We start from the raw sequence: 135,341 nt of genomic DNA on the forward strand, positions 1-135,341 counted from the left end.
ATATATACACTGCTCACAAACCTATGCACATATATAGAAAGATAAATTATATTCATATATTGTACAGCGCTACGGAATCTGATGGCGCTATATAAGTTGTGTGGGTATGTGCCAGTGTGAGTATCTGTGGATATCTGTATATGTGTGTGCATATGCAAGTGTGGATATCTGTATGTGGCAGTATGTGTATATGTGTCTGTGTGTATATCTGTCTGTCAAGGTGTGTAAATAGTTTTAATATGTAGCTAAATAAGTGTACATGTATATAATATATACATATGATATATCGATGTATCAGTGTGTGTATATATATATATATATATATATATATCTGTGTATGTATGCTGTGTGCATGATGTCATCCAAGGACGCGCTTGTAGACAGCCTCTAGAAGCAGTCGTAATCCTGCAATATAAGCATTGCAGTTTCTCTGAATCTGCAGTGTTTTACATTGCAGGGTTAATGAGACAAGAACAGGGCACCCAGTCCACTTCATTGGGTGCCTATAGTGTCCCTTTAAAAAAATTCCACGTGTAGCACTGTAGATGGAATGCTCAAGTGCAAGGCATATCTCTGTAGAGAGCCCAAGACATCACAGGGCTGGGACATCACCCTAAACAGTAAAGTGCAGTGGATGCAAGTTTTTCCGCTACATTACTGAAACGCTTAAAGGGACACTGTAGGTAGGCACCATAACTTTAATTAAGTGGAGTTGATACCGGAGAAACTGACGGAAGCCAAGCACAGAGAGATGGACACAGGTTTCTTCAGGAAGGAAGAGATTCTTTATTGGATCACCGATCGGGACTCAGAGGGACTAGCGTCACCAAAATACAGCAAATTCTGAGCCCCGGACAATAGTGCAGGCTCCTTATATAGGCACATAACTCCTCCCATATTAAGCTCCACCCGCACATTCTCTTAACCAATCAACACAAATAAGAATTAACTTCCTGTTTGACCGCATGGCTTGTCCAGCACAATGGAGGAGGGGGAATACTACATCCTGTATTCTTGCACATGCTCCGTACACTACTGATCGTATCTTGCCTCGTGCAACCAACTGATCGATACGTCAGCATATGCACGTACACATGCCACGTGGTAATCTCGGCCTACTAAATTTATTTTTACCGAGATTCCACCACATTCCCCCCTTTGATGCCTCTTGATATTTCACAATTACTTGAGGCATCACTTAACCTTGGTTTGCATACACCGCAAGTTACCTTGAACCAGACCAGACTTATCTTATGATGTGAATCTTCAACACTCATCTTCTTGCATTGGTTCTCCCTGATTTAGAGCCTTATACTTATAAATCGCCATTATCTGTGCAGCAGCCTTCCTCTCTGCTATATTTTCTATCAGGCTTTGCACAGACCTAACTACTAAGGGTATAAGACACGGCAGGAGTAGACACAACATTAAAATCAGTAGGACTCCACCTACCACTGCCTTAAGCCCTCCAAACCACTCATACCAGCTACCAAACCAACTACTTGGATTATACCCTTTCCATACCTGAGTAGGCACATGCGCTAGTTTAATCATATGGCTAGTAAGCTCAGCTATTGCTTGCCCTTCGTCATCTATTTGAAGACAGCAATTGCTCAGGTTAAACTTCCCACATACACCTCCCTCTACTGCCAAAAGGTAATCCAAGGCTAATCTATTTTGGTAGACTGCCGTCCTCATCCTGGTGTTATGCTTCGCTAGAAGATTGAGCGCTTGTGACGTCTCGTTGGTGATAATCTCAACCACCGCCTGTAATCTTATAATACGGTTGAGCATATAAATAGGGGTTCTGTAACCAAAGGTACCGTCCTCAGCCCACGTGGCTGGCCCATAATAATCTATGATACGCTGGGGAGGCCATTCATCATCTTCCCAGGCGCCTATCTCTATGGGTCCCCTTTTCTTCCTATGATTCACATCATACACTTTAACACCTAAAGTCTCACCTGTTTCAATTGGTAACAAGAAGAAGGATGGTTTGAGCATACCCAACACACATGCCCCTTCCCAGTCCTGTGGCAACTCCGAATAGGCTTTCTTACCACAGATCCAGTACAAATTTGCTGGGGCTCTCCAGGTAGATGTGATGGATAAATCAAACCACACATCCTTTAAATTGGCGTATCTAGCAAACGGGTTAGATGGTTCTGAGACATTTGAAGCCGACCACCAAGTTGTATTCTTTGTATCATCATCATAAGCTTTTTGCCCTAGACAAGTTAATTCTCCTACAGAAGTGTTATACATTATTCCTTTCCTTGCTATGCAAACATAACCTATGATGGAGGTCTTTAATCTCCACTCAGATTTACCTCTAACACTCATATGATAATCGGCTTGTGTAGATATTAATTGGTCAACTGCCTCAGAACCGGACATTACCTCCTTTGCTTCCCAAGGCCATTGGTCTCCCATGTTAGTACCTCCACACACATAGCAGTTGGTAACATTAAGACTACCGGCAATACTTTCGGCTAAATCAATAAACAGGTTTTTAGCATTATGGGGGATCTTATTATCTATACTCATCTCTTCATAAAAGGAATGGTATACTTGATGAGTTTGGGAGGATACCGTATCAGTCTCTATCCCTATAAACAATAATGTCCCAGGATCTAAACCCGTCCCGTATATCTGAAACCCAAATAAATTGCCATATTTGTCTAAGAACTTATCGGGGTTATTTATAAGTATATGGATGGGATTACATTCCATAGACTTACAATATGGGCTAGTCGGCAACTTAGTCACTATCATGTCTTTGTCTACTGTCTGTCCCCAAGTCGCCCACCCCACACAAGACCAATATGGGCAAAAGTTATAGTCTTTATTTGGGCATCTAGGACTTACATATTTATTTTTACTACTGGGACAAATATATTTATCATTAGACCCATACGTCCTCTCCCATCTAAGATCCCCACATACATTCCACGGCTTTCTACCACTCGATATCGCTTTACACGCATCAAATAGCAGAACACCCGAAGAATGTACGGATTCTAACACCGTCTTATTAATTAGGGTCCCCTGAGGATCTTCATTCCTGAGAGTCAACCAGATTGTACGAGGTTGATACTCTGGACTGAAGCACTTAGGTTCTCCTACTCCTAAATGGCACACACTATAGTCTATATTTAAGTATCTACATCTCGATACATCTCCTTTACACTCGTATTGTGAATGCCAAATTAGGGTTTGGGAAATATGGTTACCTGTTCTCGTAGTCTTAATGCATACCTCACAGCTAGGAGTGTCGGTACCTCTACCTTCCTGAATATAAAAACACATATAAATAAACACTATCAAAAGCACATCTTTCGCCGTCATCCTCAGTCTTCGTCCGTGCGAAGGCGCCTCAGCTTCCAGGATGTGAGGGCTGCAGGGAATGGAGTTCTGCTCGTCTTCACAGGTGTCCCTTCGAGACTTTCCTGGCTTATATACTATGTGTTGGTAAGCGGACAGGCTTTATTATGGCCTTCTCACTCACGCACCAAATCCCTGTAACAATAAAATTTGTAATCCACACGATTCCTCGTTACTCCGACTGAGTAGTGCGTTTTAACTGGATCTTGCAGGGATTCTCTGGATCTGCTGTAACTTGCCAAGAATCGACTGCTGCTGGTTTAACCCTGGAGTGATGTATCCACGGAGTCACTTCGGCTACTTTTATCGCTGTAGGGGTAGACAAAAGAACAACATAAGGACCTCTCCACTTGGGCCCTAACGGTACATTATTCCACTCTTTAATCCACACTTGATCTCCTGGATGATAACTATGAACAGGGGGATAAATATTCACAGGTAATCTATCTTGTACCCATTTCTGTACCTCCTCCATAGTCTTACCCAACTCTACAACCTGCTGCCGGGTAATTCCTTCTCCCAACTGACTCAAGTCCCCCCTTAAGTTACCAAGTACGGGAGGTGGTCGCCCATACATGATTTCAAAAGGAGAGAGGCCCATCCTTCTGGTAGGGGTACTGCGGATTCGCAATAGAGCTATGGGTAAGAGAACGTTCCACTTAAGTTGGGTTTCCTGACACATTTTAGCCAACTGGTTCTTAATAGTTCTATTCATTCTCTCTACCTTACCAGAACTCTGGGGTCTATATGCAGTATGAAGCCTCAACTTTATTCCAAGCATATGAGTCAGTTGTTGTAGGCACTGATGAACAAAAGCTGGACCATTGTCCGATCCTATAGAACAGGGTAGTCCATATCGGGGTATTATTTCTCGTAGCAGGAATCTTACAACTTCTCCTGCTTTCTCTGTACGAGTAGGACATGCTTCTACCCAGCCTGAATAGGTGCACACAATTACCAACAGGGAACGATGTCCACCCGATTTAGGCATCACTGTAAAGTCTATTTGTAGATCGGACATGGGGAGTCCCCCCATAAACTGGACTCCTGGTGGCTTTACTGGTCCTTGTCTTGCATTATTTTTAGCACACGTTACACATCTTCGTACAATGGCCTGAGTCAAGTTGGACAATCTTGGTATGTAGAAATGTTTTCTAAGAGATTCTTCAGTACTATCTCTCCCAGAATGTGTCCCGTTATGATAATTTTGGACAATTTCTACCGCTAGTGATGCTGGTATGACTATTCTTCCATCTTCTAGCTGATACCACTTGTTCTCCAAATACTTTCCTGGTTCAGTCTTTAACCACTCCTCTTCTTGAGCTGTATAAACTGGAGTCCATTGGGACAGTGGAGTTGGTATAAGAGCAGCTATATGCCCCACATACTCCTGTCTTCCTGATTCAGCAGCACGCTTAGCTGCACTATCTGCCATCCGATTTCCCTTGGTTACATCACCATCTCCTCTCAGATGCGCTCGACAATGTATGATACCGACTTCTTTCGGCTCCCACACTGCTTCCAATAGTTGTAGGATTTCAGCTGCGTATTTGATTTCTTTGCCTTCTGAATTCAGTAGTCCTCCTTCTTTATACAAAGCTCCGTGGGCATGAGTGGTTAAAAACGCATATTTGGAGTCCGTATAGATGTTCACTCTTAAACCTTCAGCCAATTGTAACGCTCGTGTTAGTGCTATTAATTCTGCCTTTTGTGCTGATGCTCCTTTCGCCAGTGGCCGAGCTTCTATCACCTTGTCTATTGTTGTTACTGCATATCCTGCATAGCGGATCCCTTCTTTCACATAACTACTGCCGTCGGTATAATATTGAACATCGGGGTTCTGGATGGGAAAATCACGAAGATCTGGTCTACTTGAGAATACTTCATCCATTACTTCCAAACAATCATGTTGACTCTCAGTAGGTTGTGGCAAAAGGGTAGCTGGATTTAAGGTGTTTACAGTCTCTAAATGCACTCTTGGGTTTTCACACAACATTGCTTGATACTTGGTCATACGGCTGTTACTAAACCAATGATTTCCTTTGTAATCCAACAACGTCTGTACTGCATGTGGGACTCGTACATAAAGTTCTTGACCCAGAGTGAGTTTATCGGCTTCAGCTACTAGCAGGGCGGCTGCAGCTACGGCTCTTAGACAAGGTGGAAGTCCGCTGGCCACTGCATCCAATTGCTTAGACATATAGGCAACAGGTCTTTGCCATGATCCCAAGTACTGTGTCAATACTCCCACAGCCATTCTTCTTTGCTCATGTACATATAAGTAGAATGGTCGTGTGTGATCAGGTAGACCTAATGCTGGGGCACTCATCAAAGCCTTCTTCACATCTTCAAATGCCGTTTGCTGTTCTTGGGTCCATAAGAAGGGGTCGTGCTCTGTACCTTTGATAGCTGCGTACAGAGGTTTTGCCAGTATCGCATAGCTGGGAATCCATATCCTACAGAAGCCTGCTGCCCCCAAGAATTCTCGCACTTGTCTTCTATTCTTGGGTATTGGTATTTGGCAGACAGCTTCTTTTCTCTCTGGCCCCATAATTCTTTGACCTTCAGAGATATGGAATCCCAGATATTTGACAGTTGGCAAACACAACTGAGCCTTCTTTCTAGACACCTTGTATCCTGCCTTCCAGAGAATGTGTAGTAGATCATGCGTTGCTTGCTGACAGATCTCTTTTGTAACTGCTGCTATCAACAAGTCATCTACATATTGTAACAATACACACTCTCCTGGGATGGACTCGAAATCCAGTAGATCTTGACTTAGGGCTGAACCAAATAGGGTAGGTGAATTTTTAAACCCTTGGGGCAGTCTTGTCCAAGTCATCTGGCGTTTTGAGCCCGTTACAGCGTTCTCCCATTGGAAAGCGAAAATACATTGACTTTCTGCGGCAATTCGGAGGCAAAAGAAGGCATCTTTGAGATCTAAGACTGTGAAGTAAGTAGCCCCGCCCGGAATTAAAGCAAGCAGGTTATATGGATTGGGTACAACTGGATGTATACTAACAACCGCATCATTGACTGCTCTCAAGTCCTGCACAGGTCGATACTCATCTGTACCGGGCTTTTGAACAGGCAGCAATGGGGTGTTCCAGGGGGAAGTACAGAATTTTAGGATACCATACCGTATGAACTTATCCAGATAGGATTGGATGTTCTTCTTAGCCTTCTGCGGGATGTGGTATTGTCTTAGGCTCACTGGATAAACCCCAAGTTTTAGTTAAATTTTTATAGGTGGAATATTGCGGGCCAGTCCTGGTGGGTTGTTCTCTGCCCAAACTCCTGGTATGTTAAATAATGTCTCATCCCTCCTAGGGTTTTGGCTAGTCAACACTGTATAAAGTCGCCACTCTTCTTCCTTTGGTACGGATAATGTCATGATACCTGAAGGTCCATTAAACTTTAAGGATGTTGTTCCATTTGGTAGGAACGTAATCTGCGCTTGTAATTTTGATAGCATATCACGTCCCAGCAATTGGACTGGACATTCAGGCATATAAAGGAATTGATGTTTTACTACGTGGCCTCCCAATGTACAGAGTCGACTTTTAAGAACCGGTTTTTCAGCACTTCTTCCAGTTGCTCCTATCACAGTAATAGTCCTTCCAGATGGAGGAGCAACTAGATTAGTCACCACTGAATGTTCAGCACCAGTGTCGATCATGAACGCACTCCTTTTTCCCCCTATTGATACATCGACCATAGGCTCCGCTCGACCAAGGGGGATGGAGCCCGGTCGGTATCAATAGTCCTCCATGACCGTGTCAGCCAATCCTACAAAGTCCCTACCTTCTCTATCGCGGGACCTTTGCGCTGCTGGAATATACCTGTCTTCCCTAACACTTCCTCTGTTCCCATTACTCCCTCTATTACCATTACTCCCTCCGGGGCCTCCTCTACCTCTCGCTCTGCCTCTAAAGTTTCCGTAGCCTGCCCTGGGTAGGTCTCTCTCGTACTGCTCTCTTTGCGGACATTCGTTCCTCCAATGCCCTTCTTCCTTGCAATACGCGCACTGATTCCTACTCAAAGGCTCCCTACTCCATCTACTATCGCCTCTATCTGGGCCCCGTCTATCTACGCCTGCGATCGCTACCGCTAGCATATCAGCCTTTTTACGCATCTTGCGCTCTTCCTCTTTCTTACTTTCTGTTTCCCTATTCATATAAACCTTATTCGCTACCTCCATTAGTTGGGTGATTGACATACCTGCAAACCCTTCTAACTTTTGTAGCTTGCGCTTAATATCTCCGTAAGCTTGGCTGACAAAGGCGGAGTTCACCATTCGGGAATTGTCTGCGTCTTCCGGATTAAAGGGGGTATACAAGCGGTATGCCTCCAATAATCGGTCATAAAAGACACTGGGCGCTTCATCGCTTTTCTGAATCACCTCAACTGTCTTCGACATGTTAATAGCTTTCTTTCCTCCGGCTTTCATGCCAGCAATTATAGCGTCTCTATAGGCTCTGAGTTGAACCATATCAGCACCATTTACATTCCAATCGGGATCGGTGTTGGGATAATGTGTTGCGGCCCATGCTGCTGGATTAGCTTGGTTCAAAGTACGGGCTTTATCCTCTAGTGCCTTAATGGCTGCTTGATTTATTCTTGTCCTTTCCTCATTGTTAAACAAAGTCATTAATAACTGCTGGCAATCAGCCCATGTCGGGTTATGTGTCTGTACTATTGAGGTGAACAGATCAGTCATAGCTTGTGGTTTCTCAGTATACGAGGAATTGTGGGTCTTCCAGTTTAAAAGATCGGTTGTCGTGAATGGGACATATACAAAGACTGGGTCAGCATGTGCCATTTGGCCTGCGGCATCGATATAGGCTGACCCAGGATTCAGACGAAGAGGCATCTGATAGTGTCTTAATTGTTGGGCACCGGTCAACTGTCGGGTCTGTATGGGGCTACGTGGAGGGGCGTCAGTCATAGGTTCCAGTCGGGGAGAAATAGGGTATGGGGATATGGGAGCTTGGTTTTGGGAAAAGGTTGTAAATAAAACACTTCGAGCCGAGCTAGATGAAGCTTGACCGGAAGTCTGAAGTGGCGCCAAATCAGGATATTCGTGTTTAATGGGGGTTGGTTCTGATTCCGGAAGGGGAGATTTAGTACGAGGGGGGGTGGATCCTGTACTGGAGGAGGAAGCGGAAGTGGATGGGGGTAATGAGGGGAGGGTTGCAGGACTTCCTGCATTCGCGTCACTTCCTCTTAACGGAAAGTAAGGGGGCGGCAAAGGGATCTCGGACTCAGGGGGCGTGTCCAAAATGGGCCTAGCACCAGTCCTAGTGGACGAACAAGTCCTAGCTACCATGAGGCGACACTGCTCCTCGTGGCATGTCCGGAGCCATTTTGGCGAGTCATTTACGGCCTGTCTCCAACAATCAATATAAGGAAACTGGCCGTAAAGTTCAGGCCTACCCGATACAGCCACGTGTAAGCGCTGTACCAGAGTTGGATCCAAACTGCCACGTGGCGGCCATGCCGCAACCAAAGTAGGCCACTCCCTAGTACACAAAGTGACCAAACGTACAGGAGACATTTTAACCCCAAAATCACAAGTTTTGAATCCCTTTTTAAAATTCTTCACCATACAACCTAAGGGATCCGGAATCGTTGACTGCGACGCACCCATACTTAACAATGGAACGTCGTCGACAACGAATACTATACACGCGTACTATTCAACAGTCACACCCGTTTCCTCTGGCAACAGCACCACGTGGTACGGTTACCAAGTGAAACGTACACAATAACAATAAACACTCAGGGAATTCCCGTACACACACAGCTGCTACACCAGTCACTATATAATCAATATTATGCCCTTTGGCGTAACTATACAGTCACCCACGCTATAATTCTCTATATATGAATTACCCGTCTATAACACACCCCAGTAACATCGTCTTTTACAAATAGCGGTTACAGTACGGTTAGCATAGGTCAAAGCACAAGTTAAGGTCACAATACAATTATTAGTGGTTATGGTGTTAAACATGCAATGGACGACAATGATTAGTACTTATATACAGTGTCAGTAAATATACAGGGTTATGGTACCGTGCACTATAATACAGCAACACACTATTAACACTCTCGCTAGACGGCTGAGCTCGCGCTATCTAACAAGATATACACTTTACTAAACAATCGTTAACACATTTACAATTCCCAACTAAACTATTGGCCAGTACCTTGAATGGACTACCTAAAACTATATACACCCGTTTTGGTTAGCCACACTGCCCAATCACCACATATAGCGAGCTAGAGAACCGAATTTACACAGGCGCCTCTTAGTCGCACTATCAAAAGTCTAGTGGGTTCCAAATTTACACGCCTTCCCACTTAGCCCAGATAGGTTGAGAGCTAGCGAACCGAATTTACACAGGCGCCGCTTAGTCTCCCGGTCCCTCCGACCTAGCGAACGTAATATACACCCTAGAACGCTAGTCTAGACAAGACACCGGTGTCCGGCTAGGGCTATTTACACCAGGACCCCGCCTGACTAACAAAATCAAACGGTCTGACTAAAGAGCGTTCGATCGAGCGGTGCGCCTTCGCTCCTTCCCTCCGACAGAGGGGGCAGATACACAGATTCAAACCCCTTTGGGCCTACCGCACAATCGGTATACCCCTAGTGGGTCCTGCCGTCTAAAACAGCAGTTGTCTTACCTCCTCGTTCCTGAACCTGAGTTCACACTCATCGACGGGGACACCCCAGCACTTCTCACGTAGAGGCCGATGATCTCCTGGACAACAGACCAGTGGCGCCGAGACGAAGGGAGGTCCACGCAGAAGTTCAGGGGTGCAGCCGTAGAGAACGTGGGCAAAGATAGACCGTCTCACGCCTCTGCCTCTCAGCTACCGTTGAACGATGAGCTTCCCGGCCAATGCACCAAATGATACCGGAGAAACTGACGGAAGCCAAGCACAGAGAGATGGACACAGGTTTCTTCAGGAAGGAAGAGATTCTTTATTGGATCACCGATCGGGACTCAGAGGGACTAGCGTCACCAAAATACAGCAAATTCTGAGCCCCGGACAATAGTGCAGGCTCCTTATATAGGCACATAACTCCTCCCATATTAAGCTCCACCCGCACATTCTCTTAACCAATCAACACAAATAAGAATTAACTTCCTGTTTGACCGCATGGCTTGTCCAGCACAATGGAGGAGGGGGAACACTACATCCTGTATTCTTGCACATGCTCCGTACACTACTGATCGTATCTTGCCTCGTGCAACCAACTGATCGATACGTCAGCATATGCACGTACACATGCCACGTGGTAATCTCGGCCTACTAAATTTATTTTTACCGAGATTCCACCACAGAGTGTTTATAGTACCTGGATTCCCAAGATTACACATTGGCCTCCTCACCATTCAGCAGTGATGTTAAAGGGACACCAGAACAACTGCAGCTTATTGAATTTGTTCTGGTGAGTAGAATCATTACCTTCAGGCTTTTTGCTGTAAACACTGTCTTTAGATGGTTGTTAGAGATCCTTCCTGGGTCATGGCCGCCTAAAATGTATCCAAACATTCAGTATCTCCTCCCTCTGCATGCAGACACTGAACTTTCCTCATAGAAATTCATTGATTTAATTCAGGAGATGCTGATTGGCCAGGGCTGTGTTTGAATTGTGCCCCTGGATCTGCCTCTTTGTCAGTCTCAGCCAATTCTATGGTGAAACACTGTGATTGGATCAGGCCACCACTTCTGATGATGTCAGCAAACCGCGTGTTTGTCTGAGGCAAACAGCATGCAGCGTTACAGTTTCAGGCTTGAACACAAGTAAGATTTTACTATTTTTAGGGAGGCATGAGGGGGACAGGGTGGATAGATGGTGGTTTTAACCCTATAGGGTCAGGAATACATGTTTGTGTTCCTGACCCTATAGTGCTCCTTTAAGTCCCCTGCAGCTTGGCCCATGGTGAAATGATGGATACTGAGCTCTGTTGAATTAATTTGAGACCAGCTTTTTACCATGAATGTCGGTTATCTGACATTGATGTCCTCATGGACCTCCAGCGTCAGATTTTCACAATAGGAAAGCATTGAATAATGCTTTCCTATGTGGAGGTTTAATGCGTGCGGCCATTGCCGCGCATGCGGTCTCCCCTGCCAGCTGACGGCGGTGGTGGAGCCTACCCAGCGCCGAGGGACATCGGCACTGGATTCCGGTAAGTAGCTGAAGGTGTTTTAATACCTTTGGTGACATGTGATGGGGGGCACTGCAGGATCTGGTTTGTTTTCATGGCACTGGAGAATCCCTTTAAATGCATTTAATGTTCCCTCCCTTTTACCAACTAGAACTGCGTCTGTATTCCAGCAAATTAAAGACACCAAAACTAAAATGATAGCAGGAAAATAAAAGGGAAAATAAGTGTTTATTTCAGTACATTTTATGTTCTCTATTTCCTACAAAAATAGAACCCCAACCCCTCCCCCCCCCCCCCCCAAAAAAAGTTTTACCGTTACAAATAAAACAAGATAGAAAAAGTGTTTAACCCTTTGTAGTACCAGATGAGTGCACACAACATTGCTTGTTATTCTGTAATTTAAAAATTATGTTTGAAGGTGTTTGAATAAAAAAGCAGCTATTAATGTATCAGTAAGTATAAAATGCATTTGGTGTAACGGGAGAGCATTGTTTCAATATACACTAAAGCTATTGGGAACAAAGTTTCTCTTGGAGCCTATTAGTTACACAGCATTATTTTATTTATTTTAGGCATTTATATGGCGCCAACTTATTTTACAGCTCTTTACAATTTTATAAAACGGAGAAATTTTAGAACAAGAAGTTAATGAGGACCCTGCTCAAACGAGCTTACACTCTTGAGGAGGTGGGGTGTTAAAAACACAATATGAAGGGCTTTGAAGGGGATAGCAAATAAAACAGCATTCAATGGGAAACAGGTCAGTGAATACAAAACATACTCTGGACGTTCTTAAACTGTGATCAACTAGAAGATATATACGTGCCTAGTGTTATTCTATAAACCTGGTTATAAAGTTGTATATCAGGAGTGGACAAACAGCAGGTCCCAGGTGTAGATTGTGTGATGGTTGGAATGTCTATACACAAATTATAGAGCTTCTACTTGAGTTCTGTGATAGATCACACCACTTAGTAAATCATCCCATTAACAACGATCATTCATGGTTTGGAATCATGCTTCACATAAAACCTAGCATACTCTGTACAGGATTCAGGAGCTTAGACTGCAGAACTGACCAATGCTTAGAAGATCTTGTTCTGTTTCTCATACTCCCTCCCCCGTTTTTGTAGAAAGCCCACCCGAGATAACCATATCCATAAACACATGTAAAGCGTGGTCGTAGAAGACCACACTTTACATACAGATCTAGGTTTTCACTACTTATGATGATATAAACATTCAGCTCTAGGTACCGGACACTGCCATCATAATCCCCTTTGAGTGAGTGTTAACTCACAGCTGTCGACCATAGTTATTACAGTCCTGTACACAACAGAATACAGGCGTCTCAAGGTTACATTACCAATAAGTTTCAGCCTGGCTGGCTTATCTTAAAGGTAAACAAGTCCAACGATCACTAAGGGGAACCGTGGTCAAAACACTTTAGGATCTTGTAACTGGAGTAGCGATATCTCATTTCAACACAGTGCACATACTGTTCTGCAAACACCCTGGTTTACATCCCTCATACTGTACTATGGTACTCAACATCCACCTCACAAACAGTTCCAATGACGATAACCTATTAACTCCTTATTTCCCATATGTGATGCATTCTGGCCATTTGCTATAGCCCAAACAACAAATACAAACGTCCATTGCAATGTGCAGGATTAGCGATCACTTCTTACTGCAATAAGAGTTTATCATCCAAAAGTCTTCAGAAACTTTTAACAAATTACCACATTGTGGTCCATGAACTAAACTGATTTGTATCATCAGCTGGGAAGATTATTAAAGAAACATGCATGGATGCAGGGGGTATTTTAACAATCCAACAGGTATACAATATGAGTGTGGTGGTCTACGTGGACATGTTGGCATACATTTCTACCCTATATCTTCCCACATGGTATGTGTACTACGTGTCATGGGAGAAAATGACTAAGCATAAAAGTAAGCCTATAATTGAATCTGTACATTTGTTGGTCATTCCCCTAGCACAAGACATATATTGCAAATTTATAATTTCCTAAAGCAGACCTTGGCATCAACATAATAGTCCTGGTGTCACTTTCCTTCAATAGTTCGACAGTCATGCTAACAAGAGTCAAACGTTTTTCCCCTCCAGTCAATAAAACACAAATCCAAAGCCACAAAAATAAATTGTATCAAAAATTAATATTTTCTTAATACCACAGTTCACTCTGTACGATAAGCAAATCAAAGCATCTCCGCAGCTAGTGTAGTTATGGTACCCAGAATCCTTGGCAAAATACTAGTTCTAATAATAAATGGTGTATGCAATACAATCTAAAATATTTTAATTTATAAAATGTGAGTATACTAATAGAAATGTATATTTGAGTGAAATTTACCCCCAAAAACTAATATTTCACTGTTAAAATCTGCAGTGAACAAAATGTAAAATGTGAAATTTGTTTTGCTTCAGAATTCGTAAAAAAAAAACCAGAAAACTATAAACTAGCAAATACAGTAACTTTCTTATATTCTTTAGGATTGGCTCATTGTGTATTCAATATGGGTAAAGCCATACAGCGCTGTGTGTAAATAACTCCAAATGGTGTATTCTAATAGACGTGCTATGAAAATAAACCACACAGATACCAGTCGTATCATATGTAAGCAGGATTCTGTGTCGTAGTTCAGGCTTAAAATTGCAAAGTAGGAGTGCTCAAAAATATAGTTTGTGAAAATCTCATTTGCCTGAAAAATAAATTCTCCGTGTAAGCCACACATGCCCTATGTTAACCCAACACTAAGTAAAGAATTACAATACCAAGGTTGATTCTTCTATATATATAATCAAACAAATCAGGGTTCAATTATATAATTCTATTTAGTTTAAAGTCACCCTTTGTGGAGTGGTTTTGTGTTTAAACTGTAAACCACTCATATCTTACACCTCTGAATTAGAGTACTTGATGTAATCTTTAAATCAGGGATCAAATCTAAATGCAACTTGACAGAGTACCAAATAAAATGGGTAAAGTAACCCGCTAAGCCTATCGCTGTGATTATGGTGGGGTATCTGTGCTAGCAGTCCCTCTAGTTTATCAAACGGTTTGAAGAAAACTACGTGTCTCCGAACATCAAAAGTCCAGATCCTCTGCTGCCTCCAATATAATCAGGGTTTCTCACTAAAATGAGAACACAAAGTGAATTTTGCACTTGGCTTAGCAAACTTATTATTTTTGACTGATCATTTTTACAGTTCAGCCATTGTGAATGTGAATTCTATGACATCAGTTTCTCATTGTCTGTATGTATGTATTTTAAGATTAGTGGTGGGGTGTGAGCAGCTTACCGAGTTGGCCGTCCAAATGTTAACATATCATACAGAAGTGACACTTTGATAGAGCTGGGCTTTGGATGCCCTGGAGAATCCTGAATTATTTTTTTTTAACCATAACTGCTATAATAAGCTTTAGTGATTATGGTGCATAGCGTCTTTTTAAGGATGATCCACAGATTCTACTCACCCATAGTTACTGTAAAGCAGCATATTTGGTAAAAGTGTTTGTCATTACAAATATGTAAATGACTTTGTGACTGACTGCCTCAAGAAGGTAACAGTACTTTGTGTCTAGATCAGGGGCAGGCAACCTTCGGCACTCCAGATGTTTTGGACTACATCTCCCATAATGCTTGTACAGCCCATAATGCTGGCAAAGCATCAAGGGAGTTGTAGTCCACAACATCTAGTGTGACGAATGTTGCATGCCCCTGGTGTAGATGGTACTAGCAGAGGAACCAGAAAATGTACAAATTAAATCTTATACTTGCAGGTTTGTTTTTACATCTGTTTTGTGAGATGTGTGCATACCAGTGTTTGTAGGGGGTGGGAAGGTTTTTACTATTTCATGACTGCACCTGCATCAAAAGCAAAATCCTGATTCAAATTTCTCTTAAACCTTTGAATTGTAGATTTGTATTCTCTCCTTAGTGAAAGAGTTAAACACAGAATAGGGTAAGTGGAATATCCTCCACCACGTGACTAAAGATAAGCTTATAGAGTAATAGAAAATAATAGGAGGTTGATAAAATGAAATATAGATGTATACTAGCTTAACCCCTTAAGGACACATGACATGTGTGACATGTCATGATTCCCTTTTATTCCAGAAGTTTGGTCCTTAAGGGGTTAAAGTGTAAATAAAGTCCTAAAAGCCCAGACTTGGCCACTCTTTATAAAGTAGGCTGGTGTCATGTAGCCAAGATGCATTTTGTGTTTATTATCCTGGCACAATAAAGGTTTTTAATCTGGCAAAATCAGATGCTGCACAGCGTAACTGCTTCAGCTCCAGAGGGCCAGATAAGTCATTTGGGTGCACAGAGCCACGATGTGTTACTGTACATGCATTTGGGCATCTTGTACAAAGGATCGTATGAGGGAAGCTGTAGTAATCTAGTCCAGGAAAGGCACGAATATTTTGGTTTGAGTTGTACTTTGTGTGGTTGTGTTGGCTGCTGGTCTGAGGCCACGTGGATGATCTTTGTTTAGAGCAGGAAGGACAAAGACGGTCAGGAGGTCGGAATTCCTCACCATCAAGGTCACCTTCATTGCTGTAGGTTAGTGCTGTAAGCACAGAGCCCCACAGATACAAGGCTGTTGCAGTGACTCCGGACCTTCTCTCCAAGGTCTCATCTTCGAGGGAGCACGGGGTTGCGGATGTTGCTGGGTTGAGAGGCTCCTCTGATAGAGTAGTAGCTGGCATGCTTAGAGGAACGAAGACTCCATCCGGGCTCTGCTCTGTAACAGAAGGAACCAGCGATGTGCCATTTATCTCGCCAGTGGCTTTATGCAACACAGTGATAGATGCAATCAAGGTGGCAACTCCCGTCAAATAGACCAGGCCCAGGATACAAGCCAGCTGTAACAGAGAACATAGGATTTATTACAGACTATGTGTAGATCAGTTTAGGATAACATCAATTTTCATTTACATTTAAAACAAATTACAGCACACACATGATGAAACTTTATTAATTGGCAGTAAAAGCCAATACTAGAAGCTAGTTAATGAAAAATAATGCATAATATTATGTTAACTGTGTGACGCTTTGTGTACTCTAAAATGTTTCGGCTTCTTACCCTGGTCACTTGCTGACAGAAATCACTGAAGACTTTCTGCCACAGGCCTTGCTCCAAGAGAACACACAGATCTGTGTATGTGAGCCACCCTCGCTTCATGCCCTGCTGCTCTGCCACCCTGTAGAATAATAAAAGATAACATTTATATATGACAGACACAAACAAACCAGGATCCACTTTTTGTGCTCATCGCTCGTCACATAAAGTATATGTATTGGAACAAGAGGATCATCTTGCCAAATTAAGTGGAAATTAATGTAGATTAGAAGTATCTGCTCTTAGTACTTGAAATGCAAATATCTGCAAACTCCCAAGAGTATTGTGTGTTAGCAACTTATAAATCCAGAAAATTTAGGACTATTTCCGGTACTGATTAAGGAAGACATTTTCTTGAGCATCCAGATCTGAAGGAAGTTCCTTCATACAAAAGACTGAGGAATTAAGAGAGCACTGGCATGCAGACAGGTCTCTGATATTTCAGAGAAAGGACATACTTTTGTCCCTTTGATTTTAATGTAATACAACATACATTTTAGATTGCTTCAATCTATGGCACAAATAGTGAAAACAGAACAAAACAAAAAACAGAGGGTCCATAACAGGCAAAATGTAATCAAGAATTTATCTATTTTGATCTATTATCTATTTTTCAAAAACTCTATGCACTGTATAAGGTAACGTGATGTTGTATCCGGCTCGGTGGGGTGGGAGTTGTAAACATGCATGTGGGATTTAATATTCTCTTTCTTACTATTGATACACATCTGTCCCCTGTGACTCACCTTCCTTCCAGCCACCTTAACACCTCAAAGAACTCTCGGGGGTGAGTATATAAACTCCAGTCCTGTTGGAGGAAACAATTAAAATATAATTTACTATCACATCCTCAGCATTCAAACATATCAAACATACTTTGTCATTGTCCGAGATTATTAACCCCTTAAGGACACAACTTCTGGCATTAAAGGGAATTATGACGGAATAGTTCCGTCATGTGTCCTGAAGGGGTTAATCTGTTACAACTACATAAAGAGGCTATTGGATGCACACAGTTTGGATGATTAGCGAGAATTAACTATGGGAATAATTATGCCTTGATATATATGTTGGGTACTTTGCAGATTATAAATATAATGAGGTCACAGGAACTGCGTCTTCTAATACTGCAAAAAGATCCCAGATTCTAGCAGTTCTGACACCCATGAAAGAAAGCGCGTCGGAGAAAATGAAGGAACGCTGCAGTATTGAGAAGGTGTAGAGTCTTACAATTGCGCTGAGGAAGTTCATCTCCAATGCGTTAACAGTCTGCACATCCAGTCTTCCAGCTGCACCCCACTCGTCATTAAATACCTCCTCTTCCTCACCTTCATCATACAGGTATTTGCTGGCAACCATCTACAAGGGAATCACACATGGACTTTAATTGAATTAATTGTTACTCACCGGTTTAAGATAAGGTAAATAAACCATTGAGAACTGTATACAGCCAAATCCTATTAAAATACCCCAAAAGGCAGATTGCTCCATGCAACAGATATCCACTGTCTTATTGCTGAAATAAGCCTTTTTAAAGAATACTTAAAAGGGGAATTATACAAAGTATGTGTAAGAGAATCAAAATATACAACTTGTGATCATTTTGTAAAGTTTATACGTGGTAAAAGAAGAATTCCATTCTGATACTACACTTTTTAATCACACAAAGTAGAGGATGTTCAAATCACTACAAGGCTCATGAATCGATTGAAGCGTTTGCATATCACATCTGTATGGTTATCACATCTGAAAACCATTGTGCTGAAACAAAACAAGGGTTTGCTTCCTAGTGGAGACAAGCGCATTTCTTTAATCCATAAAAACGCAGATGCTACATTATACTTTAATATATGATTTACTTCTGATGAGTTTACTGATGCCATGCCAGGTATTCCAATCAAACACCATTTAAATTAGTTATGGAATGATTATTTTTTTTCAATTTGACAATTTTTATTTTCATGCATAAAAGATAAGAAGGGGGGGTACAGAAATAAAAAAGGAGGGTGCAGGCATAGACATAACGCATGTTGCAATGTATCACAAGGCTTAGCATAGTTTTGCACATTTTTGCACCATGTTACATAGTTTTAAATAGTGTTACATAATTTTGCACAGTTTGCTTAGGTTTGCATAGTTTTGCACAGGACCCTTTTGGTCAGCTCATGCGTCAGTGATAAGGTAACACTGCATAACCCGATGGAGGCGTCAGGCGTGTCATCTGTCTCTTGCCACTAGCGTGGTTCTGTTTGTCTTGTTTCGGAATGGGGTCCATGGGTGGTATGTGCATATTGAAGGGGTAGGGAGGTAAGGGGAGAAAGGGGGTTGAGGGGGTTGCTCCGGTTTATATATGGAACCAATGTCAGTGGAGTCCTTCAGTGTCGCATCTCGGGTTCATCCCCATAGTGCCTGTTTCTGTCTCGGGTTTCCCATCTATTCTATCGTCTTCGTATCTATGTCTCTATATGAGTGTGTGTTCTCACTTTTGTCTTTTTAGTCTGCGGCTTTCTTGGCCCAGGTTTCCCAAACCTCCTGTTTCCAGGACTGGCGTTTTGTTATGGGGGCAGTGTGCATTTCGTAGCTCCCCACTGTTGAGATATACCTAGTCAATTCTTGCATAGTCACTGTAGATGTGGATAGCCAATTCCTGGCTATGTGTGTCAGGGCAGCAATTTGGATGTGGTATATCAAATATCTATCGGCTGGGGAGTATTGGTCTTCGTACATGAACAATAGGAGGGAGGCTGGGGAGTTGGGGACTGCAATGTTCGTATGTGAGTGGACGAGGGAAATAACCTCTTTCCAGTAGCTCTGTATAATGTTACAACCCCACCAGATGTGTAGGAATGTGCCTGTGTCTCTGTGGCAGTGCCAGCAGGTGTTTGGTTGTGACGGCATTATCTTGGCCAGGCGTGTAGGTACCATGTACCACCTACAGGCAATTTTGCGCATGAGTTCCATGTGAGCTGCGCAGGCTGACCTGCCTTTATGACCATTTATGGCTTTAAGCCAGGTGTTCTCGGAGATTTGCCGGCCTATATCAGCCTCCCAAGCCCTGGCCCAAGGGAGCCTACAGAGTTCTGTGTCAGTGTTCAGGAGCGTGTAAGTGGTCGATATGGGCCCCTTGGCAGGTGTCCCTGCAATCAAGCGTTTCTCAAAGTGTGTAAGAAGGCATGTTTGGGGGTCTGTCGCCGGGATCTTCACATGCGTGAGCCACCAGGATCTCAGTTGTCTATAGGAGAAGTGTGCTATGTGGATAGTGTATCTAATACTAAGGTCTGGAAATGGTAGCAGTGTTCCTTTGTCTTGCAGGTCGTGTAAGTGAGTGACTCCACATCTGTTCCATATCCTGAAATTAAACTCAGGGATCAACTCCACCAGTGCTCTGAGGGTCATGGCCAGTGAAACAGGGCGACATCCGCACAGACTCGCGCGTGATGCGTCCCATATTTTCAGGGTAGCTGTTGTGGCCGGGAGCGCTTGCGCCAGGTCTGGCCTTTGAGAGGGGGTTAGCCACATCAGAGTAGATATGTGGAGCCGTTGTGTCCAGCAGCTCTCGATAGATACCCACTGTGGTTGGTCTGAGTGATGATGGGCTGCCGCTAGGCTTGACGCTTTATAGTACCCATTAAGGTTAGGTAGGACCATTCCACCTGCATGTGTGCTATAGAGGGTTTTTGTGCCTATTCTGGGCTTTTTGCCATTCCATATGAACTTATTGATTTGTGTTTGCAGTGCCTGGAAGTAACGTGTGGGATCAGTGGGACTGTCCTAAATAGGTATTGCAGCTTAGGCAGTATTACCATTTTTACAGCAGCTATGCGTCCTGACCAGGAGATGTATTTATTTCTCCATTGTTGGAGGCTTTCTGCTATTTCTTTGCTCAGCTTGACATAGTTAAGATCGTAAAGTTTTGGTAGATGGTGGAGTCTAACACCTAAGAAGGTGAGGTAGTCCGTCCTCCAGTCATATGCATATTCCTTCTCAAGGTCTGACCTGTAGGCGCCTTCCATCCTCACCCCCATGGCCTGTGTTTTTGTGAGGTTAAGCTTATAATACGAACACCTGCTGTAGGAATGAAGTATATCGTGAAATGCTGGTAGTGACGTCTTTGGATCTGTGATGGTTAGGAGTATGTCATCAGCGAATAGGTTTAATTTCATTTCCCTGCCATCTATACGTACCCCATGTATACGATTGTCGTCCCTGATCAGAGCCGCCAGCGGCTCCAATGCCAGGATATACAATATGGGTGATAGTGGGCACCCCTGCCTAGTCCCATTTGGTATGCAAAAGGGGGTTGACCTAAAGCCCGCATTGAATACTCTTGCCGTGGGTTTGTTATAGAGTGCTTTAACCACCGCCATGAATCGGGGGGGGGGGGGGGGGAATTGAATTTTTCGAGGATAGCCTGGAGGAATGACCAATGCAGGTGGTCGAAAGCCTTTTCGGCGTCTAATGAGAGGAGTATGCTATTGGTGGACGATCGGTTCATGCCTTGTAAGAGGGGGAGCGCTTTGCGTGTCCTGTCTGCTCCCTGTCTCCCCTGATGAAACCTACTTGGACAGAGTGAATCAAGGCGGGAAAGGATGCCTTTCAACCTGTTCGCATAAATTTTTGCCATAATTTTAATGTCAGTATTCAACAGTGATATGGGTCGGAAGTTGGCGCATTTCGTGCGAGGCTTGCCAGGTTTGGGTAGTGTAGCTACATTGGCCTCCAGCATTTCCTGTGGAAGCTTACTCTCCGCGGTTGCAAATAATTTTGCCAGCTGGGGGGAGAGGATGGAGGCAAACTTTTTATAATACAGGTTGGGGAAGCCGTCAGGGCCTGGGGATTTGTGAGGAGGCAAGGTCGCTATCACTTGTTCTATCTCCTGTGGCGTGACCGTATCTGTCAATAGGTGTATTTGGTCGTCTGTCAGGCTGGGGAGAGTCACCTGGTCTAGGAATTGGGAGATTTCTGTAGGTGTGGGCTGGTGCGTCGCCGCATCTTCCCGCAGGTTATATCGTTTGCTATAAAATTGTGCGAAGGCATTACAAATATCTTGGGGTTTGATAACTTTTTTACTGTCTTCAGTCAGTATGTATCCTATTTTTGACTGAGCGTTAGCTGTGTGCAGTCTATTGGCGAGTAAAGCGCTCGCTTTGTCGCCCATGGCGTACGGTTTTGCTTTTAGCGTGTGTAGGGTGCGCGCAGCACGCGCTATGTAGATATCAGTGCCTGGGTTTGTTCAATTTGGAATCCTCTATTTGCGGTCGGGTGTAGGAATTGTTGTGCGGTAAGGTCTCGCAGGGTGCGGAGGAGGGAAAGCGTTTTTGTTTGGGTTTGTTTCTTGATGTCGGAAGCTCTGCGTATGAAGATCCCCCGCATGACGGCTTTATGTGCCGTCCATGTGGAAGAGGTGTGTGTTTCGGGGATATCGTTAGTGGCGAAATATTGTGAGAGTTCCCCTTCTGCTTCTTGTCTAAATGAGTCGTCTGATAGTAACTGGATTGAAGCCACGGAAGCGGAAATCGTCATGTAGGGACATGGTGGCCGGGCTGTGGTCAGACCAAACTATGTCTCCCATGTCACACCTCTGGACCAGATTGAGGGAGGAGCTCTGAACCACTATCACATTGATCCTGGAGTAGGATTTGTGGGCTTTGGAATAGTACGAGTAGCTTCTGTCCGAGGGGTGTAACGTGCGCCAGCTGTCATAAAAGTTGAATTGCAGCAGCAATTTCGTCAGGGCTTTGCAGTGGGGTGTTAGCGACCCATGTCGTGTGGAGTGGGTATGCGTGGATGAGTCTAGTCTGGGGTCAAGGACGTGGTTGATGTCCCCACAAATTATAGTCAGCCCTTTCTGTATCGTGGTCACCTTAGTCAATACTTTATGCAAAAAGTTACGTTGGTGCTCATTCGGAGCGTACACATTAACCAAAGTATACGGAGCGTACACATTAACCAAAGTATACAACACATTATTCAACATACATATTAAAATGAGGTATCTGCCCTGTGTATCAGGTATTTCCTGTAGTAGTTCAAAGGCCACTGACTTATGAATGTATATGGATACCCCCCTTGATTTAGTGGCATAGGTAGCGTGATATTGGTTGGGGAAGTATTTTAACCCAAATGTGGGTATACAGGCCCTAGGAAAATGTGTCTCCTGGAGACATAAGATGTCTGCGGTATGCTTCTTGGCTTCGTTCATAAGCATATGCCGTTTGTGGGGCATGTTAAGCCCGCGCACATTCTGGGAGTATATCCTCAGTGTGGTCTACGGGGTTGGAGCTTATTCTGCCTGGGTGGCACAGTATGTTGGATCCATGTGTGACTGCCCCTATGCGCAAATATAAAGACTAGGGCATGGTGCTTAAGATTATAAGGCTTTGGGTGAGTCGAGTTACCGACTGGAACAACGGGGGCTCCGGAGTGAGCCATCTGTATGGACTTTAAATGAGCATAGTGTGGAATTACGGAGCATGAGGTGGGGAGGGGAAATAAAAACCAGGGGAACAAAATTAACAAAAGTATATACATTTCAGACCTTGGTTGGTACAAGGTACAGGCAAGCTGTACATGTAGGGGGGTGGAGGCAAAGATGGTGTTAGGAACGCTTTTCTGTGGCGCAATGTGGCTGCCGAGATGTCCGCGAAAACTCGCACTTTAGAAAATTCTGGCGGTAGGTCTTTTGCTGTACGGCTACTGCAGAGGATCAGCTCCTTCACATGGAAATAGTGAGCTTTGAGTAGAGTGTCTCTTGGTAAGGAGGCAGCAATGTGTTTGGGCTTCGGGACCCTTTGAAAGCGGTCCAGCAGCAGCATATCGACCGGGATGTCCGGTAATAGGGCCTTGAAGAAGCCATGTACAAAGGCAGGTAAGTCAGCTTCCAACACCTCTTCCAGGATGCCGGAGTTTCAGATTGCTTCGGCGTGACCTTTCTTCTAGGTCCATGAGCTTTACCTCATATTTAGCAAGCTGGGATTCGAGTGCTTGAATCCTGTCGACGGCTTGGTTGCGGGCATCCACAATGTTGTCCACCTTAGTCTCCATATGCCCCGTTCGTGACCCCAGGTCTTGTAGGTCTCGCTTGATCTCTGCCACACTTTCTTGCCAGGTGGCGATTAACTTATTGGATTGTTTGTCCAGGGCAGCTTGTAATAATGAAGCTGTGAGCCCCATTTCGGCCTGTGCATCGAAATCTGAGCAGGGGCTGCTCCCGCCAGAGCACCCGGCGCCATCTTGGAGGCCCGGCTCAGTTTGCTGTGAAGCCGGCGGCTTTTTTGGGGTGAAAAAGTTCATCTTGTCGCCCTTGTCGGTGTGTCCGTGTCTTGGAGTGCGGCATGATGGCTTGTGCGGCTATCAGACCCAGCTGTGTGCCGGATTGAATCGGATTGCCTGGCTCGTGTTGCGGAGCTCAGAGCTCAAGCGGCCATCTTACTCCGCGGTCATTCCACGCCCCCCCCCCCGGAATGATTATTAATGATAATAGCTTCTTCCTTTACACACTATATTGATATTCATTAAAAATTATAAGGGATGTAATTACTAAACTGGAAATGATAGAGCACAGAATGTTACATAATGTAAGTTGTCCCGTAGCTCTGACACATACAATTTCTGACAAACTGCAGGTTTCATGATAAATAACCAGTCACATGAAGATCCTGCATCTCACTTGCCGACAGCATTTTCAAGAATTTGAGAGCGGATTGTAAACAGACAAACTGGAAAAACTGGTATAAAAAACCAAGCTCAATGGCAATCATTCCCTACATCATAACACTGCTTACTGGACTACATGAAAGTGTCACAACGTAGAGCAGCAGGTGACTAGTTAGATTTATTTTCTACACTATAATGATGAATTTGCAGCCACTAACCATAGATATTAGGAAGAGATCAGATGAGGAAATTTGCTGCAGGTATTCCGGATTCTTATGACGAAGTCTTTCAATGTAAACCAAAGCCAGCATCATCGAGCAAGGAGAGATACAAGCTTCCCTGTAAAACAATCAACAAGAGGGATCAGCTATGCCAAGAACTTAGAATAAAATGGTATAGGAGTTTTAATGTTAATGCCCGCAATAAACAACACTAACACATGCAGTCTGATAGCATCATAGTGACCATACAACTATTAGTGGATGGGTTTAAAGGGACACTGAAGACACTATAACCATGTCACCTCATTGAATTAGTTATAGAGTCTGGAGCACCCTGGCACTGTCCCTCCATTTACCGTTTAAACATTTTCATGCAATTTAAAACTCAATGAGGGTCCCTGGCTTCCCATTGCCCCAAAGGAGGAGTGGCTAAGGCAGAGTTTACTAACTTCCTTGTAACCAAAACTGATGCATACCGGCAATGGCACTGCGATAAACTGAATACGGTCAGGCAATCACAGCCATCATTTCTGCTCGTGCGAATGCTTTATTAGCCCAAGCAGAGAGAGAATGGGAGGCTGGGTACTTTTGTTTTCAATTAAAACATTAAAAAACAGCTTAACTCTGAATAGAAAGACAACACCAGAGGTCCCCAGACACTATAACCACTTTAATAAAATAAAGCAGTTATGGTGCCTACTTTGTCCCTTTGAATATGCAAGCCAGGTGAATTACAACTACAAAAACACTTTCTCACCTCGACACATGAGCCGCGTATTTCTTCTGCAAACGACGGATAGGGCTGGGAGCAGCTTTCTGAAGCAGTTCCACTGCAATATCTGAGAAATGGCAGACAAAGCATATACATCAATATTCGTCCCAGAAGACATTGCATGTTTTCTACATCATGGATCTGTCAAACATTTACTACTGGCAGATATTTAAGAGAGATTTAGATCTGTTAAAGACCTGCATAATCTACTGGGAACTAACAGGGTTATTCACGAAGGTGAGAAATTATAGAATTTCAAATTCAAAAGTTAAAAATTCCTTAACTGAAAACATTCTCTAAGTCAACTATGCTTCATGTTCGGCTACTTTGGCCTTTAATTTGAAATTCACTTTGAAAGCTTAGTTTAGTAAATAATTGTCAGTTTTCCCCCCCAATTCAGAACAGCAATATACTTTTTCCTATAAGGAAAAAATGATCATCAATACACATTGCTCTGTCAGCTAAATAATATTTATCTTTATTCAATATTCAGCTTGGCTTTCTATTCAATTTGAGCCAATACTCACCAGCCACCGGGCTAGACAGATTTTCCATGGGACAATCTCCCTCCCAGCCATAGTAAAGTCGCTTTCGAACCCGCTCACTCAGCTGGGGATGGCCTGGCAAAAACTGAATGAAAAAGAACAAAAAGTTAATAATTAAAACTTACAAACAAAACATCCCTTATTTGTCCTTGTAAATGGGGAGTGGGTTACTCAGAGTAGGAACGGAGCCAGAAGTTTACACTGACACAGATATGGAAAGCCCTGTGTTACTCCTTGACACTGTCACAGAGAGAGGGGGGCCTGAGAATCTGCACTGTATCAGGGAAATCGAGAGTAAAGAGGGGGGCATAGAGTTGGGAAGTCGGAATGAAAAGCACGTCCTAGGGTGGACAGTGTTAGGGGATAAGTATAAAACATGTGTTACAGAGTGGACAAAGTGTCTGAGGTAGCCAGATTGGACACATAGTGAAAGGGTGTATTTAAGAATTGACAACATGTTTGGGGTCTATTAATGGACACAGGGTGAAAGCAGCAGGAAAAGGGCACACTGTGAGCAGGGTCAATTAATGAGCATTGGGTGAGGGGCTTAATTAATGAGCCTATGTTGAGGAAGATCAGGGCACAGGGTGAGTGAAAAGGGTACAGAGTGAGGGTCAGTTAATGGGCACAGGGTGAGGTGGTCAATTGGTTTGTTTCCGGGTGTGTTAGTGGGTACACTTTGAGGGGGTCAGTTAATGGTCCGTGGGTGAGTCAGTGGGCACAGTGTGGGGGGGAGGGGGTCAGCTGGTGGTCCCTGGGTTGGTGGGAACAGGGTTAGGGGTGGGTAGTTAGCGGTCTCTCTCTCTGGGTGGGTAGCAGTCTCTCTGGGTAGTCACTAGTGTCTCTCTCTCTCTCTGGGTGCAGTCTCTCTGGGTAGTGGTCTCTCTCTCTCTGGGTAGTCACTAGTCTCTCTCTCTGGGTAGTCTCTCTCTCTGTGTGTGTGTGTGTGTGTGTGTGTGTGTGTGTGTGTGTGTGCGTGCAGTGTCTCTCTCTCTGGGTAGCAGTCTCTCTCTCGGTGCAGAGTCTCTCTCTCTCTCTCTCTCTCTCTCTCTCTCTTTGGTTGCAGTCTCTCTCTCTCTCTCTGGGTAGCAGTCTCTCTCTCTCGGTGCAGAGTCTCTCTCTTTGGGTGCAGTCTCTCTCTCTCTCTCTCTCTTTCTTTGGGTGCAGTCTCTCTCTCTCTCTGGGTAGCAGTCTCTCTCTCTCTCGTTAGCGTTAGTCCCAGGACCCGGGGTGACCGCACTCACAGGGAAGCTGTGGAAGCCCGGGCCGGGCCAGCTGCCCCCGTCCTCCTCCTCCTGGGGGTGAAGGCCCCGGAATACCCAGCTCATCCTGCGCTCCATACACCGTGCCCGCGGCCTGACTGTCACTCCTGCTGGCTGAGCCACTTCCGGGATCAGGGGCGGGGCATGTCATGTGACTCAGCTCCCAGGGGGCATTGCGTGTTTATCTCTCTACATAGCAGCCATCTGCTGGCACGGACTACCACTCCCAGGGCCTCAGACAGCCATGTGCCATAATAACAGCCCGCTCCCAGGGCCTCAGCCAGCCATGTGCCATAATAACAGCCCACTCCCAGGGCCTCAGCCAGCCATGTGCCATAATAACAGCCCACTCCCAGGAGCCTCAGCCAGCCATGTGCCATTATAACAGCCCGCTCACAGGGCCTCAGCCAGCCATGTGCCATTATAACAGCCCACCCCCAGGAGCCTCGGCCAGCCATGTGCCATTATAACAGCCCACCCCCAGGAGCCTCAGCCAGCCATGTGCCATTATAACAGCCTGCTCCCAGGGCCTCAGCCAGCCATGTGCCATTATAACAGCCCACTCCCAGGAGCCTCAGCCAGCCATGTGCCATTATAACAGCCCACTCCCAGGAGCCTCAGCCAGCCATGTGCCATTATAACAGCCTGCTCCCAGGGCCTCAGCCAGCCATGTGCCATTATAACAGCCCACTCCCAGGAGCCTCAGCCAGCCATGTGCCATTATAACAGCCCACTCCCAGGAGCCTCAGCCAGTCATGGGCCATAATAACAGCCCACTCCCAGGGGCCTCAGCCAGCCATGTGCCATTATAACAGCCCACTCCCAGGAGCCTCAGCCAGTCATGTGCCATAATAACAGCCCGCTCCCAGCTCCTGCCAGGCTGGGGATTATATCACTAGAAGTCTTGGCCACACTCCTGGCTGGCTGAAAACTATAGGAGTTGCAGCCCATCTGAGCAGATGCCTTACATGTCACACTGGTAGAGAATAGTGACCCTCAGTCAGGCCAAGCTTAACATCACAGGAGGAGGGGGCCTTGTATGTCTTCTATGAACCATCATACAGTCCCTTGTACTCAGACACCTCAATGGAAGTGATACCGGAGAAACTGACGGAAGCCAAGCACAGAGAGATGGACACAGGTTTCTTCAGGAAGGAAGAGATTCTTTATTGGATCACCGATCGGGACTCAGAGGGACTAGCGTCACCAAAATACAGCAAAATCTGAGCCCCGGACAATAGTGCAGGCTCCTTATATAGGCATATAACTCCTCCCATATTAAGCTCCACCCGCACATTCCCTTGACCAATCAACACAAATAAGAATTAACTTCCTGTTTGACCGCATGGCTTGTCCAGCATAATGGAGGAGGGGGAATACTATATCCTGTATTCTTGCACATGCTCCGTACACTACTGATCGTATCTTGCCTCGTGCAACCAACTGATCGATACGTCAGCATATGCACGTACACATGCCACGTGGTAATCTCGGCCTACTAAATTTATTTTTACCGAGATTCCACCACATTCCCCCCTTTGATGCCTCTTGATATTTTACAATTACTTGAGGCATCACTTAACCTTGGTTTGCTTACACCGCAAGTTACCTTGAACCAGACCAGACTTATCTTATGATGTGAATCTTTTAACACTCATCTTCCTGCATTGGTTCTCCCTGATCTAAAGCCTTATACTTATAAATTGCCATTATCTGTGCAGCAGCCTTCCTCTCTGCTATACTTCCTATCAGGCTTTGCACAGACCTAACTACTAAGGGTATAAGACACGGTAGGAGTAGACACAACAGTAAAATCAGTAGGACTCCACCTACCACTGCCTTAAGCCCTCCAAACCATTCATACCAGCTACCAAACCAACTACTTGGATTGTACCCTTTCCATACCTGAGTAGGCACATGCGCTAGTTTAACCATATGGCTAGTAAGCTCAGCTATTGCTTGCCCTTCGTCATCTATTTGAAGACAGCAATTGCTTAGGTTAAACTTCCCACATACACCTCCCTCTACTGCCAAAAGGTAATCCAAGGCTAATCTATTCTGGTATACTGCTGTCCTCATCCTGGTGTTATGCTTCGCTAGAAGATTGAGCGCTTGTGATGTCTCATTTGTGATAATCTCAACCACCGCCTGTAATCTTATAATACGGTTGAGCATATAAATAGGGGTTCTATAACCAAAAGTACCATCCTCAGCCCACGTGGCTGGCCCATAATAGTCTATGATACGCTGGGGAGGCCATTCATTATCTTCCCAGGTGCCTATCTCTATGGGTCCCCTTTTCTTCCTATGATTCACATCATACACTTTAACACCTAAAGTCTCACCTGTTTCAATCGGTAACAAGAAGAAGGATGGTTTGAGCATACCCAACACACATGCCCCTTCCCAGTCCTGTGGCAACTCCGAATAGGCCTTCTTACCACAGATCCAGTACAAATTTGCTGGGGCTCTCCAAGTAGATGTGATGGATAGATCAAACCACACGTCCTTTAAATTGGCGTATCTAGCAAACGGGTTAGATGGTTCTGAGACATTTGAAGCCGACCACCAAGTTGTATTCTTTGTATCATCATCATAAGCTTTTTGCCCTAGACAAGTTAATTCTCCTACAGAAGTATTATACATTATTCCTTTCCTTGCTATGCAAACATAACCTATGATGGAGGTCTTTAATCTCCACTCAGATTTACCTCTAACACTCATATGATAATCGGCTTGTGTAGATATTAGTTGGTCAACTGCCTCAGAACCGGACATTACCTCCTTTGCTTCCCAAGGCCATTGGTCTCCCATGTTAGTACCTCCACACACATAGCAGTTGGTAACATTAAGACTACCGGCAATACTTTCAGCTAGATCGATAAACAGGTTTTTAGCATTATGGGGGATCTTATTATCTATACTCATCTCTTCATAAAAGGAATGGTATACTTGATGAGTCTGGGAGGATACCGTATCAGTCTCTATTCCTATAAACAATAATGTCCCAGGATCTAAACCCGTCCCGTATATCTGAAACCCAAATAAATTTCCATACTTATCTAGGAACTTGTCGGGGTTATTAATGAGTATATGGACTGGGTTGCATTCCATAGACTTACAATAAGGGCTAGTCGGCAACTTAGTCACTATCATGTCTTTGTCTACTGTCTGTCCCCAAGTCGCCCACCCCACACAAGACCAATATGGACAAAAGTTATAGTCTTTATTTGGGCATCTAGGACTTACATATTTATTTTTGCTACTGGGACAAATGTATTTATTGTTAGACCCATACGTCCTCTCCCATCTAAGATCCCCACATACATTCCACGGCTTTCTACCACTCGATATCGCTTTACACGCATCAAATAGCAGAACACCCGAAGAATGTACGGATTCTAACACCGTCTTATTAATTAGGGTCCCCTGAGGATCTCCATTCCTGAGAGTCAACCAAATTGTACGAGGCTGATACTCCGGACTGAAGCACTTAGGTTCTCCTACTCCTAAATGGCACACACTATAATCTATATTTAAGTATCTACATCTCGATACATCTCCTTTACACTCGTATTGTGAATGCCAAATTAGGGTTTGGGAAATATGGTTACCTGTTCTCGTAGTCTTAATGCATACCTCACAGCTAGGAGTATCGGTACCTCTACCTTCCTGAATATAAAAACACATGTAAATAAACACAATCAAAAGCACATCTTTCGCCGTCATCCTCAGTCTTCGTCCGTGCGATGGAACCTCAGCTTCCAGGATGTGAGGGCTGCAGGGAATGGAGTTCTGCTCGTCTTCACAGGTGTCCCTTCGAGACTTTCCTGGCTTATACACTATGTGATGGTAAGCGGACAGGCTTTATTATGGCCTTCTCACTCACACCTGTAACAATAAAATTTGTAATCCACAATAATTCCTCGTTACTCCGACTGAGTAGTGCGTTTCAACCGGATCTTGCAGGGATTCTCTGGATCTGCTGTAACTTGCCAAGAATCGACTGCTGCTGGTTTAACCCTGGAGTGATGTATCCACGGAGTCACTTCTGCTACTTTTATCGCTGTAGGGGTAGACAAAAGAACAACATAAGGACCTCTCCACTTGGGCCCTAACGGTACATTATTCCACTCTTTAATCCACACTTGGTCTCCTGGATGATAACTATGAACAGGGGGATATATATTCACAGGTAATCTATCTTGTACCCATTTCTGTACCTCCTCCATAGTCTTACCCAACTCTACAACCTGCTGCCGGGTAATTCCTTCTCCCAACTGACTCAAGTCCCCCCTTAAGTTACCAAGTACGGGAGGTGGTCGCCCATACATAATTTCAAAAGGAGAGAGGCCCATCCTTCTGGTAGGGGTACTGCGGATTCGCAATAGAGCTATAGGTAAGAGAACGTTCCACTTAAGTTGGGTTTCCTGACACATTTTAGCCAACTGGTTCTTTATAGTTCTATTCATTCTCTCTACCTTACCAGAACTCTGGGGTCTATATGCAGTATGAAGCCTCCACTTTATACCAAGCATATGAGTCAGTTGTTGTAGGCACTGGTGAACAAAAGCTGGACCATTGTCCGATCCTATAGAACAGGGTAGTCCATATCGGGGTATTATTTCTCGTAGCAGGAATCTTACAACTTCTCCTGCTTTCTCTGTACGAGTAGGACATGCTTCTACCCAGCCTGAATAGGTGCACACAATTACCAGCAGGTAACGATATCCACCCGATTTAGGCATCACTGTAAAGTCTATTTGTAGATCGGACATGGGGAGTCCCCCCATAAACTGGACTCCTGGTGGCTTTACTGGTCCTTGTCTTGCATTATTCTTAGCACACGTTACACATCTGCGTACAATGGCCTGAGTCAAGTTGGACAATCTTGGTATGTAGAAATGTTTCCTGAGAGATTCTTCAGTACTGTCTCTCCCAGAATGTGTCCCGTTGTGATAATTTTGGACAATTTCTACCGCTAGCGATGCTGGTATAACTATTCTTCCATCTTCTAACTGATACCACTTGTTCTCCAGATACTTTCCCGGTTCAGTCTTTAACCACTCCTCTTCTTGAGCTGTATAAACTGGAGTCCATTGAGACAGTGGGGTTGGTATTAGAGCAGCTATATGCCCCACATACTCCTGTCTTCCTGATTCAGCAGCACGCTTAGCTGCACTATCTGCCATCCGATTTCCTTTGGTTACATCACCATCTCCTCTCAGATGCGCTCGACAATGAATAATACCGACTTCTTTCGGCTCCCACACTGCTTCCAATAGTTGTAGGATTTCAGCTGCGTACTTGATTTCTTTGCCTTCTGAATTCAGTAGTCCTCTTTCTTTATACAAAGCTCCGTGGGCATGAGTGGTTAAAAACGCATACTTAGAGTCCGTATAGATATTTACTCTTAAACCTTCAGCCAATTGTAACGCTCGTGTTAGTGCTATTAATTCTGCCTTTTGTGCTGATGTTCCTTTCGCCAGTGGCCGAGCTTCTATCACCTTGTCTATTGTTGTCACTGCATATCCTGCATAGCGGATCCCTTCTTTCACATAACTACTGCCGTCGGTGTAATATTGAACATCGGGGTTCTGGATGGGAAAATCACGAAGATCTGGTCTACTTGAAAATACTTCATCCATTACTTCCAAACAATCATGTTGACTTTCAGTAGGTTGCGGCAAAAGGGTAGCTGGATTTAAGGTGTTTACAGTCTCTAAATGCACTCTTGGGTTTTCACACAACATTGCTTGATACTTGGTCATACGGCTGTTACTGAACCAATAATTTCCTTTGTAATCCAACAACGTCTGTACTGCATGTGGGACTCGTACATAAAGTTCTTGACCCAGAGTGAGTTTATCGGCTTCAGCTACTAGCAGGGCGGCTGCAGCTACGGCTCTTAGACAAGGTGGAAGTCCGCTGGCCACTGCATCCAATTGCTTAGACATGTAGGCAACAGGTCTTTGCCATGATCCCAAGTACTGTGTCAATACTCCCACAGCCATTCTTCTTTGCTCATGTACGTACAGGTAGAATGGTCGTGTGTGATCAGGTAGACCTAATGCCTGGGGCACTCATCAAAGCCTTCTTCACATCTTCAAATGCCGTTTGCTGTTCTTGGGTCCATAAGAAGGGGTCGTGCTCTGTACCTTTGATGGCTGCGTACAGAGGTTTTGCTAGTATCGCATAGCTGGGAATCCATATCCTACAGAAGCCTGCTGCCCCCAAGAATTCTCGCACTTGTCTTCTATTCTTGGGTATTGGTATTTGGCAGACAGCTTCTTTTCTCTCTGGCCCCATAATCCTTTGACCTTCAGAGATATGGAATCCCAGATACTTGACAGTTGGCAAACACAACTGAGCCTTCTTTCTAGACACCTTGTATCCTGCCTTCCAGAGAATGTGTAGTAGATCGTGCGTCGCTTGCTGACAGATTTCTTTTGTAACTGCTGCTATCAACAAGTCATCTACATATTGTAACAAGACACACTCTCCTGGGATGGACTCAAAATCCAATAGATCTTGACTTAGGGCTGAACCAAATAGGGTAGGTGAATTTTTAAACCCTTGGGGCAGTCTTGTCCAAGTCATTTGGCGTTTTGAGCCCGTTACAGCGTTCTCCCATTGGAAAGCGAAAATACATTGACTTTCTGTGGCAATTCGGAGGCAAAAGAAGGCATCTTTGAGATCTAAGACTGTGAAGTAAGTAGCCCCGCCCGGAATTAAAGCAAGCAGGTTATATGGATTGGGTACAACTGGATGTATACTAACAACCGCATCATTGACTGCTCTTAAGTCCTGCACAGGTCGATACTCATCTGTACCGGGCTTTTGAACAGGCAGCAATGGGGTGTTCCAGGGGGAAGTACAGAATTTTAGGATACCATACCGTATGAACTTATCCAGATAGGATTGGATGTTCTTCTTAGCCTTCTGCGGAATGTGATATTGTCTTAGGCTCACTGGATAAACCCCATGTTTCAGTTCAATTTTTATTGGTGGAATATTGCGGGCCAGTCCTGGTGGGTTGTTCTCTGCCCAAACTCCTGGTATGTTAAACAATGTCTCATCACTCCTAGGGTTTTGGCTAGTCAACACTGTATAAAGTCGCCACTCTTCTTCCTTTGGTACGGATAAAGTCATAATACCTGAAGGTCCATTAAACTTTAAAGATGTTGTTCCATTTGGTAGGAACGTAATCTGCGCTTGTAATTTTGATAGCATATCACGTCCCAGCAATTGGACTGGACATTCAGGCATATAAAGGAATTGGTGTTTTACTACGTGGCCTCCCAATGTACAGAGTCGACTTTTAAGAACCGGTTTTTCAGCACTTCTTCCAGTTGCTCCTATCACAGTAATAGTCCTTCCAGATGGAGGAGCAACTAGATTAGTCACCACTGAATGTTCAGCACCAGTGTCGATCATGAACGCACTCCTTTTCCCCCCTATTGATACATCGACCATAGGCTCCGCTCGACCAAGGGGGATGGAGCCCGGTCGGTATCAATAGTCCTCCATGACCGTGTCAGCCAATCCTACGAAGTCCCTACCTTCTCTATCGCGGGACCTTTGCGCTGCTGGAATATACCTATCTTCCCTCACACTTCCTCTGTTCCCATTACTCCCTCTATACCCATTACTCCCTCCGGGGCCTCCTCTACCTCTCGCTCTGCCTCTAAAGTTTCCGTAACCTGTCCTAGGTCTGTCTCTCTCAGACTGTTCTCTTCGCGGACACTCATTTCTCCAATGCCCTTCTTCCCTACAGTAAGCGCACTGATTTCTACTTAGAGGTTCCTCATTCCACTTACTATCGCCTCTATCTGGGCCCCGTCTATCTACGCCTGCGATCGCTACCGCTAGCATATCAGCCTTTTTACGCATCTTGCGCTCTTCCTCTTTCTTGCTTTCTGTATCCCTGTTCATGTAAACCTTATTTGCTACCTCCATTAGTTGAGTGATGGACATACCTGCAAACCCTTCTAACTTTTGTAGCTTGCGCTTAATATCTCCGTATGCTTGGCTGACAAAGGCGGAGTTAACCATTCGGGAATTGTCTGCGTCTTCCGGATTAAAGGGGGTGTACAAGCGGTACGCCTCCAATAATCGGTCATAAAAGACACTGGGCGCTTCATCGCTTTTCTGAATCACCTCAACTGTCTTCGACATGTTAATGGCTTTCTTTCCTCCGGCTTTCATGCCAGCAATTATAGCGTCTCTATAGGCTCTGAGTTGAACCATATCAGCACCATTTACGTTCCAATCGGGATCAGTGTTGGGATAATGTGTTGCGGCCCATGCTGCTGGATTAGCTTGGTTCAAAGCACGGGCTCTATCTTCTAATGCTTTAATGGCTGCTTGATTTATTCTTGTCCTTTCCTCATTGTTAAATAAAGTCATTAGTAACTGCTGGCAATCAGCCCATGTCGGATTATGCGTCTGTACTATTGAGGTGAACAGATCAGTCATGGCTTGTGGTTTCTCAGTATACGAGGAATTATGGGTCTTCCAGTTTAAAAGGTCGGTAGTGGTAAATGGGACATATACGAAGACTGGGTCAGCGTGTGCCATTTGACCTGCGGCATCGATATAAGCTGACCCGGGATTTAGGCGAAGAGGCATCTGATAGTGCTTTAATTGTTGGGCACCAGTCAACTGTCGGGTTTGGATAGGGCTACGTAGAGAGGCGTCAGTCATGGGTTCCGGTCGGGGAGAGATAGGGTATGGGGATGTGGGAGGTTGGTTTTGGGAAAAGGTCGTAAATAAAACACTTCGGGCCGAGCTAGATGAAGCTTGACCGGAAGTCTGAAGTGGCGCCAAATCAGGATATTCGTTTTTAATGGGGGTGGGTTCTGGTTCCGGAAGGGGAGATTTAGTACGAGGGGGGGTGGATCCTGTACTGGAGGAGGAAGCTGAAGTGGATGAGGGTAATGAGGGGAGGGGTGCAGGACTTCCTGCGTTTGCGTCACTTCTTCTTAACGGAAAGTAAGGGGGCGGCAAAGGGATCTCGGACTCAGGGGGCGTGTCCAAAATGGGCCTAACACCAGTCCTAGTGGACGAACAAGTCCTAGCTACCATGAGGCGACACTGCTCCTCGTGGCATGTCTGGAGCCATTTTGGCGAGTCATTTACGGCCTGTCTCCAACAGTCAATATAAGGAAACTGGCCGTAAAGTTCAGGCCTACCTGATACAGCCACGTGTAAGCGCTGTACCAGAGTTGGATCCAAACTGCCACGTGGCGGCCATGCCGCAACCAAAGTAGGCCACTCCCTAGTGCACAAAGTAACTAAACGCACAGGAGACATCTTAACCCCAAAATCACAAACTTTGAATCCCTTTTTAAAATTCTTAACCATACATCCTAAGGGATCCGGAATCGTTGACTGCGACGCACCCATACTTAACAATGGAACGTCGTCGACAACGAATACTATACACGCGTACTATTCAACAGTCACACCCGTTTCCTCTGGCAACAGCACCACGTGGTACGGTTACCAAGTGAAACGTACACAATAACAATAAACACTCAGGGAATTCCCGTACACACACTGCTGTTACACCAGTCACTATATAATCAATATTATGCCCTTTGGCGTAACTGTACAGTCACCCACGCTATAATTCTCTGTATACGAATTACCCGTCTATAACACACCCCAGTAACATCGTCTTTTACAAATAGCGGTTACAGTACGGTTAGCATAGGTCAAAGCACAAGTTAAGGTCACAATACAATTATTAGTGGTTATGGTGTTAAACATGCAATGGACGACAATGATTAGTACTTATTATACAATGTCAGTAAATATACAGGGTTATGGTACCGTGCACTATAATACAGCAACACACTATTAACACTCTCGCTAGACGGCTGAGCTCGCGCTATCTAACAAGATATACACTTTACTAAACAATCGCTAACACATTTACAATTCCCAACTAAACTATTGGCCAGTACCTTGAATGGACTACCTAAAAACAATCTACATACGTTTTGGTTAGCCACACTGCCCAATCACCACATATATAGCGAGCTAGAGAACCGAATTTACACAGACGCCTCTTAGTCGCACTATACAACGAGCTAGAGGACCGAATTTACACAGACGCCTCTTAGTCGTACTATCAAAAGTCTAGTGGGTTCCAAATTTACACGCCTTCCCACTTAGCCCAGATAGGATGAGAACTAGCGAACCGGATTTACACAGACGCCGCTTAGTCTCCCGGTCCCTCCGACCTAGCGAACAAAATATACACCCTAGAACGCTAGTCTAGACAAGACACCGGTGTCCGGCTAGGGCTTATTTTACACCAGAGCGCCCTGCCTGACTAACCAAATCAAACGGTCTGACTAAAGAGCGTTCGATCGAGCGGTGCGCCTTCGCTCCTTCCCTCCGACAGAGGGGGCAGATACAGATTCAAAAACCCCTTTGGGCCTACCGCACAATCGGTATACCCCTAGCGGGTCCTGCCGTCTAAAACAGCAGTTGTCTTACCTCCTCGTTCCTGAACCTGAGTTCACACTCATCGACGGGGACACCCCAGCACTTCTCACGTAGAGGCCGATGATCTCCTGGACAACAGACCAGTGGCGCCGAGACGAAGGGAGGTCCACGCAGAAGTTCAGGGGTGCAGCCGTAGAGAACGTGGGCAAAGATAGACCGTCTCACGCCTCTGCCTCTCAGCTACCGTTGAACGATGAGCTTCCCGGCCAATGCACCAAATGATACCGGAGAAACTGACGGAAGCCAAGCACAGAGAGATGGACACAGGTTTCTTCAGGAAGGAAGAGATTCTTTATTGGATCACCGATCGGGACTCAGAGGGACTAGCGTCACCAAAATACAGCAAAATCTGAGCCCCGGACAATAGTGCAGGCTCCTTATATAGGCATATAACTCCTCCCATATTAAGCTCCACCCGCACATTCCCTTGACCAATCAACACAAATAAGAATTAACTTCCTGTTTGACCGCATGGCTTGTCCAGCATAATGGAGGAGGGGGAATACTATATCCTGTATTCTTGCACATGCTCCGTACACTACTGATCGTATCTTGCCTCGTGCAACCAACTGATCGATACGTCAGCATATGCACGTACACATGCCACGTGGTAATCTCGGCCTACTAAATTTATTTTTACCGAGATTCCACCACAGAAGCAGTGGTAAACACACAGGGTTATTTATTTATTAATAATAATAATACTACTATAGGAAGAATTCACATTCAAAGCGGCAATGTCACCGTCTGAGCACTTTGTAGAATTTGCAAAGACCCCCATCTGTACCCGTCGGCCAGGAGGGGCAGGAAAGTTAAATGTACACTCTAGGCACCCAGATACTTCAGCTCATTGAGGTGGTCTGGGTGCTGTGACCCTATTGCACTTAGTGCTGCAATGTAAAACATTGCACTTCCAGAGAAACTAATGTTTACATTGCAGCTCTAAGTCTGCCCTCTGTGGCTGTTTAATAGACAGCCACTGGGGGCGCCTCCGAAATCCAAACTGACTTTTGGTCCGTTATCTGATGCTGGACGTCCTCACGCGTCAGATTTTCCCCACTGGAAAGCATTGAATAATACTTTCCTGTGGGGAGGTCTAATGCGCGCGCAGCCATTCAGCCCACGGGAGGAGGGACCCATTAAACCTACTGTGCCAGGAAAAACAGGTTTGTTTTCCTGGCACTACAGGATCCATTTAAGTTTATCTTTTCTGGAGATGTCCCTCGAGGGCAATGCCATCTTCTTCCAGCTGGTCCTCTTCTCCACTGGGCGCAGACATCACTGCCATACTCTTGTGCATGCGCAAGAGTCCAGCATTGATCTATGGAGGACCAACAACTGGAGGATCCTATATATATTGAGCTAATATCTCTGCAGCCATCACTGGTGTCGGCTTATTGACGGCAGCAGCTCCAACCAGTGTCAAGCATAGGAAAACTACTGAGACAAAGTAGTCCCTGTTCTGTCTCAGTATATCTTTAGACGGGGTTGGAATTTCAGTGAAACTCCAACACAGTCAGTAAGAATATTTCATAAAGATTTTATCTTCATTAAAAAATAAAAAAAATTCAGGAGAGGTAACAGCTCCACTTAAAGGTCAAATTAGTTGAATTGGAATAATTTTCATAGGCCCCTATGCATTTGTCACTCTTGCTTTAATTTTGAAATTCACTTTTAATTCATTTTGAATTCTCACTTTGCTAAGTTTCACAAGATGCTGCCAAGGAGCCTGTTCACGCTCTGGTAATCTCTGATTGATTACTATAATTCTCTCCTAATTGGTCTCCCCAGAAGCTGTACTGCCCCCCTACAAAATAGCAGGACTTTTAGGAAGAGAGAATAATATAAAAAAGGGATAACAAGAAGAATCAATTGATGTAGTTAAAGGCAAGTATTGTGTAACAAGAAATTTAGATTAAAGGGACACTCAGACCACTTCTGCTAATTTTCACCCGTTCAGTACCTGGGGATTGGTGGGTGGGAGGGAGAGGGACCCTCCAGTGCCAGGAAAACTGATCGTTTTCCTGGCACTGGAGATTCCCTTTAAGGCAATAAGCCCTAGACGGGAGTAACAGGTAGTAGGTAGAAACAGAACATATGAGATTTATAGGTAGTAATAAGAATGAGAACCTAAAGAGAAGTTATAGGCAAGGTAACAGAAGATTCACCGAAATAAAAGGTTTAGGCAATATGCCCCACGTAGGATTTTTAGTACAAGAAATAAAGAGAAGGAAACTTATAACTGAGAATTATAGGTCACAGGAAAAACAAAATACAATAGACAGTACTAACATAGAATTATAAAGGATAAAGTAATACAGGTAAGTGAGGCATTTAGTGGATATGCCTCTTTTGGTTTGCAGGTTTTGGATAGATGAGTTAGAGTCCTTTAGGATAATTGTAATTATAAAGGGTGTTTGGAATCTCCACGTTGTTTAAGTAGTTTTCTGTAAATGTAGTGACAACAAAATATTAAATTGAAGTCCAATAATGTAGAATACAATTAGCATTCGCAGGTTAGGTTACCTCCAAGTGTATCGTTAGAAAGTAGATTTTGCCAAATGTATGGTTAATAAGCAGGTTTTCTCCAAACGTATTAGTAATATGTAAGCTTGGACAGTAGCAGGTTGGAAGAAATACTTCCAGGATAGAAGTTTTTTGTAGGAGCCAGGATATGTGGTCTTGCCCTGATCAGAACACAACTACATTCAATGTCAAGGCAAATTGTGTAGCACGGTGTGGCCTCTTATAGTAGGCGAGAGAAAGTTTGTTCAGACTAGTGGCTAGGGAGACCACTAGTGGAGAAAACTGGAACATGTTTTAAAGAAACCGAAATAAAAGAAACAAAATTCGTAGTCGTTCGGATAGGATCCTGACAAAGCTCTAACCAACTCTAGCCCCTCTTACATTTCTTCCCTGATCCATACGTATGTCCCCTCTCGGTCTCTCCGCTCTACTGGTGACCTTCTCCTGTCTGCTTCTCGCACCCTTACTGCAAGACTTCTCACGGGCGGCTCCTTTCCTTTGAAACAGCCTGCCTACCCCCATCAGACTCTCCCCTGCTCTTTAATCCTAAGAAATCTTTCAAAACCCATCTTTTCAGGAATGCTTATGGCCTCCAAGAGTACCGTATATACTCAGTCGAGACCCCTAATTTTACCCAAAAAAACTTGGAAAACTTATTGACTCCAGTATAAGACTAGGGTGGGAAATGCAGCAGCTACTGGTAAATTTCTAAATAAAATTAGATCCCCCCAAAAATTATATTAATTGAATATTTATTTATAGTGTGTGTATTTAATGAATGCAGTGTGTGTATAATGCAGTGTGTGTGTATGAGTGCAGTGTGTGTGTGTGTGTGTATGAATGCATAGTGTGTGTGTGATGCAGAGCCTTGGTGGGGGGTGGGCATTTTTATTATTTTATTTTAATTATTATTTTAATATATATTTTTTATATTATTAATATTTTATTTTTATATTATTATTAAAAATGTTATTTATTTAGATTTTTTTTGTCCCCCCTCCCTGCTTGATACATGGCAGGGAGGGGGGCTCTCACTCCCTGGTGGTCCAGTGGATGGGCTGTGTAGGAGGGGACTGTTCCTTACCTTTCCTGCAGCTCCTGTCAGCTCCCTTCTCTCTCCTCCAGTCAGCTCCACTGCAAGTCTCGCGGTGTGAGAGCCGTGCGGAGCGTTGCCACCCTGCGGCTCTCGCGAGACTTGCAGTGGGGAGCTGACCGGACGAGAGATAAGGGAGCTGACAGGAGCTGCAGGAAAGGTAAGTTACAGCTCGCTGCCAGCCCCCAGCAGGACCGCCGGGCTTGTAATGAGCCCGGCAGTCCTTGTCTGTATTATGGCAATGTAAGTTGCCATAATACAGACACTCACTTGAGTATAAGACGAGTGGGGGTTTTTCAGCACAAAAAATGTGCTGAAAAACTCGTCTTATACTCGAGTATATACGGTAACTTCTATCTCTCAAACCTTCCTCTCGCTCTCTCCTATAGGGCCACATTCCATTCTCACCTCCAGTTCTGCTCCTTTCCCACCATGTCTATTTGCGGTCTCTCTCAATACCCTTCCTATTGTGTTTTTATACCCCACCTCCTCTAGACTATAAGCTCGTTTGAGGAGGGTTCTCAACTACCTGTTATTGTTCCTGATACACTTTGTTATTGTCTCATTTGGTAAATTCCCCTCCTATTGTAAAGCGCTGCGGAATAAGCTGGCGCTATATAAATACCAATAATAATAATAATAATATTAACAACACTCGCAGGATTGGCTAAAAGATCTCGACCAGTTCCTGATTTCAACAGTCATTACTGAACAAAGAGCCTAAGAATTCTAGATAATTTTGTGGTTTGTAGAGATATATATATATATATATATATATATATATATATATATATATATATATATATAACAGAAATAAAGAGATGCACTCCAAGGACTTGGTAGATGAAAAAAGGGGTAGTTTATTCCAATAGGTATAGCATTAAAAAATAGCTATTGGAATAAACTACCCCTTTGTTCATCTACCAAGTCCTTGGAGTGCATCTCTTTATTTCTGTTTATATATTTTCAACGTGGGATTGCACCCAGGCTAAATTGAACTAAACACATGAAAGGGTGAGTGCCAAGAAACACTGTTTGTTTATATATGTGACGAAGTGCCCTTCGCCACTTGGGCTTTGAGAGGACTGCTTGCCAGCCTCTTGCCATGTGATTATGGTCCCTGGGAGGTTTGGCCCTTTAATAACAAGATTTGGGCACAATGGATTTTCGTTGTGCTGCTGCTGGCCCTTTAACTTCCAGAGGAAGGGTTTGTACTTTTAAATTGGCACTTCGAATGCAGTCGAAGTGCCGAAGTCGTCGAAGTGGCCGCCATTTGACAAACGAACACGTGGCGGCGGCCATTTTAACTTATTCGAACGCGGTCAGCGGTGTGTGCAGCCAAATCTATGGAACTGTTTGCGGCTACCCAAATGCACGAACACCGCTGACCCGTACCTTCTTCGACACTGCGGCTGGAGATTAAGTCCCGTTCGAAGATTTGAACGCTCGTTCGAATGGGATTTAGTCGTTTTCACGGTGCAAAATAGACCGACCGCACAGCCCAAGTCCATGGAACTGTTTTGGGCATGAAAATGTGCCTGTGGTCGGTCAAAAGTGACTTGTACCTATCTCCCGAACGGCTGAACGGATTTGTATGATTTTTGGATATGTTTGTATTTGGAATGTGCTGATTAATAATATGTAACTTATTAATATTGGATGTATGGTTTTACTTATGAATGTTAGGTAAAAAGTATGTTTTAAACTGTACGTATAATTGGGTTACTTCTCAGGCTAAGGGGAGGGAATCTGTGGGATGTAACCATTGTGTGATTGGGTAATTCATAATTGTCTGTGGGCGTCTCTCTTGCAGGGGAGAATTGCATAAAAGCAGAGTGTGTCATTAAAAGTCAGTCATGTTCCAGCATTAAGCTTTGGCTCATGTGTGGATTATTTGGCGTTACCAGCGATTTATTACTCTGTGGATTACTTGGTGATTTTATTTTATGGGAAGAAGGGAATGTTTGACGGAGTAAAGGATTGTACCATCACAATATATATATATTTTAAAAATCGATTTTAAGCAAGTTTAGCACTTCAAATGGCCCATCCAGAATTTCATGAAGAACAGAACTATAATACATATACAAAATAAAGAGATCTGCTATGAGAAACAGTACGTCATTATGATAAGTCGATGGTATTTATTTATTCTCACAACACAGATAAAGCTGTGAATTTAAGCATTTTGTGAGGGAATTACAATTCTTTATTCATGTGTCGGTAGTAAATACAAAATGATTACATACATGGTGTTGTCAGTGTTAGTGATCCCATGATGCTCAGTGAAGTTTTCTGTTACTGTTAGAGTGTTGGTAATCTTACAGACATAGGGATCTGCAACACATAGCACTGTAAAATGCATCTGGGTTTATCTGTGTTTTTAAGGCCCGCATTTTACCTGCTGGTGTTAAAAATAAATCTTTCATTTATTGCTAGAAAATTGTACTTGGAAAACATGCGTTTCCCATATTTACAGCTATTTTAATCTGTAGTAGATTCAGATCACTATAATTAATTACACTACAAAACTCTTGAGTGATAATGCAAAATATTAACTTAAGAGGGGGACAGAACCCTTAGGACAGGTTTATACATTGATCACCTGGATACCGTACAGACCCTGAGTTTGTATTGACATTTTGAAATAAATATATAAACATAAGCAGAGTTATTCACTAAAGTATAGACTGTCAGGAATTAAAAGTGAATTTAAAATATGAGGCAAAAATAGCCAAACTGTAAATAATTCTCCAAGTCAGCTATGTTTTTAATTCAGTTATTTTGGCCTGAAATTTTACATTCAATTTAAATTCCGACACTTTAGTGAAAGTGTGCAAATGTATTTCCCAGCCAGTGACATACCTCATAGCAGCAAATTGGTCAGATGGACATATGTTCCTGTGTTTTATTTACATATAAACTCAGTTTTTAATGTTCTAAAACATTTATTATATCAATAAACATTGTCCTTCGTATAGACAACTTATAGTGCGTGTCTTTTTAAACTGCAGATTTGAAATCTCTGTATCTTTCACTCCGTTAAGAAAACCTTTTCTAATCCTACATTACTTGGATTGAATAATAATAATAATAATAATAATAATAAAAAAACTCCTCTATAGAAAATGCATATGCCTAATGTCTTAGAAATATATTGACCTATGTCATGGGAAAATCTCTGAAAAACCTTTGCAATGCATTGAGGAAAACTATCTATCTTTCTTAACAAAACAGAACATTTTTTTAGGAAGGAAGGAACAAATCAAAAGTACTACTTTTAACAACACGAACCTGCTGTATGTTAAACAATAAAAAGGGAATTATAGACACCATAACCACTAAAGCAACATGTAGTGGTTATGGTTCCGGAAACCCCTGGTACCGTCCCACTGTTGATTTGGTTCAAGATCTGTCCCTTTTCAGAAGTATCAGAAAAGCAGACGTTCGATTCGTCATTTCGACTGCATTCATTGGCTGAGAGTGTTAGCTGATACTCTTCAGCCACTAAATTCCATCCAAACTTGAGCAAAATTGATACGGCTAAAGAATAAGCTGAACATCTGCTTTAGTGACATTTCAAAGAAGGACCAGGCTGCAAGTGGCAGTGTGCCCCAGGCAAGTGTTAAGTTTCACTATTAACAGCAGGATAGAGCCAGGGGACTCATGGCACCATAACCATTACAGCAAACTGTAGTAGTTATGGTGCTTAGAATGACCATTTAAATATACATCGAAAACATTTTGGGGTATTTTCTCAAAACAACAAGTTATGCCTACCTTCCAGCTGAGCTGCAAAATTTAGCCAAAACTCTCAAACAGAATTATTTATTCAAGTATGAATTGTCGAGAAGTTCAAATTGAATTGCAAATTTCAGTCCAGAGTAACCAAGCTTGGCCAATGGTTTGAGTAGGTCATGTTTGTTTAGTTTGGCTTTTTTGTTCTTTCAACTTAAAGTTTATTAAGTTTCCATAAGTTTGAGAACATCTTCCAGGGTACAGAGGATTAGTTTGGCTAGAACGTCCTAAAAAGCTAAAATTATGCAGCTCAGCTTGGATTCCTGACAATTCACCCTTGGGTTAATAACCCTGACAGTCAGGAATTTGTTTTGACATTGTAACTATGGTTTCACCTTTCTGTAGTGTTTGTGTGATTAATGTTCTATAAGAGTGTAATGTGACGGCATCCTTATAGTATGTTGTACAATCTTTGGCTACAATGTAGCTCATTTAATGGGATGTTATATTTCTGTAAGGGTGGGGTGGGAATTAAATCTCAGCGATGTCGGTAGGCTGGAATAAAGGAGCGTTGCAGTCATCATTCAGTAGCACAGCCTGTCTGAGGATAATGGGAGCTGCATTCTGCAGGCGTTTATTTACCAGTTGCCTGTCCCTGTGAGAGCAGTCAGACAGACATTGTGTACTTGTTAAAAACACAATGAGCACAAGGGGACGATGGACTGTACAGCTTTGGAAATTGTGTTCTTCTCTATGGATAGGAACCAGTCAGGCTTAGTTCACGGTCCTTGTGTTAGAGTGATTGATGTCAGACCCCGATAATTGGGGCAATTATCTGTCCACTCCATTCAACACATACATACGTTGCAATCTAGACAAACAACATGTAAAGATGGATGTCTGCCTTGCAATAGTCCTGGGCTGGAGCATGATTGGGAGAAACATCCTTTGTATCCAAGTGTGGTTTAGTGTCCCTTCCTCAGTGCTGGTTTTGGAGGTTGTAGCTTTTCGGAACTCCTGTCTTTTCGTTCAGTATCTGAATCGGAAGACTCCTCGATGCCACTCTGTTGCTTCTGCCACATGCCAGCATATATGCCCCCTTTAGCTATAAGTTCGTCGTGCCTAGAAGACAAGTCCATGAATAAACATGGGGTGCCCTGAGCAGATCCTCCAAACATTTTAGATTTAGAAGTTCAAACACAGGTATCTACTAACCCCCCCCCTCCCCCCCATCATACAGTGACTTCCAATCAGACAGTGTGTAATAGCATTTAATTAATCAAACAAGAATGTATTTACCTTCCTCTCTCTGTGATCTGCCCGTCTTTAAGAACCAAGATTTGATCAGCGTTTATCACGGTTGAGAGTCTGGAAAGAAAGAAAAAAAAAATTATGTAGGTTGTAAAATAAATTTTTCCTGCTACTCTGGTGATCAGCAACATATTAATTTTAAAAAAGCGACTAATTGGCGAGTTTTGCACGGCCCAAAAGAGGACTAAAACTTAGTTTTTGATAGTGCTCTCCCCTCACAATAAAGCTCAGATCTGGCTATTTATGGATTATTATTTACATCCTATGCAAGGCTGCCAATGAACAGTCTAGCATATAATGCAAATTACTGGTTTCCCATGATGCAGTGTGGGAACTCACACGTGCACACACTGCATTATTAAAGGAGTGTTAGAGTAAGCTTTAGTGTTTACTGGGCTGAGTGAATGCATAAATGTCAGATCCTCTTTAACCCCTTAAGGACACATGACATGTCTGACACGTCATAATTCCATTTTATTCCAGAAGTTTGGTCCTTAAGGGGTTAAATACCCGGCAATGCAATATTCACACACAGAGATTGTATAGAATATGGTTTTAGTGAGACACGTTTTGCAAATGTGACATGAATAGTATCTGTGTTCCTCTATTAAATGACTACGGTCAGAAATTGTGGAGCTGTGTGCCAGATGTGCCCAAACACTAAGCAATGTAATTATTGTTCAGTCATTTTGTTGCAAATGATGTATTAGAATAAATAAAAAGATTTTTAGATCGCTTTATTGCTATACATTTCCTGCTATCTTGAGTCTACGGTTATCTGCACTGTGCAACAAGTCACAATATGGAAACAGAGCATTGCAATTCGAGAATAAATAGTTGTGATTTAATGTAATGTATCAATTCTATTTAGATATCTTTATTATTATCCTGAACTCTGAGGGTTTGAACAATAAGAGCAGAAAGTTTAAGACAAGTTAGGAGGAGATTTCCAAATTCTAGATTTAAATAAACTTACCGATGTGCCACCACAACTGTAGTTCGATTAGTACAGACCCTGGCCAGAGACGCTTGTATGTTGCGCTCGGTTTCTGTGTCTAGAGCAGAAGTGGCCTGTAGAGAATTGAAATGAGAATATTACTAGTGGACTTGGAACTAACACAAGGAATCGGTCTACAAAATAAGGCTATTCATTAACATTCTGTCATTTCCTTAAATCCCAGAAACACAACCTGGTGGGTAATGAAAGAAGGAACAGATTAATATCACCATCCATTCACAATCTGTGTTTCCTTTTGCTAAATCACAATCTCAGAATTTGGTGGGCATGGAGATAAGGAGGGAAACTAAAGAATATCACCATCCATTAAGAGTTTGTTGCATTACTTCCTTCAATCCCAATCTGGGAAACTGGTGAATACAGAGATCTACCAAACCAAATTCTGTGCTATACCATCCATTTCAGAGAACCAGTGGGCAATGAGGGAATCTATTAAACATTAAGATTCAGCTGTGTTCTATGCCTTAACGTACTCATATAAACTGGGAGGCACTAAGACAAGCAGTGGATCTACAGAATCTACAGAAAAATGACATCCAACCACATTATATGTCATTCCTTTCACCACTTTCAGAGAACCAGAACCAGAACCAGATAGTTGAGCATGTGAGAAGATTGGAAGACCTGAAGGCATTATCAGTTTGGGATAGGGAGAGATACACTCAATGATGGTTTATCTGGTTGGAATTTTTATCCTCTGACAACTTTGCAAGATTCTTAACTGACACACACACACACACACACACACCGGGGTTGATCTGGACTGAGGGGCTTGGCATGAGGGATGGAAGGGCAACAGACCACAGATTGTCACTCGGGACAGGACCCTTTACCTGCTTCCCCCAGATTTTACAACACACCATTAGATCCAACTTTCACACGCCCCCCTTCCAAGCCCTGTCTCACACGTTCTTCCCCCCCACCCACCTTTTTTTCTTTCTCTCATCTTCCTCTTTTCCCCACTCATGCTTCATACTCTATTCTGCGGATTTTCGCTTTACTGAGGCTGCTCAGCTGTTGCTCTCGCGATCCTAATGATTGAATCCCACCCTGTCTGAGAGGTCTTACGCATCAGGATTGCATTACTTACTTCCTCTGCGCAGGCAGATTGTTGTTTGTGAGGATACCAATAAAAACTATTTAACACAATCAGAGAACCTGGTACCAAATATTATGAAGACACTATCATTTTACCAAGCATTCTCTTACAAGCACATTCTATGCACAATAAGCTGGATACATCACCTCATCCAGTAGAACAATCTGCGGGCCTTTCAGGATGGTTCGAGCAATAGCGACTCTTTGCTTCTCTCCCCCACTTAACTTCAGTCCTCGTTCCCCTACTTGAGTGTCATAACCTGCAGAAAAAACACAAGAAAATATATAACGGGCAACAGGTAGTGGTCGGCTGTTGTGGTCGGCTAAAATCTCTAGGAAATAATAAACTGTGTTGTAAATGGGTAAATTACACACCAACAATCCTAATCTAAAAGCTCCTGCTATACTCTCATTACACTGCCCGAACAGAGTTGCTCCTCTTTAAAATTTCCCTATTTTCAAATGTAATGAACGTTCTTTGTTCCAAAAACGCACACAGAAAACTGTATACAAGTGAAGACACCGTGAGCACTGACAACTTAATAGAACCACCAGCCATTAATGAGTCAAACTGTTCTAGGACCCTGTTCTCCACATAGTCCGAGAATCAAATTAATAGAATAGTACCAAGTACTACAAGCAAAGAGACAGAATAAAATATCATTTTTATTTAATGACACCACAATATTTTGTGCTAAAATGTTGTAGGTACCAACTGCTGGTATATATAATTTTCAGACCCTCCGTATTATAATAACCTGCTGGTATATATCATTTTCAGACCCTCCGTATTATAATAACCTGCTGGTATATATCATTTTCAGACCCTCCGTATTATAATAACCTGCTGGTATATATCATTTTCAGACCCTCCGTATTATAATAACCTGCTGGTATATATCATTTTCAGACCCTCCGTATTATAAAAACCTGCTGGTATATATCATTTTCAGACCCTCCGTATTATAATAACCTGCTGGTATATATCATTTTCAGACCCTCCGTATTATAATAACCTGCTGGTATATATCATTTTCAGACCCTCCGTATTATAATAACCTGCTGGTATATATCATTTTCAGACCCTCCGTATTATAATAACCTGCTGGTATATATCATTTTCAGACCCTCCGTATTATGATAACCTGCTGGTATATATCATTTTCAGACCCTTCATATTATAATAACCTGCTGGTATATATCATATTCAGACCCTCCGTATTATAAAAACCTGCTGGTATATATCATTTTCAGACCCTTCATATTATAATAACGTGCTGTTATATATCATATTCAGACCCTCCGTATTATAAAAACCTGCTGGTATATATCATTTTCAGACCCTCCGTATTATAAAAACCTGCGTCGGATTTGAAATCTTATTTTAGGCATTGTCTTTGCGACATTGCTGTACAGCTTTTGTCCTTCAAATGCTTTATAATTATATTTGTTTTTATTGCATTGTCTATATTGAGAAATATTTATTCTGTCTTTGTGGCTGTTGTGATTACAAGAACAAAACCCACACATCAGAGTGCAAGGTTCCGGATTAGTCAAACTTCTTCGTGATCAGTAGACATTTTCTTTGTCTAAGAGTTTCAGATTTAGAATCTTTAAATAAAAGTATTTTCCTTTCATTTATTTAATTTATTTATATTTTTAATGCATTATATAAAAATGCATTAAAAACTGTGATTTCAAAAATGTGTAGAAAGGAAATACTACTGTGTGATGCTATATTAACTGATGGACCTTTTGATATATCTCTGTATTCTTATACATACTTAAAGGACCACTCTAGTGCCAGGAAAGCATACTCGTTTTCCTGGCACTAGAGTGCCCTGAGGGTGCCCCCACCCTCAGGGACCCACTCCCGCCTGGCTCTGGAAAGGGGAAAGGGGTAAAATCTTACCTTTTTCCAGCGCTGGGCAGGGAGCTCTCCTCCTCCTCCTCTCCGCCTCCGTTCCTCCCCGTCGGCTGAATGCGCACGCGCGGCAAGAGCTGCGCGCGCATTCAGCCGGTCACATAGGAAAGCATTCATAATGCTTTCCTATGGACGCTTGCGTGCTCTCACTGTGATTTTCACAGTGAGAATCACGCAAGCGCCTCTAGTGGCTGTCAGTGAGACAGCCACTAGAGGAAATAGGGGAAGGCTTAACTAATTGATAAACATAGCAGTTTCTCTGAAACTGCTATGTTTATAAAACAATGAGTTAACCCTAGCTGGACCTGGCACCCAGACCACTTCATTAAGCTGAAGTGGTCTGGGTGCCTAGAGTGGTCCTTTAAATAAAGAGTAAAAAACAAACAAACAAACAAAAAAAAAACACACAACATGTTGTACAGTGAGGAAAACAAGTATTTGATCCCCTGCTGATTTTGAACGTTTGCCCACTGACAAAGAAATGACCAGTCTATAATTGTAATGGTAGGTGTATTTTAACAGTGAGAGACAGGATAACAAATTAAAAAAAAAAAATACAGAAAAACGCATGTCAAAAAAGCTATAAAATGATTTGCATGTCAATGAGTGAAATAAGTATTTGACCCCTTCGACTTGGTGGCAAAACCCTTGTTGGCAATCACAGAGGTCAGACGTTTCTTGTATGCTAGAATAGAGCTGGATCACATACTATGGCCGTGATTTAATAGTTTTGGATAAACATTTATAATTATTTTTAAAAAATTGGATTTGTTTTTATATACTGATACATTTTTCTATATTATTTTTTTTTGTTGTTATCGTAATATTTTATAAAAAGTATTCTAAATATAAAATCATTTGGAAAGCTTATCCAAAATGATTAAATTGAGGCCAGTGTCAGATAATCATTGTACAGTATGGCGAACGTTGCATATGGCCATTTATATCTGCAGTGTATCCCTGGATTTAGTCACCATCACTCAGAAAATGAAGTTAGTACACCACTGATCAATTACCCATAACACACTTTGCAGTAAAAAAAAAGCGAGAGCTAAGCAGCTGTGAGGGCGTTACTTACCATCGCGGAATGAGACGATCCGATCATGGATGTCTGCTGCAATTGCTGCCTCTTCCACCTCTCGGTCTGACGCACTGACACGCCCATAGCGAATGTTGTTACGGATTGTGTCATTGAACAGCACCGTGTCTTGCGGCACCACCCCAATGTGAGCGCGCAGGGATGCCTGCAAAACCTAGAGGCAGAAGGTGGAAATCATTCACTTAACCGGAGTTAATTGCTGAATTGAGAATTGTATAGAATTGAAATAAGAACGGCTAAATCGAAGGCCAAAGAACCCAAGCAGGAAGAATGTCTCCAATTTTATACCAAAAAGTTAGGAATAAATACCAAATTCCAACAAAGTAAGAAAGTTTCTTCAAACACAATTCGAGATACATTTTGCTACCCATGGAAGAAGGATGTAACAGACCCCACGTTACCCATCGGCACAAAAATTAAACGGCGGAGACAAAATACCCCCCTATGGTAATGGATTATTTTTCTATTATTGTTGCGTATCATGCATACATTTTATACATTGAATTATCCATTGATTTGAGATCCCATTCTCACATGTTTGGCTATTTAAGTTAAAAAATGGTGATTTAATGAAAGGTTCATATAGCTTACACTTACGAGGTAGATAAAATGAGTGGCGTTAAATTGGGTAATAGTAACAACCCCTGGATGTTGGGCAAAAATAACATCCCCGGGACGTACTTTAAAACCCGGGTTTTCTGAATGTACCTTTGCTGGTTAAATACTTTGTTGTTATTATTATTTCCACCATCTATAAACCATTTGTATGTACAGGTATAATAAATATTATTTTTGGCATTCATATAGCACCATATTATTCCGCGCGCTTTACAATAATGTTGACATCTTTGATTCTATAAGAATGTCCACCATTTAATGCACTTCTTATACAGATGTTTAAATGTATGTGATCCTCTGATTCTTCGTCTCTCTGTTGTCTGACTTAATCTTGTTATTTCTTGCCTTTCAATTATCACTCTCAGAATTTCTGATATGTAGAGCATCCCACCCCCCCTCTCACTAATCCGCATATCAATTGTGTCAAGTTACTAATGTCATATTTCATAATATTGATCATATACATTGAACATATGTCGTCTTTTAATATGTATTGTAAGTCCAGCACAAAAAGTATCACTGCATAGTGCAACATTTCTCAATTACTAGACTAGCAAGGCTACTCGAGTCTGTTTGTCTCTCTATACCTTGCGATGTTTGGAGCAGGTTATACTTACAGTAGAAATGTCTTGGCCATCCACACGAATGCTTCCTCCTTTGACATCGTAGAAGCGGAATAAGAGCCGTATGACGGTACTCTTTCCACTGCCAGAGGGACCGACCTAGTGAACAGGAGGAGAGCTTTTCTGATTAATGTTAATTTCACATTGTACTGTATAGTGAAGCTATACATTGATAATTCCACACACAATTCTACAAATCCTCAGTATCCAGTGTATTAAATAGGAGGGACTGACTTACTTCTCCACCTCCAATATTTAGGCATTTCACAGCTCCGTATGAAAACATGTAGCAATACAGTGTGGATTTCAAAATATTTCATTTTGGTATTTTTTTTCCCAACAGTTGATATACAATTCACAGTCAGAGTTCTTCACTAAAAGGAGTATTTTTGAGGAATTCAAAGTGCTTTTCAAATTTAAAGTAAAAGTAAAATAACTGAATTTGGGGGAAAAAAGTCAGCCTTTCCCAGCTATTTTGATCTAAAATTCAAAATTCACTTATATAACACGATATAGTTTACCAGCATATTCCCAGTTTATGGAAATGAAGAACCCAGTGTTTATTGCAGGAATGCAGGTGAAATAAAGCACAGTCTCATCTATCGGATTAAAGCAGAGTTGGGCTATAGCAGCCATATATCTGGCTGAGTGTCATGGAGTTGTAGTCCAGCTGTAGAGCACCATTACCCAATATGTATCCAAGATATCGGACTGAAAAAGCTGAAAAATCACTCACCAGTGCGACAGTTTGCCCCGGCATCACGGTGAACGAGACATCACGGAGGATTTCCTTGCTTGTACACAGAGAAAAATAAGATGCAATTAGTAACACATTCATTATAAGAGGGGGAAATAGTATAATGAGAGAGAGAAGGACTTAACCAGGAGAGGCACTTTAAAAAGTAATATCTTTAAAATGTTCGCATTGCAACATAGTACACCAGTAGATGACATTACACGGAATCCTTTCATTTAAAATCAAATAAAAACACAAAGACCATTTGCCTTGTAAAGCTACGGTCTATAATTCAATTGTTTTAGACAAGACGAAACCCATGGAAAACAAGTAGCTGTGTGCACAGGTTGTGCAGCACAGAGTACATGAGGTTCATTCTACAAAACCTACTTGGATTTGTTTATACATTGAACAGATTTCAACTTTAACCAAAGCAAGCTCGAACTAAACTTTATACTCGAAAAGAACCCTAAGGGCATGCTAATCAAGTGACCTTCTGACCATGTGACTCGACAGACAATCGCTTTCAAAATATTTCATTTTGCGGAGATTAGGTTGGGGGAATTCTCTTTGAAGTGCCAAGATAAAATATTTCTAGGGACCTAAACACATGTTTAGAACAATATAGAAAAGGCTGTATTTTTATTTTAAAAAAAGAAAAGTGACTTTTTACTTTATTCCTTTATGAACAATTCCCAAATATACATAACAATAACTTTACAGTATTTAGGATGCGTTTAATTAAAATTAAAGGACCACTATCGTCACCCAGACCACCTGATTTCAATGAAGTGGCCTGGATGTAGTGGTCCTGTAGGTTTAACCATGAAATGTAAAACATTGCAGTTTTGTAGAGAAATGTTTACATTGAAGGGTTATGCACACCTCTAGTGACTGCCATATTGATGGCCACTAGAGAAATTCCGATAAAACTCATGTAACTGCAGCTCCCATAGGAAAGCACTGATTCATTCTTATGGGAATTTGAAGTGCTTGTGGTGCTCGATACTCATGCACATCAGCTCCTTAATGTTCCTCTAAGAAGAGCATTGGATGTGACTAACTCCAGAGCAGGTTATACCTCCACGATAACGCAGGAGGAGAGCCTTCAAAATAATGCTTTTGGACAAGAATCACCTTTAAAGATACCATTCAGCAAGGTACCAAACCCCCCCCCCCCCCCCCCCCAAATAAACAAACAACAACTGACCGAGTTAAGAGACTTGGAGAAAATGGCTTTCGGGTACAGTAAGGGCCTTCTATAAGTCAGTTCTATTACTGGGTAGACACAGAGAACTTGGGGAATTTCATTCAGCATTAAAACGATCACAAAGATCATTAGCGTAGATCTGATCCATGTAATCAAACACCAACGAAAACATGCTACTATCTCCCGTGTTTCTCACCCATCCACATAGCTGAAATGGACGTTTTCAAATTCTATTTTTCCATCGCGGAACCTCAGCTCCGGAGCATTTACCATATCCTTAACCTGAGAGAACGAAGGAAGACAGACACTATTATTTGTCAAAGTGAATAGTCATTTCAGAACATTGTGGTAGGTGAGGCTTTTCTGAAGCTAGCCCTAAATTAAAAAGCAACTGCTTCAAGTAAACATGCTACTATAAATCAAATTAACACGGATTTACACAGGATAAAAAGTGACCGTGGGTTCTGCCATCATTTCAACACCTTTTAAGCATTCATTTTATTTTAAAATATTCTGTTCTAATAAGCTGGGAAATAATAATTAATTTACCTATGCCAGATGTTGTACCAATCAAAATAGTAAGGGGGAGATTAAAGATAATTCGTAGTCATGTGACTCATGCGAATGTGCCAATTGGTTGAAAGGCTTTCTTGGCCCAGCAACAGAATAAAGCTTCTTAAATGTCATGGAAATAGTTCTACAAGTTTAACAGTGTCAACGAAGGGATAGAATGACAGATCTATGCTGCTAAAGATACGATTGCCACTGAGTAATATTTTATCTGGTTGAAATAATATCTTAGGCCAGCTGGGCCAACCCCTAGACACATTGTACCAATCGTTATACACACACCTCTAGTTCTTCCCCAAAAAGCTCAAACATATTCTCCATGTCAATGAAGGAATTCTGTATCATCCTGCAGAGAATAGATAAATTACTCATCGTTATACGGGAACCAATATCACCTTCTGGTCTTCTTCAAGTCTTAAGTATCATTTTGTCACAAAGGAAGCAGAGAAGATCTGTGCTACAATGGGGATCTCTCACCTTCAGCTGTCCCATACTCCGGTGGATGAACATTGGTATCAAAGAAGATTCTTTGAGATGGGTTCACCAGTACCATCAGACATGTGCATAAACAGCAACCAATGAAGGAGAAAATGTGTTTGACGCTTGTGCAAAGATTTTTAACAAGAGTTGGTCATTCTGCTACTACAGCTTTTAGTCATGCAGAGATTTCTTTTTTTATAATTATATTATTTAAGAATGCTTATATAGTGCTTGTACACAGATTGCAGTCATTTAAAGTTATATTACAGGACAGAGTATGTTACTAATCAGTAAGGTACACACAGTAAGGGAAAAAAGTATTTGATCCCCTGCCGAGTTTGAACGTCTGCCCACTGACAAAGAAATGATCAGTCTATAATTTTAATGGTATGTGTATTTTAACAGTGAGAGACAGAATAATAAAACAAAATCCAGAACAACGCATGTCAAAAAAAAGCTATAAATTGATTTGCATGTCCATGAGAGAAATAAGTATTTGACCCCTTCGACTTAGTATTTAGTGGCAAAACCCTTGTTGGCAATCAGAGTTTAGACGTTTCTTGTAGTTGGCCACCAGGGATTTTGTCCCACTCCTCTTTGCAGATCCTCTCCAAGTCATTAAGGTTTCAAGGCTGCCGTTTGGCAACTCGAACCTTCAGCTCCCTCCACAGATTTTCTATGGGATTAAGGTCTGGAGACTGGCTAGGCCACTCCAGGACCTGAAGGTGCTTTTTCTTGAGCTACTCCTTTGTTGCCTTAGCTGTGTGTTTTGGGTCATTGTCATGCTGGAATACCCATCCACAACCTATTTTCAATGGCCCCGTCCATCGTCCCTTTGATGCGGTGCAGTTGTCCCGTAGCCTTAGCAGAAAAACACCCCCAAAGCATAATGTTTCCACCTCCATGTTTAACGGTGGGGATGGTCTTCTTGGGGTCATAGGCAACATTCCTCCTCCTCCAAACACGGTGAGTTGAGTTGATGCCAAATAGCTCAATTTTGGTCTCATCTAGCCACAACACTTTCACCCAGTTCTCCTCTGAATCATTCAGATGTTCATTGGCAAACTTCAGACAGGCCTGTACATGTGCTCTCTTGAGCAAGGGAACCTTGCAAGCGCTGCAGGATTTCAGTCCTTCATGGTGTACTGTGTTACCAATTGTTTTCTTGGTGACTATGGTCCCAGCTGCCTTGAGATCATTAACAAGATCCTCCTGTGTATTTCTGGGCTGATTCCTCACTGTTCTTATAATCATTGAAACTCCATTAGGTGAGATCTTGCATGGAGCACCAGACCGAAGGAGACTGACAGCAATTTTGTGTTTCTTCCATTTGTGAATAATCACACCAACTGTTGTCACCCTCTCACCAAGCTGCTTGGTGATGGTCTTGTAGCTCATTCCAGCCTTGTGGTTTATAATCTTGTCCCTTACATCTTCTTTGGTCTTGGCCATGGTGGAGAGTTTGGAATCTGATGGATTTATTGCTTCTGTGGACATTTGTCTTTTATACAGGTAACGAGCGGAGATTAATCTCCGCTCATTACCTGTACAAAAGACACCTGGGAGACAGAAATCTTGCTGATAGATAGGGGATCAAATACTTATTTCACTCATTGACATGCACATCAATTTATAACTTTTTTGTTTTCCTGGATTTTGTTTTTTGTTATTCTGTCTTTCACTGTTAAAATACACCTACCATTAAAATGCTAGACTAATAATTTCTTTGTCAGTAGACACACGTTAAAAATCAGCAGCGGGTGGGCGGGGCCTGACCGCCGAGCTGGCTGGACGTGGGGCACCTCGTCTCCTCAAGGAATCCCCAGTATCCAGCGCAAAACACCCTAATCTCTCCTGAATACCCGAACAGCTGCTACAAGAAGGCGAGCGGGGACCCGAGCACAACTTAAGGGGTGAATACTGACCCCCGTCCTGCCGGCAAGGATGATCGCTGGATGGCTGGGATTGTGGCCTGTCGTGAGGCTCTGGCGGGAGATGCGGCCGGTCTCCCGTGCTTAGTCCGGCGGGACCTCCCATGCACTTAACGAGGGCCCCGTTCACCCCCCCCCCCTGTGGGCCGGGGGGGTCATCCCAGACCCCACCGGGGAAGCAGCGATCTCCTATGTAGCCTCAGTGACAAACGGCGCAAATAGGGACCGCATGGCGAAAAACAAAATGGCCGCCGCATCAATCACCAGCGGCAGAATAGGAGACCCACAGGCACAGACACACTCTTGCTGCACACCAAACAACTCTAAGGAGGAAACGCTCAGACTGTAAAGAAGGCTCACACCTGCATAACATGAGGCAATCTCTCACCATGGTCACCGGAGGATCAGAGGGAACTCAATCGGGACTCTAACCCTGCTGTGTCACAAGCTCCCTCTCTCAAATACCAGAAGCTGCAGCTAGCACAACAAGAGATTAACCCGTCCCTGGCAAGAGACCTGACTACATCAAGGACACTGACCGATCCAGCACAGAGGCAGGGATGATCAAGCGGAGGCTAATTATATATGCCATGTGTATATGTATGTATGTATAATGTTGTGGACTATGGCAAACCCTGTGTTTCAGCACCTTACCTTTACAAAAATCCCGAGTGTATACTGCAGCTGAATCTCCTTCTGTAATTCCCCATAGAGAGCAAATATGAAGCGAGACCATGTGGAAAACCTAGCGCTCTGCTGCCCCCTGGTGGTTAAATTTATTTAAGCATACAGAAATACACTCTTGATGTTTACTTTTATAGCCTGTACTAACAATCTAATGTTCACACTACTTTAAAAAACCAAAATGTGCATTGTTACACATGCCTCACTAACACTGATCTATGTTAAACGATCTCTCGGCAACAGCTGTTGGGGCATTGCCAGATTATTTGTACTGTTTATCCTATGCACCAAAAATAAAGAATTAAAAAAAAAAAAAAAATCAGCAGCGGATCAAATACTTTCCCCCCTCACTGTATACATTCATTAAAGGACAAGTGGAATAAAAAAATCTGTAAGATACAGAGAGGATGAATATTTGGCTGTGGTCAGGGTGAGGGATACACAGACGAGAAGCAGGGAATAATGGAATGGGGGCATGGACTAGGCTGAAAGTGACTAGTGAGAGCTATGAAGATTCAAGTTTATACAGTGAGGTGTGCCATCAGGCGTTTGTGAAACGGTAAGAGAGAGGTGGCTGATCGGATGAATAGGAGGTGGTTGTATTAATGGGTGACCTGGAGTGGAAATCAATGTAATTGAGGCATGATTAGGGGTAGGCTAAATGGTGTGGAAGAGAGAGAGAGAGTGGAGTTGTAGGACATGGGGTATTATCAGGATACAAGTGAAGAGAGACAGGACTGGAGTGAGAGAGTATTCGGAAAGGCCATGCAAGAGATAAGTGAGGAGTTTTGAAGCAGAGAAGGTGAGAAGCAGACAGATTGTTTGTATATTGAAGAGTTGAAGCGACAGACAGAATAGTGTATTAATGCCTATTAAAGAGTAGCGAAGAGTCAACAGTGGCAGACACCATGTGAATTGTAAGTGAGTGTGAGATGGTGACAGGATGATGGAGTAGAATGGGTGGTGGAGGAGTGGGTGAAGGGGATGGAGTGGGGAAGAAGACTACTTTTATATCCAGGAGATATGATTTACATACAATGCCAAGGCAGGATATTAGCTTAAGATTTACCGGCCTGTAAACAAGTCAAGCAGACTCAAGACATATATTCTATCAGCAGAAGGTCTTTGTCAGGGCCTACCATTAACCCCCGATGGCCCTCGTATGGTGAGAAGTTATTACAATTAGCTACATATTTAAATCAATGTGTCCTGTCGCCTTACCTGTAATAGGTGCCAAACCAGTTGAGGGGTGTATACAGCTGGATTATGTATGTTCCAAACAGCACATAATCGCCCACCTGGGGGAAACAACAGAGTGAGGGCATTTTAAAATCAAAATCATTATTATCACCTAATTTTACACAGGGGTTTTCTACCCAGAGTGAACTGAAAGCAGTCTAACTCAAGATCATGAACTAAATTGGTATCAGATTTTACTATAACCCGACTTAATGGAACTCAACTTATCAACTTTGAAAAGATGACATCACCAATAATCAAATCTATGACCTTGAGTTTTGGACTGCTTCCAATGTTACATAAAGCAAACTCAAGGGGTCAAATATCTCAACACAGAAATATAGCAGAAAGCGGATACCGATCGCAACTCACTTTGAATTTGTTCTCCGTAACAAAATATGCAGAGAGTAAAGACCCGGCCAGTAACCCAAGTCCGATGATAATGTTCTGTGTCTGGTTCAGCATAGCAAGCGTAGCGTTAACTTTCCATTCTGACACCTGCAGGAACAACAAAAAAAATCAGGGATCAGAATACTGGTGTTATCAGCAGCTAAAAAGGTACCATAGGAAGTAAATCACTTCCTATAATACCTACAAAGCCACAGACATCATAAGAGACAGGAAATCATAGTTTGTGGTTCTAGCATTTCCTACCTGGTATTTTACAATCGCCTCATTAAACCTGTTCACCTCGTAATCCTCCGCATTGTAATATTTTACCTGAAACAATACAGACAGAAGTGAGTGTCACTGCAAGCCACCACCAGTAGGCAGTAACTACATTGATTGTGGTCACAGTGCTTTAATTGCACTGCACAAGATCCCAGCCAGGTCCCAACAAGATCCCAGCCAGGTCCCAACAAGATCCCAGCCAGGTCCCAACAAGATCCCAGCCAGGTCCCAACAAGATCCCAGCCAGGTCCCAACAAGATCCCAGCCAGGTGCCAACAAGATTCAACAAGATCCCAGCCAGGCCCCAACAAGATCCCAGCCAGGCCCCAACAAGATCCCAGCCAGGCCCCAACAAGATCCCAGCCAGGTCCCAACAAGATCCCAGTCAGGTTCCAACAAGATCCCAGTCAGGTTCCAACAAGATCCCAGTCAGGTTCCAACAAGATCCCAGCCAGGTTCCAACAAGATCCCAGCCAGGTTCCAAAAAGATCCCAGCCAGGTTCCAAAAAGATCCCAGCCAGGTTCCAAAAAGATCCCAGCCAGGTTCCAAAAAGATCCCAGCCAGGTTCCAAAAAGATCCCAGCCAGGTTCCAAAAAGATCCCAGCCAGGTTCCAAAAAGATCCCAGCCAGGTTCCAAAAAGATCCCAGCCAGGTTCCAAAAAGATCCCAGCCAGGTTCCAAAAAGATCCCAGCCAGGTTCCAAAAAGATCCCAGCCAGGTCCCAACAAGATCCCAGCCAGGTCCCACCAAGATCCCAGCCACGTCCCAACAAGATCCCAGCCACGTCCCAACAAGATCCCAGCCACGTCCCAACAAGATCCCAGCCACGTCCCAGAAAGATCCCAACAAGATCCCAGCCAGGTCCCAACAAGATCCCAGCCAGGTCCCAGAAAGATCACAACAAGATCCCAGCCACGTCCCAGAAAGATCACAACAAGATCCCAGCCACCTCCCAGAAAGATCACAACAAGATTCCAGCCACCTCCCAGAAAGATCACAACAAGATTCCAGCCACCTCCCAGAAAGATCACAACAAGATTCCAGCCACCTCCCAGAAAGATCACAACAAGATTCCAGCCAGGTTCCAACAAGATTCCAGCCAGGTTCCAACAAGATCCCAGCCAGGTTCCAACAAAACCCCAACAAGATCCCAGCCAGGTCCCAACAAGATCCCAGCCAGGTCCCAACAAGATCCCAGCCACGTCCCAGAAAGATCACAACAAGATCCCAGCCACATCCCAGAAAGATCACAACAAGATCCCAGCCAGGTCCCAACAAGATCCCAGCCAGGTCCCAGAAAGATCCCAACAAGATCCCAGCCAGGTCCCAACAAGATCCCAGCCAGGTCCCAACAAGATCCCAGCCACATCCCAGAAAGATCCCAACAAGATCCCAGCCAGGTCCCAACAAGATCCCAGCCACGTCCCAACAAGATCCCAGCCACGTCCCAACAAGATCCCAGCCAGGTCCCAGAAAGATCCCAACAAGATCCCAGCCAGGTCCCAACAAGATCCCAGCCAGGTCCCAACAAGATCCCAGCCACATCCCAGAAAGATCCCAACAAGATCCCAGCCAGGTCCCAACAAGATCCCAGCCACGTCCCAGAAAGATCCCAGCCACATCCCAGCCACATCCCAGCCACATCCCAGAAAGATCACAACAAGATCCCAGCCAGGTCCCAACAAGATCCCAGCCAGGTCCCAACAAGATCCCAGCCAGGTCCCAACAAGATCCCAGCCAGGTCCCAACAAGATCCCAGCCAGGTCCCAACAAGATCCCAGCCAGGTCCCAACAAGATCCCAGCCAGGTCCCAACAAGATCCCAGCCAGGTCCCAACAAGATCCCAGCCAGGTCCCAGAAAGATCACAACAAGATCCCAGCCACATCCCAGAAAGATCACAACAAGATCCCAGCCAGGTCCCAACAAGATCCCAGCCAGGTCCCAGAAAGATCCCAACAAGATCCCAGCCAGGTCCCAACAAGATCCCAGCCAGGTCCCAACAAGATCCCAGCCAGGTCCCAACAAGATCCCAACAAGATCCCAACCAGGTCCCAACAAGATCCCAGCCACGTCCCAGAAAGATCCCAGCCACATCCCAGAAAGATCACAACAAGATCCCAGCCAGGTCCCAACAAGATCCCAGCCAGGTCCCAGAAAGATCCCAGCCAGGTCCCAACAAGATCCCAGCCAGGTCCCAACAAGATCCCAGCCAGGTCCCAACAAGATCCCAGCCAGGTCCCAACAAGATCCCAGCCAGGTCCCAACAAGATCCCAGCCAGGTCCCAACAAGATCCCAGCCAGGTCCCAACAAGATCCCAGCCAGGTCCCAACAAGATCCCAGCCACGTCCCAGAAAGATCACTACAAGATCCCAGCCACGTCCCAGAAATATCACAACAAGATCCCAGCCACGTCCCAGAAAGATCACAACAAGATCCCAGCCACATCCCAGAAAGATCCCAGCCAGGTCCCAGAAAGATCCCAGCCAGGTCCCAGAAAGATCCCAGCCAGGTCCCAGAAAGATCCCAGCCAGGTCCCAGAAAGATCCCAGCCAGGTCCCAGAAAGATCCCAGCCAGGTCCCAGAAAGATCCCAGCCAGGTCCCAGCCAGATCCCAGCCAGGTCCCAGAAAGATCCCAGCCAGGTCCCAGAAAGATCCCAGCCAGGTCCCAGAAAGATCCCAGCCAGGTCCCAGAAAGATCCCAGCCAGGTCCCAGAAAGATCCCAGCCAGGTCCCAGAAAGATCCCAGCCAGGTCCCAGAAAGATCCCAGCCAGGTCCCAGAAAGATCCCAGCCAGGTCCCAGAAAGATCCCAGCCAGGTCCCAGAAAGATCCCAGCCAGGTCCCAGAAAGATCCCAGCCAGGTCCCAGAAAGATCCCAGCCAGGCCCCAGAAAGATCTCAGCCAGGCCCCAGAAAGATCTCAGCCAGGCCCCAGAAAGATCTCAGCCAGGCCCCAGAAAGATCTCAGCCAGGCCCCAGAAAGATCTCAGTCAGGCCCCAGAAAGATCTCAGCCAGGCCCCAGAAAGATCTCAGCCAGGCCCCAGAAAGATCTCAGCCAGGCCCCAGAAAGATCTCAGCCAGGCCCCAGAAAGATCTCAGTCAGGCCCCAGAAAGATCTCAGTAAGGCCCCAGAAAGATCTCAGCCAGGCCCCAGAAAGATCTCAGCCAGGCCCCAGAAAGATCTCAGCCAGGCCCCAGAAAGATCTCAGCCAGGCCCCAGAAAGATCTCAGCCAGGCCCCAGAAAGATCTCAGCCAGGCCCCAGAAAGATCTCAGTCAGGCCCCAGAAAGATCTCAGCCAGGCCCCAGAAAGATCTCAGCCAGGCCCCAGAAAGATTTCAGCCAGGCCCCAGAAAGATTTCAGCCAGGTCCCTCCAGATCCTAAAAAGATCCCAGAACGAACTCAGCAACATCCCAGCCAGGTCCCAACAAGATCCCATCCAGGTCTCAGCCAGATCCCAGTAAGCTCTCAGCCAGGCTTCCAACCAGCTCCCAACCAGATCCCAGTAAGCTCTCAGCCAGGCTCCCAACATGTTTCCCAGGTACCAGCAAGGTCCCAGCCAGATTAAAGCCACATCCCAGCAAGCTCTCAGCCAGATCCCAGCCAGGTCCCAGCAAGCTCTCAGACAGGTTACAACAAGATCCCAACAAGATCCTGGGTCTCAGCCAGATCCCATTTAGATCCCAGCCAGATCTCCAGAAAGATTTCAGCAATCTCTAAGCCAGGTCCCAGGTAGATCCCAGCAAGATCCCAGCAAGATCCCAGGTCCCAGTTAAGTTAGGCGCAGTGAGTCACCGTTTCGAAGTTGAGTAAAGAGTCCACAGCTCTGGACTTGGCTTGGTTGTCGCTGGTGTTCATTTCCCTCCGATACTTGGTTCTCCATTCAGTGATAATAATGGTCAGGGCTGCCAAGGAGACAGAAATCTGATATTAGTTTATAATATGATAGGGCAGGAATTGTAACAGAAATAGGGAGTACAACGTTTTATTTCATATTACAAATAACAGATCGCTTTATTTTATATCCATTTGGTTTAGTGATTGTATCTTCATATAAATAACAATGAACCATGGCTAAGATAAAATAATGCAATTTCTGGAGAGGGATAATAAACTACAAAACAGAAGGTGAAGTCTCCAACCCTCCTTGATGTAATTATTTACCCAAATTTACACACTCAATTTTTATGCATCTTTTCCAAGAGTTACTCAGTGTTTTAAAGTGGTGATGGTGCTTGGAGTCTGTATGTGCAGTGTATTAGTTTGAAACGTGGCGTAGAACAGCTTGCTGGCAGCAGTGTAACTCCACCTCCGGCGGTGACATTGATAAACATGCATTCCGACTGGTTAATGTTCATTCTGTGCATAGTGAATGCCTGTCATCATGATACATAGCATGCTGGTGACAGATGCAGACATCCCCTTCTGTGTTGCCTAAGTCCTCCACTCATCATAGGGAGAACTTGGCTTTAGCGTCACATCACAGGTAAGTTTAGACTTTATTTTTATGGGGGTGAGGGCTAACTCCATCCAAAAACAGTGTGTTATTAACCCTTTAAATGACTTTAAAAAATAGGGTTAGATAAGGTCTAGGGTTCATTAAAGGGAAATTATGGATTAAAATAACTCGGCCGCCCCCCAATTTCTAACGCAATATAAAAATAATGCTCTAAAAAGTGAAAATAAAGCAATAAAACTTACATTTGAAAAGCTTTCTCACCTTTAACGTTTCCCTCAGAGCACTATACCCTCTCTCCCATAAATCCTTGTACATTTAGGATGTGTGGACCTGCCCTGTAAGGGAACGCTAGTAGCCCATTTCACTGTTTTAGCGTGTATTACACTGGCTATCATAAGCGCTTGGCAGCGCCTTGTAAACCAGCTCGACGCCTTCTCCTGGTCGTAGAAGGAGCTAAATACAGGCTGTGCATGTGAAGGGCAAACATTGTACCCGAAACATGGACACAATTTTCAGAGGCAGCTCTGGAGTACAGTTACATCACAACCACTTAGCACTGCAGAAAAATGCTGACTGTTCTTTATGGAACTATAGCCATGTGCAGCAAATTATGGAGTTTATTAACAAAGTCTGAAATGTAATGGGTTGAAAATGGAATAGCAAACATTACACCAAAATATCTGATTTGGAAAATTCTTCAGCTATATCCACAGGTTGGGTATTCTTAAATTCTGCAATTCAATATTCCATTCACTGCAATTCAGTATTTACTGAATAATCCCCATTGTAACCCTCGGAGATTTCACAGAAAGAGAGAGAGGCCCAAGTACTCACTTAGATACAGGGTCATGCAGACGAAAATGATCAGCCCGAACCAGGCGTTGAACGAAGATGTGAAATAAACGATTCCGATTACAATATCCGCAATAGTTGGAAGTATACTGAATACAATATAACTGCAAAACAGAAAGAAAGCACAATAGTGAGTTAACTGGCTGAGGGTGGTGAGAGTCATAAGCGGCAGTGTGATCAAGGTTGGTTTAAGTGACATTAAAGCCATTATTATGTTTATACTCCGAGTGTGTAAACTTATTCTAATACTACATATATGTGATACTGATCTTTTTTTTTTTTAAATAAAACTTGCAACATACAATATTGCATCTTTAGTTGGACATTGTTGAAAAGTGACAGTTAATCTCTGTGGTCCTCCCTGCTTCACTCCCTGCACAGTGCAGTGACAGGGAGCCTGTGTACAAGAGAGAGGTGTGGATGTCTACATTGTATTTTTCACAGCTCACAAATGCATATTTTTAAATATAGGGATAATTAAACATGATATAAGAAATGCTGGGTAGTAAGAGGTCCTTTTTAACATGTATTATGAGTTTATAACAGTTTAAATAAAATCTCTGCAAGGTTCCCACCAGGAGTCACAGATTAATTTTACCTGAGCAGACTGTTAATACTGCTAGTGCCTCTGTCCACACTGCGTAAGACTTCACCGGTCTTGCGTCCCAGATGCCAGCGCAATGACAGAGCGTGGAGATGGGAGAAGAGGCGGACTTGCACCTCACGGTTGGTAAACTGCTGAACCTTGATCCACAGGAAACTGCGCGTGTTACTAATAAATCCAGTCGCACCTTGAACAACAAAAGGGGATTGTCAGCAGAAGGCAACAAAGGGTTAAAACATACATTAGTTTACCCAGATGTGTACTCTCTATACAGAACAACACTACCAGAAGAGATGGACAATATTGGGCAACTTTTAATGTATGTAACAATCTACTAATAGGGGGAGACCTGTGTTCACCAGCCCTAATTCCTAAAAACACGATTTGGATACAATGGATGTAGGACTAAAAATAAATATATCTTCTAATAAACAAGTAATACTCAACCATTACAAGTTTATAATAACAATGTAACTACTACCATACAGGGAGCAGCGCTGCATCCATGCTGACCGCACAGCTCCTAGGAGGGGATGAGATTGATGGGCAGGGCGGTAGCAAGCAATGTATAATGACACTGTACATATACTTGTACATCTCAGAGAGGAAGCAATGCTCACTGTGTAAAAGGGGGAGGAGTCTGGGAACCACAGCTCAGCATGAAATTATAAAAAAAAAATGGAATGTCCCTATAATGGCAAAGACGAAGTAAAAACCTAAAGCAAGGAGGACGAAGACTATGGTAACTCAATAAATGCTGCAGGAGTTTGTAAACTACATTTACCATGATGTCTCAATTACCTTAAAATGATGGAAAAACGTTAGAAATATACGTCTCTCGTTGGGATAAATTTTGTGTTGCAAAGCTAAGTGTTAAATAACATGAAATTCCTTTAACCCCTTAAGGACACATGACATGTGTGACATGTCATGATTCCCTTTTATTCCATAAGTTTGGTCCTTAAGTGGTTAATCTTGTGTATTATTCCATGCAGCAAACGTGAGTGTATGTGTGCATGAACTCATTATTATACACCAACATATCAACACGGTGTGCACGTAACACTCCAACGTTCTATAGATTCTTTGCTTAATCCCCTCCACTTTGTTTGACATGAACATTGTGAAAACAAGCACAGAATACTGGGTAACAGATACAGTACAGGTTGGCACACTGTAGTGACAGAAACATACATTGTACATGGAGTATGTTATAGATTTGCAATGTCAACCCTTTATGTGCACACTCCCGCTGAATGCAATGTGTGTGATCAGTTATTTATAGCAACTGAATGCAACCTGTTGTCGCACATATATAAAAAAATAAAAACGGGCCGTTGGTGTGGTATTAAACTGTGTACCTTACACTCACTGCAAAAAGGATGTTAAACCACTCATCTGTTTTTAGATGACCGTTAATCCTGTATACATGGTTTAAATTATGACTTACAATAGAACTGCAGGTAAGTCAATAATAATATGCATGTCTGTGCGTATGGATGTCATAAAATATGTCTTGAGCACTAGTCGATAGCAAGCTGATAGCAGGTTTTATGTGAATAACACAAAAACCATGTAAATGCAGAGCAACTAAAGAATGAATATTAGAGACTGGGAGCTGGTAGAATCTGGCTATTAGAAGGTTTCCCATTTACCATCTTACCTGCTCCTCCGCCTTGCAAAAACTTGAGGAAAACGTACATACAGACTGTGAGTGCCAAGATGTGCCAAGCTGTGCCCTCTGTCAGATAATCAACTGTGAATAAAGCAAATAATGTGTCATATCACAGCCTTGTAAACAGACTTCCTCCATAAAATTCAAACTCATTAGCAGTGAATTAGAGAACACTATGTATGTTTTCTACAAGGAAGGTGATACACTATCAGTGGACTTGTAATGTAAGAAAGAGAAGGGATCTGTGATGTAAGACAGTGAGGGAGCTCTGTAACATGTAAGAACAGGATTATTATATGGAGAAGGACCGTCTGGGACATTATTTATATTTCTATCTCTTACCTATAGTCTTGGCATAAATTGGAACAAATACATTAATAGCTCGTTCTAATCCCATCAGTCCCATGCACAGAAGAACCAGTAGCTGCAGGAAGACGCTCCCCTTCGGCCACATGTAAGGGAGGAGGAGACGAACCTTGTTCCTGAAACCCTGCCATGTGGACTCATTCGGGGATCCGAGAAGGGGCTAAGGAATGTAAGGGGATAAAAATTTTTTACATTAGGAATACAACAAAAAATCAGTGCATCAAAAGATTTAAAAAAATAACCTACTGAGTAAACTATATGAACCCTTTAGGTACCCCCCGGTGCCCATGCTGCTCCAGGCTATGCTCCAGATGAAGCTCAGACAGCCTTTACTGCCGCAGCTAAAACATTTCTGCCCTGTTGGGGTTTCCTAGGAAATTTTAGAGAGCTAAACTCACTCCACTCTCTGCGGTAGGTACCACCATCACTCTGCTGACTGGCTTCATTCCTGAAACGCACTGTCACGGAATGTGCAACAGTTGGCAATAAATGAAATGTACAGGTCCCTCCGCTGGACTGGATGGGATCAATTACTGAATATACAACATTAGGAGATCAGCAGGATGTGATCGGGGCGCACTGTGAAAACATTGCAATGAATGCTGCAAATCTCAATAAAAAACCTAGATAATCCAGCCTGGTAAGGAGACTGTGACAGCTAAAATTTTATAGAGATACATCTTTCCATTCACGTCCTTTACCCCCAACCTTTACATTCACGTCCTTTACCCCCAACCTTTACATTCACGTCCTTTACCCCCAACCTTTACATTCACGTCCTTTACCCCCAACCTTTACATTCACGTCCTTTACCCCCAACCTTTACATTCACGTCCTTTACCCCCAACCTTTACATTCACGTCCTTTACCCCCAACCTTTACATTCACGTCCTTTACCCCCAACCTTTACATTCACGTCCTTTACCCCCAACCTTTACATTCACGTCCTTTACCCCCAACCTTTACATTCACGTCCTTTACCCCCAACCTTTACATTCACGTCCTTTACCCCAACCTTTACATTCACGTCCTTTACCCCAACCTTTACATTCACGTCCTTTACCCCAACCTTTTGTCAGGGTACCTGAGGCCTCTACCTCTAAGGGAGGTAGAGACTTGGTGGTTTATCCGTCCAGGCGAGCTGTTTCCTCCGTTCCTCGCGGTTCATCCAGTCACTTAAACACCGGCCGCGAGGAATCCACGTCCTTTTCTAGCAGGACGCTCAATACGTGACGTCATGACGCTATCACGAGCGACCTGTCACTCAAGTGTCCGATATCCAATCGGTACTTGTCAGAGGCGTGATTTTCATCCAGAGCCAGGGTATTTAAGCTTACTCCTCACCCCAGCTCATTGCCCTGTCGTGGTTCTAGCTTGTCTAGTCACTCAGTGCTCTGGTATTCTAGTTTGCTCTATTGGTTTTGACTCGGCTCGTTGTACTTCCCTGCTTCTCTGTTATCCCTTGACCCGGCTTGTCTCTCGCTTATCTGTCTTCTCGTTTCCTCGACCTCGGCTTGTCTCTGACTATTCTTTATTACTCTCGGTACGTTAGTCCGGCCATTCTAAGGCCCGGTATACGTACCTTTCCACTCTTTGTACTCTGCGTGTTGGATCCCTGTCCCGATCCTGACATTACGACAGGGCCAATGGATCCTGCAGGTACAAACAGTCAGCTTGGTTCTTCGGATCCCAGGTTTGACGCCATGGAGCATAGGATGGATCAGATGGCTTTGGCACTACAGGCACTTTTGTCTCGTGCTAGTAATCCACCTGAGGAGACACGTACTCCTTCTATTTCTCCTGCAGTCTCAGGTCTAGAGGTAGCCACTGTAGGTGCTTCTTCCCTTATTACCCCACCAGTACGTTATGGCGGGTCACCGGAGAGGTGTCGTGGCTTTCTAAACCAGATTAGCATCCATTTCGAATTACAACCCCGCTCTTATCCCACAGATAGAGCAAAGGTTGGATTTATTATTACTCTACTCATTGAAAAAGCTTTGAGATGGGCCAATCCTTTATGGGAGAATGATAATCCACTAGTCTATAATTATAATGCCTTTGTAGCTGCGTTTAGAAGAACTTTTGACCCCCCTGGTAGAAAGGTCAATGCAGCTAGATTAATGTTGCGCCTTAGACAGGACAATCGAACACTTGTGGATTATGCACTAGAGTTCAGGTCCTTGGCGGCAGAAGTTAAGTGGAACGAACAGGCTTATATAGATGTGTTTCTGAATGGGTTATCAGATATAATTCTTGACGAGGTCGCTACTAGAGAACTCCCTGAAAATTTGGAGGATTTAATTTCTTTTATATCTCGTATTGATGAACGCTTAAGAGAGAGGCAGAACACTCGAGATAGGACCCGTAGACCCTCCTTTAAACTAGCGCCTACCTTTCAAATCTCTGAGTTCGAAGACTTACGTATTCCTGAACCTATGCAGATAGGCAGTACTCATCTCACTGAGAGGGAGAGACAGTACAGGAGAAGGGAGGGTTTATGTATGTATTGTGGAGTCAGGGGTCATTTACGCCTAAATTGTCCCAATCGTTCGGGAAACGCTCGCACCTAAGTTCCTCTAGAGGACAGGCCTTGGGTGTTTCTACTTTGTCCTCTATTCACAACTACAAAGAGCTCAGGCTTCTATTACCCGTTTCTTTAAAGTGGGAGAAGGGAGTAGTTAAGACTATGGCACTAATCGATTCTGGAGCTGCTGAGAGCTTTATAGATCAGGGTTTTGCTGCCAAGCATGCTATTCCATCCCAGTTAAAAGAGACACCACTGGCTGTTGAGGCCATCGATGGTAGACCGTTACTTGAGCCTGTTATTTTCCATGAGACCATACCGATTAACTTAACTGTTGGCATCCTACATAGAGAAGACATATCCTTACTGCTCATTTCTTCTCCGTCTATTCCCATAGTTCTGGGGTACTCCTGGTTGAGGAGACATAACCCTATTATTAATTGGGAGTCAGGGGAGATAGTTTCGTGGGGACAGAATTGTCAAGAGAAATGCTTGCGGAAGGTCTCACCCCTCGGCTTAACCAACACATCGGCTAACTCTGACAACCCTACAGAGACACAAATTCCGTCTCAGTATCTAGATTTAAAGGCTGTATTTGACAAAAAGAAAGCCGATACCTTACCTCCACACAGGTCCTTTGATTGCAAAATTAACCTACTCCCTGGTACCATGCCGCCCAGAGGTCATGTATACCCGTTATCTACGAAAGAGAACTCAGTTCTAGAGGAGTATATTAACGAAAATTTAGACAAGGGATTCATTAGAAGGTCCTCCTCCCCTGCCGGGGCTGGATTTTTTTTTGTTAAAAAGAAGGATGGTTCTTTGAGACCTTGTATTGATTATCGAGGCCTAAATAAGATAACCATTAAAAATGCCTACCCGATTCCCTTGATTACCGAACTCTTCGATCGTTTGAAGGGCTCTACGATTTTCACCAAGTTAGACCTCAGAGGGGCATATAACTTGGTGAGAATCCAGCAGGGACATGAGTGGATGACGGCATTCAATACTCGATATGGTCACTATGAATATACTGTTATGCCTTTTGGGTTATGCAATGCACCAGCTGTATTCCAAGATCTGATAAATGAGGTTCTTAGGGAATTTCAGCAAGATTGCGTCATTGTATACCTAGATGATATACTCATTCATTCTAGTGAGATTGAGATTCATCACAAACAAGTCAGGAGGGTTTTGCACAAGCTTCTCCAGCATGGCTTGTACTGCAAGTTGGAGAAATGTAGCTTTGATCAAACCCAGGTAACCTTTCTCGGCTATGTGATCTCTGGGGAGGGATTTAAGATGGATCCGGATAAGCTCCAATCCATTCTAGAGTGGCCTTTACCCAAAGGTCTTAAAGCCGTACAGAGATTTATTGGTTTTTCTAATTATTATAGGCGCTTTATTAAGGGCTATTCTTCCATTATTGCACCTATCACTAACATGACCAAACAGGGGGCTGATACTAAGAATTGGACTACTGAAGCTCTCCTTGCGTTCAAGACTCTCAAGGAGCTTTTCGCTTCCGCTCCAATTTTAGTTCACCCCGACACCTCTCTGCCTTTTTTACTTGAGGTAGACGCATCAGAGACTGGTTTAGGTGCTGTCCTATCTCAAAGGTTGGGTGTTGATAAACCATTACATCCATGTGGATTTTTCTCTAAAAAATTGACCGGTACTGAAAGCAGGTATGACATTGGTGACAGAGAATTACTAGCGGTTATCAAGGCTTTGAAAGAATGGAGACATTTATTGGAAGGTACATTACATCCTGTTACCATTCTGACAGACCACAAAAACTTGTCTTATATCGGAGAGGCCAAGCGTCTGTCCTCCAGGCAGGCTCGTTGGTCGTTGTTTCTTACCCATTTCAATTACGTTCTGACTTACAGACCTGGGTCAAAGAATTCTAAAGCCGATGCGCTATCTCGCCAATATGAGCCCTCTGCTTCAGTTGAACCACTTTTGTCCTCCATTGTACCCAAATGCAATATTATTGCTAATACCAGTCTCAAAATTCATTCTCCGCTACTTGACCAGATCTTGAAGTCACAACATCTAGCTCCCGGAGACACTCCTGAGGGAAGAAACTTTGTTCCTCCTGAACTTCAACTGGAGCTCTTACAATGTTTTCATGAAAGTAAAATAGCTGGTCATCCTGGTATTCGCAAGACATACTCTCTGATATCCAAGGATTTCTGGTGGCCTTCACTTCGAAAGGATATTGAGGAGTTCGTCGCAGCTTGTGAGACTTGTGCCAAGACTAAACTACCTCATGCATCTCCATGTGGCCTGTTACATCCCTTGGACATTCCTGAGAAACCTTGGTCCTGTTTGTCCATAGACTTTATCGTAGATTTGCCTGCTTCCAAGAGACAGACTGTTATTCTCACGGTGGTGGATAGATTTACTAAGATGGCCCATTTCGTGCCATTACCTAAACTTCCGACTTCTCCTGAATTGGCGGAGATTTTTGCGAGAGAGGTTTTTCGTCTACATGGGATTCCTTCGGAGATTGTTTCTGATAGAGGTTCTCAATTTGTCTCACGTTTCTGGAGATCCTTTTGTTCTCAAATGGGCATCAAATTGAACTTCTCCTCTGCCTATCACCCTCAGTCTAACGGAGCTGCTGAACGTACTAATCAAAAGATCGAACAGTATCTGCGTTGCTTTGTTTCCGAACACCAGGACGATTGGGTCGGTCTGATTCCTTGGGCGGAGTTCGCACACAATAACCTTGTTTGCGATTCAACTCGCTCTAGCCCTTTCTTCATGAACTATGGCTTTCATCCTTCGATTTTTCCTTCGGTTTCCTCTTCTCAGGGGATACCGTCGGTTGATGATCATGTCGCCAACCTGAAGAAATTATGGGATCAGACTCGGCAAATTCTATTACATAGTTCCTCGCTGTTCAAGAAACACGCTGACAAACATAGAAGAGCGGCTCCTGTTTTTGTTCCTGGGGATAGGGTATGGTTGAGTACTAAGAATATTCGCCTAAAAGTCCCATCTATGAAGTTTGCTCCTCGCTACATAGGCCCTTACAGGGTTCTCACTCGTATCAATCCGGTTGCGTATCGCCTTGCTCTGCCACCTGCCTTACGCATTCCTAACTCTTTTCATGTCTCCTTGTTGAAACCTCTTATTTGCAACAAATTCTCCTCTAAGGTCTCCTCGCCTCGTCCTGTTCAGGTGGAGGGTCGGGAGGAGTACGAGGTCAGCTCCATCATTGACTCCAGAATTTCAAGGGGAAAATTGCAATATCTGGTCAACTGGAGGGGATATGGTCCTGAGGAGAGGAGTTGGGTACCTCAGGAGGACGTTCATGCTTCTCGCCTTCGCAGAGCATTTCACCTCCGCTTCCCATCTCGCCCCGGTTCATTCCGCCCGGTGGGCGTATCTGAGAGGGGGGGTACTGTCAGGGTACCTGAGGCCTCTACCTCTAAGGGAGGTAGAGACTTGGTGGTTTATCCGTCCAGGCGAGCTGTTTCCTCCGTTCCTCGCGGTTCATCCAGTCACTTAAACACCGGCCGCGAGGAATCCACGTCCTTTTCTAGCAGGACGCTCAATACGTGACGTCATGACGCTATCACGAGCGACCTGTCACTCAAGTGTCCGATATCCAATCGGTACTTGTCAGAGGCGTGATTTTCATCCAGAGCCAGGGTATTTAAGCTTACTCCTCACCCCAGCTCATTGCCCTGTCGTGGTTCTAGCTTGTCTAGTCACTCAGTGCTCTGGTATTCTAGTTTGCTCTATTGGTTTTGACTCGGCTCGTTGTACTTCCCTGCTTCTCTGTTATCCCTTGACCCGGCTTGTCTCTCGCTTATCTGTCTTCTCGTTTCCTCGACCTCGGCTTGTCTCTGACTATTCTTTATTACTCTCGGTACGTTAGTCCGGCCATTCTAAGGCCCGGTATACGTACCTTTCCACTCTTTGTACTCTGCGTGTTGGATCCCTGTCCCGATCCTGACACCTTTACATTCACGTTCTTTACCCCCACCTTTACATTCACGTCCTTTACCCCCAACCTTTACATTCACGTCCTTTACCCCCAACCTTTACATTCACGTCCTTTACCCCCAACCTTTACATTCACGTCCTTTACCCCCAACCTTTACATTCACGTCCTTTACCCCCAACCTTTACATTCACGTCCTTTACCCCCAACCTTTACATTCACGTCCTTTACCCCCAACCTTTACATTCACGTCCTTTACCCCCAACCTTTACATTCACGTCCTTTACCCCCAACCTTTACATTCACGTCCTTTACCCCCAACCTTTACATTCACGTCCTTTACCCCCAACCTTTACATTCACGTCCTTTACCCCCAACCTTTACATTCACGTCCTTTACCCCAACCTTTACATTCACGTCCTTTACCCCAACCTTTACATTCACGTCCTTTACCCCAACCTTTACATTCACATCATTTACTTCCACCTTTACATTCACATCATTTACTCCCACCTTTACATTCACATCATTTACTCCCACCTGTGCATTCACATTTCTTCAGATATAAAGAAATGTGGATGCACAGGTGGGAGTAAAGGATGTGAATGCACAAGCACCAGGGTTCCCATCTGTACATTCACATCCTTTACTCTGACCTTTACATTCACATGCCTTACCAGTGCATTCTTTACCATTACTCATACCTGCACATTCACATCCTTTACTCCCACCTTTACATTCTTTTCCGTTACTCACACCTACACATCCTTTACTACCACCTGTGAATTCACATTTCTTCAGATTTAAAGAAATGTGGATGCACAGGTGGGAGTAAAGGATGTGAATGCACAAGCACCAGGGTTCCCATCTGTGCATTCACATCCTTTACTCTGACCTTTACATTCACATGCCTTACCAGTGCATTCTTTACCATTACTCATACCTGCACATTCACATCCTTTACTCCCACCTTTACATTCTTTTCCGTTACCCACACCTACACATCCTTTACTCCCACCTACACATTCACATCCTTTATTCCGCCCTGTGCATGCTCCCCAATTATTCCCACCTATACAGTCTTCTTACTTCTCCCACCTGTGAATTCTCTATATCTCTTTCATCTTCATTCACGAGAAGGATGTACGGCTTGCGAGGTCGGCCGGGCGCCAGGATTCCCAGTACAAATAGGAAGAGTAGGCAGACATAACGCAGAACCCAGAGACCGAACTGCACCTGTGGAGACATCCCATAACAGATTGAAACCAGTCAAATCTTTACAAAACAGGTAATCATAAAAAAAAAAAATTATGTTATGAATAATAATAATTATGGTCTGTTATAAAAGATAAACCTAGATCTGGTAATTAAATTGCCATTTGAAACATTTACATCAATGTGAGAACTGATTACCAGAGTTAGCAGAGTTTAATTGTATCTTCTGCAGTAGAATCCAGCCCTGTGCGCTCTAACTCGCCAACATATTATATTTACCTGACATGTGACTGATCAGTGCTTTATTAAATGTTTTTTTTTTTTTTTTTATCACAGTGTTAAAAATGAAACAATATAATAAAACTGACCTTTTGTGACAGGTTATCCATATACATCCACCACCAGTGGGGACTATACCAGGACATAAAGGCAAGGTTCTCAGCTGCAAAGGCTAGGGCCCACAACAGTAGCAGTATGACACCGTGGCCCCTGCTTCTCTCTCGATCCAGGGCCCGTGTCCTCTCCAAGTGAAGGAGCCAGATGCTAAAACCCCAGGCCACTGCTGATAGGCAGCCGTACACTATCATGTACCCATAGATCACCTCGCTGCCCGTAGCCTGCCAGATCAGGCCGCCCAGGGCCTGTAAAACCAGTACCGAAGACAATAAAATTTGAAGCCTGTAGAGTTTTGAGCGTGGTATGTATTTGGGTTCCATTGTCCTGCTTTGTTTGGCATAACAAGCTGACTGCAGTGTTCCCAGCAAGAGAGACAAACTGAGGAGTACAGAGGGCACCAACGTGAAGTAAAAGCAAGGGGACAGTCCACTATCCAGCCACGCCTGGGACACGCTCCCATTGTGCTCACAGTAAGACCCCAGTCTTGTCATCTTTACGAACTCCTGTCTTCAGTAAACCCTAAGTGGAAACACAAAATCAATAAATTCTGAAATGCAATTTAAAGCAGCTTGCCTCTCTGATCCCTATAGATATTACGTGGTGGAGCTCGCCCTTATGACCCTCTCTGATCCCTATAGATATTACATGGTGGAGCTCGCCTTTATGATCCTCTCTGATCCCTATAGATATTATGTGGTGGAGCTCGCCTTTATGACCCTCTCTGATCCCTATAGATATTACATGGTGGAGCTCGCCTTTATGATCCTCTCTGATCCCTATAGATATTACGTGGTGGAGCTCGCCCTTATGACCCTCTCTGATCCCTATAGATATTACGTGGTGGAGCTCGCCTTTACGACCCTCTCTGATCCCTATAGATATTACGTGGTGGAGCTCGCCCTTATGACCCTCTCTGATCCCTATAGATATTACGTGGTGGAGCTCACCCTTATGACCCTCTCTGATCCCTATAGATATTACGTGGTGGAGCTCGCCTTTACGACCCTCTCTGATCCCTATAGATATTACGTGGTGGAGCTCGCCTTTATGACCCTCTCTGATCCCTATAGATATTACATGGTGGAGCTCGCCTTTATGATCCTCTCTGATCCCTATAGATATTACGTGGTGGAGCTCGCCCTTATGACCCTCTCTGATCCCTATAGATATTACGTGGTGGAGCTCGCCTTTACGACCCTCTCTGATCCCTATAGATATTACGTGGTGGAGCTCGCCCTTATGACCCTCTCTGATCCCTATAGATATTACGTGGTGGAGCTCGCCTTTACGACCCTCTCTGATCCCTATAGATATTATGTGGTGGAGCTCGCCCTTATGACCCTCTCTGATCCCTATAGATATTACGTGGTGGAGCTCGCCCTTATGACCCTCTCTGATCCCTATCGATATTACGTGGTGGAGCTCGCCTTTATGACCCTCTCTGATCCCTATAGATATTACGTGGTGGAGCTCGCCTTTATGACCCTCTCTGATCCCTATAGATATTACGTGGTGGAGCTCGCCCTTATGACCCTCTCTGATCCCTATAGATATTACGTGGTGGAGCTCGCCCTTATGACCCTCTCTGATCCCTATAGATATTACGTGGTGGAGCTCGCCTTTATGACCCTCTCTGATCCCTATAGATATTACGTGGTGGAGCTCGCCTTTACGACCCTCTCTGATCCCTATAGATATTACGTGGTGGAGCTCGCCTTTATGACCCTCTCTGATCCCTATAGATATTACGTGGTGGAGCTCGCCCTTATGACCCTCTCTGATCCCTATAGATATTACGTGGTGGAGCTCGCCTTTACGACCCTCTCTGATCCCTATAGATATTACGTGGTGGAGCTCGCCCTTATGACCCTCTCTGATCCCTATAGATATTACGTGGTGGAGCTCGCCTTTACGACCCTCTCTGATCCCTATAGATATTACGTGGTGGAGCTCGCCCTTATGACCCTCTCTGATCCCTATAGATATTACGTGGTGGAGCTCACCCTTATGACCCTCTCTGATCCCTATCGATATTACGTGGTGGAGCTCGCCCTTATGACCCTCTCTGATCCCTATCGATATTACGTGGTGGAGCTCGCCTTTATGACCCTCTCTGATCCCTAAAGATATTACGTGGTGGAGCTCGCCCTTATGACCCTCTCTGATCCCTATAGATATTACGTGGTGGAGCTCGCCCTTATGACCCTCTCTGATCCCTATCGATATTACGTGGTGGAGCTCGCCTTTACGACCCTCTCTGATCCCTATAGATATTACGTGGTGGAGCTCGCCCTTATGACCCTCTCTGATCCCTATAGATATTACGTGGTGGAGCTCGCCCTTATGACCCTCTCTGATCCCTATAGATATTACATGGTGGAGCTCGCCCTTATGACCCTCTCTGATCCCTATAGATATTACGTGGTGGAGCTCACCCTTATGACCCTCTCTGATCCCTATAGATATTACGTGGTGGAGCTCGCCCTTATGACCCTCTCTGATCCCTATAGATATTACGTGGTGGAGCTCGCCCTTATGACCCTCTCTGATCCCTATAGATATTACATGGTGGAGCTCGCCCTTATGACCCTCTCTGATCCCTATAGATATTACATGGTGGAGCTCGCCCTTATGACCCTCTCTGATCCCTATAGATATTACGTGGTGGAGCTCGCCCTTATGACCCTCTCTGATCCCTATAGATATTACATGGTGGAGCTCGCCCTTATGACCCTCTCTGATCCCTATAGACATTACATGGTGGAGCTCGCCCTTATGACCCTCTCTGATCCCTATAGATATTACGTGGTGGAGCTCGCCCTTATGACCCTCTCTGATCCCTATAGATATTACATGGTGGAGCTCGCCCTTATGACCCTCTCTGATCCCTATAGACATTACATGGTGGAGCTCGCCCTTATGACCCTCTCTGATCCCTATAGATATTACGTGGTGGAGCTCGCCCTTATGACCCTCTCTGATCCCTATAGATATTACGTGGTGGAGCTTGCCCTTATAACCCACTCTGATCACTATAGATATTACGTGGTGGAGCTCGCCCTTATAACCCACTCTGATCCCTATAGATATTACGTGGTGGAGCTCGCCCTTATGACCCTCTCTGATCCCTATAGATATTACGTGGTGGAGCTCGCCCTTATAACCCACTCTGATCCCTATAGATATTACGTGGTGGAGCTTGCCCTTATGACCCTCTCTGATCCCTATAGATATTACGTGGTGGAGATCGCCCTTATGACCCTCTCTGATCCCTATAGATATTACGTGGTGGAGCTCGCCCTTATGACCCTCTCTGATCACTATAAATATTATGTGGTGAGACACGGACCAGGCAGAGGGTGTGGAAACATCAGGTTCTCGGCTCACAATTCTCCATACTCTTGTGTACCAGGCTGTAAATAACAATACTAGACACTAAACTGTCACAATTTTTTGTAATTTCATTTGTGTCGGACAGAAAATGATTCTGTAACCCTGGCATTTGTCCAGGATCTGCAGTTACTATAGTAAAAAAAAATAATGAAAAGTTTATCCACTAAACTAAACAATGTAGTAAGTGCTGCTAATTTTAATACAATAGTAATTACTTTAATTTGACCAATATCCCCATTATTATATGACATTTAGGACAAGGATCATGGAAAATGTACATTTACAACACAAAGCATGTGTTCTATGTACACAGTATTACACGTCTACACAGAATATGCGCCAGTCTCGCCCTGTTTCTGATGTCTCATCTCTTTCTAGGGACTAGTTTGAGAAAGTACTGCTAGCCTATAGGGCTATATCAGGGGTGCCCAAACCATACATCACCCGGTTGTTGTAGAACTACAACTCCCATTAGGCTTTGCATGCTTTTAGAATGCCTTTTGAATGACAAAGCACCATGTAAGTTGTAGTTTTAAAACATCTGGGGGGTCTACCTTTTGGACACCCCTTGGTCTAGATCATATAAAAAATCATTTTGCAGTAAGGTTTGCGACCTTCAGAAAGAGATTTTATCTCTTGAGAACTTAGGAACTTTCTGTAGAATTAAACAATATCAGGGTTTATCAAAGTGAGAATTCAAAGTGGATTTAAGGCCAAAGTCACAGAAATTGAAACATAGCGGACTTTGAGAATATTTCCCGTTCAGCTACTTTGACATTAAAATTGAAATTCACTTTGAATCCTCAGTTTAGTAAATAACTGTGTATGTGTATAGCTTCCCAATATGCAACTGTTCACACGTGTCTGAAATCGCACCCTGAGTTGATGAATAGCTATATCTTGCCTTTTCACATTTTGTGAACTGCTCTGTAATTATGCTCAGCCAGCAACATGAAAGATGAGCTGCCCAATTGCCATACTTCATTCATTCCTAGCTGGATATATACATTAGATCTGTATATTATAATTAGTACACTGTGTAATGTGTTGTGTAATACAAGCAATAACATCCATTATAGTCTACTGACAGGTCTGGCCAGTGACTTCAGCCAGAGTATAATTATCAAAAGGAGATCGCTTAGGGCTCAGGGATTAGACAGAAACCCTAGAACTACGAATTTGTTTGGCCTCACTCACCTTCACTATGTGAAGACTAAAGGGGGCCCCTAACTGGTAACCTGCCGTGAGGGTCCTGTGAGATCTTAACTCTTCTCAGCCTGGTCCTACTTTAGTAATACGTTAAGAACCACCTACTGTCTATGCCAGCTATACCTGTTAAGATCCTTTAACCTTTCCTGGTAAGTTTTATCCTGCAATCCATGAACCAGTTTAGTAGCCCTTCTCTGAACTCTCTCTAAGGTATCAATATCCTTCTGAAGATATGGTCTCCAGTACTGCGTACAATACTCCAAGTGAGGTCTCACCAGTGTTCTGTACAATGGCATGAACACTTCCCTCTTTCTACTGCTAATACCTCTCCCTGTACAACCAAGCATTCTGCTAGCATTTCCAGATGCTCTATTACAATAGAAACATAGAATGATAGTCATAACAGACTGATCTTTAAGGAATTTGCAGATGTAATGCCCCGTTCACTGGAGTAAAGGGCTGTATAGACTTGTCAGTTCCGGCCTGGCGTGTAACATGCCTTTGGTCTGTAGAGGGTTAATTTACTGTAAAACAATGCCTGGACAAACAAACAAAAGATATACAGAGACTCCGTGCGAAGCAACACATTATATATGTCACCTTTAACCAGCAATATATCGACATCAAGGCCATCTGTCACCCCGCCCTACAAAACTATCCAGCCAAGGAGCATCGCACCTGCCCTCGACTTAAAGACACTCCCACCATCCTCAGTCAGCCAAATCAGAAACGCTAAATCTGTCAGGGGAACCCATCAAACTCGGAATTGCAATGAATTCAAATACGATTTGCAAAATGTAAGTTAAAATTGTCCGGTTGGGACTATGGCTCTGTTGAATATTTTTCTTCCAGATCATCGTTGTCATTTGTACAGCGCTACGGAATCTATTGGCGCTATATAAATAATAATAATAATAATAATTTGGATTTCAATTTGCTATAACTTGGTATTTAGTGAACAGCTATGTTAGTCTTAAGATCCAAATAAAATACTTTGATTGATCAATAGCTTCTAGATTTTATACCAGATCTATCCAGCCATTTAGCATCAGACTAGGTTATATATAGTCATTGTATTATAGTGGCACTGCTACGGATTTAATATTTCATTGGAAGAGAATGCCTAGAGAACTTACATAGAAACATAGAATGTGACGGCAGATAAGAACCATTCGGCCCATCTAGTCTGCCCAATTTTCTAAATACTTTCATTAGTCCCTGGCCTTATCTTATAGTTAGGGTAGCCTTATGCCTATCCCACGCATGCTTAAACTCCTTTACTGTGTTAACCTCTACCACTTCAGCTGGAAGGCTATTCCATGCATCCACTACCCTCTCAGTAAAGTAATACTTCCTGATATTATTTTTAAACCTTTGTCCCTCTAATTTAAGACTATGCCCTCTTGTTGTGGTAGTTTTTGTTCTTTTAAATATAGTCTCCTCCTTTACTGTGCTGATTCCATTTATGTATTTAAATGTTTCTATCATATCCCCCCCTGTCTCGTCTTTCCTCCAAGCTATACATGTTAAGTTCCTTTAACCTTTCCTGGTAAGTTTTATCCTGCAATCCATGAACCAGTTTAGTAGCCCTTCTCTGAACTCTCTCTAAAGTATCAATATCCTTCTGAAGATAGGGTCTCCAGTACTGTGTACAGTACTCCAAGTGAGGTCTCACCAGTGTTCTGTACAATGGCATGAGCACTTCCCTCTTACTACTGCTAATACCTCTCCCTATACAACCACGCATTCTGCTGGCATTTCCTGCTGCTCTATTACATTGTCTGCCTACCTTTAAGTCATCAGAAATAATCACCCCTAAATCATTTTCCTCAGATGTTGAGGTTAGGACTCTATCAAATATTCTGTACTCTTCCCTTGCGTTTTTACGTCCAAGATGCATTATCTTGCACTTATCCACATTAAATGTATGCTGCCACAACTCAGACCATTTTTCTAGTTTACCTAAATCATTTGCCATTTTGCTTATCCCTCCTGGACATCAACCCTGTTACATATCTTCGTATCATCAGCAAAAAGACACACCTTACCATCAAGACCTTCTGCAATATCACTAATAAATATATTAAAGAGAATGGGTCCAAGTACAGGTCCCTGAGGTACCCCACTGGTGACAAGCCCAAACTTCGAATATACTCCATTGACTACAACCCTCTGTTGCCTGTCACTCAGCCACTGCCTTACCCATTCAACAATATTGGAATCCAAACTCAAAGATTGTAGTTTATTGATAAGTTTTCTATGTGCAACAGTGTTAAAAGCCTTACTGAAATCTAGGTAAGCAATGTCTACTGCACCACCCTGATCTGTTATTTTAGTTACCCAATCAAAAAAATCAATAAGATTAGTTTGGCATGATCTCCCTGAAGTAAACCCATGTTTTCTCTGATCTTGAAATCCATGTGTTTTTAGATGTTCAACAATTCTATCCTTTAACATGGTTTCCATCACTTTCCCCACTACTGAAGTAAGGCTTACTGTCCTATATAGTTGCCCGACTCCTCCCTATTACCCTTCTTGTGAATGGGCACAACATTTGCCAACTTCCAATCTTCTGGGACTACTCCTGTTATCAATGATTGGTTAAATAAATCTGTTAATGGTTTTGCTAGTACACCACTAAGCTCTTTTAATAGCTTTGGGTGTATTCCATCAGGTCCCATTGACTTATTTGTCTTTACTTTTGACAGTTGAAATAGAACCTCTTCCTCTGTAAACTCACGTGCAATAAATAACTCATTTATCCTTTTTCTTAACTGAGGTCCCTCTCCTTCATTTTCAGCTGTAAATACCGAACAAAAATATTCATTGAGGCAGTCAGCTAGACCTTTATCCTCTTCTACATACCTTCCTTCTTTTGTTTTTAATCTAACTAATCCTTGTTTTACTTTTCTTTTCTCATTTATGTATCCCTCTTATTTACTGACTGTGCCGTTTTCTCTTCTGTGTGTGATTTGGAAGCTTTTATAACTTGCTTAGCCTCTTTCTGCCTAATCTTATAGATCATTCTGTCTTCCTCACTCTGTTTTTTTTTATAATTTCTAAATGCTAACTTTTTGTTTTTTACTATTTTGGCCACATCTGCGGAGTACCACAGTGGTTTCTTGAATTTTTTGCTTTTACTGACAAGCCTAATGCAATTTTCTGTTGCCTTCAGTAGTGCAACTTTTAAATAATCCCATTTCTCTTGGACGCCATTTAAATTGCTCCAGTCTGATAATGACTCCTTTACACATATTCTAATTTTAGAAAAGTCTGTTTTTCTAAAGTCTAAAACTTTTGTTTTTGTGTGGTGTGACTCAGTCACTGTTCTTATATTAAACCACACTGACTGATGATCACTGGATCCTAAACTTTCCCCTACAGTAATATCGGATACCAAATCTCCATTTGTTAACACTAAATCTAGTATGGCCTCTTTACGTGTTGGCTCCTCAACGACTTGTTTTAGAGACAATCCCAGTAGGGAGTTTAGAATATGTGTGCTCCTGGCACAAGCAGCTATTTTTGTTTTCCAATTCACATCAGGAAGATTAAAGTCACCCATGATGATAACTTCCCTCTTCATTGTCATTTTAGCTATTTCCTCAACTAGTAGATTATCTAACTCTTCAATTTGTCCTGGGGGCCTATAAATCACACCTACACGAATTACTGTGTGATTACCAAATTCTAACGTAACCCAAACAGACTATATGTTCACATCACTAACTTTTATTAGGCTAGATTTTATGCTATCCTTCACATACAGGGCCACCCCTCCCCCTTTCTTGCCTTCCCTATCTTTTCTATATAAAGAGTACCCTGGTATTGCTATGTCCCAGTCATTTTTCTCATTATACCATGTCTCAGTAACAGCGACTAAATCTACATTATCAGTTGCCATTATTGCCACAAGTTCATGGATCTTATTCCCTAAACTGCGAGCATTTGTAGACATGACTCTAAGCTTATGTTTTAACACACTTGCTACAGGCACCTTCTGTCCTTGTTTTGGGTTGACAATTTGATTGATGTTTTATCACCTTTTTGCCCTCCCCCACCTCCTAGTTTAAATACATCCTAGCAAAACCTCTGAACTGCTCACTGAGAACATTTGTTCCCTTTTGAGAAAGATGCAAACCATCTTTTTTGTACAGTTTATTTCCATTCCAAACAGAGCTACCATGAGAAATAAAGCCAAATCCTTGCTCCCGACACCATTCACCAAGCCACAAGTTAAAGTCCCTAATACGCATCCGACTGTCGTTCTGAGTGTTATGCACAGGCAGAACTTCAGAGAATGACAGTGTGGAAGCAACCTGCCGTATATCATTGGCAAATACACTAAAAACCTCCTTAACCTCTGAAACCTCATTGCAAACCAAGTAATTTGTCCCTAGATGGACAAGTACATCCAATTCCCCTTCCTGCTTTGCTCGCTTAACAATATTACAGATACGTCTCCTGTCTCTGTGAGAAGTAGCTCCAGGAAGACACCTCACAAGACCACCATTGTCCATCTCCACACCTCTTATGATGGAATCCCCCAACAACAACTGCTTTCTATTAGGCCTCACCATAGTCTCCAAGCCTCTCTCCACAACACCACTAGCCTCAGTGCCTCTCTCCACAACACCACTAGCCTCAGTGCCTCTCTCCACAACACCACTAGCCTCAGTGCCTCTCTCCACAACACCACTAGCCTCAGTGCCTCTCTCCACAACACCACTAGCCTCAGTGCCTCTCTCCATAACACCATTACACTCTGAAAGTGCAGAAAATGAATTATGTAGAGCAACAGACTGTGCAATATGCCTTTTATCCACAACTCTAAGTCTACCAGATCCTACAGTGATCCATCTGCCATTCCTATTATGTCTCTGCGGCAGTGGCTTTGCAGCAGTTCCAGCCTGAGTTTGTTTACCAGATAATTTGCAAATCTCAGACTTTAAAAATACAATCTCCTGCCGCAAGATAGAGAACTGTCTACAGATTAGACAACAACCAAACCTCCAAAAAGTGGAACGTGAAACAAATGCATAGCAACTATTACACTGAACTAAGTCTGCCATTCCAATGAGGTAAATAATTTAAATCAAACTAATCTTAACTTTTTATTTATCCTCCTGAATACCTCAGATTACCTCCAGTTTATCTCCAGAATATCTCCAACCACACACACACTTAGAAGCAACACGCTCCAGAATATCTCCAACCACACACACACTTAGAAGCAACACGCTCCAGAATATCTCCAACCACACACACACTTAGAAGCAACACGCTCCAGAATATCTCCAACCACACACACACTTAGAAGCAACACGCTCCAGAATATCTCCAACCACACACACACTTAGAAGCAACACGCTCCAGAATATCTCCAACCACACACACACTTAGAAGCAACACGCTCCAGAATATCTCCAACCACACACACACTTAGAAGCAACACGCTCCAGAATATCTCCAACCACACACCCTTAGAAGCAACACTCTCCAGAATATCTCCAACCACACACCCTTAGAAGCAACACTCTCCAGAATATCTCCAACCACACACCCTTAGAAGCAACACTCTCCAGAATATCTCCAACCACACACCCTTAGAAGCAACACTCTCCAGAATATCTCCAACCACACACCCTTAGAAGCAACACTCTCCAGAATATCTCCAACCACACACCCTTAGAAGCAACACTCTCCAGAATATCTCCAACCACACACCCTTAGAAGCAACACTCTCCAGAATATCTCCAACCACACACCCTTAGAAGCAACACTCTCCAGAATATCTCCAACCACACACCCTTAGAAGCAACACTCTCCAGAATATCTCCAACCACACACCCTTAGAAGCAACACTCTCCAGAATATCTCCAACCACACACCCTTAGAAGCAACACTCTCCAGAATATCTCCAACCACACACCCTTAGAAGCAACACTCTCCAGAATATCTCCAACCACACACCCTTAGAAGCAACACTCTCCAGAATATCTCCAACCACACACCCTTAGAAGCAACACTCTCCAGAATATCTCCAACCACACACCCTTAGAAGCAACACTCTCCAGAATATCTCCAACCACACACCCTTAGAAGCAACACTCTCCAGAATATCTCCAACCACACACCCTTAGAAGCAACACTCTCCAGAATATCTCCAACCACACACCCTTAGAAGCAACACTCTCCAGAATATCTCCAACCACACACCCTTAGAAGCAACACTCTCCAGAATATCTCCAACCACACACCCTTAGAAGCAACACTCTCCAGAATATCTCCAACCACACACCCTTAGAAGCAACACTCTCCAGAATATCTCCAACCACACACCCTTAGAAGCAACACTCTCCAGAATATCTCCAACCACACACCCTTAGAAGCAACACTCTCCAGAATATCTCCAACCACACACCCTTAGAAGCAACACTCTCCAGAATATCTCCAACCACACACACACTTAGAAGCAACACTCTCCAGAATATCTCCAACCACACACACACTTAGAAGCAACACTCTCCAGAATATCTCCAACCACACACACACTTAGAAGCAACACTCTCCAGAATATCTCCAACCACACACACTTAGAAGCAACACTCTCCAGAATATCTCCAACCACACACACTTAGAAGCAACACTCTCCAGAATATCTCCAACCACACACACTTAGAAGCAACACTCTCCAGAATATCTCCAACCACACACACTTAGAAGCAACACTCTCCAGAATATCTCCAACCACACACACTTAGAAGCAACACTCTCCAGAATATCTCCAACCACACACACTTAGAAGCAACACTCTCCAGAATATCTCCAACCACACACACTTAGAAGCAACACTCTCCAGAATATCTCCAACCACACACACTTAGAAGCAACACTCTCCAGAATATCTCCAACCACACACACTTAGAAGCAACACTCTCCAGAATATCTCCAACCACACACACTTAGAAGCAACACTCTCCAGAATATCTCCAACCACACACACTTAGAAGCAACACTCTCCAGAATATCTCCAACCACACACACTTAGAAGCAACACTCTCCAGAATATCTCCAACCACACACACTTAGAAGCAACACTCTCCAGAATATCTCCAACCACACACACTTAGAAGCAACACTCTCCAGAATATCTCCAACCACACACACTTAGAAGCAACACTCTCCAGAATATCTCCAACCACACACACTTAGAAGCAACACTCTCCAGAATATCTCCAACCACACACACTTAGAAGCAACACTCTCCAGAATATCTCCAACCACACACACTTAGAAGCAACACTCTCCAGAATATCTCCAACCACACACACTTAGAAGCAACACTCTCCAGAATATCTCCAACCACACACACTTAGAAGCAACACTCTCCAGAATATCTCCAACCACACACACTTAGAAGCAACACTCTCCAGAATATCTCCAACCACACACACTTAGAAGCAACACTCTCCAGAATATCTCCAACCACACACACTTAGAAGCAACACTCTCCAGAATATCTCCAACCACACACACTTAGAAGCAACACTCTCCAGAATATCTCCAACCACACACACTTAGAAGCAACACTCTCCAGAATATCTCCAACCACACACACTTAGAAGCAACACTCTCCAGAATATCTCCAACCACACACACTTAGAAGCAACACTCTCCAGAATATCTCCAACCACACACACTTAGAAGCAACACTCTCCAGAATATCTCCAACCACACACACTTAGAAGCAACACTCTCCAGAATATCTCCAACCACACACACTTAGAAGCAACACTCTCCAGAATATCTCCAACCACACACACTTAGAAGCAACACTCTCCAGAATATCTCCAACCACACACACTTAGAAGCAACACTCTCCAGAATATCTCCAACCACACACACTTAGAAGCAACACTCTCCAGAATATCTCCAACCACACACACTTAGAAGCAACACTCTCCAGAATATCTCCAACCACACACACTTAGAAGCAACACTCTCCAGAATATCTCCAACCACACACACTTAGAAGCAACACTCTCCAGAATATCTCCAACCACACACACTTAGAAGCAACACTCTCCAGAATATCTCCAACCACACACACTTAGAAGCAACACTCTCCAGAATATCTCCAACCACACACACTTAGAAGCAACACTCTCCAGAATATCTCCAACCACACACACTTAGAAGCAACACTCTCCAGAATATCTCCAACCACACACACTTAGAAGCAACACTCTCCAGAATATCTCCAACCACACACACTTAGAAGCAACACTCTCCAGAATATCTCCAACCACACACACTTAGAAGCAACACTCTCCAGAATATCTCCAACCACACACACTTAGAAGCAACACTCTCCAGAATATCTCCAACCACACACACTTAGAAGCAACACTCTCCAGAATATCTCCAACCACACACACTTAGAAGCAACACTCTCCAGAATATCTCCAACCACACACACTTAGAAGCAACACTCTCCAGAATATCTCCAACCACACACACTTAGAAGCAACACTCTCCAGAATATCTCCAACCACACACACTTAGAAGCAACACTCTCCAGAATATCTCCAACCACACACACTTAGAAGCAACACTCTCCAGAATATCTCCAACCACACACACTTAGAAGCAACACTCTCCAGAATATCTCCAACCACACACACTTAGAAGCAACACTCTCCAGAATATCTCCAACCACACACACTTAGAAGCAACACTCTCCAGAATATCTCCAACCACACACACTTAGAAGCAACACTCTCCAGAATATCTCCAACCACACACACTTAGAAGCAACACTCTCCAGAATATCTCCAACCACACACACTTAGAAGCAACACTCTCCAGAATATCTCCAACCACACACACTTAGAAGCAACACTCTCCAGAATATCTCCAACCACACACACTTAGAAGCAACACTCTCCAGAATATCTCCAACCACACACACTTAGAAGCAACACTCTCCAGAATATCTCCAACCACACACACTTAGAAGCAACACTCTCCAGAATATCTCCAACCACACACACTTAGAAGCAACACTCTCCAGAATATCTCCAACCACACACACTTAGAAGCAACACTCTCCAGAATATCTCCAACCACACACACTTAGAAGCAACACTCTCCAGAATATCTCCAACCACACACACTTAGAAGCAACACTCTCCAGAATATCTCCAACCACACACACTTAGAAGCAACACTCTCCAGAATATCTCCAACCACACACACTTAGAAGCAACACTCTCCAGAATATCTCCAACCACACACACTTAGAAGCAACACTCTCCAGAATATCTCCGACCACACACACTTAGAAGCAACACTTAGATGAAGCAACCAAGCTATATTAGCCAAGCTAATGACAACAGCCCTTATATACTCCTAAAATCACCACCCACTAGGAATGTTTAACACCTGGGTAGGCCTCTGCTTATTTGCAAACCATAGCTAATTTAAACAGCAATCAATAGCAAGTAGCTAACTAATCAAATCAAATGCCTTATAATTACCAACAGGAAATCAAACCTTGTGCAATCAGTAACCTTTTCCTACAGATGAATCTTACCTGTAACAGTAAAAAATAAAACTCTTAGCACAACTCTTAGACAGTTGAAGCTTCTGTAAAACTTTGCCTCATAGCTGGAACAGAGGTTTGGCTTTAGTTTGTTTGTTTTTTTAAGTTTGGGTGGTGGGATGGGATGGGAAGGTATTCTAAATAAAAACAGTGTTTTGTCTTGTCTGAATCATTGTCAAGCCCTCCCCTTCTTCCCCAGCCCAGATTTTTTGTGACTGTCCAATCACAGACTTCCCAATACAGCTCAATGAGAGGTCTTTGGAAGGCAGGTGGCAAGGGGGTCCTTGCAATCTAAAATGAACACATATGTAGGATAATAGTGAATTATAGGTAACCAGATCTCAGTGTCTCTGACTGAATGAAATACCTTCTGTGCCGTATATGTTATAAAATAATAGGGTTCATTAACTCAACAAGGAGTTATGGAGAATTAGCAAAGCAATTGTCAAAATAATAAAAACTTGAGAATTCTCCAACTCTAGCGAATGAACAGTTTAGCCATTTGGTCTTTAAATTGCAATTTCCTTAAAAATGAACAGTTTAATGAATTAACACCAAGGTGAGAAAATGCATTATTCGTGGAGCATAGACACATAACATACAGATGGCTGCTTAATGTAATTAAAAAAAAAAAAATTACTCACGAAGACAAAATTATTTTATTTACAAAGATTAATTTTAAATATATCTGTTACAGTTTGAATACACATGGCTGTATTTGTTATTGCTGTAGAGCAGGGGTGCCCAGTAGGTTGATCACAATCTACCAGTCAACTGCAAAGGTGATGCTGGTAGATTGTGGCCGGCTCTTTAATTAGTCATGGGGTGAGGGCCGCAGACCTTCATCAATTGTGAGTGTAGTGTCTGCTTGCTAATATTGTTTTTTTTGTTTTATGGATACTACTGTAAGGGGCTGGGCAGGGGTTTTGTAGAAGAGGTGACAGGGGTTTTTGTAGAGGGGGGCATTGGATTTGCAGAAGCGGGGGGACATGGGATTTGCAGAAGGGGGGTGACAGAAGTTTTGTAGAGGGGAGTGACAGGTGTTTTGTAGAAGGGGAGACAATGGGATTGTAGAAGAGGGTGAAAGGAGTTTTGTAGAAGGGAGTGACAGGAGTTTTGTAGAAGGGGGACACGGGGTTTGTAGAAGGGGGACACGGGGTTTGTAGAAGGGGGACACGGGGTTTGTAGAAGGGGGACACGGGGTTTGTAGAAGGGGGTGACAGGAGTTTTGTAGAAGGGGGTGACAGGAGTTTTGTAGAAGGGGGTGACAGGAGTTTTGTAGAAGGGGGTGACAGGAGTTTTGTAGAAGGGGGTGACAGGAGTTTTGTAGAAGGGGGTGACAGGAGTTTTGTAGAAGGGGGTGACATGGGTTTTTATTTATTTTATTAAATTAATTCAATATGAAGATACATGCAGTAGTCACAATAAGGATCTTAATGTATTTTGTTTTGTTAAAAAATCATTTTTTTTTAGTAGGTAGATCTCGTTGAGCTGGTCATTTAGAAAGTAATAGATCATGACACTAAAAAGTGTAGGCACCCCTGTTGTAGAGTTTAGGTATATTGTCACACACACACCAAGGATTCTGGGCTCTTCGAATGAGAGACATTAGGACCAAGCAGAGGGACTGCCCAACCTTAATAGGGACACCTGGTATGTATATGATTCACAAAAGTGTATGCACACTGGATATCTGCCTACGCTGGCAAGGTTACATACACAGTACTTCAAACTGCTAGAACAAGTTTCTTTCTAAGAATATTGCATGCGTGTCACAGGAATTATATTTGTGTTTATACCAGCTGGTGTATGTATATGTGTTTATGACCATACCGGTACCACTGCCTCCTTGTTCATGGGTTTGGATGTACATGCATTAGCTGTCTTGTGTTTGCATATGATCATACATACAACATATGATATATGATCATACATACTACATGTATCAATAACCGCCCTGTGTGAATATGATCATACATACTATAACTACATGTATATCTGCCTTGTGTGAAATTGATCATACATGCTACATGTATCAACCACCCTGTGTGAATATGATCATACATGTATCAATAACCACCCTGTGTGAAACTGATCATACATGCTACATGTATCAATAACCACCCTGTGTGAAACTGATCATACATGCTACATGTATCAATAACCACCCTGTGTGAAACTGATCATACATGCTACATGTATCAATAACCACCCTGTGTGAAACTGATCATACATGCTACATGTATCAATAACCACCCTGTGTGAAACTGATCATACATGCTACATGTATCAATAACCACCCTGTGTGAAACTGATCATACATGCTACATGTATCAATAACCACCCTGTGTGAAACTGATCATACATGCTACATGTATCAATGCTCAGGTAAATGGGATTCGATCATAAATGTAGCAATAACTGTTAATGTATTAGTACATAACAACATGTATAGCAAGGCATGTGTTAGTGTGTCTGTTTATATGTGATCTTACCTTGTAATATCTGTGCTGTCACTTAGGGTCCAGTAGGTCAGTATCACACAGGCTGTCTCTGCCCTTTACACACTGCCTGTCTCACACTGCCTGTCTCTCAGCAGGTTACACACTGTGTCTGTCTCACACTGCCTGTCACAGTGTCTGTCTCTCAGGTTACACACTGTGTCTGTCTCAGACAGCCTGTTACACTGTATCCCTCCCTCTCTCTGTGTCAGTGTATGACCCTGCTCTCCCATTGGTCAGTCTGCCTGTCAGTCTGTGTGGAGGCAGGGCAATGCTTAACCTGTAACACTAATCCCCCCCTTCCCCTCCTGGGTCCTAGTGCCTGCCAGGTAGTCACTCTGACTCTGCTACAACATGTTAAGTAACTGTGTGTATTCTGTGGCAGTGACTCAGCAATATGAGAGTAAACTCACAGTAAGCTGCTTCCTGGTGAGAGAGAGACAGCATTAAATCACAGTCACAACTACCTTTACCACTTCTCAATGAGCATTTATTTTATTGTCACACACTGAACCAATCACAGATCATAATCATAATAATAATATTATCTGCCAGGTATTGCACCAGTCAATAATCAGCATTCTAATAACTGTCACACACGGAACCAATCACAAATCAGAATAATAATAATAATAATAATACCAGCCAGGTAATGCCAATCAATAATCAGCATTCTAATAACTGTCACACACTGAACCAATCACAAATCAGAATCATAATAATAATAATAATAATAATAATAATAATAATAATAATAATAATATCTGCCAGGTATTGCACCAGTCAATAATCAGCATTCTAATAACTGTCACAATCTGAACCAATCACAAATCAGAATCATAATAATAATAATAATAATAATACCAGCCAGTTAATGCCAATCAATAATCAGCATTCTAATAACTGTCACACACTGAACCATTCACAAATCAGAATCATAATAGTAATAATAAAAATAATAATAATATCTGCCAGGTATTGCACCAATCAATAATCAGCATTCTAATAACTGTCACACAGTGAACCAATCACAAATCAGAATCATAATAATAATAATACCAGCCAGGTAATGCCAATCAATAATCAGCATTCTAATAACTGTCACACTCTGAACCAATCACAAATCAGAATAATAATAATAATAATAATAATACCAGCCAAGTAATGCCGATCAATAATCAGCATTCTAATAACTGTCACACACTGAACCAATCACAAATCATAATAATAATAATAATAATAATAATAGTAATACCAGCCAGGTAATGCCAATCAATAATCAGCATTCTAATAACTGTCACACACGGAACCAATCACAAATCAGAATCGTAATAGTAATAATAAAAATAATAATAATAATAATCTGCCAGTTATTGCACCAATCAATAATCAGCATTCTAATAACTGTCACACATGGAACCAATCACAAATCAGAATCAAAATAATATCTGCCAGGTATTGCACCAATCAATAATCAGCATTCTAATAACTGTCACACTCTGAACCAATCACAAATCAGAATCAGAATAATATCTGCCAGTTATTGCACCAATCAATAATCAGCAATCTAATAACTGTTACACACTGAACCAATCACAAATCAGAATCGTAATAATAATATCTGCCAGGTATTGCACCAATCAATGATCAGCATTCTAATAACTGTGAGCCACCTGCCCTATTACTCTCTCAGTGACACTAGGGCCTGTGTAAAACATGGCTAGACTCACATTCAGTATACCAAAGTGAGTACAATTATTTATATAGCACCAACATATCCCATGGTGTTGTACAATAGGTAAACAAGACAAAAATTTAATTCTGACAATAGGTAGTTGAAGGGAGCACTGCCCAAGCAAGCTTACAATCTAAAGGGGAAGTAGGGATGCATTAGAATTCTTGGAGCACAAATCACATTCCCAGAGAGAAATACGCACTCACAGACACACACATGCATTCGTGTCTCGGTAGGAGATCCCCAAGGCTCTGTACTTGGTCCCCTTCTATTTTTTCCTTATACTGCCTCTCTTGGCAAACTTATTGCCTCATTTGGATTCCACTACCACCTGCACACTGATGACACCCAGATATACCTCTCCTCCCCGGACCTCTCCCCTGCCGTCCTGCAACGTGTCACTGCTTGCCTTCTTCCATCTCTCACTGGATGTCCTCCCGCTTTCTGAAACTCAATCTCTCTAAAACTGAGCTCCTTGTCTTTCCTCCTCCTAATACTGATCCTCCTCTCTCGCTCTCCCTTTAAGTTAGTGGTACCCACATCAGTCCATCCTTGACTCTGGCCTAACCTTTGAGCCTCACATCCAGCATGTTGCCAAATCCTGTAGATTCCACCTTAAAAACATAGCCCGTATCCGCCCCTTTCTTACGCTAGATGCTACTAAGGAACTTGTCCATGCTCTAGTAATCTCTCACATGGATTATTGTAACTCTCTCCCAATAGTCGTATTGCCTCACTACAGTCTGTAATGAATGCTGCCGCCAGACTGATTTTCCTCTCTAGTCGGTCCTCTCAAACCTCTCCCCTCTGTCAGTCCTTACATTGGCTTCCTGTATCCCATAGGAGTCAATTCAAAGTACTAACCATGTTGGTTCCCAAGTTAGAAACAGATTTTGTGGAACACGATTACAGAAAAATATTAGCCATGGCTCTTTAAGAAGAAATGAAAGTGAGCTTAGTTGTTTAAATAGCCAGGAATTAGGAATGGATGTCTGAATTAAACAAGAGATAGTTGAATTTCCTTCAAGCAGGATAATGCAGGGAGTAGTAATGAGCAGAATGTGTTTGGCACAGGTCTGTTATAGAGATAATCCTGCAGAAATAATAGAAGAGTTAAAGGCTTTTAATTTGTATAGAAGCAGATACTCTAACAACTTAGCTTGAGTGAAAGGTTGTAGGGTAGTCAGCGCGTATTAATGCTCCTTGGGATTGGCCGGGTTTAAAGGAACACTATATAGTGTTAGGATTCAAATGTGTATTCTTAAAGCTACAGTGCAATGTTAAAGGTTAGGTACCCGCCTTCTCCTTGTAAGGCGTAAAAATACAGTTTTTCTATGAGCAGTTTTACTACAGTGTCGGCTATTTCTATGGAAGCACCTCTAGTGGCTGCCAGTATGATGGTGACTTGAGGCATTTGCCCTTCCTGCAGAAGCGGGGATCGTGTGCGGTGTGATTTATATAATTTTTACCACTGTCCAATATCATTGAGAATAGGGTTTGGGATTTCCCTGAAGTGTCCCCATGCGATACACCCCAGAGGCAGGTGACCCTATTGGCTCTAATTATGTGGATGACATCCATACTAACTAATTGTGTATAGGCGATACTGCACTATTATTTCATTGTTTTGTTTTTGTCTCTTGCTTTGCCATAGGTTTATTGTTTAACATATACTACAAGATACGTCTTTATGTACAGCAGCAATTAAGGGGCTGTATATACTGGTATCAAGAAAGAGGCAGTCATGCACCCGAGGAAGACAATCTCTTGTCGAAATGCATTGACTTCTGTGATTTGTTTCTGGGTTTGAAATGAAGATACAGAAGTTTACATACAGGAAGAAATATTATTGTATTTGAATTAATGAGCATCGCTTTGTTATTATTGGTGGTAGCTCTCCCCTCCTTTGTGGTTACTTACCTGCGGGCCTGGAGGAACATTCAGCATAGGTGGTTCTTTACCTGAATATCGAATTGGATCAGCTCTACTCCTCCTAATATACGTGCGTTGGTTTTATAGGCTCAGTCAAATGGGAGTGTATTACCAGAGGGGGGATGTTATTTCATATTTTCATAGTTTTATATCTAATTTTTTCTTTATTTTATTTTTGCAGTACCTTGATCATACACACATTATATATAAAATAGGTGCATCGTCATTTTGTTTGTTTGTTTATCCTTCTGACGGAGATCGAGTCTGTGAGCATGTGGCCAGAGCAAGTAACTATTTACTAAACCAGTAAACGTGGAGAACTATGATCTTTATACTAAATTAGCCAAGAAAGAAAACCAGCTGAACTGGAGACATTTTCAAATAAAGGTATGTTGGCATACTTTTGCAATTTATTTATCTATTCTCCATCTTTGGCTTATTGTTAATTTAAGTCAGAATCGTTAGGCAATTCAAAGTGAATTTTGAAGTTTAGACCAAAATAGCGCAGTTGGAAACATAGATGACTTGAAGAATTTTTAGTTATTTTGACTCAATTTGAATTCCCAGTGAATAACCCTGTGTGTGTTTTAACCATCAATGCTATTTCACAATTACCACGCCAGCTAGGATTTTCATTATATTAATCTTCCCAAAAAAGTGACAGAGCAGACACAATAGGCAGGATATTACCTTTTTTATGTTTGCGATAGTTAATGTATAAAACAAATCTAAATAATATGAAAAAAAGTAATATTTCACTTCGCCCTTAGACAAGAACTGCAGCTGACAAACCCTTTAGCTGTCCAGCAAGAGTCTCCACCAATTAGAGGCCCTCCCTTCTGCCCTGTGGGGGCATACTTAGAGTGATCGTGTGAGTATTTTTAAATTATTTTTTCTACAAACATCTAGGATTATATAATTTCCGCGTGCATGCCAGATACTATGAGAGTTGTCCCTTGAGAGTCTCACAATAATCAGTCAGCAGCAGCTCCCAGCTCATCTCTTATCAGTAGAGCGCAGAACGACGTGCAGCCTCTGCCTCGCAAAGGATTCCTCAAAATGCCGCCATTGATGGACAATTCCAATTTGTTTCTAGAAGTACTAATATCTTTTAGCATTATGCACATTTGACAATTCACTTGCATGTGAACAAATAGAAAAGTCTAGGGCTTTACATGTGTGGAAGCTGATGGGACATCCAGTGGCATAACCAGAGCTACAGTAGCCTGGGGCAGAACTAAATTTTATTTCTTCAGGCCCATCCATCCTACCTACCATTTGGAGAGCTAATGTTGGTCCTCTCCATAGGTTCCAGTGGGGCTCCTGCAGGTCCCAGGTCCTCAAACTGCTCCCTCTCATGCAGTTTAGTGATGCCAGGGCCAAAGTGACGTCATATTCCGGCTACCGGCATCACCACAGACGGCTGTTAGAGAGCAGTGTGAGAACCTGCAAGATCAGAGCTTCCTTGCTGCCGCCACCACATGCGGTCCTCCCCCCCAGTATATTTCGGCATAGTAGGCACCTGCCGTCCAGGTATAAAGGTGCCTACTCTGCCTGAGGGAATAAGAGCTTGCTCTGGGGGCACTTCCTGGGACCGGATGCCCTCACCAATCTCAATATTTCCATCCAGGAGCCGAACCATCTGCCACCCCTGTAGTTACGCAACTCTGAACAGTGATATTATCACAGTGTCAGCACAACGGCAAAGCTTAATTTAGAAGATCAAGTCTTAACTTGTAAAAGAACACTCCATGCACCACAACAGCCCACTGTAATGATAACGGTGCCAGCAGTGCCTTGCCCTTTCACTCTGTTTAGAGATAGAAAACTGGATGACAAATGTATTTATTTCAGCTGTTCAGTCAAATCATACATTGGCACTTAGCTGATGCACTTAGCTAATGACTTAAAGCCTACATCATCGTCCAGCTTCTACTGTCTAAAAAAGACTGGGAGCAGCACAATCGCTAGGCAGGACAAGAGTACGTGGCAACCCAAGCTGAAACAGTTTAACAGGTTAAGCCAGTGTTGTTCCAGGGCACTAATAGCACCTTAATAACGATGGTGCCATTACATGTGGTGGGTAGACTGCTTGGACAGTTTCTGTGAAAGCCAAATGTCACTCTCATACAATCTGTATGGGAATCTGGACCAGTCAAGCCAACAGATCTAATACCAGTTTAGCAGAAAGGTATATAAACACCAACGTAGGGAAATCACACTTATGGCCATTTGTTTTACTATACACGACTTGTACCATCTCTCAATTTACTGAATAAATCATTAATCAGAGAAACGCCTCATGCTCCATGTGCATTAATGCCAAACACACTCGAGAGTGGTAGAGATTTTCCCAGAACCCTTACTGACAGTGGCCTCAGTATATTCAGCTTTCCAAATGATTCCGTACTGTTTGAAAAAAGAAACGATTTATCTCCAGAAATTACCATCAAGGTCTATGGGATATTTTGTTGTTGTTAAATCATTTAGAAAGTCTTTGAAAAACGTATTAACTCAACACAATTGATCGTCAGTCTGTGACGTAGTACAAAGGCAGGTTCGTTGGAAATGGCATATAGTACACCATAATGAATGGATATACATACAAATTAAGCTTTGATTAATGCAAACATGAAGACACTTTTGAAGACAGACTGAACCCTTAAAAATGAATAGTGTTTTTTTTCAGCAAAGCATTGCAATAATAACTAGATTAAATCAATTCTCACCTTCCCTTCTAGTTCAGCACCAGTCTTCAGCAAATTAGTTTGCCAGGACACCGAACTGATCAAATTAACTGGTATAGTACAAAAACCTGTATGTCTCAAAAGTACACAGATGTATTTGAGCAGCCATCCAGTTGGTCCTTAGCATGTGGCAGGGCTCTGGTGGAATAAAGAGCTGTGTAGTCACCCTAGATCAGAGATGTCCAAAAATTATGTTTCAACACTGCAGTAATGGTGACAATTTTTTATTAATTGTTTAGAGGGTGGGGACATGAGCAATATTTAAATACATGTTCAAAGTTTAGTAATTTTATTTTACACTGTACACACATATACATACTTGTTTATACACTACCATACACAGCTAAACATGTACAGAAGAAATACACAGACTTAAAACAAAGCTCATAAACAACTAAATATACCTACACAAATATGTATATATTCCTACACACAGGCGGACATGCCTGAATCCTTGCAATCCTGCTGGGAGAGATTGTCTCTCTTCCTTCTTGTTTTTAAACACATACATAAAATTCATTGTCCAGACACACGGAAAAAGCAGATATGAAGGTGCATAAATGGATGTGATGGGGAAGACTGCTTTTATGTTCCTTTCCCAATATGCTGTGTACTTCAAGGGTAGACAAATATGCAACTTGAATGCCTCCCTAGATTATTCTGGGGTGTATTCGCCAAACAGGGAATTGTGGAAAACTTACAAGAGAATTGTAATTTTTAGTTCAAAAGTCTGCCCTAAAATGTACAATTACCTTCTCAGGTTTTCATAATTCCAGATTTAGGTATTATTGTTGTCATTTTTATAGCGCCAAAATAGTCTGCAGCGCTTTACAAGAGTATAAAAGGGGGGGGGGGGGATATTTAACAATACAAGATGTTACAGGAACAATAGGTTGATGAGCATCCTGCACAAAAGAGCTTACAATCTAGATACGCCTGCACGGTGCACATGTATCAGAGTTAAAATCAGTTTAAATCATCACTTAGGGAGGGGGACTTGGGTTGTGCCAATTTGTATTTTTAGGTCATTTCCAAATAAGTGTTTTTTTATACTTTGAAAATGTCTTTAAAGGTGCTCTAATAGCGGACCTTTCACTTTACTGGGGGAGCAAATGACACTCAAACATGTGTTGTTACATCCAAAATCAGTGTGTGAGATAAAACATCCAGAAATATATTAATGTTTCGACTGTCTGTGATTGCTTACCCCTACAAGCGATATCTGAAAGTTATGTTTTTTTCTGTCTTTAAGGTGTTTCATTGAGATCAAAATGTTTAATTTTAATTTGTTAAAAATGTTTCGTTTAAAATGGATGTAGACAACTAACAGATCATAAAAAAGACTTGGTCAGACACCAATCCTATATCTGGAATCCCACAGATATCAAAACAGCCACAACTCATTAGGAGGTGATGTTTGACTCCATATCTCAACATTCTGTGTTCGCCAAATCTATCGGGCAAACAACACTTACTCGGGGGTGGGGGTCAGAGGATGTTCACTTGGGATTTGTTGGGACATGGCATGAATGGTACTAATTTGGCTGGAATATTAACTTTGGGGAGGGGGTTATTCTTGGTTTTTGCTGCATTCTGTTTGTTTCATACTTTACTGGTCCCTTGTTTCATTAAAAAAAAAATCATATTAAAGTTTTACCTTCATGTTACTATACTTTGGAGTTTCTCATTGCTCAATAAATCACTATACTACTATTATGTCAAGCCACTCAGCTTCTTCTAGGCTTTTTGTCGTCATCCTCATCATCGGAGGTCATTCGCCCAATGGCCGAATGTTTTTTTTTTTTTGTTTTTTTTTAATGCCCAAGTTTGCAATAATTTTAATGATGGTAATTGAGGTTCTAGTCTCAAGATTCAGTTTATTGCATGTGTGTTTCCTCTGATTTATAAATCGGTTATATCCCAAGCACTCACTAACCCCAGGAAAGAGACAAGCTTGCACAGCTCCTAGAAGGTCACCAAGCACCCTAGTTAACAGAGTTTTTGGACTGTTATCACTCACCAAAACTTCAGACACAGTCAACTGCCTCAAGAAAATGGACTGAAAACAAAATTGAGAACTACTACGTCCTCTTAATCCAACCATACTGGACCCACTACCGAAAACCCATTCCAGACCACCAATAATCATTGGTGTTCTGTAAGATTAATGGACCAGTATCTCCCTAGGTTAGTAGTAAGAATTGAAAACCTGCTCCCCCCCCCCCCCCCCCAAACAGGATAGCTTATTCCAAGAAGATTACAATGCTTCAGAAAAGGAAGGACTTTTTCTTGGTGTAAATGGAATCATCTCTACAGATGAGACACAATATTACAATTAAATATTGTAACAATGATTATTCGCCTAGCTTAGAGTGCATAAATGATTGCTGTACCAGCATCACTGTGGGGTACAACTGGAGATATTGCCTGGCATTGGGTGGTTTACTGTAGTTCTGAAATTCTGTTGGCTAAAGGAAATATGATTTTCTCTCTTTTTTTTTTAAATAAAAGCATAAATAGTGTTTTACATCGGGGACAACTAAGCTTGTTACTCCTAGTCTTGGATCCATTCCTTTCCATTGGCTACTCTACATGGTTCAATATGTTGCACACTTTTTTTGCGTTTTTTTTTTTTACTTTTTCCTTTTGATTGAATTTGAAAATACGTTTGTATTTACTTTACCAATCTTCAATGCACTACCAACAACCAATCCAAACTAACCTGTACACAGACCTGAACTAACAAAATTACTGCCCTGGCCAGAAGGTAGGCATTTCTATTAAAACTTAACTGGTATTAAAAATGTAACAGACAGACAGACCTACATATTGTATTAATATTAGCGATTTTAAGGGTGTCAATTTGATTTTAGAATGGGATTCAGAAATCTTGGCTGTCAGGAGACAGAACATAAATTCCTCTCATCCAGCCAACGCTAGCACTGACAGACAATAAATAAGCTTTATTTTTTAACTCCCCCCCCCCCTCCCCCGAACTGCAAGGAAACCAGTACATTAAAATGCCACATACATTCACTCTTACCAAGGACTATGGTATAACTAGTAGTATGGGTTAAAAAACAAAATAAAATGTTATTCAATAAAAAGAGTAAAAGCATGGCTGATGAAACAGTTAAGGGGCACTTTGAATAAAAAAAAAAAAAACCCACAAATAAACAAAACTAAAACCATGTGTGGAGGGATGACTGGCAATGCACTGTGCTTTAAACCAAAGCCTGGTACGAAATTCTGCAGTTTTATATTGGGCGTCCTTTAAAAAGCGTCAATTAGGCATCATTTAAAAATCAGCTAAGATTCTAAAGCGGCCAACCAGAGATAATGTGCACATTGTGAGGAATACCTCTACGTGACACACCACTGTCTCTCAGATCCCTATGAAGCAGGCTTCTCCTGGTCTGGGTGGGTAGAGGCTGGTGAATCGGAGCTGCTGCTGGTGCCCGTTTGCTTTTCAGCCTCTTTGAAAGCCTCCCGCATCAAATCCAGCTCTACTTGCTCCAAGAGCTCAAAATCTTCCCCATCTCCCTCAGGCTCTTGGGATTCTGAGGGCGTGAGTCCCTGTGTGGCAGTGGGTGACCCTTGTTCTTGCACGGTAGCAGAGTTGGTTCCCGCCAACATCTCTGCACTCAAAGGATGGATATCACTTTCCAGTCCAAGAGGCAGACCTCTCCCGTTGAAGTGTGTATTGACGAAGTGCAGTGGAGAAGCCAGAGTTGGCAAAAGCTCTTCTGGATTTAAAGTCAACGACTCTGGTTGCAAGCTGTGCGGCTCATCCACTGAGGTTTCTCTTCCATCACTATCATAGGGGCCCAGCCAGGGAAGTGCAACTGTGTGTTCCTTGGAGGGAGGCATGTCTTCAGTCACTGTGCAAGGTTGGTCCAAATCTAAAAATAAAGGGAGGTCATAGGAAATCCTTGCACTCTTGCTATATAGTAACAATGTAATAAAACAGAGAGGCAAACGATTTGCTGGTGACTATAAATAATGAATGCCGTTTTAGTTAAAAAGATGCTGCACTTTACACCAAAGCAGTTTTATTATTTAGCCCTACTTTAAGTTTGAGAGAACAATTTATTTAAATAAGTTAAATATGAAGATTTATGGATTTTTACTAACACAGAGTCCTGATTATTAACTGCCCGGTAATGTTAAAATGCTTGTGTCTGTGTGCACAGGTTATTAGAAGGTTATTCCTTGTTTCTTACTCACCCTCAGACACATCAGTCAGCTGTGGTGTGGTGGCCCTGGAGACAGAGAATCCTCCACTCTCTAGAATTGAGGCTTCCTCGTCAGACAACTCAGAGTCAGTGATGGAGAGAGCCAAAGCGGTAATTCTCACATCCAGCTGTGGAGATAAATTGCAAGTTATGTTATGTTCACATTGCTTGAAAGCAGACTCTATTAAGTAGACTATTTAGTCTGAAAGGCAACATAACCAGTCTGGCAAATTTCAATGTGTATAAACTGAAAAATGTGACGTGCTAGATTTGACCCTGTAACTTTCCAAAACACCATAAAACCTGTACACATTTGGGTTACTGTTTTTTACTCGTGAGACATCGCTGAATACAAAAAGAAAAGTGTATTTTATTGCAGTAACAGCATTATGCTATTCACAGTTAAAATGCAATTCAGAACTTAAATAATAAAAATTTCTTAATTTTTCATTCATATTAAATTGTTTTATATATAAATATTTCATGTGACATAAAATCCATGTTTCTCCTGAACAAAATGATATATAATAAGGGTGGGTGCATTTAATATGAAAGATGTGTATTCTGGTTGAACAGAACCACTGAGCAGAGAGTTTAGTGGGGACAGGTATGTAGCTGGGTGACAGTGGGGCGATGAAGCAGATGGGAGGGAAGAGGAAAGGACTAGCTAGTCCTGATTTTGTGCAACCTAGCAGATTTGCCTGTTTGAGTGAAGATGTTGGGAGCATCAGCTCCGGAATAGCTGTACTGCAGGAAGCTGTTCCTTCTTACAGCCGAGGGAACAGCCCCTCTAGTACGGGTGGGGATGAAAACGTAAGGAAGGCTAGACAGATCGTTGTGGTAGGGGACTCTATTATTAGAGCAGATAGGGCAATCTGCCACTCCGATCGGCTCAAAGTGGACAGTTTTCTCTATTCTGGGTCCTCAAGTCCGGCATGTTGCAGACAGAGTGGATGGATTACTGGGAGGGGCTTGTCATGGCCATGACCAAGTAAGAGGAAGATGAATGATTTCAGAGAATTAGGTAGCAAACTTAAGAAAAGGACCTCCAAGGTGGTATTCTCAGAGATTTTACCTGTGTCATGCGCTACAGTGGAAAGGCAGCAGGAGATTAGAGAGGTCAATGTGTGGCTGAAGTCTTGGTGCAGGAAGGAGGGTTTTGGGTTTTTAGAGCATTGGGTCAACTTCGCGCTTGGGTACAATCTTTATAGCAGTGATGGGTTGCACCTAAACGGGAGAGGGTCTGCAGTGCTGGGGGATAGGATGGCTAGAAGGTTGAAGGAGATTTTAAACTAGTAGTAGGGGCGGGGGGTGGAGGGAGGAGAGTCATAGCAATCTACAAAATGGAGATATGATAGAATAGTCATAACAGAAACATGGTGGGATGAGACACATGACTGGGCACAGTTAACTAAATGGGTACACCCTATTTAGGAAGGACAGAAAATAAACAATGAGGAACAACAGCTGTTTGGGCAAATTGAGAAAGCTTCAAATCTGGGTAACACGTTAATTATTGAAGATTTTAGCTACCCAGACATAAATTGGGACAGAGGGACTAGAAGTTCAGCAAGGGGAATCGGGTTTTTGAACTTGTTAAATGACACCTTCATGTCACAACTGGTACAAGCACCAACTAGAATGGACGCTTGTCTGGACCTGGTTCTAACAAACAATGTTGATTTTTTGACCAACATTCAAGTAGGTGAGCACTTGGGAAATAGTGATCACAATATAGTGTCCTTTGAAATAAACTTAAAAAAAAAAAAAAAAAAAAAAAGCACATGGGCTATACTAAAACATTATTTTAAAAAGGACAATTTCTATAAGTTAAGGGCAGCTTTACAATATATTGAATATATTGACTGGCATAAACTTTTTAGTGAAAAGAACACGGAGGATAAATGGAACATCTTCCAACAAATATTATATAGATACATTTCTCAGTATGTACCATTTGGTAATAAATATAAAAAGCAATTTGAAACCAATGTGGCTTAGTGGGGATGTGAATCGAGAAATTCAAAATAAGAAAAGGGCATTCAAAGCCTTTAAATCTGACAAATCAGAGGCATCATATTAAAGATATAAGGAAGCCAATAATGCGTGCAAAAAGGCGATTAGATTTGTAAAACTTCAAAATGGAAAAAATGATAGCCAAAGAGCACAAAACCAACCCCAAAGTATTTTTAAAGTACATACATTCTAAAACAACAAAAAATGTAAGTGTAGGTACACTAAAAACTGGGATTGAGGGGAGGGGGGGTTAATGAAGACCAGGAAAAGGCAGACATTTTAAATAACTATTTCTCCTCTGTTTATATTAAGGAAGACCCATGGCAATATATGTGCAAATGATTGCTGCTAAAAACTTGCAGAAAAATTGTAATTGGCTAACTCACGACAAGGTGCTGCAGCAACTAAATAAAGTTAATATAAACAAAGCTCCAGGGCCTGACTGTATTCATCCACGAGTACTTAAGGAACTAAGTGTAGAAACTAGTGAACCTCGGTTTTTAATCTTTCAAGATTCTTTTCTTTCAGGAAGTGTTCCGGAGGAAGGCAGATGTGGTTCCTATATTCAAAAAAAGGGTCAAAATCCTTGCCTGAAAATTATAGACCTGTGAGGTTAACTTCTGTGGCTGGAAAAGTATTTGAAAGGTTATTAAGGGAGAATATTTAAGAATTCCTTGAGAAGAACATGGTTATCAGCAAAAATCAGAATGGTTTTATGAAGCACGGGTGATGTCAAACTAACTATGAAGAAAGGTTAACAAATTTAAACCTCTTTAGTTTAGAAAAACATTGCTTCAGAGGGGATATGATAATATTATACAAATATATCCGGGGCCAATACAAACCATTGTGTAGAAATCTATTCAGAAATCAGACTTTACATAGGACACGTGGTCCTGCATTTAGACTGGAAGAAAGAAGATTTTGTCTAAGGCAATGATGGCTAACATTGACACCATAAATTGTTTCTGGACTACATTTCCCATGATGCTCATCTAGCTTTTAGAGTCTAAAAGCTAGCTGAGCATCATGTGAAATGTAGCCCAAAAACTATTTATGGTGTCAAGGTTAGCCCTCACCGGTCTAAGGCAAAGACATTTTTTTTTTTTTACTGTAAGAACAATAAGGATGTGGAATTCTCTGCCTGAAGGAGTGGTTTTATCAGAGTCCATACAGATGTTCAAACAGCAACTAGATGCATATTTGCAAAACCAGAATATTTGAGGATATAATTTTTCAATGTAGGGTAAAAATTTCTTGAGCCAAGGATAAATCTGACTGCCATTCTGGGGTCAAGAAATAATTTTTTTTTTTTCCCTAGTTTGTTGCAAAATTGGAACAACAGCAAAAAACAAATGTGACGAAGGCGGAACTTGGACGCAAGTCTCTTTTCAGATATGTAACTATGTAACGTTAAAAAATAAAATAATAATAAAAAAAAAAATCTAATGAAAATGTTAAACTTCTCTACACTCTGTCCACCATCACATGGGAGAGGTCATATAATACAGTGTATTTCTATCCATTAGGTCATGTCGGTTTGACCCTGCAGTGCACAATATGTCCTTTTTTTTTTTTAGAGGGTGCCTACACCTGTTCTATACTATTTTTCCCCACTCAAACAATTTAGCATTTTAAATAAATATAGTAGAGTATGGTGGGTTTGGGAGTTACAATATATAACAAATTAACAAATATATATGCTGTGACAAAAAATAAAAATAAAAAAAATTAACAACAAGTAATTAAATAATATTCACACTATAATTATCATGGCCGGTTTCAGATAACGTGTATAAAAGGAAAATGAAACAGTTCCACTGGGTTTAAGTAGAGGCCTCCCATTAAGTAGAAGTAAAGAATACCAGCCAGTACACTTGAAAAAAAACAACTGATCTATATTCTGCAGACTGAGTTCTCTGAATATGATTTTCCTGCCCATCTAACAATATTAATTCTGGGATAGATCGATACAGAAAATGAAATGATGAAATCATTTGTTGGGTATATATTGAAACGGTTCATATTTTGTACATGTGGTATTAAAAATAAGATTTGATCAGTTATACAAATTATCTGTTCATTAGAGAAAATGAATGCTCTGCTGTATTGAAGTGTGAGAGTGAGTGGATGTTCAGATCAACATCAGAGTGGAAGGAAAAAACTAAACAAAACACGTTTTCAAAGCCAATAATCATACGATGTCTATGAGAGAAAAACGGATTTAGTATTGAAGTTTATTCCGATAATCACAGTTCCACTATTTCTCATAATTTCTCCCCAACTGCTACAATACCAGAGCAGCCCCTTCCGTGTGACTCTCACACACCCCAACATAAAATGCTACAATAAATGCATGTATTGAAATCACCTTAGGAGAGAATCCAGAAAGTTCAATCTCGCTTTCACTGTCCGTCTCTGCCACCAATTGCTCTCCTTCTTCAGGTTCCTTCTTTGCTTGTCGTTCTTAGAGAGAATAAAAGCAGCCTCTTTATATCTAATACTTTTACTTCTGAATCATTGATTAAAAACTGGTAAAACCAAGTTGGATATACTGGGATAGTTATAGCTTTCTATCCCAATCCCAGATCTAACAGGGGGTAATGTCTATTGCAAACTTAAACATTATATATATGGATTTTATTTTTATGCAATTCATTATTTTTGGTGCATGTTGCATAGTACATAACATTCGTAGTCGCCACTTCCATGTGGTCAAATATTCACAGTTAGACAACTGACATGGCGTTCAATAATTTGCACATTTTGTTTTAGTTGGACTGTGTGGTTATAACGGGGTGACCTATGTGTTTGTAGTATATCCCCATAGCGAGTGTGTCTCTGTTGGGAGTTCCAAATGAAGCTTGTCTGTGGGTATGCACGCTACATTAGTTTGTGGTATGCCATGGAGATGTTGCTCCTTCATGATGCCCTATGTGTCTATTGTAGTAGTCTCCTGTCCGGGGAGCAAGTGATGAGTCGAACTACTGTGGCTATGGTTGTGTGGGGTTGTTGGTCACCTTTGGAGGTGTGACCCTTGCTTCGAAGGTCGGTGTGTAAATGGTGTCCCGCGTGTGCCCCAGTGGTTTCTACCCCTGTAACATTAAAGCGTATCCCGTCAGGTATACTGAACCTGTGTGTCGGGGTTCCGGGTCAGTAGAGGCTCTGACGACCTACTGCGGTTGTGTGAGTGGAGCGTGTCAGCAAGCGTTAACATAAAAAGAACTAAAAAAATAAATAAACGGTCAAATGAATGTAGAATAAAATGAGTTCGTTTAACTTAAGTTAAGTCCCAGCAGCCTTGGCTTGCAACAATAAGCAGTGTGTGATGCTTTTGGGGCTCTGCGGTCGTCAGTGTCCCTTCAGGTGGTGGGTCCCTGTTTCCTTCTCGGCGCTAACGTAGTTGACTTGGCATCCGTTCCAGGTTGGGGGTGATACATTCCCAGTGCTGGAGTTCCAGTAGTGGGTATGCCCAGCGCTGTCAGCAGGGCTGGTGCGTCTGTTTGTATTTGGAGTACCTTGTCTTTTAGTCCCTGGAAGTCCTGTTGCAGGGCCAGTACATCTGCTTCTGTGGCCTGGGTGTGTGCTGCGACTTTTTGTATCTCTGTGGTTAGTGTTGCTAGGTCTGCTTCCCACATTGTTTTGAGGTTGGATTGGAGGCCTGTGAGCATCTCCTGTATGTCCTGCTTTGTGGCAGGAGTCAGTGGTCCCGATGTGCTGGCAGTCTCTTGGGTGGCCTGGTGTGGGCTTCAGGGAGAATTCCCGCCCTCTGATTGCTGGGGTGTCGAGTCTCTCGTGGGAGAGGGTTCTCTGGAGTCCGAGACGTCCACATCTGGCCTAGTTCACGCTGCATTTTCGCGGCAGTCGCGGGTGGCCTTTGGGACTTTCTCCCCATTTCACTACCCGGTAGGTAGGGTGGCAGCAGGCTTGTCAAGTCCAGGTCTCCCCAGTGAGAGTGTTCTCCCGCGGTTACTTGCGGCCGTCCGTCCGCGCGGTAGGCCTTAAAGCCTCGGTTGCAGTATTTTTTGCCCGGTGCCAGAAAGAAAGGCATCGGTCGATTCCGGATGGTGCCCTGAGTGTTATGCCGTTGTCAGGTAGGTTGTGGCTGGCAAGATGTCGCTGATATTTGGCCGTTTTGAGTTGGGCACACAGGATCTGCAAAAGATGGCGACCGCTCCCGTGCACTGCTAGGCTCTGCTCCCGAATATTTGGTTTTTAGTACCCACGTTATATAGTGGGGTCATATAAATAACAACGATGAGTGTGGTTCATTAGCCAGGCCAGGATGGACAAATGTATCATAGTTCCCATTTTGTAGACCAGCAAACTGTTTAAATTATTAATAAAATCAAAAATAGATTGGTGAGAGCACACTAAAAAACATGCATATTGCCATCCAGTACTGATTTATGTATTCATGGATGGTAATATAACGGATTTATGTATCCATGGATGGTAATATAACGGATTTGTGTATCCATGGATGGTAATATAACGGATTTGTGTATCCATGGATGGTAATATAACGGATTTGTGTATCCATGGATGGTAATATAACGGATTTGTGTATCCATGGATGGTAATATAACGGATTTGTGTATCCATGGATGGTAATATAACGGATTTGTGTATCCATGGATGGCAATATAACGGATTTGTGTATCCATGGATGGTAATATAACAGATTTGTGTATCCATGGATGGTAATATAACAGATTTGTGTATCCATGGATGGTAATATAACGGATTTGTGTATCCATGGATGGTAATATAACGGATTTGTGTATCCATGGATGGTAATATAACGGATTTGTGTATCCATGGATGGTAATATAACGGATTTGTGTATCCATGGATGGTAATATAACGGATTTGTGTATCCATGGATGGTAATATAACGGATTTGTGTATCCATGGATGGTAATATAACGGATTTATGTATTCATGGATGGTAATATAACGGACTTATGTATTCATGGATGGTAATATGCATGTTTTTCAGTGTGCTCTCAACAATTTAGTTTTGATTTTATTATATTGCACTTATATGTGGTGAAGTGACCCATGTAGGTGATTGTAGCACCTCATAGTTTTAACCAAAACCATACACTTCTGAGTTTTACTGTTTAAACTATTAAGTTGTGCATCACTTTATGGTGAGTGTTACTGGATTGTATACACTTTGTTTGTTTAGAAGTTTCTGCACATTTGTAGATATTGATTTTTGGATTTTGAACACCTAACATTTTTTGGCTGTTGGTTTAAAATTCTCACTTACTTTTGTGTGAACGTGGCAGCCGTTCTCCCTTCATGCTGTAGTCAAGCTTCATAAGAACTGGCTCCAGTGCTGTGTACATTCTTTGGATCAGCTCTCGATACACCACCAAGGGCCACAGGAGGACACTAAGAACTGCCGTGATAAACAGGTAGGACACAGAGTGTTATCAGGGAAAGAATTTACAGATCCCTTAACACACATTTTCTTGCAATGTTCTCATACTCACGTATTATATAGCAGATCATAATGCCTGGAATATAATACCCAAGGACTGTCAGCACGGCACAGCCCGAGCACACCATGGCACAGAACTAATGGAAGGAATGAAGAGGTAAGATATTAAATAACGGCTAATTTACAAAGCGATCATCTGTGGCATTTTTCTCTAAACCGTGAGATGCAGGAAGCTGAAAGCCACATCTCTAAACGTAGGGAAAAATTGCCATATAGATAAATAGCCAAAATGGAGAACCATTGCTAACTTGGATGTTTAGGCCCAAGTTTAAAACACTCTTGTTGTTAAGTCACAAAAACTCATTGTTAACCAACTGATGGGTAAAACCTGCTCTATACAGTGTAAAAGAACAATGGAGGTTGTGTATAAAAATGCTGTTTTCTGAAAAGTGGTATAAAAGTAGTAAAAGAGGGACAGTCACCATGGAAACCAGCATGTACATTGCATTGGCGACTCCGCCTCCTTTCCATGTTGGCGACACTTATCAGAATACTTATTATACATAACCGCCAATGAGGAAAAAACATGCGTTCTGCTCAAATCTTCCCAAACTCACTGCCTGTAATAAAAAGGTCTATATTACCTATTCTTTATATTATAAGAATAGAAAAAGGCATGCAAATAATAAAGATTTCTCTCTGTATAAATATTATGTGAATTATTAGATCGGTAAAAAGGTAGTTTTCGTGCGTTAGCGAGAGACATGGGGTGGTGGGGATTTAAGTGTCTCAAGGGTGTCTATATGATTAAGGAACCGTGTCTATTTTGTAAATTACAACATTAAATAAAACCTTTGGAAATCACCTGTAACTGATCTAATATCATGATGCTCTGTTTAATTAAATGTATATTAAAGATTTAGCAATTAACATCACAATTCAGTTCAGTCCTGGGGAGGAGACTTATCAAAGTGTTCTGAAAAGTGCCTTATTTTTGGTCTCTAGTTTGTATTTATTAAATGGTTCTAAATTGGTCTAAAATGTGTCAGCTTTTCCCTGCTTAAATATCCATTTCAGAAGAGGCCAGAAAACTTAGAGAGCAGAAAAAGAACGCAAAACGTTATGCAACGCTGATAAATCTCCCTCAGCTCTTTCTTTTTACTCACTTGCTATGTTGAAAGACAAGATAGTTCTGCTCAAGGACAGAGTGGCATATTTGCTACAGTTAATGTTAAGACAGACATCACATATTTGTTAAATTTTAGGGATAAGTATTAAGAATCCTAACAAGTGAAAGTTCGGTATGATGAATCTTTGATTTATGAGAAATAAACTTGCAACACAAGGAATTAATAAACACTGAGTTGGGACAAACTGAAAACCTATACTTAGGGAAAATGTTTGGACATATTCTCTCTTAGCTTGTATTTTGCAGCTAGCTTTCCAATTCCCCAGTCGGTAAATAAACAATTGGAACAAGTTCATTCTCTGCCTTTTCCCTATGGCCAGAAAACAAGGTGGAAAAACTTTTGGGGGAGAAAAGTAAAATTCGGAGCACGTGGCCATAATAGTAACACTGTTACAGGTTCCTACCCACCCTGCCTGGGTTTTGCTTTTTGTATTGCAGGATTTCCTGAATGTACTGGCGAAAGGTGAACCAGCTCTCGGCCAGATAGTGGCACAGCTCCGAGACACTTAGCATGCGGTCCGGTCCTCCTGCTGTCATGGTTTCACTAAAATAAAACACAAAACGGACTGAGCACATGGTTTACATGACATATTCCACAGTGCCATAGAATAAAGGCAATAATCTAGCATTTACACACTTAGAATTACACATTTTGGGTCAAAACAATCAAGCTTCTTCAGCCTACAATTTGCAATTCTTTTGTCATTTCTGTGTTTAGTAAATAATGGTGTTGGAACTTGCAACTTTTAGGACTGGTTGAATTTTTTTTTCCAGTTCTGTTATTTTGATCTGAATTGTGTAATTCCTTTGTAAAGGTTCCACAACTCTTCATTAAAACAAACAATCAAGTTAAATATTAATAAAATTGTTGATGGCAACACCTCCCCCCACCCATATAATATAAACCTGGAAAAACAATAAAATGAAATAATGACACACAATTGGCCAACCCCTCTCCATTACTTGGCAGGCCAAGAATAGAACACACACTTATAATTAACACAAGTGTAAATAAGCGTTGCTCTGTTTTAAGAGCACACTTAATCTGGGTGGTTTCCAGACTTGAAAAGGGATTCTAAACATCAGGTCATCATAAACTGTGACCAGCACTATTGTTAGAAGCCGTTGTATCCTGCCAGAGGGTTGGATTGATAGCAGCAGATCCCTAGATGACAGTGCCATACAGAGTACGCTGGCAAAGCAATCATTTGCAACATTGATTTGAGATCATTAATGAGTTCTAAATGGGCTGCAGTGGCCTGAGCAGGGCGTATGGCATGGAGTCTCTTACCTTTCACTTGAAGGATCCACCCGAGGTGTTGCTGTTCAAAGAGAAGAGGAGAAGTTATAGTAAAGAAAAGTTGATTTCTGACGACAAAATAATTAAGCCTTAATCTAGAAATAAGATTTGTTATTTTACATTGTCTATACATTAACATACCTATAAAGATATACTTACTTTAGCACGTTTGTGTGTAACAGAACAAAACAGTAAGCGGTAATAAATAGAACATGCTGCAACTATTTTATGTTTTTTACAACTTGGTACACATCCCCACAATTCTGTAATCGCTCCGAGCAGTATCTTAACTCGAGGATTCTGGGTAGGCAATGGGTATAAAATTCCCTCTAACTCGTCTTAGTTAACAAGCTTTAAGTAAATAATTATTTCAAACACAATGACCACTTCAGCTAGGTGCATCACTATGAAACATACTGCCCATACAGAGATGTAGGCCTTTGCTGCAGGAGGTGTAACTCCACCTCTAGTGGCGTGATTAGCCAGCTTAGAACTCTTGGTAACATCAATACTACTACTTTGTCTTGTGTATTTTTCCCTATGCTTGACTTTCTTTGACTCAAAGAAAAGCTTAAAGGACCACTCTAGGCACCCAGACCACTTCAGCTTAATGAGGTGGTCTGGGTGCAAGGTCCTTCTAGGGTTAACCCATTTTTCCATAAACATAGGCGTTTCAGAGAAACTGCTATGTTTATGAATGGGTTAAGCCTTCCCCCTATGTCCTCTAGTGGCTGTCTCATTGACAGCCGCTAGAGGCGCTTGCGTGCTTCTCACTGTGATTTTCACAGTGAGAGCACGCCAGCGTCCATAGGAAAGCATTATGAATGCTTTCCTATGTGACCGGCTGAATGCGCGCGCAGCTCTTGCCGCGCGTGCGCATTCAGCCGACGGGGAGGAGAAGAGGAGGATCGGAGGAGGAGAGCAGGAGGAGATCTCTCTGCCTAGCGCTGGAAAAAGGTAAGATTTAACCCCTTTCCCCATTCCAGAGCCGGGCGGGAGGGGGTCCCTGAGGGTGGGGGCATCCTCAGGGCACTCTAGTGCCAGGAAAACGAGTATGCTTTCCTGGCACTAGAGTGGTCCTTTAAGTCTCCTCTGTTTCCTGTGTCAGAAAAAGTACTTGCCCTTCTCATTGACACCGGAATGGAACGGACTTAAGCTTCTCCTTTGGTCAAAGAACATGTAGGAAAAATATGTAGGATAAAAGTAGTCCCTACTTCACCTTATGTTTTAAAGAAAACTAGATCAGAAATAAAGAAAAGAAGAACAGATTCTGAGAGAGGAAAAGAAGAGAGTGACTGTGTACACAAGATTTATCAATGTCTGGATTCTGCAACACTGATACGGATTTACCTTAAATGTAGTATGTTCCTTTTAACCTGCCCATATAAAATCCCATTTTCTAAAATACAGAAATATGCAACCACGTGCTCAGATTCATAGTTACATAGCAATCTGCGTTGAAAAAAAAAAAAGACTCAGCTCCATCAAGTTCAACCTCTACAATAGAATTAGCCACCATCTGCCCGCACACTTGTTTGAACTACATTTGCAGGCAGATAGGGGACAATCCTAATATTTCAGACCCTGTATGATTTTTATAGATAATGTTCCTGAATGCTACGTGTTTGAATAATGTATTTTTGGAAGCTACATTCTCTCTGGTTTGTCAAGTGCTGGTACAAAGCTACATGGAAAACTGAAGTTTTTTGTTTAAGGAGTATTACCTTTAAACCGAGCAAGTAGTGATGCCTTACAGCGGTCTATACCCAGCAGACACAAGAGCACCAAACTGAGCAAGAAGAAAGGCCTCGGAGTCAAGTATGAAAAGAGCCTGTGGACAAATATTAAATCACCATTATAACTTCATATGCAGTCCAATATTCTCAATTATAGGAACATTATTTCAATCAGTTTATTCCAAGTTAATTCCAAACAACATTGAAAATGAGGAGGAGAAAAAGAAATAGTTTAAAATCTCCTCTGTATTTTTCTGTATGCTAAGTGCAAAGGACATAAATATATATATATATATATATATATATATATATATATATATATATATATATACACACACACACACACATATATCTATATATAAAATTATAACAATGACAGGAAGCCAAGAGGGAGGTGCCCAGTTGCAGGACATAGAGGTCTGAATTTGTAAATGTAATTTTATTTTTCACTTGCTAAAAGAATCAAAAAAACTTATATAATTAAAATATTAAAAAGCTTAAGAAGAGACAATATCCCTTTGGGTGATACAGCTGTAGAACTACAATCTTAATGCTGGCAATGCACAATGGAAGTTGCCATTTTTACAAATGGGGGTTAACCGATAGTAATCCCTACTGAAATTGTACCCAAACAAGTTAGATACAATTTCTTGTAACAGCACAAAAAGAATGTGAATAGGAGACCCAAATAAACTTTGCAGTCAGATTGCAACAGTGCAGTCTGAGAGCTATTATCAGGAGTAAATAATCATTTTTGTGATATTGTTGCCTGTAAAGTTTTATATAAACAGAGATTTAAAGGGCACCCATCATGCACAAGTACTATGGCATTTCTTTAGTAAGAATAAAATACCATCTATATTTTCAGCTAGCCAGATTGCTTTCATATAAACAGATTGAATGCTCGTCCTAGACTTTGTAACCTTTATTTCTGTCAATGGCATTGATGTAAAAAAATGGCAACACAAACACAATTCTAACTGTGGAAACCTTGTAGTGACCCTATATCCATATGAAGATTATTTTTCAGTATTTCTGTAAAATGTATTAAGCGTTTTGGTACTTGTCTATTAAACCCCCACCACTGTGTATCCATCAACAGGACAGAATGACCTTTTACTGTGTTTGGGACAGAAAGGAACACAGTGGCCGTACAGACAAGTACCCATAATTCTTCTCAAGATTATTCATTTATTTGTAGAAAAAAAAACAAACAAGGAATGTGAGAGAGTTTAAATGATCACATTTGAAGTAACATCTTTAGAATCTTACCAAAAGGTCCCATGTACAGCAGCTGCGGTCAGAAGACTGGGCAGTGGTCTCTCCCACACCAAAAGCCGCTGTCCGGCGGTGAGCACGGGTCCCCATTCTTGCAGTCTAAGGAACAGATTGGCTTCCAGCATTTTCATGTCCTCTTCTGAGGCTCCAGGAACCCGGCCACTTTTCTCTTCATTCAGTAATTGCTCCCCTGAAGGCCAGGGTGCAACATCTTCCCTCTGCATCTTTTTATCCTCTGAGACATCACCAGTATTGGCAGCCATGGCCGGCCCAGATGTGCGGTTCAGATTTTCTTCAGCACAACCTTTTTCCCAGTTCTAATAAACTTCCAGAAATTAAATGTAACAAAGTTCCTCCTGAGTCTCTCCACAACATTCCCTTTATCTCAAACCTCCCTCACTGCTGCATCTCAACGGATTTCAAGATAACTTAAGCCTTTTCTCTTGCAGTAATTAAAAACAGTTCTCACACATCCTTTATCCTAAACATAACAATAGGCACAACAAAGCACTCTGCTCCCTTTCCTCTTCCAGTGTCCTACTTATACCAAAATGACCACTACTTTAGCAATACTAGATGTAAAGTCCTACAAACTCCGCATGCGCGGTTTTAAACCTTAATTCAAATAAACACATCCTTACTTTTAGGCTATATTCCTACCATGTCTCACAATTCTACACAGAATTTACTCTTCAGCAGGGTCTATAATCTCTAGCCAACCACAAATTTTTGATACCTGTGTGCCCCTGAGCAGTTTGCAAACAGGTTCTACCACATCAACAGTCAGGCTTTGAATACACCCCTAATAATTAGCAGTTGCTTAATTTGTCCACACCTATCTCCTATACCCCGTAAAACACTCTTTGTTGCTATTGGAAACCCACCATTTATTTTTCTATAACTCTGACCCCTGGTTCATTTCTCCCAGATTTGATTTATGTCCTGCCCCTGTGTTTTTTCTGACCTGGGGGTATATCTTTATGGATGTCCCTCAGACACGGATTCCACTTTGTAGTCTATTCTAGCCCCTGATTTAACTGGTCTTGGTTTGATTTTACATGCACTCTCCCCTAGGTACCTCTCTCTGTGTCCCTGTCATGTAGTATATCTCACTTTTTCTCCCTCCTAGGATGTCTTTCTCTGAGTCTCTCACCTGTGGTATCTCTCCCTATGTACCCATACCCTGTGAAAAAAAATCTCTCTCTGGGAATCTCTTTCTCCCTGTTCTGGGTATCTCTGCCCTGCGTATTTCTGCCTGTCTCTGCCCTGGTTATATATCTCTCTCTCTCCTTTACTCCCTGCTGTGAATCTCTCTCTCTCTCTCTCTCCTTTACTCCCTGCTATGAATCTCTCTCTCTCCCTGCTGTGACTGTCTCTCTCTCTCTCCCTGCTGTGACTGTCTCTCTCTCTCTCCCTGCTGTGACTGTCTCTCTCTCTCTCCCTGCTGTGACTGTCTCTCTCTCTCTCCCTGCTGTGACTGTCTCTCTCTCTCTCCCTGCTGTGACTGTCTCTCTCTCTCTCCCTGCTGTGACTGTCTCTCTCTCTCTCCCTGCTGTGACTGTCTCTCTCTCTCTCCCTGCTGTGACTGTCTCTCTCTCTCTCCCTGCTGTGACTGTCTCTCTCTCTCTCCCTGCTGTGACTGTCTCTCTCTCTCTCTCCCTGCTGTGACTGTCTCTCTCTCTCTCTCCCTGCTGTGACTGTCTCTCTCTCTCTCTCCCTGCTGTGACTGTCTCTCTCTCTCTCTCCCTGCTGTGACTGTCTCTCTCTCTCTCTCCCTGCTGTGACTGTCTCTCTCTCTCTCTCTCTCCCTGCTGTGACTGTCTCTCTCTCTCTCTCTCTCTCTCCCTGCTGTGACTGTCTCTCTCTCTCTCTCTCTCCCTGCTGTGACTGTCTCTCTCTCTCTCTCCCTGCTGTGACTGTCTCTCTCTCTCTCTCTCTCCCTGCTGTGACTGTCTCTCTCTCTCTCTGCTGTGACTGTCTCTCTCTCTCTCTGCTGTCTCTCTCTCTCTCTCTCCCTGCTGTCTCTCTCTCTCTCTCTCCCTGCTGTGACTGTCTCTCTCTCTCTCCCTGCTGTGACTGTCTCTCTCTCTCTCTCCCTGCTGTGACTGTCTCTCTCTCTCTCTCTCCCTGCTGTGACTGTCTCTCTCTCTCTCCCTGCTGTGACTGTCTCTCTCTCTCCCTGCTGTGACTGTCTCTCTCTCTCCCTGCTGTGACTGTCTCTCTCTCTCCCTGCTGTGACTGTCTCTCTCTCTCCCTGCTGTGACTGTCTCTCTCTCTCCCTGCTGTGACTGTCTCTCTCCCCCTGCTGTGACTGTCTCTCTCCCTGCTGTGACTGTCTCTCTCCCTGCTGTGACTGTCTCTCTCCCTGCTGTGACTGTCTCTCTCCCTGCTGTGACTGTCTCTCTCCCTGCTGTGACTGTCTCTCTCCCTGCTGTGACTGTCTCTCTCTCTCTCCCTGCTGTGACTGTGTCTCTCTCTCTCTCCCTGCTGTGACTGTGTCTCTGTCTCTCTCTCTCTCTCTCTCTCTCTCTCTCTCTCCCTGCTGTGACAGTCTCTGTCCCTTACCTGGTGTGTGTGTACTTTGCTGTCTCAGAGAGCTACGAGCCCCCCAGCCCCGAGGTATCCCCCCCTCTGCTCCCTGGTATTGAGCTGCTCCGGGATGTTGTTGTTATGGTGCTGCGTCAGCTGAGCGGCGATGACGTTTGCCCCCGGAAGTGCTATGGCTGCTGGCTGGAGGCGGGTGAGGAGCCCCTCATACCCGGGATACGCGGGTCTCTGACACAATCCCGGCTTTATGGCTCTCACCAAAGGTTTAAGACTTATCAATCTAGGCTTAATGCAGAATAAGTGAAACCTGCCCTTACTCAAAATGGCCGCACGTGAAACTACGTCACTTCCGGGCGGATGGAGGACTCGTGCGTGAATAGCACGTTGCGTGCCCTGCGTAATGAAGGGATGGGGAGGTATAGCTGCCTCCATCTTTGTCACTGGCAGTAAACTGGAAGGGTATTTCAGATTATTCCAGTAACATTTGGTGCATGACTCAAATAATGTGTGAAATAATGTCCAGTAGGTGCTACAGTCACCATTATAGGAATTATCACATAATAAATAAAGCTGGAGAATTGCAAATTTTAGGTCAAAACAGTTGAACTGGAAACATTTTCCTAATCCGCTACTTTTCCAGCCTGGCTAATGTGATTGTAAATTTGTAATTCCGTTGTTAATTCAAAATTCCCTCCATACTGAGGATTCCCCACCCATCCAAACACCATAACCACTACAGCTGAGAGTTCTGGTTATGGTGCTCGGAGGGCCCTGGCATGTCCCCACTGTAAGGATGCTTGACTTCTTACCTATGGTCCTCTCCCGGCTTTCACTACCAACACTGGAGAGCCATAATTTCTTAAAGCGCCCCTCCTCACATCTGTGAATTTTTTTTATTTCATACGGATAAAACTGACACTACTAGACACTACCGCCATCTAGATGTGTCAATTTTCCAAGCAGAGAATTGGCTTCATCTATGGAGGATCTTGTGGGATTCCCACATAGACTTCAATGCTGTACTCTTGCGCATGCGGGAGAGTACAGCAGTGATGTCTTCACCTGGCGCTGAGGCGCCAGTAACTGAAGAGGACACGCCGTATTGTCCTGTATTCAGTGAGACAGTCATGATATGTCACCTGTGTCCTGCTTCTCTGTAACACCCCAAAAAATAAAAAATAAATACAGAAAAGCATATGTTTGGCAAGAGGACTTTCAAGCAAGATGATTTGATTATTTCTGAACATCCACAGTCTGGTCGGCTGTCTGCACTTAAAGGGATACTATAGGCACCCAGACCACATCAGCTCATTGAAGTGGTCTGGGTGCAGTGCCCCTATTGCATTTAGTGCTGCAGTGGTAAACATTGCACTTCCAGAGAAACTGCAATGTTTACATTGCATCACTAAGTCTGCCCTCAGTGGCTGTCTACCAGAGAGTCACTGGAGGCGCTTCCTGCATCCAAACGGACCTTTGGTCTGTTAACTGATGTTGGACGGCCTTACGCAAGACAGAGGAGGAGGCTGAGCCGCAATCCAGCTACGAGGGACTGGGCTTTTAACCCTTTATTGACCACTAAGGTTGGGGCGCGAGGTAGGGGGATGCAGAGAGAGCTATAGTGCCAGGAATACATCTTTGTATTTCTGGCACCTATAGTATCCCTTTAATGAAAAGAGGTAACTGGTTGTGTATGTATGTCCCTGACACTGTCTGCCTGTAACTGTGTGTGTGACTGTCTGCTTATAATTTTGTGTGTGAGGCTGTCTCTATGTGTGTGCGCATATGTCGAAACGTTGCACTTAATGGTGGAATAAATCTAGTTTAGTTATAAACATTTAGTTATGTTGTAGGCTGCGGCTCCACTTATTTATTTTTTTACTTTGTGAAGGTGTTTGGAGAGTTACCTTGGAAGCCTTTACCTATACCAGGGGTAGGCAACCTTCGGCTCTACAGATGTTGTGGACTACATCTCCCTTGATGCTTTGCCAGTAATATGGCTGTAAAAGCATTATGGGAGATGTAGTCCAAAACATCTGTAGAGCCGAAGGTTGCCTACCCCTGACCTATACCATACACGAAGAGTGCTGAATCTCCAACAAGTATACAGCCTATGACTGTGTGTGTGACTGTGTGTAACTGTGTGTGTGCGTGTGACAGAGACTGTCTTCTTGTAACTGTGTTTATGGCTATGTATGTGTGACTGTCTGCCTGTAACTGTGTGTGTGTGTGTGATTGCCTGTAAATGTGTGTGTGTGTAACTGTCTGCCATTAACTGTGTTTGTAACTGCCTGTGACTGTGTGTGTGACTGTCTGTAACTGTGTGTGTGTGTGTGTGAGAAAGACTGTCTGCTTGCAACTGTGTTTATGGCTGTGTGTGTGACTGTCTGTCTGTAACTGTGTATGTGTAACTGTCTGTCTGTAACTGTGTTTGTAACTGCCCGTGACTGTGTGTGACTATCTGCCTGTGACTGTATGTGGCTACCTGTAACTGTGTGTGCAACTTTCTGCCTGTAACTGTGTGTGTGATTGTGTGCGAGTGACTATGTGCCTAAGATTGTATGCAGTATACGTGCACAACAGGTTAACATTCACTCTTCACTAAAAAAAAAACACGACTAGCACAATCACAGTGTGAAGAATGACAGCCACCCACCACCTGAAATACAATTCAAACACCATGGGTGAAGTGGTGGATCTGTGGTTCTTTTACTCTAATCCTAATGAAGAAATAAAGTGTTTTTTTTAACGTTTATTCAAGGTATATATAGCTGTATTTGTTAAGCTGCACTTGAATGCTATTGGTATACTCCCTGCTGACTACAGACGCTGTGCTGCAAAGTTTTGCTTTGAGTGATTTATTGAAGCCCAGTTGGACATGTCTAAACCCTGTTGCAGATTGATTTATATGGATCTGCAGCACTGAACGTGTGCTTCGTAGATGATTTATAACTGTGCAACAACTTGTGTATCACATCAAGCACCTTCCCCGTTTGTAGAGGGAAGTCTGGTCCATTGGAGCAAGTGGGGCGATGCTCCCCAGTATTTGTTGCAATAAAAAGTGTGTTGGTTCTGTAAGTACAAATGATGCATCTGGATTAGAACATGATGTAGCTTAATAATCAGTTCTGCAGTTTCCTTTCCCCCACTCCCTTTTCGATGGTTGGCAATGTTGCTGAGGGTCTGAGTAACTAATCACGTTGAGATTTTGATATATATATATTTTTATTGTTTTTTTGTTTTTTTTTAAACATAAAACTGACTACCTACAAAATATACAAAAATGCAATTGAACTTTAATTTGGCAGAACCTCTGACATTAAGGACATCAAAATATTTGGATACAACACGTATGCATTTGTTCCAGCTCATAAAAGGTCCAAATTTGACAATAGAATTTTACAAAGGCTACATTGTGTAGCCAGAAAGTTATCTCATGTTACATAGTAGTGACATAGTAAGCCATGAAGTTCAACCTTATGTGTTGATATCAATTAAAGTCTACATTACCTACTTGAAGTGTTCGGATCCCTTTATTTTTTTTGGATTTAAATGCGGGCAAATGAGGGACCCTTTAATTTTAGGGGTGTGATTAGGGATATGGCCAGGGACGGGGCTGTTCTGAGAAATTCTAGGTGACTTACTAATAACAATGTATATAGCTAAAATGTAATTTAGAACAATAACAATGTATCTTATTTACACAGACTGATTTCTAAATACATTTATTGGAGTTTAAAGACACATTACTGGAAGTATTATTGCTGTGGAGCTCTGTTATACACTCAGACACATTACTGGGAGTGTTATTACTGTGGAGCTCTGTTATACACTCAGACACGTTACTGGGAGTATTATTACTGTGGAGCTCTGTTATACACTCAGACACATTACTGGGAGTATTATTGCTGTGGAGCTCTGTTATACACTCAGGTACATTACTGGGAGTATTATTACTGTGATGCTCTGTTATACACTCAGACACATTACTGGGAGTATTATAGCTGTGGGGCTCTGTTATACACCCAGACACATTACTGGGAGTATTATGGCTGTGGAGCTCTGTTATACACTCAGACACATTACTGGGAGTATTATAGCTGTGGGGCTCTGTTATACACTCAGACACATTACTGGGAGTATTATAGCTGTGGGGCTCTGTTATACACTCAGACACATTACTGGGAGTATTATTGCTGTGGAGCTCTGTTATACACTCAGACACATTACTGGGAGTATTATTGCTGTGGGGCTCTGTTATACACTCAGACACATTACTGGGAGTATTATTGCTGTGGAGCTCTGTTATACACTCAGACACATTACTGGTAGTATTATTGCTGTGGAGCTCCGTTATACACTCAGACACATTACTGGGAGTATTATTGCTGTGGAGCTCTGTTATACACTCAGACACATTACTGGGAGTATTATTGCTGTGGAGCTCTGTTATACACTCAGACACATTACTGGGAGTATTATTGCTGTGGAGCTCCGTTATACACTCAGACACATTACTGGGAGTATTATTGCTGTGGAGCTCTGTTATACACTCAGACACATTACTGGGAGTATTATTGCTGTGGAGCTCCGTTATACACTCAGACACATTACTGGGAGTATTATTGCTGTGGAGCTCTGTTATACACTCAGACACATTACTGGGAGTATTATTGCTGTGGAGCTCCGTTATACACTCAGACACATTACTGGGAGTATTATTGCTGTGGAGCTCTGTTATACACTCAGACACATTACTGGGAGTATTATTGCTGTGGGGCTCTGTTATACACTCAGACACATTACTGGGAGTATTATTGCTGTGGAGCTCTGTTATACACTCAGACACATTACTGGTAGTATTATTGCTGTGGAGCTCCGTTATACACTCAGACACATTACTGGGAGTATTATTGCTGTGGAGCTCTGTTATACACTCAGACACATTACTGGGAGTATTATTGCTGTGGAGCTCTGTTATACACTCAGACACATTACTGGGAGTATTATTGCTGTGGAGCTCCGTTATACACTCAGACACATTACTGGGAGTATTATTGCTGTGGAGCTCTGTTATACACTCAGACACATTACTGGGAGTATTATTGCTGTGGAGCTCCGTTATACACTCAGACACATTACTGGGAGTATTATTGCTGTGGAGCTCTGTTATACACTCAGACACATTACTGGTAGTATTATTGCTGTGGAGCTCCGTTATACACTCAGACACATTACTGGGAGTATTATTGCTGTGGAGCTCCGTTATACACTCAGACACATTACTGGGAGTATTATTGCTGTGGGGCTCCGTTATACACTCAGACACATTACTGGGAGTATTATTGCTGTGGAGCTCTGTTATACACTCAGACACATTACTGGGAGTATTATTGCTGTGGAGCTCTGTTATACACTCAGACACATTACTGGGAGTATTATTACTGTGGAGCTCTGGAGTTTATAGATTTGGTATGATACATCCATTTTAACTTGTTCAATTATAGATCATGATATACATCATTTTAACTGCTGAGTTATTCATTTACATTGGGATTTATTCCTTAAATCAGGAATTGTGAAAAGATGCAAGAGAACTGTAAGTTTGAGAATATTTTTGAGCAATGTCAGACCCTGCACACTGTCGTATAAGTGACCTTCGGGTCGGGAGAATGTGCTTACCTGATCCAATATCACACTGCATTTACAGACAATGACTACTGATATCATCACAAAGTCAATAAGCTGCTGTGGGTCAGAACAGTGTGATCCTTGGTCAGGATAGCGATTTCTCCTGACTGCGCATCAATTAAATGGCAGCGTGCATGGAGAGAACGCTAGTGAACCTGGCAATGTAAAATAAAATATCATTAAATATACACAGATTATCTACATGTAGCACAAATATAAATCTGCTCTATCCCTGACTTGCCAGCAGAGGGACTCCAACACTGACAGTGTGCTGATTTCAGAAACCCTGAAGTATACTGTAACAATTAATTTTTCTATTATTATTATTTTTTTTGATGCAGAAAAATTTCACAGCACTTGATACAATGAGCGCAGGGTGTAATAAACCTTAGTCTGATGGACAGAAACAGACTGATTCAACGTATTTTGAGAGAGCTGTCCAAAAACGGAAAATGTTCAAGAAGTATATGTGCCCTAAAAATCGGAAGAAAGTACTGCTAGATTATTTTCAATTACGGTAAAAGGTTTCTAACTCAAACAGTGTCAATATTTCACTCAGATACACATAGAAAGCCTCCTATAGTGAAACACATTGATTTATTATGTTTAGAAAAGATAATTTTAGGACAGACCCTCACTTTAACCCCTTAACCCCTTAAGGACCAAGCTTCTGGAATAAAAGGGAATCATGACATGTCACACATGTCAGGTGTCCTTAAGGGGTTAAAATGTTGCGAGAGCCCTCTAATAACAAGTTAAAAACAATGCAGGCAATGAAGGGGTTAACTGTGCACATCTGTGTTGTTGTAAGGGTTTCTATTCAGGGGGCTGAATAATTTGGGGACTCGTGATGTCATTATCAGTTCCATTTTCGGTTGAATTTGGGAAACCACTTGAAGCATTTGTTGTGTTGAGCCATTTTAATTGCTTTTGTTTTATTTGTTCATTGCAAACAACTAAACGTCTGTAATTTCTGACAATAAACCTGTTTCCAATAGGGGTTGAATAATTTTGATTACAACTGTATAGTGATTATGGCTATAAATATGTGCCCCTGCGGGCCTCCGGCTACCTGTATAGTGAAGAGGGGGCTCAGCAAACATGATTTTCAGCTTCCAGGAGCTCCTCTCTCCAATTCTTTCGAGCCCCGAGTCGTTAGATTCTCAAAGTTAGCTATGCTTCCCGTTTGGATACTTTGGTTGTAAATGTGAAATTCACTTTGGATTCCCAACAATTCTTTCTTTAGTGAATAACTTTGACGTATACCGCCCAACTCCGGCATCCTGCAAATCAGGATGGGTAAAGGGGGCAGGACAGATACTAGATCCACCCCTATATGTGGACTTACCCACAAAAGGGGGGTCTGCTAAGTTAATAGCAGGTCAGCCTGGCGTGAATGCACCCCATGCTGCCTGTCAATCATTCAGGTCGGCCCACTAAGGGCAGACCCTGCAGTGTGCTCCCTGCAGTGTCAGTATATTTAAACTGGCAGACAAGACAGAAATTAAAAGTTTATACTGTAAGTCACCATCAGAACCGAAGTGACTCCATTTGGTAGAAACACAAAGTCAGGCACCTTTTGTTTTCTATCCACTAATTTACACTGAGCAAAGGAATGCGGCTAAGGTAAACATTGTCAGAGATAAGACATGATGTCGGCAGCAAAAGGGGGTTGAATACGACAACCCAGAGACAAATATATATATATATATATATATACACACACTATCCATAAATAAATGGTACTAAGATAATAATATAGAATACCGGTGTTCAAGGATATAATATCAATGAAGAAATGTCATATTATTTACTAATGTTAGTGGAATATGTGTAATAGACATGTATAAATTACATGTGTAACATTACTATGTGCTGCACACAGTTTCACACAAGAAAACCAGACACAGGATTACCAATGACAGATAACACTAAGTAATTCATTTTACTTTTTAAAAACTAACAGAATCTTACAAAGTTCCATTGTATAGAGAGGTGAAGAAGAGTTTAGGACGTGTCAGAAATCTAAAGTACAGACAAAATTGCAGACACAAGTCTGGTTGAATCCAACCAAAACCCTTTGAAGTGTGACAGCTTTTTGATAGACAGGCATCATAAAGATTAGGATTTGTGATATCAAATTCAATCACGAAATTTAGTTAGCCCATTATACAAAAAGGTAAATGGACCCTGTGAAGAATCACCCTTTCTTCATTCGACTTTTTCCCTCCCTGCTACTGTATTCGTTAGATTATTTACCTTATTCGTTACTTCATGTTCGTTAAAAGCCCTTGTTCGGTAAAATAGTTATTTTACCGAATGAGGACCACCCTGGGTAGCCATTAGAACGTAGAATCTTGTGAAACCACAAGTTAATTGAGTGCTCCTGGGTGGCCGCCATTACGGGACCCGAACACGTGGCGAGAACAATGAATGGCGGCCATCTTAAACTCCCGAACGTCCGGTCAGCGGGACTTAGGCATCAAGCGCCTGGAACTATTTTCGGCATGGCCCTCCAGCATGACCCAGTCCCCCATGGAAGTCCCGTCTGACTTATTTCCACGAACTTGACACGAACGGCGTTCCTGAAATTTAAAGTACCGAATGAGGGGAGCACTTTCCACGAACTCTCTGCATTCTAACCCTGGTAGTTTTGGTGTAAATTGACACGAACGGAGACCGGCTCTTAGCCCTAATTTCATGGAACTCTAAATCGGATACCAACACGCGGTGAGCCGGTCAATCTTCCACACGACGCAACACGAAAACTACCAAACGGATTGTCGTGAAATTTAAGTATGTTGCTCCCCAGACCATCAGCTACCCACGGATGTAATATTTATATTGATATGTAATATGGAAAGTATTGTTTTTAAAAATTTTAAAACTGTAAATTTTCTGGCCGCTCCGGTAAGCGATACATCCATACCGTTGTGAACTACGCCACCCGTTATCCGGAGGCGGTAGTCCTGTCTAATATCCAGGCCGAGACGGTGGCGGAAGCTCTGGTCAAGATATTCCCTCGAGTGGGATTTCCCAAAGAGATTCTATCAGACCAGGGCATCCAGTTCACTGCCGAGGTAACCCAGCAGCTATGGAAGGTCGGCGGGGTTAAACCCCTGACCAGTTCCCCATACCACCCCCAGACTTATGGGCTCTGTGAGCGCTTCAACGGAACTCTGAAGCAAATGCTGAAGACGTTCACGGGAGCCTACAGAGACTGGGAGCGGTTTCTGCCGCATCTCTTCTTCGCATACCGGGAGGTGCCCCAGGAATCCACCGGATTTTCACCCTTTGAACTCCTATACAGGAGGCGAGTGACAGGGCCACTAGACCTCATTAAAGATTACTGGGAGGGCCGCACAGAGATAGAGGGAACCCCGATTGTACCCTACGTGCTGGAACTGCGGGACCGCATGGAGGAACTGGCTCAGGCAGTGCAGGAAAACCTCCAGGCGGCCCAGCAGCGCCAAAAGGTATGGTATGACCGGACGGCCAGGTACCGAAGCTTTCAAGTCGGACAGAAGGTCATGGTGCTGAGGCCCGTTCGCACTGACAAGCTTCAGGCTGCCTGGCAGGGACCCTATGAGGTTATAGGGCAGGTGTGTGATACCACCTACACTGCAAGGATGAGGATGTGAAACGGACGTTTCACATCAACATGCTCAAAGCATACAACGAGAGGGCAGAGGAGGTAACTGCTATATGTGCTCCCGCTGGCGAAGACACAGAAGCTTTGCCATTACCGGATCTGTTAGGGGGTAACCGGGAGACGAGGATTGGTCCAGTTAGGGGAACAGCTAGCACTCCCCGAGAGGGCTCAGGCTATCCGCTTACTGGAGACCAAACACGCCACGTTCTCCCAGGAACCCGGGTATACCCAGCTGGCTGTCCACAAAGTGGAAACCCCAGGGCAGGCGCCCCTAAGGCAACCTCCCTATTGCATTCCCGAAGCTGTTAGAGACGGGATGCGGAAAGAAATAGAGGAAATGCTGGGGGTAATAGAGCATTCAGAAAGTCCTTGGGCTTCAACTGTAGTTCTAGTACCGAAGCGGGATGGTACTACCCGCTTCTGTGTGGACTACAGGCGACTCAATGACAAATCAGTCACAAACGCCTATCCAATGCCTCGGATGGACGAACTGCTTGACCGCATCTCCAAAGGGAAGTATCTGACCACAATAGACCTATGTAAGGGATACTGGCAGATCCCCCTCGCGGAGGATGCGGTCCCCAAATCAGCGTTCATCACCCCGTTCGGCCTCCTCCAATTCCGGGTTATGCCGTTCTGGATGAAGAACGCTCCAGCCACCTTCCAACGTGGTGGACCGCCTACTAGAGGGTCTCCAGGACTACACGTGTGCCTACCTCGACGATATCGCGATTTATAGCGATACCTGGGAGGCACATCTGGAGCACATAGGGTCAGTGTTAGATAGGATTAGGGGGGCCTGCCTAACCTTGAAGCCGGACAAGTGTCACTTAGGTATGGCGGAGGTACAATATTTGGGCCACCGGGTCGTATGTGGTAAGCAACGGCCAGAGCCCGCTAAGATCGAGGCCGTTGCCAATTGGCCCACTCCCCGTACCAAGACACAAGTCATGGCCTTCCTGGGGACAGCCGGCTTTTACAGATGTTTTGTGCCAGAATATAGCGCCCTAGCCAAACCCCTGACTGACTTAACCAAAAATTACCCCGACAAGTCCTGTGGTCCCCGGAGTGTGAGGTGGCTTTCCAAGCGTTGAAAAAAGCTCTGATTAATGCTCCTGTGTTGGCTGCCCCAGATCCTATCAAAAAATGTATTGTCCACACATATGCTTCAATGTTTGGACTGGGGGCAGTATTTAGTCAGATCGGAGAGGACGGAGGAGAGCACCCGGTAGCATACCTGAGTCGGAAACTGCTGCCAAGAGAGGTCAGTTATGCAGCTATTGAAAAAGAGTGCTTGGCACTGGTCTGGGCGCTCAAAAAAACTCACTCCCTATCTCTATGGCCGGGCCTTCACTCTCATTACTGACCACAATCCCTTGGTCTGGCTCGACCGGGTCTCAGGGGATAATGCCCGTTTACTACGCTGGAGTTTGGCCCTTCAGCCCTACGATTTCACTATCCACTACCGCCCAGGCCAGCAAAACGGGAATACGGACGGGCTGTCCCGTCAAACTGACTTACTATCAGAATAAACATTGGACTTCCCGTCAGCCCCTACTGGACCAGGAAAGGTCGAACCGTGTCTGCAGGAGCAGGGAGTAAAAGGGGGGCCATTGTGAAGAATCACCCTTTCTTCATTCGACTTTTTCCCTACCTGCTACTGTATTCGTTAGATTATTTACCTTATTCGTTACTTCATGTTCATCAAAAGCCCTTGTTCGGTAAAATAGTTATTTTACTGAATGAGGACCACCCTGGGTAGAAATTAGAATGTAGAATCTTGTGAAACCGCAAGTTAATTGAGTGCTCCTGGGTGGCCACCATTACGGGACCCAAACACGTGGCAAGAACAATGAATGTCGGCCATCTTAAACTCCCGAACGGACGGTCAGCGGGACTTAGGCATTGAGCGCCTTGAACTATTTTTGGCATGGCCCTCCAGCATGACCCGGTCCCCCATGGAAGTCCCGTCTGACTTATTTCCACGAACTTGACAAGAACCGCGTTCGGGAAATGTAAAGTACCGAATGAGGGGAGCACTTTCCACGAACTCTCTGCATTCTAACCTTGGTAGTTTTGGTGTAAATTGACACGAACGGAGACCGGCTCTTAGCCCTAATTTCATGGAACTCTAAATCGGATACCAACACGCGGTGAGCCGGTCAATCTTCCACACGACGCAACACGAAAACTACCGAACGGATTTTCGTGAAATTTAAGTATGTTGCTCCGGCAGACCATCAGCTACCCAGGGATGTAATATTTATATTGATATGTAATATGGAAAGTATTGTTTTACAAAATTGTAAAACTGTACATTTTCTGGCCAGTAGATAATTGAGTTTAGCATGCTGCTCAAACCCAATTATCTAGCCTGGCCCAGAGGAGGAGTTTTGTTTTGTATAAATTGTGTGCTCTGTGTGCCAGTAAATCAGTCTTGTTCCAGCATTAAGCTTTGGCTCATGTGTGGATTATTTGGCGATACCAGCGATATTTGTTCCTGTGGAATTATTGGAGTTATTCTGCTATTGGGAAAAGGAATACTAGACGATGATACTGATTACTACCGTCACAGACCCCCTGACAAGAATTTTCTGTGATGTAATTGTGCCATCTACTGACCAAAATCTAGATGATAGTCTGTAGGCAAGACATGCCCATCTTACTCTATTAGTCACTGTCAACTAGTGACGTATAGAGGACTTCTCATTTAAAAATTAAGGACAAAGGAGAGAGACATAACTCTCTGGGGACGGAACAACTCACACCTGACATCTGGAGCCAAAGGAGGTTGCATTAATATGTGCAATGCTGATTGATGAAGTGAGAATACGGTTCCCATCAAGCCAAGAGTGAAAACAAGTCCCATGCATACATGATGTATATACATGAATACACTAGGATACATTTAACCATTATGTATCCATGATGTTCAAAGATGTTCTTGTTTTCACTCTTGGCTTGATGGGAACCGTATTCTCAATTCATCAATCAGCAGTGCACATATTAATGCAACCTCCTCCTCTCCTACACTGTATTATCATGTACGGACATTCCTCACATTTAGTGACGTCCTAGTGATTCACTAGGTATCATCAGGACTGGAGGAGGAGTTTCCGCCCATTTAGTGACGCCCCATTGACTCACTGGGCACTGTCAGTATTTGAGGAGGAGTTTCAACCGATACTTGCCGCCCCCTTCCCTCCCTCCCCGCCCACGTGACTTAGCGATGACGTAGTTACCACGTGGGACACACGGGAATGGATTGGCCGGCATAGATTGCTGTCGTAAGATAGGTGGGCGGGTTTTCGTCGAGACCAACGACAGGCAAGTACCCTTTATGGGAATCAGCTGTTCAGTATGTTTAATTACATACCGGCTATTTAAGGAGCGGGAGATGCGGTTAGCTTTTTGTATTTGCCCCTGACGACGGCGTCTAGATACACTGAAACGCGCGTCGGGCTTTTTCTTTATTTTCTTTTGATTCTTTTCACTATGCACTGGGGTTGCGGGTGGTAGTACTTGGACTTTAGTCCCTCATTAGATCTAGGAGTATTGGTAGGCATTAGCATTATGCTATGCTGAGGTAACAGGGATTCTTTTTGGGCAGCATTTAGTTGTCAGTATGGAGCTATAGACAGAGAGATAACCAGGACATTTTAGACTGTGTAGTGTATATAGATGGAGTTTACTGCTTGCTAGATACATACACCAGGTTAATATCTACTCTTTAGTTCTAGACTAAGTGTTTTTAGCTTTACTAATAAATAAATAATTGTTTTTTTAGCTACTTAGCATACCTCTACAGGGTTGTACAACTTTTTCCTGGCACAATACCCGTTTGGGCATGTGTGTCGGTGAATTAGTATATTTTTTTCTTTTTTTGTGTTTACTATATCAATTAGGGTTACCCCCTGTGTACTAGTACAACCGGTGACTTTCCTTTTTTAGACTTCAGGTTACCAACTGGAACCGGAGTCTACCTATAGACAGTTAAACTGATTGTAGTACTTAGGAGCAGCAGGCATGGTTTTGTGTGTAGAGTTGGTGTTTGTATAATTCTGAGCTCAGGGGTGTCTCTGTATGTCATGTTTGTGTTTGCAGGAGTGTGTGTTGTGTTGTACTAGTGTTTGGTTCCTAGGATGTCTGTACATGCACTGCCACATAAATACTTACAAATATATACATACACATTAACAAACAGAAACACATCGTCAAATGCATATACACACTAACACATATACACACCTTGACACACAGATACATATACTAGCACATACAAACACAGATACACACCCACTGGCACAAAGATACACACTGGCACATACATACACACAAATACACAGTTACACACACCTTGACATACAGTAACACACAATAGACATACACACAGATATACACACACTGTGGCAACTACACACACACTGACAGATATGCTGACACATACACACACCGATACACACACTGGCACATAGACACAGATAAAAACACTGTCACACAGATACACACACTGACTGATATACAGACACACAGATACACACTGGCACACAGACACACACTGACACACAGATACACACACTTGCACACAGATACACACACTGACACATATGCACCCACACACACAGATACACACACTGACACATAACCTGACACACAGATACACATACTAATAGATATACACACCTTGGCAAACAGATACACACACTGGCAACTGCACACACACACTGACAGATACACTGATGCTTAGACGCACAGATACATACACTGGCAGATACACACTGGCACACAGATAAACACACACATGCACGTAAATACACATACTGACATACACACAGACACACACAGTGACGCATACAAACACCTTGACACACAAATACACACACACTGACATGCAGATACACACACTGGCACGCAGATACACAAACTAGCACATACACACACTGACAGATACACACAAACACACACACACTCGGATACACACACTGACACATACACACCTTGACACACAGATACACAAACTCACAAATACATACACATACATATTATAATGTTTATATTTGCAGGCTGAGGCTGGTGTGCGAGGTCGGCAGCAGCTCACTCCCTGGTGCTGCCTTTCTCCGTCCCGCTTGACACGCTCTATGTCAGGGAGGAAGTGACAGGTTGACCGGTCTCCCGTTTAGTGATACTCATGTGCAAATCGCGGCAGAACCCCAATTTTGTTCCATCGCAGATTTCTCAATTGGTGTTCCATATTCTGTTCTAAGCCACGATAGCCCAATTGGAAATATTCTCAAATTCAGCTATGTTTTCAGTTCAACTATATTGGCCTACAATTTGAAATTAACTTGGAATTGATTTCAGACAGTTCACTCTGTAGTTTCACTCTGTAGTTTGTAGTGAATAACCCTGATGGTAAAGATACGGTAGTGTAGCATCTGATAACATGGATATAAACAGGAGAAATGTGCTGGGCTTAGTTGAAAGACTCCTAAATGGATATTCCGCTGCCCTCATATCTACAGGGAAGGAATACAAGATCTGATGGTGTATAAAGAAGGTGTGATTGGTTACATTGGCAGGTCGTATCATCCTATTGTTAGAACGCTGCGATATTCTGGGGTTTGAAAATTCGGATGTAATTTGATGATGGCCATTCCACTGGGAAATCAACAGATCTTCAAAATGGTTATATTGGTTAATGAAATGAGATAGGAATCATGGAAAAAGTAATCAGATATTCATTAAATACCCCAGCTATGTCTGTAACATCAGACGGAAATAGTAAAATAGAAAAACAATAAATATATTGTATAAATGCTGATGTGTACAAATAATTGTTCTGAATTAAAATTATATATATTAGAACACCATATGAATTACTATTATTATCACTCACCAGGCTTCCTAACATTCCTAATTTAGGCGGGTCAGTCCGATTTTGGAGTCCTGTTCCGCAGTCCTAAATTTGTTTTCTGGTATTCTGCATTTGGGTACCCCAGGGATCTGTCCTCAGGCAGCACAGTGGGAGCACAATTTTAGACGCACTCACTCTGTGCAAGAGACTTACCTGAATCCAGCGCCGATGTCCCTTCGTGCTGGGTCAGGCTCCGTCCACACTCGCATTCGACCTCCCCATAGGAAAGCATTGTTCAATGCTTTCCTATGGGGATTCCGGCATCGCTGGAGGTCCTCATGCATAGCGTGAGGACATCCAGCGTAGTTTAAAACACATTTCGTGTTGTAAGAACCCGGAAGTCCGCTAGTCCCTCTGATAGACAGCCACTAGAGGAGGACTTAACCCAGCAAGTGTAATTATTGCAGTTTATAAAAACTGCAATAATTACACTTGCAGGGTTAAGGGTGGTGGGAGTTGGCACCCAGACCACTCCAATGAGCGGAAGTGGTCTGGGTGCCTGGAGTGTCCCTTTAAATTCCAAATGGCATCTTTAGATTAAAATAACTGGTCTGGAAAAATAACCCATCTTTGCTATAATCACAGCCTTGAATTTCGCCATTTTATCTTGATACAATTCAGAGTTTAATGAGTAACTCTGCAAGAGTAAGTGAGTGTGTGAGGTGAGTGAGTATGTGAGTGGGTGGAGGGGAATGCAATAGCATAAGCCAGGGGTGCCCACAAGGTAGATCCTCAGATATGGTAGAACTACAACTCACATGATGCTTTGCGTACTTTTAGAATGACAAAGCCTCATGCAACCTGTAGTTTTTTTTGGGTATCTACCTTTTGGGTATTTTTGGGTATCTACCTTTTGGGCACCCCTGGCATAAGGTAACACTTA

General features: G+C 42.8%; 3 protein-coding genes across 5 annotated transcripts; all 3 read right to left on the bottom strand.

Moving 5' to 3' along the window:
- Positions 1 to 12,580: 12,580 nt before the first annotated feature.
- Positions 12,581 to 27,316, bottom strand: CNPPD1 (cyclin Pas1/PHO80 domain containing 1). The gene is made up of 8 exons (XM_063429298.1): positions 27,167 to 27,316; positions 25,905 to 26,007; positions 25,363 to 25,444; positions 24,603 to 24,723; positions 17,959 to 18,087; positions 17,475 to 17,536; positions 16,693 to 16,810; positions 12,581 to 16,471 (listed from the first exon to the last, which is right to left on the bottom strand). Exons 1-8 carry the CDS (start codon positions 27,260 to 27,262, stop codon positions 15,833 to 15,835), a joined length of 1,350 nt encoding a protein of 449 aa, XP_063285368.1. The 5' UTR covers positions 27,263 to 27,316; the 3' UTR covers positions 12,581 to 15,832.
- A 16,201-nt stretch (positions 27,317 to 43,517) lies between these two features.
- ABCB6 (ATP binding cassette subfamily B member 6 (LAN blood group)) lies at positions 43,518 to 93,180 on the bottom strand. 3 transcript variants are annotated; one of them, XM_063429301.1, is made up of 20 exons: positions 93,032 to 93,180; positions 76,300 to 76,830; positions 75,815 to 75,952; positions 68,208 to 68,391; positions 67,854 to 67,946; positions 66,185 to 66,377; positions 65,569 to 65,690; positions 64,071 to 64,180; positions 60,255 to 60,320; positions 59,973 to 60,098; positions 59,583 to 59,659; positions 55,549 to 55,612; positions 54,893 to 54,978; positions 53,487 to 53,544; positions 52,745 to 52,849; positions 51,489 to 51,663; positions 48,634 to 48,746; positions 47,347 to 47,441; positions 46,359 to 46,427; positions 43,518 to 46,181 (listed from the first exon to the last, which is right to left on the bottom strand). In XM_063429301.1, exons 2-20 carry the CDS (start codon positions 76,816 to 76,818, stop codon positions 46,025 to 46,027), a joined length of 2,550 nt encoding a protein of 849 aa, XP_063285371.1. In that variant the 5' UTR covers positions 76,819 to 76,830; positions 93,032 to 93,180; the 3' UTR covers positions 43,518 to 46,024. The 3 variants fall into 3 exon arrangements, with proteins under 3 accessions (XP_063285371.1, XP_063285369.1, XP_063285370.1); XM_063429299.1 differs by having other exon boundaries at positions 76,300 to 76,834; XM_063429300.1 differs by having other exon boundaries at positions 76,300 to 76,846.
- Positions 93,181 to 99,654: 6,474 nt separating this feature from the next.
- RETREG2 (reticulophagy regulator family member 2) lies at positions 99,655 to 118,321 on the bottom strand. Its single transcript, XM_063429302.1, has 10 exons — positions 116,652 to 118,321; positions 115,368 to 115,474; positions 113,635 to 113,665; positions 112,752 to 112,887; positions 111,207 to 111,291; positions 110,981 to 111,112; positions 108,074 to 108,168; positions 103,679 to 103,814; positions 102,489 to 103,353; positions 99,655 to 102,372 (listed from the first exon to the last, which is right to left on the bottom strand). The coding sequence occupies exons 1-9, from the start codon at positions 116,918 to 116,920 to the stop codon at positions 102,845 to 102,847; spliced, it is 1,500 nt and encodes a 499-aa protein (XP_063285372.1). The 5' UTR covers positions 116,921 to 118,321; the 3' UTR covers positions 99,655 to 102,372; positions 102,489 to 102,844.
- Between the last annotated feature and the right edge of the window lie 17,020 nt (positions 118,322 to 135,341).

This window comes from Pelobates fuscus, chromosome 8, assembly GCF_036172605.1.
Source record: "Pelobates fuscus isolate aPelFus1 chromosome 8, aPelFus1.pri, whole genome shotgun sequence".
Lineage (NCBI taxonomy): Eukaryota > Metazoa > Chordata > Amphibia > Anura > Pelobatidae > Pelobates > Pelobates fuscus.

What these genes read in the sequence shown, in the direction of transcription:
- CNPPD1 (XM_063429298.1), bottom strand. Translation starts at nt 27,262, where the DNA reads ATGGAGCGCAGGATGAGCTGGGTATTCCGGGGCCTTCACCCCCAGGAG. An exon ending in TCTGTCTAGCCCGGTGGCTG is followed by an intron (nt 25,445 to 25,904) that starts GTGAGTATTGGC and finishes GCCATTTCTCAG; the next exon opens with ATATTGCAGTGGAACTGCTT. An exon ending in TACGCGGCTCATGTGTCGAG is followed by an intron (nt 24,724 to 25,362) that starts GTGAGAAAGTGT and finishes ATTGTTTTACAG; the next exon opens with GGAAGCTTGTATCTCTCCTT.
- ABCB6 (XM_063429301.1), bottom strand. Translation starts at nt 76,818, where the DNA reads ATGACAAGACTGGGGTCTTACTGTGAGCACAATGGGAGCGTGTCCCAG. An exon ending in TGGATAACCTGTCACAAAAG is followed by an intron (nt 75,953 to 76,299) that starts GTCAGTTTTATT and finishes ATGTCTCCACAG; the next exon opens with GTGCAGTTCGGTCTCTGGGT. An exon ending in ATGGCCAAGACATTTCTACT is followed by an intron (nt 51,664 to 52,744) that starts GTAAGTATAACC and finishes TTCTGCCTCTAG; the next exon opens with GTTTTGCAGGCATCCCTGCG.
- RETREG2 (XM_063429302.1), bottom strand. Translation starts at nt 116,920, where the DNA reads ATGGCTGCCAATACTGGTGATGTCTCAGAGGATAAAAAGATGCAGAGG. An exon ending in ACTACTTGCTCGGTTTAAAG is followed by an intron (nt 113,666 to 115,367) that starts GTAATACTCCTT and finishes CTCTTTGAACAG; the next exon opens with CAACACCTCGGGTGGATCCT. An exon ending in GCTGCCACGTTCACACAAAA is followed by an intron (nt 108,169 to 110,980) that starts GTAAGTGAGAAT and finishes ATTCTCTCTAAG; the next exon opens with AACGACAAGCAAAGAAGGAA.